The following is a 144179-nucleotide window of genomic DNA, read 5'->3' on the forward strand; positions in this document are numbered from 1 at the left end:
TGGTGGCAGTCAGGGGACCTGCGTTTGTTTTGAGGTGAAATAGCTAACTGTAATGCAGCCATGATGAACAGCAGAGTGGGCTGGCAGAAAGATGGACGAAATTGACACGTTGAAGACGGAGTGATTAAGTTACCTGTTACAGAACCGCCCCTGAGCATATATCAATATGAACTGTGGCAGGCTGAGAAGATGAATTGGATGTGAATGAATGGATATGAAAAAAAAGAATAGCAAGCAGCTGTACTTATACAGCAAGGAAAATAGAGTCTATGTAGAAACTAAAGGAGCATTTTATGGCGAAACCATTTTCTGTGCGTAATATCAGTATGTTGATGCAAGGCATTATATTGAAAAACGGCTGATGTAATTCACTCCCTGGGCCCCCGAGATGCTCAAGAGACCAATCTTCTCATACATTGAAATTGGATGTATTTCAGCTGTTACCGTCTGAATCATTTTCTTGTCCCACTCTTTTAGCCTATTGTTTACAGATGCGCCTTTTGTTGTGCCTGAACTCTTCACACTTATGGAGGCTGATGTTTGTGCTGTTTCAAGCATGAGTGCCTTAACTTACAAAAGGGCAACGATGAAGAGAAATTGGAATACATTAGCATAGCAGTTTGATGCGAGATAGGTGGCGGAGTCGGTGTTGAAACAGCAACAGAGAGTTCTGTTTGGAGGATAAACTTTGGCATACAAAACATAATCTTTGAATGGAATCAACATCAGGCTAAAATGGGGTTTGTGGGATGGGAGCTACAGGGCCTCCAACTAAAGGCACCTATATGGCCACGACGACGACCCAAGGGCCCCTCAGTTGTGATGGGAATTGTCCCCAAGTGGGGCGGCACACTTCAGGAATGACCTTTTGCATCTATGCTGGGACAGTGGGTTGAGGTCTGAAGGGGGTCCACCACCACCCACGAGTCAACTGTGACAACAAAACTTTTATCTTAACTCTGTGGGGAGGCTGCAAGATAGGGGACTGCAAGGCTTTTGAGGGCAGAAACCATTCTTCAGGACGGATAATTGGCTTGAGGGCAAGGTTGAAGATAGGAGTGGCACTGGCTGGGGGTCGGATCTCAAATCCTTGCATTGAAATGCTGATGAAAGAGAGGACATTCAGCCGTAATTGCTCTTTTGCTGCAATTCATGGTGACACACCTCCAAGCTGAATACCAAGAAAACAAACCGTGAACACAGCTGCCACCTTTTTCTCCATGCATGGAGAGGCAGTAGGATGCTGAGATTAACGAACAAAATCTACTATAATGTGTGACAATAAAGTAAAACGAGGCCGTGCATATGACTTTCCACTTTTTCTCCATCTGTTGCCAGTCGAGTTGATAAAACATAATCCACGGTTTTCTCTGAATATGATATGAGAGCTTACAATTTGGAACGCATCATTTGGATCATTTAGGATTTGGATCAGGTTCACATTTGAAGAGGGTATTTGAACCAGAACCTTAAGAGACACTGCTGGGCACAGCTCTTGCCAAATAGGGCATTTATAAAAGGTTGGCACAGGCCCTACAGAGTGAAGGCTGGCAAAGGCATAATGCCCACATCATAGTGCCAACCAAGGGTTTTGTTTGGCATGTGTCTCTGTAGTATGGCTTGTCTCCTCCAGACAACTGGCCCAAACACAACTTAGCATTAGGTTACAGAAGCATTACAAACTGAAAGTGATTCATTAAAAAGCTTTCAGTTCGCCGCCGCGTGAGACGAGAGGCGAAATAATTTAAATCACTTAAAAAACATACCGAAAAGGTGCAAAATCGTGGACGAATTCCATATGTGTTGTAGCGCCCTTTTTCCTCAACTGTCTGTTTGGACTGGCAAAAATCAATAAGGGAGAACAGCTTTTATAATACGGATTCACAACTAAATAAAAGCGTCCCTAACAGATAGTTGCTTCACCTATATGCTCACGTGGAAAAAGTAAATTCAATACACAATATATCCTCAACTATTAACCCAGTGTGACAGGTCTTTGGCACGAACCATTTTTAACCGAAAGATTTGTCTGATTGCCTTTGATATCAGTGGGCGCCACATATATATATATACGCAATCCTCACTGATGTTGTTCCAATAAAAAGAGTTCGAGGAACATAGTCAGGCACAACAGAAATGTTTAATTTCAGGCACCGAGGAGAGCAATTTCTCTCAAATCAAGACAGTGGGGAAAGACAGGGCAAAATAAAGCTTAAGTAATTTATTCTGCCTCATTTTAACCTGCCAGAGAGCCTATTTTAAGAGAAAATAAAAAAGGAGGGGGGGCGGGGAGGTGCTGAAAACAATGCATTTTAAAAGAGGCTCATTCCCCAGTGTGCCTTTATCTGTCGGTCAAACCCGGCAACATAAACACATATTAAGGGGGAAGACAGAGGGGTTTCCATAGGCACAGCTTTAAATGGCACTGCCGTGCTGTACACAGTACCCCCCCCCCCCCCCCCCCTCCTTTTTTGCAACACTGTTTATTCGCTGTTGTGTAGGAAGAATTCAGGTTGTGCAGCAAGCGCTGATAGTGAGGCACCGGGAGGCTTGGCTTGCGCTGCTTCCACTGCAAGAGAAAGAGGAGAGAGATACAGAGGAGGGCTGAGCAGACTGAGCGAGAAAAAAAAAGAAAGAGAAAAACATACAAGGCCGGTTATGCAGAAACACAGATTTAATGTAAGGCTTGGCTCTCTGTTATAAGCAGCGGAGAGAGGAAAAAGCTGGTGTGGACTTACAGGAAGAGGGAGAGCGAGAGAGTAGAGGAGGAGGACGCAAAGTCTCGTCAAGTGGCCTAAGGGACGCCTGTCAGCCCGCAGATGGAGCACTCAGAGCAGCCTTTGAAGGGATGCAGTCCTGTAGAAAGACCTGGCCGGACCCTCTGGTACCCCCAATGAAGCAGCTCATGCCCCCTCTTTGGATAAACAGTGGCATAATACACTGAATTAACACCACGAGCCCTGGGGAAATCAGGTCTCCCTACAATAAATCCCCCCACCCACTCCACCCCCCACACACACCCATACCTTCACCCACCACCCATAAACTATCCATGATTTTTATGGTTTCAAGCTCAATAACACATTTATTATTAAATCATGATTACTGGAATCACATGCATGTCATGGTCTTGACCGTGTAACTGTTGGGTTATGATTTCAAATGGGCTCCCCCATCCCCCCCCCCCCCCTCCCCCCTTTTGGGTGAATACATTACATTACATGATATTTCATAAGCAGTTATTGATTGTAGCTGTGGGCTACAGACTTTCAGCACAGCCTTTGGTTTTTGAATCTGTGCAGATGAATTATCTTATTAGCTTCAAATCCATGTAAAAAAAAAAAAGCAGAAGAAAAAAAAGCATTTGTTTAATGTCACTTGTTTAAATATTTTACTTTTGGTGTGCTCAGTTCATCGGCCGCCCGTGCAGCTGACATTCTCCCTCGGAGGTCTTTAGCGAGGCAATACATTAAACATCAAGCATGTAAGCAAGAGGCGCTGTGCATTAACACAATGTGCTCTGTGAGAAGGGGGAAACGAGTCTGGCCGAACATTAAAGCTTTCCCCAAAACCTCTGATTCTGTTTGTTCTGGCGTCTCTGCTGGAGACCAGGTAGGAACCCCTTAACTGTGGCTTCTCATCCGCCGCTTAATCTTACCCACAATCACATCCAGTGACAGGCGCACAAAGCCGTCCGGCGAGCCCAACAAGGCTCTGCTATTATGTAACCACTGACAGCTGGGCTTTCAAGGGATGGGTGAACCCCCCATCCGCGTGGCAGCACTTTGTGTCAACCAGACGTTATAGTCAAGAAAGGGCCTGGGTTGAAAAAGGGTATTATCAGGCCAGGAAGAAGCACACAGTCCCAATAATAAACACACTGAGTGATGGAGTCCGAATAAAAACAGCAGCGATGCCACGACTCAAACATTTCCTCCCGATCTCTTATCAAATGTCATGTAACATTTTGTAACTGTTTGACACTTGATAACAAGCGCTGGTCCATCAGAAAGCCTGTGTTGTTATTGCGATCTAGGGAATAATATAAACAAAAATACATATTTCTTTCTTGGCTACGGCGTCACGTTCATCCTCGGGTGACAGGAAGGAATGCTCTCTGTGATGCAGAACTGGATGAGAGGATTTCTATCTCTTTTAAGTGCGCCCAAAAAAATGTTCTTGGTTGCATTTCAACCAATTGCACCTAAATGCAGAATCCTGTGTCTTAAAAACAGGAGGACAAAAAAAAGTGTGAACAAGAACATGTGCATGGGTTTGAAGTCTCCTTGCTCCAATGGGGGTGACTTCCCCCCATGGTTTTTCTTAATGTGTCATTTCTTTGAAACGGTGGCACATGAGGTACCCAAATGTTTGATTAAACTGTGCATTGCCTGCCTTTAGGCCGACGTCTACGACGGGTCTCTTTGATGCTCCGAACACACAGTGGAACCAAAGGACCCGGAATAGCAGGGGGATAATTGACAGACGGTGTGTTGATTTTGCCACCCTTTCCAAATAATTCCCTGTTGTTTCAGAGAAGAATCGCTGTCAGTGGCGGCATTCCAGTCCAGGCGGGCTGGAGAGATTGTACGGGATGAGGGCCGCCGTCTAGATATGGTAGATCTAAACATGTCTGTGGTCACGCAGACCTGGCCTTCAACGTGCTCTTCAGCCAAACTGGCTCTGGTTTTGTCATATGTCATGCCCGAGCTGCTCGGCATGCATTTAAACTTGATTATGCCAAGCAAAAATGAATGACTAACACTTCTGTTTGACCACAAAATCCTTGACATGAAAGTGGACTGCCGCAGCAGCATAATGGGGGACAACATGGGGTTAATATTGAAATACACAAATTACAGTAAGTGTTAAGTAGAGTGAAGGCAAAGCAAGTCTTCACATGAAGTGAAATGATAAATTCTGGCGTTTGGTATGGAAACGTGAAGAGAGCGCCGTGTGAATTTAGAGAAATACATGTATCTATATGAAGAATGTCTAACGAAAGACTATTCATTGCATCATAATGTGTTATAGCATGTGCTAACGTCATGCTAACTTTTCCACAACAGCACAACATGTCTGCCGAGCTGGTGCAGAGTTTTTTCGGAGGTCCCTTTTTTATTTCTGTGGGATATTTTGTGAACTGCAAACTGGCTCCCGGAGGTCCCAGGTAACCGACCACCAGTATAACCAGTTCCAGTTTCTGCGTAGCTGGTGTCTGGGCTCTCACAGTTGAGACAGAGATTGTCACGTCTAGATAGAGGTCATAGTACAGCAACCGCTCCCTCCAACACACAGGCACTTCATCAGCACACACACAGGCTAAAAACCGCAACAATGATTTAATATACGAAGAATGTTACCGTTGAAATGTTAGTAAAACATATTTGTTCGGCAGAGTAAAACATTATCACACTTTTCTCTTTTATTTTTCCACTTTTAAAATGTTTTTTCTTTTGGCTATAGATTAAAATCAAACTCCAGTCCGGGTTTTCCACGCAGCCCGAGCCTCAATTTACTGTGTGTGCTTTCAGCGCCGCACCACTCGCTGGCAACCTTAAGGATCCTTCCGCGGCTCACTTGCGTGTGCTTGTGTGTGACTCTTGTTTTACAGCGCGAGACGACACGCAAGGCGACGCGTAACGTCGCGTAAAACAAACTGTAATAGTTAATTCCCGTCGTCTTTTTGCGGGGCCAGTTTCCATAACGCGTCTCGACACCCGCAGGCCAGGTTTTGGGAACTTGGCGCACTATTTCGCCCCAGCTGTCCTGTCTTTCTAACGCATACAATACATTCCTGTGTCGCTCCGCGGTGTGACAAGGCCCTGCCTGCCTGCTGTTCCTGTAAACTCCCGCCTTGACTAAATGAGCGAGAGAGGCCGAGAGACACAGAGAGAGAGAGAGAGAGAGAGAGTGGAAAAGCCCTATAAAGCAAGCAGGCCCACAGCACCCACACTGGAGTTCATATTCCATTTTAGAGCAGGCATCAAGTTTGCTGAATATAATGAACACAGTTATCGCATAATAAAAATAATGACTCACACATTTCAGAGTGGAGAAATATCAATTCACTCAACAAAACTGGCTACATAACAAATTCTTTCCAAACTCAATGCCCACTACATTAAGTGCTCACTGAGAATAAAATAGTGCCCACTTCAATGTGCACACATGTATAAACAAAATGCCCTTTTATTAAGAGGGATATGCAATGTTTCGTAGCCCGTATAAGATATAATGTAATATAGTGGAAATTGAATAGGATATTATTTTAATTCCTATTTTTACAAAGTCAACATGCCCTTCAGCTGACATTTAAAGCTAAGCCGTAGCTATTCGGTGCCAAAATTATTTAATTTCTGATTAGTTTGATGAATTCTGGAAACCAAACCCTGGATGAAGTAGGCGAGCTATCAAAAATATGTCTCTCCAATAATAATTTAAAAAAAACACTCCATGATATTCCTATCATATTCCTGGAGGGCCTTTAAAGTACATCTGTGCCACTCAAATGTGGGTGTGCGGTGCCTTTGTCTTAGACAGTTTATCACCCTATGTCACTAAAATATTCCCATAACGTCGAAGGTTTATAGCGAGTTTTGCTGCTCTGAATTTGTTATAACCTCCCATTTTTATATTTCTTCTTTGGAGCGACCCAAAAGGAGCACCTCGTCGTCGGCTTTTGCGTCTTAACCATCAATTAATTTCTGACCAGGTTGTGAGCGGTAGCTTGATGTGGTCGTATGATGATGATGACTGATGTATTCGCAGTTGGATTGCGCGCAAAACCAGATTCCACTGCCCCTAAGTGACAGTTTATGGTCTTTGATTTGGTTTGGCTGGAGATTGCCAGGCAACAAAACTACCCCGAGTCCCGAATGAAACAGCCATCTGTTCCATAGCTCGGTAAAAACTGAATTAATTTGACACAGGGGCTAATCCTGGAATTCAGCTGTAGATTGATTTTTGTTTTTAGACCAGAATGACAACAAAAAAAACAAAAAAAAACTAGGTTACATTAAAGAGCACAGGGATGGTGAGACATGAAGGCACGCTGGGAGCATTGCTTGGTCGCATTGCTTGGTCGCATCTTCACTGTACTCACAAAAATAAATAAAAACACTTCCACAAAGCTGGGATGAATGAAACTTTGAGATGACGAATGAAAAACAAAGAAGAAGCTGTTGTTTGTGCTGTAAAGCAGGTCATAGCATGTAATCCCTTTGTCTGGGCTGAATGCTGGGGCCATTTCTTGCTTTACATATAGACACGGCTATTCACAACCATGAAGACTATAAAACTGAGATGGATTACAACGCACTCAAAGGAAGACGACTAATGATCACAGCTCCAGGTTGATTCAGGTGAGTGGGCTTCAGCCGGCTCCCGTCTGAACGTCAGTGACCTCCCCCCCCTCCCGCGGATTACCCCACTGCCCTTGACCCCGCGGCACACTGAGGGGAAAGGCCCTTTGGCTCGGACGACAGCCTCTCTCTTGCAGTGTCCCCCAGCTTTATCTGTCCTGCTTCATGCCTGTTAAACCTATATGGATTGTTTTACCCTCAGATCCACGGGGCCACACAATACCCATTGAGAGGGAGAGGTCAGAGGCTCACCACTGCGACCCGAGTGCGGGGTGGGGGGGGGGGGCTTTTGTATGGACCCGTGCTTGTGTCCCATTCTCCACCCCGGCTCAAATCATGTAGCCCGGGCACAAGACACACTTCTGGGCTCACACTAAATCAGCTTCATAAAGGGGGCACCACAATGGAAACAGAGCTGATCATCTGGCTGCCGTTGTTTCCCTTCCCACGCAGTTGTAGGGTTCACTCGGATGGATCACGCTTCTCTCACCCCCCACCCCCCCTTCATGATATTAAACCCATGCTGGGGGATACGGGGGTGACACTGACAAATCTACTAATACTGCCACGGTGTCAGACACACTTCCAGGCTATCTCTCTGTCACAGCTGAGGAAAGTGTGTGATAACCTACATGCTCCCTTTCGTCTCAGATGTTGTCTCGTGCTCACGCAGGTCAAAAGGTGCAGCAGCAGCAGCCGACGCTGCCTAGTGGGTATGACACCTTTGGTTTACCTGCCAAATTAATAATAAGGAGCCGGGAGCTGTCCTTTTCTCGGAGTGGAAGCTGTGAGCTAAAGGAGAGCTTGTGTATTCAAACAAGGGGGAGAAAAAAAACAGCGTAGATGTGTTTGATTTTCTTTCATTCTTCAAAATAATTGGCGAAGAAGGTCAAGAGGAAAAGCTGCTATTTCCAGTGCCGGTTCACTGGAATAAGCTACCATTTTCAAATGATTTTGCCCGGGCTGTTCTTTATTTTGAGAACGGCTCTGACAGCAAAAACAAGAGTGGCTATCTCAATAAGAGGAATGATGATGGGCAATGAGGAGCGAGCAGAACAAACAGCTCCCTCTTTCAAGCCAGTAATTAAAGCAGAAGTGTGGGGGCGTGGGGGGGGGGGGAGAGTGTGGGAAAGAAGGGCGTCAACGAGGGCTGGTTCAAGATTGCCACCTAGTGGCGTGACATGCATAATGCAGGGTGAGACAGGGAAAGGTCTTATACAGTATTATGCATATGAGTATTAATGTGAAGTGATATTGTGCACGGTGGAGATAGAACCCGTAGTCACCTTTCCTGAACCCAGGCACTCGCTCTCCACTCCAGCCGGCAGCATCTCCAGGATCTATCGTCTCTTTCCACTATGAATGGCTTAAAAAAGAAAAGAAATAATAATTGAATAGGGTGACCCACACTTGGCAGCTGAAGTGGTGGATGGATTCGGATCCCTGCAATAAGTAGGGCTCAATAAGCGCTGCAGGAAGCCCCGGCTCGGCTCCAGCAGGAGAATGACTGGGTCAGATTAAGGCTGAGGAGTTTAATTATGAACAAGGAAATGAAGTTCTCAAAAAAAATCTCTGCCTCATGGGATAATTTTAGCCGAGAGACGGCAGCGGGTGTCTTGGGTCCGTCTTCTCTGTGTCTGCTCGCTATATTGCTGGAGCATCTTCTGCCACTTCACAATCAGGAGCCTCCTGAGGGATGAGAATGAAGGAGGAGGAGGAGGGGGGTGGGGGGGGGGGGGGGGGGTGTCAAAGAAGGAGACAGGGATGAAGTGCCACTTAGGATATTGCTTCAAGGACTGCTCTCCTTGTTAAACTCATTGCTGTGGGCATAAATATAGCCAGGCGTCAGATGATTTATTGACACGCTCTCCCTCTCCTCCTCCTTCCCGCCTAACAAGCCTGTGGACAAATGAATTGTCGAACTGGAGGAATTTTGTCTTGATTTACACTCCATTCCCAGTGCCTGTGGGAAATTGTAAGGGAAGCGGGCTGAGTGTATAACTTATGTGTGAGAAAGACGGCAGCAAAGCGATGGAAGTTTAGACTGTATAGATATTTTTTTTTTCACCAGAAGGCCCACAAAATAAAAAAAAATACAACTTTATTAAGTGTTTCGCTTTGTCTAACTTCTTCAAGTGTCTTGAAGGAGAACATGACACATGACAGAAAGCTAGTGCAACAAACGTGGAGTTTGAATAGACGTTGGCGTTTACCAGGCAGGAAGTGTCTTCGTGAGTCCCCAAACTTGTCAGTTGTGTCCTCATGGGAGAAAGTGATTCCTGAAAGATGCACTCGTCAACATGTTTGTATGTTCACAGTGGACCGAATGACTTTGTGCAATTTGAAAAGTGTCACCCACAGTGACAAACCCACAGAGAATTAGCGTGCAACTTTTTTTTCTCTTTTTTTCCCCAGGGGCAATATATGAATGATAGATGGCTAAAAAACATGACATTTGTGAGCGCCATCTGTCTGCTTGACGTGCACATTTAGCAACGTATTACTAACATGTTTGTCTTCGCAACCTTATATGACTTTAAAAGAGCCGGAGCTGCAACAGGTTGTTCACAGAGAACACTTTACTCCTCTCAGCCCATTGAATGGAGCCTACATCTCTTTTCTGGGCCCATTAAAGCTGCATGAGTCAACATGTTATATTCACAGTGAATCAAATCCCTATGTGTAATGTTAAAGGCATCACTCCGCAGAGAATGGTTGTCACAGTTCCCCTGGGCTGTATCAAGAGGTTTTCATGTGTCTTTTAGCAAATTGTTTTGGTTTCCAGGCTGAAAATCTCTTTTTAGACTCTGGTAAAGTTTGACTAATTTAACCTTCACCGGTTTAGAATGAGAGAGTACCACCTCGCCTTGTTTGCAGTTGGAGTTAGTTATCCTGTCAAACTTTAACAAATGCAACCATGACGCAAAAATGTAAAGCCCTATATTTAAGTGAGCGATTTGACTTGTAATTCTTCCCACCATGAGGAAGATATAGTTGTAACAAATACTTGATATATTAAAGCCCAATGTTTTTTATATCACACAGTCAAACTGGGACATTATGACATGAATGCAACAGAAGCCAGGTGGTATAGTTTCAAATCAATGAATGCAGCTTTCATTTTTTTCACAAAATACAGTGACTGTAAAAAAAAGGTTTGAGGCGTTTTACTTCTTTTACTTCGTTTCACTTCTGTTTTTGAGATAAGCAAAAAACAGAAGTGAAGAAAAAGAAAAAACACACACACACACACACAAAAAAAACGCTGCCAAAATGCAGAAATCAATATTCGAGACTTAAAGTAACTCATTCAAGTAAATCATGATCCAAACATGAGCGTTTCTTTGGGTTGCAGTCAGAGAGGGAAGCCCCCTCTTGTTTATACTATAAGATAAGGTCTTGTTTGAGAGATTCCTCGGTGAGAAACAAAGAGGGGGTCTGTAAGAGAAGAGACTTATCTTCAGCAAATATTGGGTAACTGCCATGGAAAGCCCTCTTCAGAACTTCCTTTAATGTCTTCCTGTCCAGTAATGCCGTTGTGAAAGCCTGCAGACAGCACGGCCCAAACGAACACACGGGCAGAGGAAGAGAAATTATGTATTTGTCACCAGCAGAAGATAATGACTCATAAGCTGTCAGCACCATGTGCTCACATGTAATTTCTTTGTCTCTCTCTCTCTCTCTCTCTCTCTGTCTCCTTCATCCGGCCTTCCTCACAGTGTCCCCACCGCGGGTTGAAGGGTGACACGTCAGGACTGATTCGCCCTGACAATGAGCTACTCGGACTAATTTACTCATTTATGCTAATATGATTGACATTTCATTTCAGCGCACTCCCCATCCCCTGCCACTGATAGGGTTGGTCGAGGCAGCCAGTAATCACTGACAGGTCCATTAAAGGGAGATTGCATGCAATTATCTGGCTAATTCAGAGGGTTCTTTTAATTTGGTAGCATAAAATTGTCAATCTTGGAAGTGTAATCGGCCTCATTCCCATTTGAGGCCAGCACTAAAAATAAACAAGTTGTTTCTCTTTACTGTGGTCTGAAGACAAAAGAGATGCACGAGGCAGCGAATGGAAAGGACTCAGACCCTCATCTGTTGTCCAGCCACGCTAACAAGACAATATTGTTTTTTGTATAACTGTTTTATTTTGCATTGCTGGTCTCTAATCCACATGCAGTAAATGAGCCCAATGTAACGTACACACGATCAAATGAAACTTAATAATCATTAAGGGAGAAAGTTGAGTCTATATCAATGAGCTCACAGCTAATTGGGTTTAAAGTATATAACCAAAGGTAAACCTGAACATTACACCCTCCAAATCCAGTGGGCTGACTCTGCTGCTGTTAGCACCCTCGGCTGCAGGTCTGGCTCACAGTCGGTGTTTCACTTCATCTCAAAGGTGTTGGATGGGTTGAGGTCTGGGGGGGGGCATATTTTTGAAACAGCTGAAAGTATAATGTTGGACATAAAGCTAGGGGGTAGGTAGCAGTGGTATATTGTTGGCATCATTGGGCAAAAACGTAGCCGGCAAGCAGAAGTACAAACTATTTTTCCCTTCATCTCTCTAATAGTTTGGCCTTCTGCGTGAGCAGGGAGCCGCAGCGTTTCCCCCTCCATCTCTGAAACGCTTCACCGATATTGGACTAACTATGCCCTCGAAGCGCAGCACGCCCTCTCAAAGGGCTTTTCACGAGCCCACGCGTTCTCAAAGAACACGGTGCGGTATAGTTCTTATAGAACTGCTGCTATATAAAACGGGATATGGATCACAATCAAGATCGGGATTGCTGTTTGAAAATGAATGTGTAGAACAGGATTTTTTTATTTATATATTTATTTTTTGCTTTTCCAGAAAACTGCATTACCTGGGGTACCACTTGTTTTACATTATGTCAAAGGGTTGTTATGGAATATTTACAGAATAAAACCAAAAACATACCCCAGCTTTAAAGTAAAAGATACAAATAAGACTAGATCCTATATGGCTGCAGAGACAGATTTGATTTGAACATTGTAGTTTATGATATTGGATTAGATTTTTAGATCTCAATTTCTGTTGATGATATATTACGATTTTAACAACTTTTTTTTCAAGAAAAACTAAAATAATGTACTTTAAGTTTCAGGATAACATGAACAATACGGCAGCTGTAAGATACATCCTTGTCTCCGATTGGCTGTTCCTGCTGTGGGCATACACGTAATTAATCATGTGTCCACATACTTTTGGCCATATAGTAGTATGTCAAGGTCAATATAAAATGTTGAACAGAATAGGTATACTAGACAAGCTTTTTGAGAGTATCATGTCAGCATTATGATATACGAGGCGAAGGAAAAAGGATACAAAACATGCAAATAAGACAAACATGTCCAATTGGAGCAAAATAAATATTTAAATGCATCAAAATGTCAATGAATATCCTTCGGAAAATGCATCAGCCGCAGCAGGAAAAAAAAGTGTATTATATTATATGATATCGCATTAACAGGGAATACAAATGTCGGTTTGTTCACCTCGTCAGTCCAATCAAACATGCTGATACCATCTGACATGTCACCGCTGTCCCGATGTACCCCCCCACCCCCCCACCCTATACTATTCCGCCCCCACTTCACACACACAATTGTGCAGCGATAATCTTATTTCACATTCCCACAGACTGTCATCCCCCCCCCACCACAACACCCCATCTCTTCCGTGACTGTTCCCAGCCTTTCCAGATGAACGAGTGATTGGTCATTTCCCCATAAGAGCGAGGGCCCCCGAACGCAACCCCATTCAACAGCCATCAACCGGGGCCCGGGGTTTGAACCGCTGGAGTGGATGGGAAAGAAGTGGACTCTACATGAATGAGAGAGCAAACCCTTGGCATTCAGGGCTCGCAAATGGCTTTTCATGCCACACTCTCAGGGAAGCCAATTGGGCTGTAATGCGCTGCACGTCCCCTCTCTCCCTCACTGGGGCCGATTCAATTACCTCCCATGCAAATTGGCCGGGGCTTTCATTTCTAGGAGGCAACCCTGGTAACTCATAAGGCATCTCATTGGTAATCTCAGCAATTAGGGAGCTAATGCATCTGTTTGTCATGGTTTGGAGAGAGTGAAAGACACTGGTGCAAATGAAAGTGTCCAATTCAGAGAGCGGGGAAGAGCAAAAGAGGTCCAACATGAATGCAAACTCACTTATATAAATTCCATAAAGCCTGATGAGACGTGTTCACAAACGTGTCTCTCTGAAGTCCAAGTCTTCAAGGCAGAGAGGGATGTGTTTGTCCGCTGCCGCTGACATCAGAATCCAAACTGCATCCAGACTAAATGTACACATTGTCGTGCAATAACGTTAACAATGAACAAGAGCACAACTATCTAATGTGTTTGCTATTCTCATGAATCTATTGTTCTTTTGGTGTTCCCGTTTCAGCCGAGATGTTATTGTTTATTTAACCCCCCCTCATGAATAAAACATGCCCTAGTCATTTTTTACTGCATGCTGTTGCATTATATCAATCATTCACAAAGCCGGCGCCTGTAATTTGATTCTCAGTGTAATATTCATGGCAACAAAAGCAGGCCTGGGAAAGTGAAACTGGTGGAGACGTGCATTCTTGTCACCTCTCTATATGATTTGTGGCGTATTCATCACCCGTCTCGCGCATGCTGTTGAAAACAACAACAACCAAACCCATTGTGCATTGTTTGATTTTACATTCACAGGAGATTACATTATTTGATCCAACACAGTAACATAGAGCTACCCGGAGCACGGCGGTGACTATTGTGGCCACCAGAGGGGGACCATGCTTTATTTAAACACTGGTCCATATGGATGCGAATGCAAAAACTCAATAGGCAAACTGCAAATGAGCATTATGTCACCAAAACAACACCAAACATGTAATCCGACTTCTTGTTCAAATCTCCCTTCAGAGTTTTTACGCATTTGTCCCGGCACAGATAGCAGATATCTGAGCTCTAAGTCGACGCTTCCTCTCCAAGACCTTCATTTGTACAGATGTTTTCCTCCTCTGTAATAAACTCCATGGGGGCCATTTAGCCAGAGATCACTGCGAGGATCAATGAAAATGTCACCAAACGTTGAAAGAGTGTCGGCAGCTGTGTCCCCTCAAAGCAGCAGAGGGTTGACAAGACAGTCAGCAGAGGCCATGTTCACGTTTATGAGAACCCGGTGATCAATATTCATCCGCCATCATCTGTCTCGGTGATGCAAGCCGCTGTTGCCCTGTGGAGGCTGCATCCCTCGGTTGTTTTGACCATAGGCTGTAGAGGTTTTGACATGTTCACAGGTCAAATGTCTCCATTTTATGTAATGGCGCTGTCATAAAGAATAAAAAAAACATGAATTCTAATATTTGTATTCAGTGTAAGCATTGTAAAGCTTCTATTAAGTGTTGGAGAGGAAGAGATATCGAATATATAAAAATGTTGAAGCAGCTGACTTTAAAGCCACTTAAGGATGAGACCGGAGCTTAAATCAATGTTTGCATTGTCAAGTAACTTGTTTATTATAATTCCTTTTAAATAATTCAGACATTAAGTATGAAACTTCATACTTGACCGTGACATTTTTTTGAAAGGATTATCTTCAATGTGCACTTTACTTTAGCTTTCAACTACACCTGGATGGAGTTTACTCAGTTGTCAACATTAATGCCCCAGAAACATAATACTTAATATTTTAATATATCATCAAAATTGAGAAATATTCTGATGATCAACTAATCAAACACTACTAATGTTTTCAATTATACAATTCTAATTTAAATGTATATTTAGATCATATTTATATATTTACAATATATTTGGATATTCATATTCATCAGCTCTGTTGAACTTTATCTCAAATCTCAAATCTTGGATTATTAATAGCAACTGATAAAGTAAATGTAATTCAAACAAAACAATACATTACAGCAATAATAGACTTTGCAAACATCTGGGGGTTATGTCAACATAATACATGGTGCAGTAATATAGACTGAATACAATCTGAATACACATTGCTGGTGAATGTCAGGACCTGGTCCACCCCGTCTAGATATCAAGCCGTGTGTCGTTCTAACTGTAATCTTTCTGAACGTGACCGACTGAAGGCCTTTCACGGCCATATCTCTCCCACTCTGCTCACAACCGTTACCGGACGGCTGGTTTAAAAGGTTTAAAAAACACCCGATTACAGTGCAATACATCATCCCGGGAACCCGCTACCTTCACTGTCACCTGGGATAAAACAATCTCCAAAGCAAATAAACAGGAGGCCTGCTGTGGTGACGGGGAGCAGCGACTGAGCCCGCAGCCCACTCCCAGCCTCGGTGGCTCCCCTTGCAACAAAAGAGCAGACGGTGATTCCGACCGGGCTCTTTTGTCGGCGTCCACATGGGGCCATGATTAAAACAGTTCCTCCACCGAGGGTGTCCGGCGGCCCCTCCCCTGCCCTCGACAGCAACACTACCTGCAGCCTTCCCACGGAGAGAGGGCCTCAGGAAACTGAGGAGACGCCACAATGTTGTCCTGATCAGAAGCATTTAAATCCCACGCACAAATGATACGAGTCCGTGTACAAGCCGTATACAGCTCTCGCCTTTCAACCCATCCATCTGTCTCAGGAGTAGCTGCCTCTGCTGCCTCTGAGGAGGTATCAGTGGGGTCCAGGTATCCTACCGGGAGCCGGTGTGAAACAACATGTTTGACTTTGGTTGTTTGCACGTATCCCCGCTGCTCCTGATAGGATTACCGACACACGGAGGCCCGTTGCTCGTTCTCTCCGCATAGATTAATTATGTTGTCGCTGCATTTACCCTTTAGTCACCTCGGAAGTTCAAAGTGAGGCAAAGGAGGCCGGCGATGGGGGCCGCGGCGTGAAGGTGAGACAGAGTGTATATCCACTCTGGCCCCCTTGTCCCAAGTGTTGATTCCAGGCATTTGTTTTATTCTATCGATTCTATTGTCTCGTTTTCCTGACTAAAATACCCGCCGCAGTGATCCATCTGCCCTCAGGAGCGGTTAAAGATGCCTCTTTTTTTTCTTGGATGATTTACAGACAGATAAATAGTGAATAAACGCACTCAGCACACATCTGTGATAGATGGGGGCTGAATTCTCAAATTCAAAAAGCATCAGCGGTAAAGCATTACAGTACAATAACGTATTGATGCATTTACATCACAGACAAAACTACAAATAGAAAAGTGCTTTTTTGTTTTGTCATTCATCATGTTTCTCCAAATTTAGTGATTTAGATTTGTTTTTAGAGGATTAAATGCTCCTTAAAAGTTTGAGGAACCTCAGATTTCTTTTGCTGAATAAGCCATTATGTTGGGGATTTTTTGGAGAGACAAATGTAGCAAATGTTTTTTTTTCTTCAATTAGCACATATGACGTATAGAATACATGTGAAAATGGACTGATTCATTGATGCATAAATGGCATCAGAGGAAATAAATACACGAGTGGTTGTATGGCAATAGTGTGCATACAAGTGTGCTAAAATAACAGATATAAATCAAAGAAAGAACACAACGAATAATAACAAGGCATGACGCTTTTCTTTTCTTGTTGTGTCTTCACAAGGAACCCAGGGGAGACAGTCATCCTCTGCATTGATCAGTGAGTTGCCCAAGCAGACATGTCCTCCATCTAAGGTCAGGTCAAAGGTCAGGAGAGTCTCAGGACCTCCAGCACAAACACTGATCCGATACTTTGGACCTTTTGGGTACTTTTGGAAGGTCGTGTGGCACTGGAAATAATATTATTGTAAAGATTAATGTACCCCCTTTTCATCTTGTGTACATGTACTTAAAAAAGTGGAGATCGGAGAGTATAAAGAAAACAAGAGTTTGGTGTGAGACAATCTGCATACAGTCCCTTGTAAATTATAAAGTGTATCAAATGTATTTTCCAGCCCGTCGAGAGCCTGATAGAGAGGGATTGAGCAGGAGAAAAAAGGAAGGGGGGGTACAAATTAAAAAAAAGAAAGAAAGAAGAAACACTCGAAGATGAAGGGGCAGCAGAAGAAAAGGGGCAATTACTGTTCCTTTCTTATGGAAATGGTAATGAAGTGGGACATGGGGCTCGGGACAATAGAGGGCCACAGTCAGGTTGAGCGTCACCGTGTAAACTGCTTCCTGTTAGGGAGCCATTTAGCCCTCACTTTTACTGACTTACAAGCCATCTCCAGGCCAACTACAAAGAGGCTTCCCCATCAAAGCTGGAGGCTGCTGCTGTCTGTGGAGTCCAGATAGGCTGTTCCCAGGCCAGCTCCCCACCTAACGGCGCAGCGCAGGCCTTTAGGGGGCTGCTCTTAAAAATGTGTGTGCGTGTGTGTGTGTGTCTGTGTGTGTTGTTTTGCTTTTTTGCTGGGATGAGTGATAACGTCTTCCTGCGTCTCGCATCTTCCGACTGGTGCAGAAATGCCCGCGCAAGTAATCCCCGGCGACTTCAGGGACCCCATTTAACATGCAAAGTTTGCACAAGAGACGCTCAACGTTGTGGTTTATATGTAGATGGGGAAGCGTGAGCAGGAGTACTGTTTTCCTACAATGATTGCTGACAGCTGAACAAGAAATTATTATAATAACTTTATTACAGAGGTGTTTACTTCATCTATCATAAGCATAAATGGCACATCTGTCAGGCCTCTGACATCTGGAGAGGAAGCGAGGGAGATTTATTTTCCATCGACTTGAGAGGAAAAGCCCTCAAGAAATTTTTAAAAAAAGAACATGAGGTACCATTGGATTAAAATGAAGGATGAGGAGAATACATTCATGTTGAAGGACCATGAGAGTGCATTTGAATGCGTTTGCTCTTTTATCTACAATTGAGGTGCATTTTACTTTTTTTTCTGACCATTTCAAACGCGCGTTGTACCGTTTTAGACTTCTGGATGTATTTCTTCTAGGCAGCCGTTGATTTCCATTCATTTCCATGTGATTTGTAAATCTATTAGGTGGCCCATGAAATGCACAGTAAAATACATAAATACATAATGTAACTTTGACATTTACGCAGATTTGATTTTCGCTGTGATTGATTACGCGGCCAATTTTCACGAGTCGGCTCACTGATGGCAATTGAATAGAAACCAATGGAAGCCTTGAATAGTATTACGGTGTGGGTTTCATAATAATACAGTAAGCTCTGATTTTAAGTATAGGTCATGTGAAGTAAATGGGCTAAAACATATAAAAGGGCTGGTATAGCCTTCTAAAGACGATATTCTGTATTTTTCCCTCAACTTCCTGTCTGTGTTTCTCAGCCCCATCACATCCACCTTTTTCAAATATATACTTTCTTTTAAAACTACTTTAATGTTTTTGCAAAAATACTGAATTGTACATTTGTTGGGGACTATTTTCACCAGCGGATTACTACACATATCTCCTTGTGAGTATTAACAGCAGCAGAAAGGTGTGTGTGTGTGTGTGTGTGTGTGTGTGTGTGTGTGTGTGTGTGTGTGTGTGTGTGTGTGTGTGTGTACAAATAAACGACAGTGTGGCAGATTGAGATGTTTTACAGTGGAGCTCTATTGCAGTGGAATCAGATTGATCAGGCTTTGGAAACATGAGATTATATTCAATAATAGAATATCCCCTTGAAGGTACGTAGCTGTATAAAGGCATTTTCATACTGCTCCCATTATAACTGTTGTCATGGTGATGGGTTAATGAAAATGACTTGATAACGGCTCATCCGATTAGCCTCTTAAACAGACCAAAGCCTTTAGCAATAATAAACAATAACACTTAAATTCACAAAAACTCTCTTTTCATTCATTTCACACGTTTATGTTTCAGTCCAATTGGACTGGAGGCTGAATGAAGCCGGAATCCTGCCCTCTCACCACCACGCTGGGCAGTAGAGGGCAGTGTGCTGGTCTTGGGGGGGGATGCTGTACAGCTGGAAGGGCCGTGTGTTGTGGTCAAAGCCCTGGCAGGACTTGAGTGGGTGGGAGGCCGGGGAGATGAGGAGGAGGGCTGCATCTATTGTCTTTTAATGAGACCCTTTGATGTGGCCCCACTGTTTGCTGTTTGTACACCTGGGTCCCTGCGCCTGCATTCAGATTGGCTGTCTGCTGGTGGAGGGGGCGACTCGGCATATCCCAGGTAACACTTTCCAGTCAGCTGCTGCTGCTGCTTGGCGTGGGAAGGCAGTAAAAGCTGCCCGACCCCCTTTGTTTACCCCCCCTCCAGTTTACGGTGCAGTGGAGCCCCCACCCCCCACCACCACCTTTCCTATAGTCCTGCCGGTCCCCCAGACTCTGCAGGCAGACGCTGGCGGCCTCTCTGGGGCCCCTGGACACCCGTAGAGGTATAGCTGCATGCCAGGGCTCACAGGCAACGATGCTTCCTTCCAGTACAACAGGAAATGAGCGTCACCTTACAAACTGCTGGTAAACAGGGTCGAGGTGATTGAAAAGAGAGCAACGAGAACAAGATACCATAAGAACAGAAAGAAATCTTTTGGGTCAACTTGTCCATTTAGACAAGAATAGTAAACACCTGGATCAGTGCATCCCAAGAAAACCACAGCTATTTGCAGCCAATTGTCACTGTTGCGACAGCATTTTATACATCTATTTAACCCCATAAATAATCAGGTGATCCAGCTTTTGAGTCACCTGTGCAAAAGATTGACAGTTGGATGAAATTAATTCCCCTTGTGAGTAATAAAGTATCTATCTATCTATCTATCTATCTATCTATCTATCTATCTATCTATCTATCTATCTATCTATCTATCTATCTATCTATCTATCTATCTATCTATCTATCTATCTATCTATCTATCTATCTATCTATCTATCTATCTATCTATCTATCTATCTATCTATCTATGTTTCTTTTTGGCTCTATTGCAATAATCTGTCCCCTTACTCCTCCATTATAATGACACGGAAATTCAATGTTTCAGTCAATGTTTCAGCAATGTTTCAAAATCTTCAACAGCAATTGGAGATTTTAGTCTATATTGCTTTGAAAGTTATTTTTTTATGTCATCCATTTGTAATGAGCATATATTTGTCAAGCCCAGTTTGTGCACATCATAATTATGTTGTTTTTCCCCTTTGTTTTATCTGAATTTAAAAATACAGTTAGAGGACCGAAGACTTTTAGTCTGATAATCATCTCATAACCCCCGCAGATCTATCTTGCGACTCTTAACGGTGCCCCGACCCCTATGTTGACCACCGCCGGTTCAGATATAAACGGTGCTTTAGCAGTGACAACACAAAGTGCATCTAACGTTGTGGCACCTGTGGTAAATGGCCAGCGCTTTCTTTTGTGCTTTAGCGGCGTATTCATTTACCACGGACATTTCCCAGTTAATTAGTCGCTCGTATTATTGCTTTGGCAATGTGGTAAGCAAGTAAGATGCTGATGCCTCGTTGGTAATGCATTTGAAGGTGACACGGCGTTGTGTGAACATCTCATTTTAATTGTGCATTTATATAGAGAGGAAGTGCCCCCAGAGGAAGAGGGTGATGAGCTCTGAAGTCACACGTCCTCTGACTCTGGGTAAATAATGTTCCTGGCTGCACCTATCATTAATCCTCTGTCTTTAACACTTACTGTTTGTCAGTGGAAACTGGCCTCGCTCCTTTTGATCTCACCCCCACCCCCACCCCTGCCCACTCAACCCTCCCACTAAAGAACCCAGCCACCCAGGTCTGAGCAGAGAGAGAGCGTCCTATAGCAGACTGTGGTGGTTTATAAGAGCAGACAGCGGGGCCGGGTTATGATGATCCACCCAAAAGTTATGATTGATATCTGCTAATATTTGCTAATGTCTTTCGATCTTCCCAGCACAGCCTCAGTCAATCCCTCTTCACGTTAGAAGGAGATCTGTGTGTGTGTGTTTGTGTATGTGTTGTGCACACAGCTGGGGGCTGCAGCACGGAGATTTAACTGTGTTTTCTCACACACTGGTGTCTGCTGACCTCAGCTGCTCATATTTACATCAGGCAGCAGCAGCGATCGCTGTGGAAAGAAAAAGAAAGAAAGAAAAGAGGAAACCTGCGAGGAAGAAAATGAGTGTGAAATACAACTTCGCTATCTGCTCGGGGGGGAAAAACATGAATCAGTCACAATGTCCCCCCCCCCCCCCCCCCCCCCCCGTATATCGGAGCATAATTTATGATAATTTATAGAAATCAAAATGTAAAAGCAAAGCTGAGCTCTGGATACGTCCTTAAATAAAACCTGCAGTGCATTAGTGAGAGAAACTGAACGATTAAATATATTAGGACACCTAATAACCAGATAAGACAACCTTTGTGTGTAAAACTAATTAATTATACAGGAGTCATACCTGCCCTGCTCCTGAGAGCATGGTCGTAATCTTGGTGTATTATTTTGATTTCTTCTTCTTTGTTTTGGATTAATTGTGTCCCATAACACACTGGCCCAAATGCAAACACTAAACAAAGCATTGATAAAACAACCCTTACTTAAGTACAATATTAAGGGCACCTGTACTTAACTTTAATATTTTCAGGATGCTTTGTCTACTCCACTACATTTGCGAGTATTTTCTTCTAGTCGGTTGAATCCAGCCCAGCTGTTTATGATTTCTTTTTTTACTCGGCAGGCAACATGAATATGTCCAATGGAAAGAAGTTCCTCAAGGATATTTTCAAACTTCTCCCATTTGTCATCAGTTCCCTCATGTTTTAAAGTTGTTTCTAGAAACCCGACTTCAACCTTTACTCATTCCCGTCAGCGATGCCTCGTTTCATAATACGGTTCAACTGTCTCCTTCATGGGAGCTGTACTTATAGTTTATAGTTCATTTTCTGAAATGACACATCTTGGTGCTGCCTTAACAAGTTGTCCTCGCCGTGGTCTCCTCAGCATTTCTGGCTGGGTCCGTCCCTGTAGTGTCAAAGCTGAGCCTCCTGTCATTAGCATGCCAAAGGTCCCACAAGGTCTACTGTAGGGCACCCAGATGAGGGCCGGGGGGAGGGGGGGGCGCAAGGGGGGGGGGGGGGGGGGGGGGGCAATTACTGTCCCCACTAATTCTTTTTATCCCTTTCAAAGGGACGGGTGATTAGAAGAGGAAAGTTTAGATTTCCTGAACTTGAAGTGGAAACGCAAAAGTGACAGACGAAGCTCAGGGCCCAATCCACATCACGGAGGGCTGGTGCTGTGTGTGTGTGTGTGTGTGTGTGTGTGTGTGTGTGTGTGGCTGCTGGTTGTTTCACCCACTCTCTTTCTGTCTTTAGCTCCACACAATGCAACATTAATAAATTACATGAAAAATAACACAGAGTGTAAATGTATCTTTATCAAATAGCTTTAGGTCAAAGGTCAGAGACACATCAAAAATACATAACAAGGATATTGAACTTGAATAGTTGCAGTTTAGGCTACTTTCTACAAGAGGGATTTATTTTCATTTTAATCTGACAGGTTTAGTTCTTTACATGAAGATTTTGAATGCAAAATGTCTACTAATTATAACACTTGCAAAAAAATAATAAGAAATAATAATTAGGATTCTGAGGACTTTACACTGTGGTATTAATACTTTTACTAAAAGCAATACTATGCAATTCAATTTGTTTTTAATTCAATTTATTTGTGTCGTCAAAATTCACAAATCCCAAATTTGCCTCAGAAGGCTTTCCAATCTGAGACATCCTCGGTCTCAGGACCTCACATCGGCACAGAGGAGGGGTCTTCTCTCCCAGGATGGACAGAAGTGCAAATAGATGTCATGTATAATAGAAATTAATTAAAAAATCTTATTCTATTATTCTATAAAATGCAACCTCACTCCATCAACACACAGAGGAGTTATGCTGCTGCAGCCTGGTGTGACCAGTAGCTCATGGTGGAGAATGCTGAAGCTAAGTTTTAGATTTACACACTAATAACAAAACTATATAATACTATAAAAAATATATAATATGTCACAAGATCAGAATTAAACTAAAGTGTACTCAAAAGATCACAAACAAAATTTGCAATCACACTCACGAGGGATCGTTTTAGTCTTTCTACGATCTAATTCTTTAAGATATTTGTAAAAGTAAAGTCTGTCAATCAAGTACTTTGTTGTATTAACTATAAAAACGTGATAAACACGTTTAATCCCAGTTTATCACGTTTAAGTGATTTTAAATGCACAGCCACGCCTCCGATTGGGCCAACTCAGGTGATCTCAATCACCTGACTTGTGAATGTGTTTGTGTCCACATTGCTGCTCTGCGTTGGGATGGTGATGTGATAACGACAAAGATCATTTAACACAGTGCGTGGATCTGTTGTTTGTTTCTTACCTGGATTAGATGTTCTAATCCAGCACCTGTTGAAGTTGTGTGATGTGCGTCTACCATGCTCACTGTTTGTTTTCCACAGTTCACATTTGATATAAATGATTCCATCACTAAACTGCACGGTCTTTATTTTCAGACACATTCTTCGATGCATTATATCGCTCCAGGTCCGCCGGCACCTCTGAGACCCTTTCTTACTTTTGGTCCTCCCAGCTATTGTGTTGTTTTGTTCAGTAACTTTTGCTTATGTCATAGTCACAAATACATAAAAAAAGACTTCATGAGTGTGTTTGTGTGAGTGCTTTTTTCTTCCCAGGGCTGACTCACCCACCTCCTTGTGTTTACTGATTTAGGCCGGCGAAGTCCTCTGGAAAATATGCATCGTTATAACTGTCCCTTTGTGAAGCACCAGACCTCTGCAATATTTCTCACCTAGGTGAGTGTGTGCCGATGCCACAGCGAGGCCTGCGTCAGGTTAACCCTCAGCTCGCCGAGGCGGCCGTGGGGAGAAAAAGCTGAGGGGCAAAAACCTTGGCTGCTTTTTCAAGTAAACTTCATTTTTCAGAGCAGACGTTCCCTCACCGCGTGGGACGGAGATGCTCCTCCCCGCACGCCGGGTTCGGGCCCGCCAGTCAAACTGTGTGGATGTTTTGTGTTGTTTTGCGCTTTAACAATTCTCACCAGGGCAACACCGGACGAACGCAGGACACGCAGCTGAGCTTCAGCCGAGAGTGTTTTTAGTTGCTGCAGCTACACACACACACACGACTCGTCCCTGATTTATCAAGCGGGCACGAGGAGTGAATTAAATCTTAATGTGGAGTTATGAGGCAGCGCCCTGTGAGTCTGACTGTCTGTCGGGGGTCAGCAGAGCCTTTAGGCCTGCGGGGGTTTGGTCCTGTATGCAGCAGCCGCTTTTTTTAACACTCTCTGTGTCCTTCTCGCAGCCGCCAAAATTAAAAAACACACACACACACACACACACACACACACACACACACACCCACACACACACACACACACACACACACACACACACACACACACACACACACACACACACACACACACACACACACACACAGGGGGAGAAGGAAGAGACTGCTGAATGATACGGGATGGAAAGGTGTGAGAGAACCCCTTTACATTTATGGCCTCTGTAGAAGTGGAGGAAGTAGTGCAGTAAAGTGGAGTCGCGCTCCAAAGCCTTCACTCAATTCCAAGTACATCACAGACAGCGGAATCGGAGGCGAGAAAGCCAGAAGACTGGGATGTGAAACTTTAAAACCTTTCTCAGGATCAATGGGGAGCGTCATAATGAATACTGTATTTCAGGTGATGGCCGGTGGCCTGCAGAGGTGGTTCTATGTGGAAACGCTCCATTACAGCACTGTACTTATCATCCCCTTTAAAAAAAACTTAGCATCAAAGTTTGGTGATTTTAATCATAGACAGATTTTTTTTGTCTTCAAACTAAACTTTTTACAAACCAATATATTATGTTATATTAGATATTTTATAGATTAATTTATAAGCATAGGAAAATATTTCGATTATACAGCAGACCGAGGTGAAGCTCATTTATCTACTTTATATAAGGTTACGGTAACAATGCACATTTTCTCACAAAGAACGGCAAGTTGCATTGCAGAGTACTCAGACCTAAAAAATAGTAACATAATCAAGTAAAAATACTTCGTTACACATTTCACATATGTAGAAGTATGAGCAAGAACATTTACTTAAAGTATTTAAAAGTCCAACATGCTCATGATACAGCAACATGTCCCCTTTCAGTGTTATAACTGTTACGGGTGCATCAGTGTGCAGCAGGCCGAGGTGAAGCTAATTCTAATGCCTTTATTTATACAATGTATAATAATAATGTATGAACTCTCCATAGGTTTTGTTCATAAAATCTTAATTTGCTAAGTTATTATTCACGCTATTTAAAAAAGAATTATTTCCTGGAATTGTCAAATAAATGTAGTGACATTTTCATGATCTTTTTCCAGTTATGTGCATGTTTAAAGGAAAACAGAGAGACACGTATAAGAGCAGGATGCAAACTGTTAAACAGATCAACTCTATTCTCTCCAGAACAATTTCATTGTTAATTACAACACTTTAGAAAGCTCACATGTGTTTGTACTTTGAGGAAAGAACATGAATAAACAGGACAGGAATCTGTTTGTAAAAAATCATTCTGCGTCAATAGTCCACGACCTATACAGCCCCACTCTCTGCCTCAAATGTGTCCAGTAAAACAGAGACGAGATGATGTCAAACAGAAAGACTTTTTCACATCTTTGGTTTGGGAGAAACAGCTTCTGCCGAGCACTCGGCCTCCAACTGGCTGAAATGTTTAATATCAGAGTCTCGGGGGGGAGTCATGCGGGCCCATTATGCAAATCTGGGCATCACTTGTGTGCCGTCCACACTTTGGCACAACAGGAACACAGAGTCTGCCCTAATGGCCCATGCTCAGTAAACACATGTGGATTTGAGAAAACAAAAGATTAGCACTATTTGCAAATATACAACTGAGTTCAAAGGCATGGCTCCGTGGCCTCGCTTCCCTTCTTTTGTTTCAACGCAAAGCTTTGAATGAGCATCGACTGCCAAAGACTGTAAGAGATTTAGTGTAAACTACTTCCAACCACTACAGCAAATGTATTATTTGAACTTCCATAAAAGCTGTGAAATATAGATTTCTGTTCAGGTGTGTGTGGGGGGAGGGGGGGGGGGGGGAGACTTAAAAGTAACAGCTTTTTAAATTCTAAACAACTGTTACATTGTGGAGAGATGCTCAGCCGGGTGTGTGGGGAGAAGGAGGGGAGAGGGGGGAGAGAGGGGAGAGAGGGGGGAGAGGGGGGGCGTTTGGAGACGTTGAACCCGGTCAAAGAGGCGAGATGTGTCCGCACAGACCACGCCCCACAGCCCCATGTGGTCCCTGGGGGGCCTTAAATGGTGAGGCCTCAAGGTTTAGAAAGCAGTATCACTCGGGCCTTCCCTCTGCCAGCGGTGTCTCTGTGAGCCCCTGCACTACACATCTTGGATTTAGATCGACCTACTCTCTACTTGGAAATAATGACTTCTTCCAACACTGACCAGCGCCTGGAGCATCTCCTCAGCGCCGTGGAGAGCGAGTTCCAGAAGGGCAGCGAGAAGGGGGACGCGTCCGAGAGGGATATTAAACTGACGCTGGATGACGCAGATTTGTGGAACAAGTTCAAAGAGTTAACCAACGAGATGATTGTCACCAAGACTGGAAGGTAGGTCCAATAAAGCAGCAGCCCGTTGGAGATGCCGAGGTGGTGCCGTTTACGCACGGGCCTGGCACATTTACGCGCTTTTTACGCACTTTTTTTTCTTTTTTGTGTGATAAGTGTAGAAGCTACTTTTTTTTTTTTTTTTAAATGTTCATTTTATTTAGATATGGCTCCGGCTCGCGCGTGTACGTTGCTCTGTTTTAAATGTGCCGCTCCCTAGGCCTCCAAGGCCAATGGGACGATTTAAAAAAAAAAAACGAAACTTGGATGTGTGAATGAGTTAAATGTCAAATGATGGGCTTAAAATCGAAATGTCGAAATGCGCTCACAAACGCCGTGTGCACATGCTCACAAAATGCCATCCTTGTTGTTTTTCCAGGAGGATGTTTCCGGTGCTCAGGGCCAGCGTCAGCGGCCTCGACCCCAACGCCATGTACTCGGTGCTGCTGGATTTCGTGGCCGCGGACAACAACCGGTGGAAATACGTGAACGGGGAGTGGGTCCCCGGTGGCAAACCGGAGCCCCAGAGCCCCAGCTGCGTCTACATCCACCCGGACTCCCCGAACTTCGGAGCGCACTGGATGAAAGCGCCGGTCTCCTTCAGCAAAGTGAAACTCTCCAATAAACTCAACGGGGGCGGACAGGTGAGGAGACACAATACAGATATAATGCAGGTTCCGTGCGCGAGGAATACCATAAGCTATAACTATAACATAAAGCGTTTCAGACACTGTTTTACAATAATTCAGCTGTGCCACATTTGGGCGATAGCACAACAATATGCATTCATTTAAAGTCTTTCTTATATAAAATTATTATAACACTCCAATAAACACTCAATTTCACGTTGTTTTAGGCACTTGTTTTCTGTATTTTGAATTATGGCAAAATTATATGGATAATTTGAATCAGGTAACTAATTACTTAATTAATTAAGAACCTAAATTCAAGGAACCACTGGATGAATGTCACTTCGCTGTCGCTACTTCTCTTGATCGGAGAAAAGCATCAGACTGACCGGGTGCTGCTCGTTTATTAGAATGATAAGTAGTAACATTGATTTGGATTTCTCCGTAGATCATGCTGAATTCTCTGCACAAATATGAGCCGAGGATACACATCGTGAAGGTTGGAGGCATCCAGAAGATGATCAGCAGCCAGTCTTTCCCCGAAACGCAGTTCATCGCAGTCACCGCTTACCAGAATGAAGAGGTCAGCGGCGCTAAATGAAACCTTATTAACGCAGACTTTTTCTCAAATATTGATTGAAATTCTCACAGCTGTCATGTCCTCCTCACACAGATCACCGCTCTGAAGATAAAGCACAACCCCTTCGCTAAAGCCTTCTTGGATGCCAAAGAAAGGTAAAGGCTTGAACCTCGATATTCATCAAAAGATCAAGTTGGTGGACCGACAGCACGATATCTAATATTATTGTTTTTGATTGCAGGAGCGACCATAAAGACATCCCCGATCACAATGCAGACAGCCAACAGTCTGGCTACTCTCAGCGTGAGTTCCCTTTCTTTAGACGTTTACTGAATATGGTACATTAAATAATGGCGAAATAGTATGCCTTCTGTATTTTCACTAGGCGATCTGTGATGTGTTATATGACTTGATTCTGTTTCATTTCACAGTCGGAGGTTGGTTCCTCCCAGGCCAGAGTCCCATCTGCCCCAGCAGCAGTCCTCCTCAGTTCAGTGGGGCAGCGGGCCACTCCTCCGGCTCCTACTGCGAGCGCTACTCCAGCCTGAGGAGCCACAGAGCGGCCCCTTACCCCAGCCACTACCCCCACCGCACCTCCGGCACAAGTAAGACCCCACTTGGACCATACGTACTAGGCGACCTCAGTGTCTCTTTCTGACCCCGTATCACATCCTCTCCATCCTATGCAGTTACACATTTACCAGATGTCCCAAAAAAAGAGTAAATGAGAGAATTTGCATTAAGTTGTGGTCTGTATCTTATTTTCAGACAACTACATGGACAACACTTCAGGGACTCTGCCCTCTCACGACAGCTGGTCTGCTCTCCAGATCCCCAACTCCACAGGCATGGGCACTCTGTCCCACACCACCAACTCCACATCTAATTCCAGGTAAGCCTCGTAACCAGACGCAGGTTAACACATCATGTACATTTGCATTTTTTTTAAAGAATGGCTCCAGAATGTCTTGGTCTATTTCCAATGAAATAAATAACAGCATCAGCATAAAACCTCCTTTGATTTTTTTTTGTATTATTCATGTGGTTCAGTGTCTATGAGGCTTCCTGTCTACATGGAAACAGTGCTGCGTACATTTAATGGGCTGGGATGTCCCAATGATCCCTGCATCTTTGAACCCTCCGTTTTTGAGTAGACAATATCAAGTGCCATCTCAATAACAGAACCTTCTTGTCCCTCTCGTCCACAGTCAGTACCCCAGCCTATGGTCAGTCGCCGGCACCACCCTCACCCCCTCAGGCTCGGCCACGGGCTCCATACCTGGAGGTTTGACCTCACAGTTCCTGAGGGGCTCCTCATACACAGGCCTGACCTCCTCGCTGCCCGTCTCCTCGCCCTCCTCCATGTATGACCCCAGCCTGAGCGAGGTCGGGGTCGGGGAAGCCCAGTTCGAGAGCTCCATCGCCAGGCTGACCGCGTCCTGGGCACCTGTGGCCCAGAGCTACTGAGCTATGAAGTCTGCTGCCTCGCGGCCGTCTCGAGGCTTTAATAGCAGGACTAAAGACACAAATAAAAGGTCCTGGAGAAGATGAAATGTGACACCTGCAAGGATCTCTTCTGGCTCCTGTTTGTGAAAAAACACTTTGATTAGTCATTCCATAGCCTCTAATAAAAAATAAAAAAGGTGTTCAGTTATAGGTCATACTGAGCAGTTGATGTGGTAAGACAGAACTTGAAAGACATTCATCTCTTTCCATGATGGACAATATCATACTAGAATAACAAGCCTTAGAATAGCTGCATGATCAGAACTCCCTCTCTGCTCTTAGTAATGCTTATTACCCATTCATAACATGTTTATTACACCGTTTTAAAAAACCCTTTGGTGCCACACAAGCAAACTCAACTAAGCAATCCTTTATATTATTGTTTTTATTCTGAAATATATAAGATGAAAAAATGGTTCTGCTAACATAAATGTGTATATGTGTGTAAATAGAATAAATTAACGTCCTGTGTTTTCCGTATAAATGTGGCTTTTCGGATTGCAATAAATGTTCCAAGATCGGACTGAGAGACACAAGTGCCTTATGCATCCTGGCAGGGTTTTGTCAAGACCCCCCCCCCCCTGCACAAACACATGTACATAACTATCTATTTGTATTTGAACTCGCTGTGAGTTTTATTTATGTCATTTAATAATAAATTAAAAAATGTTTGTTTTCTCAAATTATGTCTTGTTTGTTGCATACCTTGTACAATAATTGTAACTCGAGGGATTTTTACCTTTAAGTGTACTATAATAAGTATTACCTATTAGCTGTTTTCTTGACACAAAGCTTTTAATACACAGAAAAAAGAGAAAGAAAGCATAAAACACTGTGTACATTAACACTAAAGTTGTACATTCTGTCAGGTCAAAGGGAAAACCAGTTTTAATCAAGAAGAAGAACATCAACAGCATTTCTTATATTCTCATTTGGAGCCCACGGGTTTAGAGTTGAGTTGTAACTCTCACGTTGCCCTCGAGCATCAAACTTTTGGCCCTGCAGTACAAGCTGACTTTAAATAACAGCTTCCGCACAGCTTCGCTAAGTGAACGTGGCTTCTTCTGACGCGCTGATGGAGAAGGGTCCGCTTTAAACCATCGGTCGGGGTACGTTTCCATCGCCGGCACCCTTTTGTTACAATCTGCGTTATAGTGCGACATACGGCTAACACGTTCAGATCTGCATGTGAGGAAAGTCAAAGGCAGTGAATACGAACCCAAAAGACCAACACCTGGGATCGAATGCAATAAGCTAAGATCTGCACAATAACACAGCTATCACTCCAAAGGCAGCGTTGCTTTATTAGCAGGACCATAGTGGATTCAAACACAACCCTACTCAGTTTACCAACCTTTTTATTTGCACAACACTTCATTTAAACACTTTGTTATAATGTCATATCATTTATTCTAAATATTTGTTATGAGCAGAGTCAAATAATGTGTACAAGTTTATTGAAGAAAGGATCTGTCAAGAGAAAGAGTCATGGTCTTGAAATGATGCATTTAAAAATGTTGTTTATAATGGTGCTTATTTACATTTTGATTCTCGCTGACTGGAGGTCGTATTTTACACAAATTTGTGTTCAACACTTCTCAATTTGTTAAAATGTAAAAGGAAAAAGGGATATAGTATTTTTCAAAAAAATTTACAAAAACATACATAGGAATAAATGTTAATATTAGGTAATAATAGAAATCAGCATTTGCAGTACCGAGCCCAATCGACAAGAGAGAAAAACCACAGAGGCAAAACAAATAAACAGTTAAAGTACTTTATGGTTGATTCGTCTCTGTCCCCGGCTCGTACCTGAGGCCCGTGGCTTGGCCGTGCACTCATGATGTCAGGGGTGTGATGTGTGTGTCGGGCCCACAGAGGCTCGGCCCCCGAGCAGTGATGGAGTGGTCCTCACCGAGGTGCAAATGAAGGCTGGAGGGTCACGGGGCCACGGGCAAACAGTAATGAAGCAGCAATGTGACCTGCAGCTGGCGGGGCCGATCGCACCGGAGCAAAGGTCCCCTCATGAAACGCCCACATCTCTGAATACCTCCACTTTACTGCCTTTCCAAATTTAGGATTCTTCCTCCGTTAAAATACAGTAGCTGCCTTGTTCAAAACTGTCAAATGAGATGTGATGTTCCGCTTTTGAGATTATGGATATCCATTCAGATGTGGAAAAAATAACCTTGGGTGTATTCTTTTCTTCGTGGAAGAAGGCAGAAATCCTTTTTAGCGGCGCTATACAAGTCTCTTAATCACTTTTCTTATTCTTCTTATTTCATTTTGGATTAATAAAGTGCTGTCTTACCTTAGTGTTTAATTATTATATTGTGTGCATAATTTGTATACATTGTTATTATTATTATTACAGGTTACTAAATGTCTGTTTGGACCTGGTTTGGACTCCCAGGACCAATATCTGGCAGTTTAGCTGATAAACGCTGCCCTATGTTCACAAGTTCATCACTGACACAGACTGACCTGAAGCCAGCCGCTGACACGTCAGAGGAAGCTACAAGAAGATTGATTAATGGCCTCAAGTTGTGTCGATTGAGTCAGCATCGGTTGGGGCTGAAGACTCTGAAATAATTGGTGAATGTGGAATTAGAAAGAAGTGAAGCTAACAGACCTCTGCAGCCCGCACACGGCATTAGCTGCTACTGAGCTAGCGTAGCACACCCGCATCTCTGGCTTGACCATAGACTGCCTAAAAGAAATGGACGGAGTCGCTGTGACTTTGGTTTGTGGACTCGGGTTTTGAAGCCTCGCCATCTTGTTTTTCTGCAACCAAGGAGTGTCACAAAAGGGTGGAGCTGAGTACAACCGAACACCGAAGAATCTTTAGGTGACCAACATGTTACGACAAACTCACTGTGAAAGGGTTAAAGTTCAAAGACGGAAACAGTGAAAACTCAATCACAAGATAGCCACGCCCTCAAGCATAGCTTTATGGTAGATGAACATCACGCAGTATCGAAGAAGACTTGAAATGAAATATAAACTAGTGTTTACAATGTTTACTGAAGTAAATAAGTGAGAAGTAGGGCCATTTTCTCTTAGACATAGGTACAACCAGACTTCTTTTTGCAACCGGAGGAGTCGCCCCCTGCTGGCTTTTAGAAAGAATGCAAGTTCAAGGCACTTTCGGCATCGGCTTCACTTTTCAGACCCGCAGGTTGCCTCCTATTGACAGATAAGTTGCATTGTGGGTAATGTAGGGCCCAAGGAGGACGGGAGACAAAAAAGTTATTAGTTATCATTTTATCATAGTTACATATATGTATATATGCAGTACTGTATATATATATATATATATATATATATATATATATATATATATATATATATATATATATATATATATATATATATCATCATGGGCTGCACGGTGGTGTAGTGGCTAGCACAGTCGCCTCACAGCAAGAGGGCCGCGGGTTCGATTCCCGGTCGGAGTGGTCCTTCTGTGTGGAGTTTGCATGTTCTCCCCGTGGCAGCGTGGGTTCTCTCCGGGCTCTCCGGCTTCCTCCCACAGTCCAAAGACATGCTGCAGGTTAATTGATCTCTAAATTGCCCATAGGTGTGAATGTGAGAGTGAATGGTTGTATGTCCCTACATGTGCCCTCGATGGACTGGCGGCCTGTCCAGGGTGTCCCCTGCCTTCGCCCTATGTCAGCTGGGATAGGCTCCAGCGCCCCGCGACCCTAATGAGGATAAGCGGTATTGAAAATGGATGGATGGATGGATGTATATATCATATATGTACAGTATAAATTGTATTATTTCCCTGCACAGTAATCCAACTGATTTGTTTTTTAAACATGTCCTAGTATGCACTTCCCATATATGATATTTAAAGACGTTAAAGTACTGTTAGTCTGTGCACTTTATTTTAAATTTTATATTCTTCTGTACATTTAACATGTTTCAATTCTTGCACTGTGTTGATTGTTGTTGATTATTTATCATTATTTGTTGCACCACCCGCCATGATAAATTCCTTGTATGTGAAAATATACTTGGCAATAAAAGGTTCTGATTCTGATGATATAAATAATATTCTTGTATTTTATTTACTGGACCAATGAGCAACTGACATTATTTTGATATTAGCGAGTATTTGTGAATCATACTGGGCCAATAATAGTATGTAACACCAGTGTGTCGATAATCTCTACCACATATATAGGGAGTAAGCTATTGAGCTACTTTTAGTTTGAGCTTTGAGTTTGAAAGTGGAATGACTTTATTACATTCAGTAAACAATACAATAAAAGAGAGAGTGTATGCGTGTTGATGCAAACCTGTTTATGAGCACTTGTCCAGACTTAGTGGGCAGGATGTTTGCTGATGGTCTTTGCTCAGTCTGGAGCGATAAACAGGTCCTGCTGGGCCCAGAGCCATCTCTTACCTCTCACTCACAGAGTGTGTGTGTGTGTGTGTGCGCGCGCGCGTTGATCTGAGGACCCTGAGCTCACAGAAGCCTTTGTTCTCCTAGATGGCTGATCTGCTCTGTACACCCCAGCCTGCAGCCTGTGTTGGCCTCCACTAATTGACAATTGGAGTTTGACTTTGCACACTGGCCTCCTCTCCACCCCTGGAAGTGTGTGTTCTAAATACGCTTTACAGAGTGTGCCCAGCACCCATGTGTGGAGGACAGATGCAGATGTTGAGTTAGTTCACTGTTGCCTTATTGTGACTGTAGTTATTGGGTTTTGTTGTGGTGGAGTTGCAGTGTAAAAACCACCAGAACTACATATTCCATCTGTTTTAGAGACAGAATTGGAGTTTATTAATGACATAAAAGAAAATACATATCAATAATTGAAAGAAAGAATGGAGACAGCGACAATTCGACTTGCGTTTTCATTCATGTTTGGGTGTGTCTCAATGTGACGGATGAGTCTCCTCTTTGTCCCGGCGTCCCCTCACGTATCCCTCCTCCACTTCCCAGAATGTGCCACCGAGCGAGCCTTATGGAGGAAGACAGAAGGGCGAAGCGGCCTCCGCAAACATTGCGATTATGATGGTGAGTCACATTGTGCAGGGCCTCGCGGGTGATTTACGAGGGGGTGGGGGGGGCTGCCAAAAAACAAGTTGTCAAGTCTGGAACAGCGAGTCAGCGCAGCGGCAGGGAGATGTGTTTGCAGACCGCCCCCTCGTCCGCCCCAAAACCCCAACCCCGTCCCTCTGATGTCTGTGTGTCTTCGTTAATGAAGAAATTCTGGTACCTTGGTGAGACATTGCTCTCAGCTGAGCAGACTCGGCCTCCTCCGTGCCCTCAGCCCTTGCACAGTCATTCACCACCCCCCACCCCCCCCATCCACAATCCCATCAGGCCTTGGGCTTCACCTCTTCGGCCGTTCGTGGAGTTACTGGAAGTTCGGCTGCTATAATGATAAATGCTGATGAAACCATGTTTTTTTTCTTTTGTCAAAGTGATAGGAGGCCACTAAGGTTAGAGGCCACTCTGGTATTGAACGCTACTTCTTTTCTTCAGATACATTTCTGGCAAGTTCCAGTGAATTCTTCTGTTATGACGTATGCCACAAGATCAAATTGGAGGATATGTCCCGGATCATCTCAGACTAGAATTCTGCAGCGGCCTAAGACTGAGACCCAGGCAGACTGGAAACGACTTCTTTTGCCAAATTTGAGAGCGCATACTGACCTGAATCCTTTTAATGACCGTTAGCTTGCCGGGCTAACGCGACACACCGTTTCATCTGTCTCAATCTGCCTCTCTTGCTATTCGCTCTGGGCTTTGAAAATCTCCTTGAACACAGATGGACGCAAACGATCGGCACAGTCAGAGAGAGGAGAACCGTCTTCATCAATTACATTTAACGACAAGCCCGAGACCGAGAATGTACACAAGAAAAATGTAATTTGTGGTGAGACGGTTGAAACATGAATAAACAAATGGTGCAGTCCTTCTAAATCACTGGACTCAAACCTGGGGTTAAGGACCCTCCAAGGGTACCCAAAATAAATGGCAGTGGTCACAAGATGACTGAAGGAAATAGGAAGAAAAAAAACATATAGCCAGAATTATTATTTTTTCAGACTTTTGTGTAAAATGAAAAATATAAAAATAGGATTCTTTCACTTTTACAGGAAAAAAAATCACAATTGAGTTGAAATGCTCATTTAGGGGGTTGGGAAACAAATCAAAAAGGTTGAGAGCCGCTGATTTAGGTTTAAAGTCCACTTTACACTCACCCTTCCTGGCCCTCTAAATATTGTGAATACATCTGTTGTAACATCTGCCCCGTAATATGCCCTGCACGGTAATACACCTCTACGCTTTAAATTGTAAGTAAAAAACTGCAAGTCAGCATTTTCCCCAGAAACACCAGTGTCCCGATGACACAGATGTCCGAGGAGTGTTTTTGAACTACATGAGCAATTTCACACATTAGAAAGACTTGCCAGCCGGCATAAGCTAATGTACGTTTCCTCCGGTCACCCCTATGATGGTGACAGCCTCTCACCATCCTGACAGGCCAGGCCAGTTAGCGGTGGACAGGAAAGACTTGTAAGCAAACTGGTCCTCACTGAAGTAACATTTAGCAGAGGTGCATGATATCCAGTGTGGTCCGAGTGAGAAAGCGTGTCTTTCAGTCATTGGTAGCAGCGTGCGGATTGTTTGAAGGGTTCAGACGACGAGTCGGTTCGCACAAAGCGACATTTGAGAGGAGTTCATTCCTTTCTACGATTGTTACGACTGTCCTTGATAAACGAGGGTTTTTAATCGACGCATTCGATTTTGTCGACCAGTCAAGTTTCTCCAAGGAGGATCGTGCAAACACATCTTGTGTTGACCAGTGATGTGCACACATTTCTTGGATATAAGTCATTAATAAAAAATGCATTTTATTTGTAAAGCACTTTACATTCAGAGCCAGTAGATAGTTAAAAAACAAACTATAATAGAAAAGAAAATAGCTGTCAGTGATTTAACACAAAGTCAAAAACACCTTCCTGATTAAAAAGGTTTTTTGGCCCGTCCAGGGTCAGTGTTGCCCTCACGTGATCAGGGAGACTGTTCCATAAGCCAGAGGCCCGGTCGCCCATGTTGCGGAGCTCGGTGTTTGGGACCCGGAGGAGCGAGCTGGTTGTGGATCTGAGGGTGCGGGTGGAGGTAATGAGTTCTTGTAGGTAGGGAGGTGCATTTCCATTTATGCATTTATTAGTGCAGTAGGACTTTGTAGTCAATCCGGAGTGAGACAGGGAGCCAGTGGAGTGAGAATGCGTGTTATGTGCTCATATTTCCGGACTCTCATCAGGATCCTGGCAGCGCTGTTTTAAATGTGTTGCAGTTTTTGGATGTTCTTGCCAGTGATCCCAGTGAAGAGGGAATTACAGTAGTCCAGTCTAGAGGAGATGAATGTGTGGATGAGCTTCTCTGCATCCGACGGGGTTAAAGTGGGGCGGAGTTTGGAGATGTTTTTGAGATGATAAAAGGAGGTTTTGCACAGGTATTTTATATGGTCATTAAAGGTCAGGTGAGGGTCAAACCTAACTCCCAGCGTGTTTTTCTTTTAATGTGTCGACCTAAACGGACGATTAGTCGACAGCTCTCTAATATATGTGAGTTTTTTATGGGTCATAAATCCATTTTGATTAAAGATAACAGTACAATTACTGACATTTGACTTCATCTCACACACTTAAAACACTTGACACACTAATACTTCCACAAGCCTCTCTTTACACTTTAAGGAAAACACTGCTCCCTTGTGGTTAAAAATTAAAACTCTTTCCAAGGTGTGCACGGTGCATTAAACCTAATTGGAACAATTCATTGGCAAATATTCTCTCTTTTTATTAGTTATTTTGTTTAGAAATCGGTGCCATCCATATTAGGACTTCAAAGTGACGACTCTCACATAAGCCGCTCTCATTGTAGGCCAGAAGTCTTTGGAAGGGATCCAAACAGAGCACACGGCTGAGTTCATTGACTCCAGTGATGGTTAAACCAGCGGTCCTGGCCTTGAACTCTTCCAGGGTTGTGAACAGTAACAATACAAAAGTTAGCCAGAAAAAGGCAAAGTACTGAAATTCATTAAAATCATTGTATATTACACCATGCTACTTTAATAAGCAACTACCAGGTTATGCCGACAGTGTGGTACATTATCCAAGTTTGTAACTTGCCTCTCTGGAACACAATACATATATTTATGTATAAATGTGTCTAACGTGTATCATAATGTTGTTTCTCCATTTTAATAAATCGCCTTCTGTCGCTGCCTCTTAGCCCGGTCGTCACTGTAATTGAGAGTTGGTTCTCAAATTAATTATCTGGTTAAACAAACAACAACAAAAAAAGGTAAAATATAAATAAAATAAATCACTTAGATTTTTGTATTCATTTATTAAAAAAAGAAAAGAAAATCCAGACATATCTTTAAATATTGAGACGACATGCAAAAGGGAGAACAGGAGCATTTCAGTCATCAACCTTATTTTGAGACGGCAATGCACTTCAGACTTGTGAAGTCCACAGAACCTTCGTGGAGAGAACAGATGGTCGGTGCCCGACGTCGGCTCCGATGCGATGCACGCAATTCATGATGTGGATTCTCCAGCAGGTCTCAGCTGAATTTGGCTTTAGAGAAATCCATCTCTGGGTGCTGGGACATGAACCTGCAGAGACGAGAAGATGTCAGAGTCAGAAACAGCAAAAAACAAGATGTTTTCAGTCAGACTAGTAATTGAAAAATCACATTTCCAACTGCTTTCTATGACAGAACAATTGCATTAATCACATTTAGAAATAGACTTTCCAACCATCTATAAGTATAGCATCACTTTCTCATCTCTCTCTCCACACCGTTTGAGATATGGTATATTTCTGGATAGTCAACATCTCTCTCCTTTAGCACTGCCATTTGGCCACGGAGGGAATTTCTTTAATGAATAAACGGGGAAAGGATTCATAATATCTCGGAGATGTTAGCGAAACACAATTAATTTTGGGTCAATCAAACAACTCTGAGATGTCAGTATTATTGATTAACCCTTATGGAGCTATAAACGACCTTTAGGGGTGGTTTTAACAGGCATCTCTCCTCTGGTCTGAACTGAGAGCAGCAGCAGCAGCAGCAGCAGGAGGAAGAGGAGGAGGAGGAAGAGGAGGTCATTTACAGCAGTAAAGAGAGCGTCCTTCACATCGGTCACCAGGTCTTATCAGAGTTAACTACGGCTCTGTGTAATATTTGACATGATACGTCGTGGTGGGACTACTGACTGAGTTCCTTATATTACCGACTCTACCAGTCAGAGTGTCACGTTCTGAACCATCACGACCGTTTCTAGTGTTCATTAGGTTGAAGCACAATTATTTTGACAACTTTGCACAAGGAAAATCCCTTATTCAAAAGAGTGGGGGTTTGACTTCCAGCCCATTTACCATAAATGTTTTTTTATTAAGTATATTAACATTAATTTCCTCTATTGGTTGGAGTTATTCTGCACATTAACTCAGCTTCCAGAGACATGAAGTGTTGTTGACACAGAGACGAGGAGCGTGCTACAGGTCTGGCTCACTTATTCTCCACAACTTCATATTATTATTATTTTCAAACCTTTCAGCCTCAAGTGACATCACTTGAGGACTTCTATTACACAAAAGGCTTTCTACAACTTTCTTTACAAGGCTTAACATTCGCTTATATTAAAAACAATTCTTATTCTACATAACAGCTATGTTTCATACTACGAGTATTATTATATTACATAAGCCTATGGCAATATCATTTTTGCTCTGGAGTGAATAGGTCTCTATGCTGCGTAGCAAGACAAGCCTCCTGAATTTGACCCAAAAAGCTGTCAAACTTTCACTTATAATTGCCAAACAACCCTAAATCATGAGCTGCTGATTTGCACAGGAATAGTAATAACACATGACCGTGAAATATGGGAGGCAACTTGCGGTAGAACGTTGGCGTGACAAATCACAGACATGGCAGATTTGCCCGAGATTAAGATCACAGACAACCTCCACAGTTATTACAAATTACTGGAAGACCCCAGGTTCTACTTGCAAATAGGGCTTATGAGCTGCTGGTGGTTCACTGTGATGGACACATGTAGTCTCAATGTGGGGTTTCTATTAGGTATTGTTCTAAAGTTACCATGTACCAACATCTTAAAAATGGGAATTCTATTGCGAGACATTAACACAAATGGTGTAGTGAAAGTTTATAAGTAATTTCTAGTCAGATCAATGAATCTGCTTGAACCAGGTCCCGCCTGTGCCTGCAGAGGTCGGCACAAACACCACACGATCCTTTATGACCTGCCCGGCCACGTAACACCGAGGGCAAAACCAGAACGGCAGCTTTAGAATTCACTGCTTTGAAAGTTAGCCAATAGAAAGAGAAAGAGATGTCAGCTGACTGACGGAAGAAAATGAACGTCACGACAACAAAAGCCGAGCGAAACGAAACACCCCGTACTATTTGAGGCCACACTGGAAACTCACTTTTTAAGAATGTCTTGTTTCTTCTGCTCCTCGGACGTCGGCAGGCCCATTGATTTCTGCCTTTGGTCATACATCATCTTCTCCACCATACCGCGCGTCTCTCCGTCCAGATCTGACAGCTGCTCAGCAGAAAAAACACACAGTTAGGATGAGGTGGGAAGTCGTCACTGCAGATGTGTAGGAGACAGGAAACATCCTCACCTTGGAGTTCTCTGGACAGACTTTCTTGGTGTTAATTTCTGGATCTGTGGTAACAAATTTACTCCACCACTCCATTTTATTAATCTGAAATGAAATAATACAGTCAGGCTCAACAACTCTGCGGTTCTTTTATTCACTTTCACTGGCGAAGAGAAACAGATCAATGGTAATAATCTACCGTTGGGCTGTAGCGAGTGGTTTAGAGGCACATTTCCAAAAACTTCAGAGCGTCATTAAGTCCAGAAGTCAAAATGTATAAAAAAAAAAAAAAGAAAGATAGATGGAATAATTTCCTAAATTTACTACACGTTTTATTTCACCAAATATTCTGTCAATCCATATTTTATCCTTTGAAAAACAAAAAAAATGTTTGCTCTCCCAATGAACTTATTTATTCAAATTGAGAGTTTTCTTCAGGGATTACATTTATTGATTATTTTAGAACAATGACGTCATACAATACGACTACAGACAGTAAAAGCTTCATTTCGTGAACCTCAATAGAAGCTTTGAATGTAAAAATAAAAAAGACAATCGGTACAGCCCAAATTTGCAATGACCCACACAAACCCAGTTCTTACCTTTTCCAAGTGGACTGTAATAACTTTGCCATCGTCGATGAGCCAGGAGCTTTCTTCGACCTTCACCTCGTTGTAGAGCTCGCCTTCAATAATGGGGGGGTGTCCCTTCAGGCCGACCTTGATGGAGCGTCTCTGGATGTCCACCACTACGTCTTTCCCCTTAATGCGGAACTTCACGTCGAAAGGCACGCTCAGCTGAAGGAGGATATTCAAATGTCTATTGTTGGATTCATTTACAGTTATCAAAACGACAACAGCAAGCCAAAACACACCCTGGACACGACATACAGACAGGAGACGTGCTGAGATGCAATAGCCAGGCTGCGGAGAAGATTTGCTGAGAGGGATACGATAAAAGAAAAAAGAATTGCTGCTGCTCCTGCTCTCTCTCCACCCCCCCCCCCCCCCCCCCCCCCCGAGTCAACATGATTTCAGATGAGTCAGGCAGGTGGTGCCGGGCAAGCACTTGCTCATCACAACAGAAGACAGTAATAGTAAACAGTCCTGGAAAGGATCTGTTTCGTGAAGTCACTGTCAAGGGTTTTTTCTGAAACAGCTACTTTGAGACGCTCGGGAAACACAAGGTGGTATAATGCTTTTGAAAAAGTCAAAAGCATTATTAAAAAGGCACTCACGTCAACTTCAGACAGGGATTGCGTCCACTTATAGTTTGGTAGGTCTGCTCCGTTTTCTGCGTTGGGCTTCAGTTTATCTTTGTCCTTCTCATCCTCCTCTCCTTCCGACTCAGACTGGGGAAAAAGAAATCAGGATGAGTGCGTCAGCAGAAACGGCCTTAACTATTGGGCACCAAACTCTTTGGCCAACATTTCACTCTACAAACTTCCAACTGTTCACTCACCCCCTTCTCTTTTTCTACTTTGTCAGGTGCCTTTTCAGCATTTGTTGTTGCATTCTTCTTTTTCTCCTCTTCTTTCTTTTTCTACAATATATATAGACACATAAAACAAATACATTAATATTCTTTGTAAAAGCACAACAACGGTGATTCACAAGTGACCGTGCATCAAGGATCCCGGATTTTACCATGTCAAGTTCAGACTGAAGTTTCTCTGCTTCTTCATCAGTCAGTTCCTGAATTTTGGGACCGTCTTCGGTTTTCTTCTTCTTCTTTTCCTCTGCTAGCTTGGCCGCTCGTTCAACTTTCTCTTTCTTGTCCTTCTCCTGTTTCATCTGCTTCTCTTTGTGGGACTTCAGCGCCAGCTGACTGTGGTGGGCGAGGGCATCTTTGACGAGCTGTAGGAAAGAGAGGATCCGAAATGATGCACAGGTGGAGGCGTGTCACCGCCATGACATCGGATCGAATGTCACATTAGCAGCAGATACAGTAACAGCGCTCACCATCTCCGCAGCACCTGTTTCCCCGCCGGTGAAGAAATCAGTTTTGCGACGGAGGAAGCTGAAAAATGTGTTCACCAACTGTTGAGAGAAAAACAGGTCCGTCAAAAATATCAAATATAACAGATTCATTTGTGCTTGAGAATTGTTCGGATGACTGAGATATATATATATATATATACACACACACACATGATAGTCCCACTATATTTATCAGCTGCATGGCTGTTTCTTCTTCCCATCCTCCATAACCTCATGTTATGTATCGAGTCATCTGCAAATCCTTGCATTAAATCTGATATAACAAACACTGCACGTCATCTTTTCACTTAATCAACCGTCTCAGACATCTAAAATGTTCCCTTTATTATTGAAAGATTAACGTGAGAAGGAAATAACAGACATGTGTCACCACCCACCCAGGACCCAGCATCTCAGTGCTAGCCATTACAAATGTTTAATTACGTCACGAATATTCACAACGACCTCCAGGAAAACATATTCTCTAGAAAACGAGTTTAATAAAGACAATAATTCAATTTGACATTTCGTGATGCCTTATTAGTCACGTGTTTGCCAAATTCAACATGTTGATTAAAGACGTATAGTTAATGCATGTCCTGCAGAAGAGAACATTCATAACGATGAAAACATCAGCTAAACCACGTATACAGCTGAACACATCTGCTTTTATGAATAAGACAGCTTCACGTTACATGCGGGGTGTGACTACTAGCCTACTAGCTAACTAGCTTCAACGTTAGCCCAGTAGCTTCGACATGTGAGCGACACACTACGTTACCTCTTGTATCCCTCCTTCGTGTTGTTGCGCCATAACGAGCAACATGCCGTCATACTTTTCTTCATCGTCACCCATGTTTGTGGATTTAAGAAACGGTTGAATACGCAGTTAGCTGTCCGAATGACAAGCAAAAAGTTGAGTCAGGCCCCGTAGTCACACAACTCACTTCCTGGAAACAAGCCCCGCCCACGGAAATAAGTGTCCAATTGGAAGGATGGATTTTAACTGACAACCAGAATATCCAATTAAGTGAGAGTATTGGTTCAGGGCGCGATTGAGGCGCCCGGGAAGAATATTCTAGAGAAGAAAGCGACAAAATAAGATTTTATTTTAAATATCCTTTTAAACCACATTGTCATTTTTAATATACCATTGTATAATTGATGTATTCATATACTTTTGCCCTCGTGAGTTGATAGCCACAGTAATATTCAGAGATACAGCTTACTTTTTTATTTATTTGAACAACTAACAATTTAAAATGAAAATAATAATCTGCTTGCCTTCATGTCAGAATGGCTATTTGAAAGGTTAAAGGTAGCTTGATTAGTAGAATACAATTCTGAAATGACTACTGACGTTTTGATTTGTATTTCATTATAATATAATATATTATGAAATACATATACAATATAATGTATGCCTTAAAATAGGCTTTTGTTTTATTAATGTATTTTTAAAATTTTTGACAACAAACAGTTTATCTTGCCATACCAGGACAATGATCGTGACACCTGTTGGCCCAAGACAATGTTGGTGTTTTTGCCTGATATGGCTTCTTTAAAGGCTTCACAGGTAATAGGCTACTTTCCAAAGACAACATGTTGTATATTCATATCTTGTAGCCTGAATTACAATTATGGATGCCATCAACAAAGGCAGCTGTGTGGTTTGTACCAGTTTAACAGTTATGTCAAAGAATACCTTTTAAAAAGCAAAGAATACCTTTTCAGATGTTACAAGTATTATTAACATTTGATGTGTTAGAACGTGATATCCATAGTTGCTACTGGACGAGAGTTAACTGCTTCATCTACAGGGGAATTTCCATGAATGGATTCCACTTTAATTAACATGCTTTTGAGGCGTTCCCAAATAGTTAGTTGCCTATATCCGGTGCAAGATGCTCATAACAGAACATCTCATGTTATAACAGTCAGGTTAACCTTACTTATCAATCCAGAATTTGTACCAGTGACCTTTCATGCGGTTCCAGGGTGTAACTGGGACACGGGTCAGGTGGCATCCTGTGCGTTGACCCCGTCAGTCCTTGATAGACTGGGAGAGGCTGAGTTAATGGCTGAAGTAAACATGATAAATGTCATTCACCCCGCCAGTCTGTATTTCCCTTCCATGTCCCGCCGCGGAGTTTAACTATAGCCTCATCGCCGCCACGTGAAGAGGACTCACATCCGTCTGCATGAAAAGTCCAGGGTCACTTTTTCCGTATGCCACATCATGGATAAACACAGTCGGGCCTGAGCTTGTGGAGTCCACTGGAGTCATCCTGCGGATACTTTTTTTTCCCTTGACACAATGATTCCTCTGGAAGAGATTACACACCACTCTTGCTCTGGCTACCGGGATCGTCCTGCTCACACTATCCTTTACAACATCTTGAGCGGGAGCGAGAGTCGCTACCTCAACGGCAAACTGAACCGCGACGCCACAGCACACAACTGCCACTGTGAGCAGAGGCGGACGGTTTGCCTGAAGGACCCGAAGGCCACCGGTCAAGTGGCCTCCGCCGTGCTGGTCCACACCGTCTGCTTTGTGAGAGGTTTACCATCCTTCAGTCAGCTTCCATCAGGAGATCAGTCATCTTTGTTAAGACACTGCTGGGTTTCTCTATTTGTTCTGGGGCTCGCCCAAAAAAAGATAGTCTTTGAGGTGACTGAAGTGGCGAATGCAAGTATCCTTAGAAAGATTCTGCTTGGACCAGGACTCACTGGAAACGAGGCTGACCTACCAACTCTTGCTGAAGTTCACAACTTGAGAGCTTGCTTGCACAAGCTGTGGAATCTGGATCTCGGTCCAGTGGAGTATGCTTACCTAAAAGGGGCATTGGTGTTTAACCCAGGTAAAACTAATTTCTTATCAGTTTTCCAGTTGGATTTGATATGTGGTTAAACGGAAAAATGATCCTCTTTCGCTACAGCTGTTCAGGGATTGAGCGCCTTGTGTTTCATTGAAGGCCTCCAACGGAAAGGTCTTGGAGCTCTTCAAGAAGTCCTCCACCGCCTGCACCCAGAGGACGCCGCTCGCTTCACTCACGTCCTTCTCGCAGCCTCCACCATTCAGACTGTCAGCCACGGCCTGGTCGCACAGCTCTTCTTCAAGCCAGTAATTGGCAACACAAATATGTTCCATTTATTAACAGAGATGTTGTCTGTGCAGTGAGATCCCAGTGAGGAAGCAGTATGGGAGTTAAGTGTTGTTGTACCACATTTTATAGTGAACCTTGGTTGAAAAGCTCATTCAATAAACATTGTAATACTTTCTTCAGTTTTATAAAGTGTATGACTTTTGTGGAAGCATATAAATCTCTCCTTATGAAAAAATGATCCTATAATAAGTGTCCTACTGGAAGTGGCATGGCCTGACTTTAAAAGTACTAAAAGTACTTTGACTCCCTCATGTGGTCATATGCAGCAAATGACCAGCACACAAGTTCTTTTTGTTTCACTTCATTTGCTTTATTTTTTTTTTTTTACAACAAGAAATCAGTTAAAAGATGAGTTAGTGTCAATATAAGAACCCGCCAACACATCATTTGCTGAAAATACAAAATGAAACACCTGGTGAGAGGCCCAAGCGTCACACTTTGGAATCCAGGAAACCTTCTGAGAAAATCTAACGTGCGAATGAAGACGAAATGCTCGGCTTTAGCAGACAAGTCCGCCAGCTTGGTGAAATATGAAGTACGTTAGGATAATACAGAATATATGACACGGACACACATTAGTCACCTCGTCAATCTCGTATCATGTTCTGCTTCTTGGTGGAAAAGTGAGCAACCAGTTTTCCCACCAGTTGCATTATAACCACCCTGATGCTGCAACCCAGTTCCTGACACAATAAAACAACACAGTGATGTCACGTTCCTTAAATTATCTCTTTCTCAAATTATTACTTAAAAAAAAGAAAGAAAAAAAAAGCAACTTGAAAATGGGGCACAAGAGGATAGATCCTGGGAGGCAAGAGTGTAATCTGGACAGATATAACAGACGTTTTAAAACATGTGGATTAGCGGCCTGTCTGTGTGAACTGAAGGTGTCACAATAGAGTTCATAAACTCATGCTGATAAGAAGCACACAGAGCTGAATAAATTCCACTGAGTCAGCTGGCCAAATTCCCATCAGAACCCTGGAGCAAACACAGCAGGAAGGCAGTAAGAATCACGTCGTTATAGTCATAGTCCATGATATTAGACCAGCTGCAGCTCGAACCGGCTTTCGCCTTATAGGAGAGCTATTTGCTTTATGAGGGTCATGTTATTACACTAATAATAATGATCCCCCCCAATCGTAGAGTTAGAAGTCATACTATAAAACTTTTTTTTTCCAGCCAAACATTGCTACTTCATTCATTCATAGTGATTCCACACTATGCTTTTTACATCAATATGAAATATGGCAAATTATGAGAAACTCCCAGAATATAATTTCTGATCATTCATCTGGAATCACTGACTGTAAATATGTGATACATGACCACTGGATTGAAAGCATTGAAGAATCACACATATTACTTAAAAATAAAATGTAAGATAATTACAAGATGATAGAAAATGTGCAACAAGAATATATATAAGCACACGGTTCTTAATATATATATATATATATATATATATATATATATATATATATATATATATATATATATATATATGTATATGTATATGTATATATAAAGAGCCTTGTGCAACAACAATATATATATATATATATATATATATATATATATTTACATACACACTCAATTTACAGAACGAAATCTAAATGTCCTTTGCATAACAGCAGTATAATATGACCGTCCAAAATGAGTCATCTTTTATGAACACACAACTCTTCTTCAAGGACAAGTTGGACGGTTAAACGGGACACAATAAGAGCCATAAAGAGCAGCTGGTGATATCTGCCTGCAGGACGAGCTCTCAAATCAAGCAATCCTTCAAACGCGCACATCATATTCATCAAACATAAATATCGACACACAGGGCCCTGAGTTCACTGAAGTCCTTCAGACAATATGAATATTCACATTTTCTTCTCCCACGGCCGAGACCTGTGGGAGAAGACAAAGAGCTCGGCTCAGCCAGAGGCTCCTGTGCAAGTAGTGTCGGCTTTCAACGTCCCATACGTGACCTTGTGGACACAGCAGGACAAATAATAATTCAAGCGTAGGCGGCCATTGTTGAGCAGGAATCATGTTCTCACAGAGGTGAGAATGAGTGGGACACCTGAAGAATTAGTCTCAGTGTGAGAAGGCGAGTAGGCTGTTGGACAACTGGAAGTATGACCTAGAAAACAAAACACATACTTCAGATTCAATCCTGCCTTCCCTCTTCACAGTGCACTGCAACTAGAAACCGTTTCACATTCATATATATTCAGATATTTTAAAAAGGTAAGAGTACGTTGGACCCTGTGTGCAGATAATCGGCCTTTCTCCATAAAAAGGTGAAAACACTTGTTTGACTTAAAGATACCGTGTGAAGGTTTTCCCCTGCTGGAGCGCTTAAGAGGTCAACGGTTTTACCTGAGGGCCCCAGTTTTGTTTGTTTCCAGGCACGTGCGTGAGGACGCACCCAAGTCACCTGATACACATTCCTGCCGAAGATTTCGCACTATTCACCTGATTGATCATCAGGTGCTGGTAATGCACAAAGAAAAGACGCAATGAGCCAGCAAAAGCAACGATTTCACGGCACTTGCAGACTCATAACTATAACATGTGCATCCACAATTCAATAAGTCCACGGGGCCTCAGGCGGACCTTCTGTGGACTTCCAGGGAGTCAGCTTGGGATGCAGACATCCCTAACCCCACACTTGGATAGATTACCCATACTCCATAGCAGCAGAGATTTGACAATGCCGGAAAATATATTAATATTGACTTGGATTTATTTTCTGTCATCTGCAAAGACGGCCAACAGGTTGGTCTTCGTTGAGGGTTCAATGTGAATATAACATTTGTAGTGTTTAACAAATGTTATATTCACATTGATGTCTGTTATAGCTACTATGCAGACCCGACAGTTATTGTTCAGACAAATATTTTTAAATGAGTTATCCATGGAAACACTTGAGTTCCTATGTCCCTTCTCATAGCTCACTTTATTCGGTGCACATCTGGATTCAGCAAATGTTTAAAGAGATAAATGGCTTTGCAAATGTTTACATGAGGAAGAGCACGGATGGTTAAAGCGTCCTGCACGTCCTACATTGCACATTACAGTGTAGCATCACGGTATAATATTCAAATTTCTCCGAAATGATTTACATTTTCAGTTTGCCATTGGTGACGGCCGTACGAATATTTTTGTGATTTGGGACGTTTACTGCACTAGATATGGCCGACACACTAAACATTAACAAATCACAAAATGGTCTCCATGGAAGAAGATCATTTTTCCAGGCACTTTTGTCGAGGTAATTGGTGTTGACTCACTGTTATCGAGTTAAACTGCAACATACACAATTTCAAATCTAAATCAAACATCCCTTTTATCGGCCATATTTATATTTTCTACAAATGTGCATGAAAACTTGTTGTGTAGTACGAAATGTCATTGCATAGTTGTAATCACACCAAAGCAAACTGTAAAATAACACCAGAAGTCAAACACCTGCACAGGGCACATGAAGGACACAGAGGTCATTTCTACCTGGGTGGGGAGTTTAGATTTTACAATTTAAATACTAGAAGTTACGAGTCCAGTATTTAAAAGATGAGAGTATGAAAAAGACGGTCTTGCTCTCAAATTCAAGCGAGACTTGTGTCTAAAACCTCTGACGGCAAACGTCGGAACATCAAACGCCCTCGTGTTTGGGTTCATAACATTAATATCATATATATATATATATATATATATATATATATATATACATATTTATACATAACATCACCCGTAGGCTCACACAGCTTGGTGACTTTCACCAACTACGTCTAGATGAAAATCCTCTTTATTCGCATCCATTTGTCTGTGCATTGACTTCCATGGAATATACTCGCAACGCTTTTAGTGTGAGCGCAGCATAAGTGTTGGGAAAATGTATCGGCTAATTTTAAGTGCCTCATTCTATAAATGTGCCTGCTGGCAGTCGGCTTTAATGGCATGTGTCATCCAATGAGATCTAAAATAACTATCTCAACTCTTTCAGAACAAGTAGATAATATATATGTGTATATTCATGTATGTGGAGATGACCATATAGAACTGTTATTGCATTTACTGGGACATGGCCAGGGAACGTAATGAACACATCCAGAAGTTTCTTAAGGGCTAAATAAACTTTACGAACAGCTCGGCATGCAGAGGCTTTCCAGATGTTCTGCATCGCCGACACTGTACAACAATGTACCACACTGTACAACAATGTACCACACTGTACAACAATGTACCACAAGGCTCTGCATACAGTCTGTGAGACAGTCAATGCTGCGGCGTGTGGTGTTCAATGTACAGAAGGTCTTTAATAAATGATTCCATGAGGACAGAATCAATAGCGCTCAAAATCATCATCACGTGATAACGGATCTTGGGGTTCTCGATGAGCTCTCTCCCTATAAAACGCTAATCTAACTAATATCACTCCTTCATAAATGGGATCTCTGAGGAAGGGAGCTGCCATTTTCTTCCGGGGGAGTGGCCAGTTTATCCAGCTAGATTGAATGAGCCTGCGCTGGAGCAGGTTAACATTTTTGGATGTGTTGCTATGGTGATTTTGCCAAACTTGCTTCTTGGAACCGAAAACCCTGACTTGTGTGTAATCTCATCCGTAAAATTATCCCGCTAACTACGTTAGCCAGGTACGAGAAATAGGGCCCTGAACCTGAATAGAGACATTCTATCACCAAAAGTATTTCATAAAGAACAAAAATAATGTAATAAATTGATTTTACGGCAACATCTGGCAAAACCAAATTCTTAATATCCTTCAATTTCAGACTTGTTGTTTCATCTGAAATAAAAGCGGATGCTAAAAATCGGAACAGAATTGATCAGGAAATCAAACTGGCTAATTCTGATGAAAACAAACTTAGGTTTATGCTGCGAGATAAATCCTATGAGGGCCGCCACTGTTGGCAAGGACTTCCCTTGTTATAACAGCTTATGGAAAAATAAACATGGACATTATTCAAAGCCACTAATCAAACTACTGGAAATAAAATAAGTGAATGACACGCTATTCAAGTTACATCCAACTTTCATTAAAAACGGATGAGGTATATGAATGTAGCAGTATACTGTGTTTGTAATAACATGATAAAAGACAGATTTCTTACCTCCATTGGTCCTCCACATATCTCTGGCACACTTGTCCGAGGAGGTCAGTTCAGATATTTGGATGTTTGGATTTGATTTGTAATCATCTTTAGCAGACAGAGTAAAAGAGAGTGATGGTCACTTGATGGCAAAAAAGCATATGAATGGCATTTCAGAGGCAATGCCGATATTTTTTGGACTTATGACGTGAAACAAACCATCACTCACTGTTGTTGCTTAATGAAAAGGAATCGCCCTCCCTCATTGTCTCATTCCCGCTGTCCGACAGCGTCCTCTCTCTCCTGGAGGTGTGTGGCCTCCTCTTGGTGCTCCTCCGAGTGCTGATGCGGATGATGCCGCGCACCAGCCGGCACTCCGCCTCCTGCTCACCCATTTTGTGCTCCTCTGCCAGCGAGTTGATGAGGTGGTTGATGGCCTTGCTCTTCTTCAGAAACACAGAGTCTGTGGTGCACCTGGCCAACTCTTCGATCTGATACTCAGAGTAGAGCTCCAGCAGCTTCTTAGTAATCAGAGAGTCCACGTCCTCCTCGCCATCTTCCCAGTCATAGAACATCATGGACTCATGCAGAGACGGGTGGCTGGGCTGTGTTTGACCACAAGACGGAGGCCCATATGTGGGAGATTCAGTTTCAACTTCCAAGCACTCTCTTGGACTGTCAACTTTGACTCCAGCGATGCGGACGTCCCCTGGCCAGTATGTACCGTCTTCCTCTTTGTTGCCTTCTGGGTTCACAGACTGGAGGCTCACCTTCTCTGGTTCGTCTAGGGAGCTCTCGTTTGGCGCCAGGCACGGAGCGAGGATGGAACGCTGGCAGACCCGATACAGGCCGCAGGTGAGCACGCTGCACACAAAGGTCCTACAGCCCCTTTGAGGAGAGCAGGGATTGCAGCTTTGTGTCGCAGAGGACGGGTCAGCTGAGCCAGGAATGAAGCCAATGGTCTCACACTCCTTCCCACTGGCATCTTTCAGGTGAGCTTTGTGGACTAACGTTGGGTCTGGGGTGGGGAGCCTGTCTTCCACTGGGTCAACACAGCGCTCCTCATAGGACGACCTCTGGCTGCTGCTCCGGCTAGTTCGATGCCTATAGCTGCCAGGCCCTTGGCTGTGCTTCAGACTGCCAACGCTGCCGGCTGACATGACTTACTGACCCCAGAATCTGTACAAGCAATGAGAGAAAATTAGTTCAATTGGAGGTGTAACTTCGCGCTGAGACAGTGGGGGAAATTGCATCACTGAACAAGTTATCAAAGCTTGCAAAAACTAAAATCACTGGAGACCACCTGAGGGCATCTCTCTTCAAAACTAATCTTCGAAACTACTATCCCCAGGTGGCAGGTTAAGTGACCCAATTGGTTCTCCGGATGATGTGTGAGCACGCAGTCACTGTGTGATGTCAGGGGGATTTCTAAAAATAAACTAATCTGTTGACTGTCAAATGAAGAAAATCTATAAATATGACGTGAAAAGGTTAACAATAATTCCATATAATCCATATATCAGTTCGCTTAGTGGGTTTTGCTTAGTGCAAACCCATATCCCGTGTTTACACTGCACTGAATAAACTCAATTACACAAAGTTCAATTTTAAATATTTTAATGCCACTATTGCATATATATTTAAATATTTGTTTAAAACTTTAGTTTATAGTTAAGCATGCATCTGCAACTGTGGGTCAGTGGTTAGCAGGTCTGTCTTTTAATCAGGGGGTTGGTGGTTCAATCCCCGCCCTGGTCGATGTGTCCTTGAGCAAGACACTTAACCCTGAATTGTTCCCTGTAGCTGTGTATGAATGTAACATGATTGTAAGTCGCTTTGGATGAAAGCGTCAGCTAAATGACATGTATTATTGTATCTGTTTTGTCGGATGGGTGGATGCCGAATTCAATAAAAGATCTCATTGAGTCTGAATTTACAGTTGCTACTGTTTTACCGTGTATACATATTTATTGACAACATAAAGAGCTTAAACTTATCATATCCTCAAATAGTGTTTGGCGTTCCGTGACGTCATGTGTTGAAACCAATGTTTACAGAAGCTATACCATGTAGTTATTATTAGCCCACAGCTAATAAACCGACAACTAAAATGAACATAATATGTTTGTTTTTTTCCCACAATAGTTTTCACTCATTTACGTCACCGTTTGACACACACTCAGCCACACGCATTTTCGTGTAACATTATATGAGTTTTTTTTTTATTTTCATGGCGACCCTTTCCTCCATTAGAGGACTTAACTCACTTCGCCTACTCACAGTTTACACGCTGCGTCCAGCGACTGACTTCCGAACTACCGTCGTCTTAAACGCATTAAACATGCCGGTTTGAAGTCCTTTTTGAACGTCCCGTGTATCAACTCAACACAAAGTGTCCGTTTCTGTCGAGTTGTCTACCTGCTCCGTACCTGAGCGTCAAGGTGGAGGAGAAGCACCAGGTAGCTGGAACAGGATGTCGGACTTCCGGTTATGAAGTAAAATCGTTACTGTAATTTTTTCAATGATGTATTTTTGCGTCACGTAGCAATTGACAGAGGAGGTCGACATTTTAACTTTATACCATAATTGCATAATACCCATGCTGGTGTCACGCCAAGTTCTGATAAGAACAATGTATCCTTCACGCGCACGGCGAAAGAGAAAGCTACGTTGACATTGTAAGTTTACAAAACCATGCCAATTTTTTATGACATATACTATGATAGTTTTTATGGCAATTTTCATAATGCTTTACAACAATAATCACGATTACGACAGTGTGACACGAATGAATGATGGACATTTATGTAATTCCCCCCACCCCAAAAAACGCACTAAATTGGCTGAAACTAGTCAATGTTACTTTACTTTAAGCAAAATATGAACATGTATAGTGACTTATAACCAGGTTTTATAATATCTGCCTACACCTAAACAATGCCATTACTTCACTTCAAGCCTCCAACTGACTGTTAAAATAGTGTGTTATGTATTATAACAGTGATTATGATGCTTAATATATGTATTATAACGTATAACAATGGGAATTAAAATACACACGGTCCTTGCAAAAACAGATGTTAGTGAGTGACCAACAACTAGGAAGTATTCTTATGCTTGACCTTTCTAAATCATTACGAAATGCTTTATAATGATTATTGTTACAAATAATTTTGAATATTTACGAGTTCTCTATAACTATACGTATACAGTTCCATCGTCAGGTCATGAGGCATTATATGTTTGTCATACATGGGCTTCATAGAAAGTGTTACTTGAAGTTACATATAACCAATAAATTAATTATAAGAAATGAATTGAGTGAAGCAGCGGTCAACGCAAGTATCAGCAGGCAAGCATAACTGGGCATAACTCCCAGCTGTTATCTTGTTTAATCTCCGTCGCTTTCCGACTGCATCAAGTCACACACAGTGGCCGTTGATATACCGGATATTACTTTGGACGTATATTTATGGAAACAAATATTATACCTTGCAAGGAGCCTTTTTTTGCATTATATGGCTATCATGTTTGTACAAAAGCCATCATGATCATCATCAACCCTCAAACGAAATGCGTTAATGAATATTACATTTATTTTGAAAGAGCACTAACCGGAAATGAAAACCTTTTCTTTGTGTAAAGTTTGACAACAGCTGGTTTGACCGGTGTTATGATTTAACAAGCGACCGTGTTAACTGGCGACTTTCAGCGGATTGCGCCTGTTGTTTTCGTAGTTATGACAGCTGTTGAAAATAGGAAGAGAACACGTAGCTGTCTTCGTGAAGGCCGTATTGTTTAATTTTGTTTATACAGTGTCAAACCCTCTGATATATATTGTATATATAATATGCAAATTAAACAATGCGGCATTCACGAGGACAGCTGCGTGTTTGTTCTCTTCCTATTTTCCAAATGCTGCCTGTAACTACGACAACAACGGACGCATTTGGCTGAAAGTCGCCAGATAAACCGTAACACCGAACGACTCGTTTTTTGACAGCGTAGCTTAAACCGATACTTTCCCACCAATTTGTCGGCACTCTTTTGTAGGACATTAATATGAGTTAAAACACATAGTGTAGCGCTCCTGTAGATTTATGCACACGGGACCCGTGGAGAAAACCAAAAAGGGGGTTGCAATCATGTGCAAGACGCGCGAGCTAACACGCTAGCAATGATAACTGTATTTTGGGTTTGCTGATGTTAAATAGTCCGCTGATTTGTCTGAACGCTAACACGCTCACGATGACCAGTGGCCCAGTGCCTGAAGGTATGCGAAGACTCTCCGGGGACAGATTTAAAGAGGAGTGCGTGATAAGGAAAGTAACGTTACCGCGGATGTGATTTCGAGCATGGGGTTTATTTACAACTAAGATACTCGTAGTAGAGGATATACGCGTTGTGTTTTCTCCCTCGAATGACTACATTCGCTCTGTTCGGCTGCTTCAAGCACGGCCGCCGGTGATGTTGGCGACCGTCGGCCAAAACCCGCCCCGGTTCTCCGAATTGGGACCGAGCAGCCAAACTTCATCGTGAAACCATGAAGAACTGCGAGTATCAACAAATCGACCCCCGGGCACTCCCGACGCCGACGCCGATCCCTCCGCCTCACCTCGGACCCGAAAGCGACAAGAGAGAGGAGCCGAAAGGACCGAGGAGAAAGTGGCAAGTTTTTCCGGGAAAGAATCGCTTCTACTGCGATGGACGGATCATAGTGGCCCGGCAGAGTGGGGTCCTGCCCCTCACCCTGGGCCTTATCCTCATCACGAGTGGATTATTCTTTATATTTGAGTGAGTTCGTGTTTTAATATCACCATTATGCCTGTGAGTTCAGTCGTTGTCCTGGTGAATATAGCCACCGTTAAAGGATGGGGACATCAATGCATGTTAGCTTCCACACCACTATAGCAGTACGAGGGGAAACTAGCTATTTAAATTCACTTTAAAAACAAAGTGTTCATATCTGGTGTGTTTGATGTATGCGGAACCTTAGAGCAGGTTCGACTGATTCATAAAATGTCCTTATTTATGTTTGATGAGAGCATTTCATGTACTAATGGGCATGTCAACTTAAAAGGTCTGATTTCATTATGTAGTCTGGCAAGATTTTGCATTCCTGTTTGTCCTTACAATGTGTGGATATCACCTGTTTTGGTTGAGCATAAATATTGTAATTAATCTTTGCAACTGTTAATAAGACCAACATGTCCTACGATTGGAAATAGTGCTTGAATTATTTCTAGTACAGTGTAGTTCTGTGTGTTCTGTCTCCATGGATTTCAGATGGCAATTAAAGACACTGACTGTTAATTAGAACTACATCCCCTGGTGGGTAAAACAAGTAGGCTATGCTATTAGACGGGGTTCAGTCTCCAGCCTGTGATTTGGTCCACATGTATTGTAATACATCGTCTCTCTACCTGTCTCTGCCCCATATCACAGCTGTCCCTTCCTGGTCAAACACCTGACCAGCTGCATACCTGTTATTGGAGGAGGCCTCTTTGTATTTGTGGTCATCACCTTGCTCCAGACCAGCCTCACTGACCCTGGCATCCTGCCCAGAGCAACACCAGATGAGGCTGCAGACATTGAAAAACAGATTGGTAAGGAACAACTCAGTCATAAGTGGGGTCCACACTCAACGATGGCCTCAATTTTGTCCCCGTCCCCCCCATATATATATATATATATATATATATATATATATATATATATATATATATATATATATATATATTGACCTTCATGTCTCAAGTTTGCTCATGTGCAACTTGTTAACGTCGACTCGTGATCAAAGTTTAGGCAGTGATGAGGAAAGATGTTCATATTACCAAACTGTACTGTTGTTCCAGCTATTTTTTTGAAACCGATTCTGACTTAAGTATTGAATATTTACCTACCTGTATTTAAGGAAATGCTTTGGACATTTTGTTTGACAATGTACTGTCATCTCCACTGCAGACAACACTGGAAACACCAGTTATCGGCCTCCACCACGCACCAAGGAAGTCCTCATCAACCAGCAGGTGGTGAAGCTCAAGTACTGCTTCACCTGCAAGATGTTCCGTCCTCCGCGCACCTCCCACTGTAGCCTGTGTGACAACTGTGTGGGTGAGCTGTGGGCACACGCACACACACGTGGACCTTCACAACATATTTGACCAGTTTGGGGATATGATCTGGTTGACAAAAATAGGCATGAAAATTAACAGCTGAAATGTTGAAATAGGATACTAATCTATCCATCTCTCAATTCAATTCAAATCAAGTCCATTCCATCCATTCCATTAAATGTGACTTTACTGACATTAAAGTTTCTAACCAATTGTGGCCAATGCATCAAAACACAAAAAGTACACAAACATAGCAATATGAAAAGTAACATAACACAACATTATGATTGTTATATACAAAAGTTAAAAAAAAGGAACTTTTGAAAAATGCCCTTTGGATAAATGCACTTTTAAAAGATGCACTTTTGAAAAATGTACTTTTTGAAAGATGCACTTTTGAAAAATGTACTTTTTGAAATTCCCAATGGGTCTGTGTGCACTCAGGTAAAAGTCCCCACCGAGATAGAAGTACAAAAACACACACACACCAACACGCTGACATTTACACATGATGAATGATAAATAGGGCCTCATAGGGTCACAGTGAACATGATCCCATTAAGTACAGTTCAGACTCGACAATTGTAATTCTCACAACTGTATGAGTATTTAAATCAGAATGTCAGTGATGAATTCTTCTTTTGGTGCGTTTCTCTTTCAGAGCGATTCGACCATCACTGCCCTTGGGTGGGTAACTGTGTGGGGAAACGCAACTACCGCTTCTTCTACACCTTCATTGTGTCGCTCTCCTTCCTGACGGCATTCATCTTCGGCTGTGTGACCACACATCTAGCACTAAGTATGTGTTTTTGCTCTGGTTCACTTGTGTTTTTTTTTTTTTTTTTTTACATGGTTGAAAACAGTCCGGATCTTACTTATAATAATTGATAACACACCTGGCTCAAACAGCCAGGTGTGTTATCAATTATTATACAGACGGGCGGGGTTATTAGAGCAGGTTAGGTGCCTGATAAGGAAAATATACAGAATGCTTTTTTAGTTTTTAGATTGATTGTGATCTGTTGGTTTTGGCAAACGCACACATTTTCCTTTTTAATGGCCTGAGAAATACACTTAGAGCCAGTGTTATTTTATGCTCTCTTTCAGGGGCTCAAGGTGGAAAAGGCCTGGTGTTTGCTCTGCAAGAGAGTCCGGGCAGATATCCTTTAACCAAAAATGTGTTTTACGATTTCTGACATTGAGTTTTATTGATTTATCCCTCCTTCAAAATACTGATGCTCTCCTTGACTCAACTTTTCACTGCAGTGGAGCTGGTGATATGTTTCTTCTCAGTCTGGTCCATCTTGGGCCTCTCGGGCTTCCATACTTACCTGGTTGCTTCCAACCTGACCACTAATGAAGATGTGAGTTGAATTTGTTACACTGCAATTACAGACCTTTGGTGTTTTGTGGTACAGTAAGACAATCTGAAATATTTCTAAAATAATATTACATTGACTATATTACATTGATATCACATTTTGAATTGAATTTCCAGAAATGCACATGAAAAATGTGTACAAACTGTACACAAGTATAATTGTAGAGGAAAATATATGTTTGCAAGTGGTCACTAAGATTTGTTTTAAACATTTTTGGACTTAATGAATACTTTTGTCAATCAATCTAATTTCAAATCTAATGAAATGCATTTTGAATTAAAAACTGAACATTTGCAAAGCAAATATGTTTTATATATTGTTGCAGATTAAAGGCTCCTGGTCAGGGAAGAGTGGAGAAGATGTCACCAACCCATACAGTCATAAAAACATATTTATCAACTGTTGTTCTGTGCTCTGTGGACCCATGTCACCCAGGTTAGTCCTACATTTGGTTGTGTTACTCTTTTTTCCCTTCAATTGATTCAATTGATGGCTTGTTTTAAATTTAGAATTCAACATATGACAGATAATTATTTCAAATGACAGATACTTTTCTGTATTGGTTAAGACATTATATTTACAAAACCATTTGAATATTACTATAATGTCACTTACAATATGTGTTGTTACTTGTTTCTGCGTGCACATTTTATTAGAGACATTTCTTTTGTGTATTACCTTTTATGCCAAACATAGACAAATATTGTATTTTTTATGATGTGTTTAATATTCATGAAAACCGGCACCATAGTTCAATGCATCTGAAAATACAAAAGGAAGAACCCAAAGTCAGGTTTCTTAATCAGAGACACGTTTGATTAATCCACCACACAGTGTTTGACATTTCTCATTAATTTAATTTAGTTTATTTGTTTCAATTAAATTCCCTGAAATGATCGATACATATTACATACAGCTGGGTCCTAGTTCTGCAGTTTCTCTTCCCAATGCAGTCTGTTAGCATGATGTTCAGTGAGCATCCATCAACAAGGGTACGCTAGATAGCGAGACTAAAAGGGGAACGTGCACACCCAATGACTGATCTTCCTTGTTTCTGTCTTCTTCTTTTTTTCTTTATTCAGCTTGATCGACAGACGAGGTTTCCTGCCCGGGGATGAATCTGTCCAGACAGCGGGTGTGGACATCGAGCTGCCCACTCTGGCCACTAGAAACGTGGTAGGAGGATCTTCCCAGCTGCCTTTTGGCTTGCAGGAATCCCCCTCTCCTGTGCCTGCACCCCCCCACTCCCACCAAAACTCTTCCTCTGCTTGACAGAAGCCTTGTCGCCTACTGTAGCTCCAACCCAGCATCTGTCTGCTGCCTGTTGCTGCCTGTTGTGTATGGGTTAACCCCCACATATACTCTATTTACACTAAAGTCAGAGCTTTGGTATTCATTACCTTTCTCAGTGAAAACAAGACCTTTTTTTAAATGGGTTAACTTGCACAATTTGAATTGGTTTTTAATCAGATTGAAAAGCAGGTTAAAGAGAATAACCTTTTTGCAAATTAGCTTTATTTTCAGAGTGTGAGATCAATATCAACCTCATGTCTTGTGTTGAAGCTCGCCGATTAACAGCGGCCACCAGGCAAGTGGTAGTTTGCCAAAGCATCAATAGAGACAAGTCAAACACAACTGAGACAGCAAACTGACTCTGCTGTGTCGGTTACGCATCAATATCCCTTCAGGTTCGCTAACATTAGCCACTAGATTAGGTAAGGCTTTTCAGTGAAACCCCTGAGTGTGTTGAATTGAGCAGGCGTGCATTATAATGCCTCAGATTTCAACTTGTTTTTTCGAGGAAGATTGTGTTATTTCTTCCTTCAAAAGTTGGCACATGTTGTCCTTCTTTTGCAGACCCCAGACTAACTAGTCACACCCTGTTTCCGCCCTTTGTGCTAAGCTAAGCTAAGCGGCTGCTGGCAGCCGCTTCATATTTAGCTTACGGACGTAAGAGTGGTATCAATCCGTTCATCTCACAGACGCAAATAAGCTTGTTTCATAAAAAGTTGAGCTATTCTGCTGCCTAGTTCACGCTCCTGAACAGCTCAGTCTTGTTTACCTCATGGAAATTAACAAATCAGGTTAACATTTTTCTTATTTTAATTAGCAACAGGGATACTTTTCACTATATGTATTTTTATGTCATCTACTGTTGTCACTTTTTTTTTCTTTAAACCACAAGCTACACCTCAGTGTTTTGTCATGTGCAGTATTTTGTCGACTCTGTGTGTTTTTACGAGAGGAGGAGAGCAGCAGATGGAAGAAGTGAAGACTCAGAGATGCTGTTTCCAGCTCGTCCTCCTCTTCTCTTGTTGCCCTCTCTGAAAAGTAAAGGGTATTAAAGGATGCCTGGAGAGTTTGTTTACAATACGTTAACTGTGGTTCAGATGGAGTTGCAGTCTGAGCCACAGTGCTCCTATCAACGGGTAGAGCAGCTGCTGCTTGGCTTTTTTTTGTTGTGTTCACACCAGAGTAACAGTTCTAGTCTGAAATTCATTGTAAATAATAGAGTAAAAATAGCCCTTTTGAATTGTAGTTGATGCATTGGTGAAGCTGTGAAGAACGTTCGTTGTTTGTATTCTGTGTTGGTTGGTTCACTTTCTACTGTCTCATATTTGTAAGTCATTGTGCCAAATTATTTGTGTTGCATCAAGCCGATCAACGTTGTCTCCCTTCATGCTTTTATTACGTGTTTGATTTGTCCATCTTGTTTCTATACATATTTCTATATTGTCGGTATCTGAAATGTAAAAATAATAAAACATGCATTTTTGGCCATGCATCTCATCGTGTGTGTGTGTGTGCGTGCGTGCGTGCGTGCGTGCGTGTGTGTGTGTGTGTGTGTCTCTCTCTCATTGTACGGTTTGCACACTGGAGTATAGAAGGATTTTTCCAAAGGGAAGAAAAGCTGCAGACAAACACGGCGTTCGTGTCTATTCACTCGGCCCTAACTGTTCTGTATGTTGTCTGTTTCTCTGCCTGTGTCCCGACCCCAACACAAGCGGGTGAAATGTTTGGCCTTTGTGGTGTTCTGCGCCGCCTGATTAGCCAATGTTAGTGCAGGAAAAGTGATGCGTGAGCTTCGTAAGCCTGTTTAGAGAAAGGGAAAGCGAGAGCAGCGTCTCCTGTCAATGTCATGTAAGAAAACCTATCAGTACAAAGACATGTGGGGGGATCAACCGGTACTTATAATATCCGATGGATACATTATTGTTTGAAGTTAAGGGCGAGCAGAGTTGTTCAAATATGCTTTAATTGCAGGTAAATCAAATGTGTCCTCAAAGATGAGGACACATTTGATTTACCTGCAATTAAAGCATATTTACCTTCCCTTTAAACTGAGCTCACAGAGAGCGTTTTACACATGGAATAGTGAGCTGGCAGGTTATTCGTTTTGAATAAAAAATGACCCCTGAGGCTTTATGCTCTTGAAGCTTATCCATTATTAAAACTGTGAGTGTATTAAAGCTTCGAGACTTAAAATCAGGCCAAAAGCGAGGTTTAAAGCTGCACCGTTCAATACTTTGTATGTCAACATTACACACGTGCACGTGCGGTGTGAAAGAGGGCGCCCATGCCGCAAACTCTGCAGTTCTATGTAGCGTGTTAGCTTCTTTCGGCTCACTGTTTGGGTTTTATGGTCCACAACTTTACTGCTTTACTCGCTGCTCGTATATATAAAGCTTTGTCTGCAGCCGCAGCAGAAGGCAGATGTTTTCAGTGGAAACGCTCTGATAAACCCATTGCACGCAATCAGGCCAGCACCAAACAGCAGAAAGACCAAATTAGCGACTAGCTAGTGAACGTGAAGGAGCGTTTACAAAGTTAAAAGGACAACAAATAGTGGACTTGCATTCATCAAGTGGCCAGAAACAATACCAATTTGATTTAGAGTTTAAGATTGCTGCTGTATTTTATTAACTTAAACTTTGGTCTATTTATTAATATCTTACAGTGTAGCGGCACCGTTTTATTTTAGTTTATTCTAATCTTTTATTTCACTTTGTTTCAATAATTTCAACACCTATTTATGTGTGTCTTTACATTGTCTTGTGTTTCTTCTATGTCTTGTCTTAATGTCTTAAAGCACTTTGGATTCATACAAAATAAATTAGCCCCACAAATGACAGCATTAACCTCTACGTGTGTGTGCAGATCGCCGTCGCTCGGTTTCACAATGTAAAAAGAAAGAATGTAAACAAAGTTGCTCTGAGGAATGTAAAGCGCGATGCACCCAGGTCATACATATGGTCATGTATATGCCTAGCATTGCAAAGGTGACATCATCCCACGGCAGGAATACATCCACAGAAAGCTCTCGTTAAAAAAAAACACCGGGTGCATAGAGTTTGACAGACTTGAGCATTTCCAGGTGGCTCGAAACAACATCAACGGTGCAGTTTAAAATCAAACCAGCACACTTCATTAAAAGTGCAATACTAACAAATAAATATGATTCCCCAGGTCCAATGTGCATCCACATGCAGATCTCTAGCATGAAACTCCAGCTTCGGTGTGGCCCAGCCTGCCTGTGATTCGTCTTGCACGGCTGTTGATGCGTTCACTGAAGTGCTTTTCACCGCCCTGCTGTTCGCCCTGATAACTTCACTGGCTCGTCTCATCAGTTCTTGTCTTTTTTTCCCCTCCTTTCCTCTTTCTCGTGCATCTCCAGTGCACACAGGGTCTGCTGGAGTCGGCCGCGATCCCTCCGCTCCTGTCCACCTCGTGTCCTCAGGGGAAACCTCACTCGGCTCATACCGGCCGAGACGACGGCCCGGCGGTGAACTCTGACCCTTCGTCGGAGCTCTCCGCGAGATGTGGGGCCCGCCACGCTGCTGGCTCCCGAGGCGATACCTCTGCGCCACGTCACGCCAAGACTCGGTTAAAGAAAAGCAAACGAGCGGCGTTGCATATTGCCAACCCTTCCTTCGACGTCCCCGTTTCCCCTACCTCTCCGGACGCTGGCCCCGGCTCCAAAGCCGGGGGCCACGAAGGTGCCAGTTTCGCCTCTTTGCACTGACTGAAATGAGAGCGATCTCCAACGAAAGTGCACATTGTTTGAAGCTTGCATGCTGTAACACCGATACAAGTGGTATGAGTTCAAAAAGATGTATTATTTGTTGGTTCTCTGGATCTTGTCATTGTGGATGAGGATGACAATCACTGAGATATGTATTTGTGTGTTCAATTTGTAGTGGAAGTAGCAACACTAGAGCAGATTGGATGTATAAACTTAGCCTTTGGTGTAGAAGGAAAAGCACATAAAAAGATGTTCAAGATGGTGTAACTGGTGTACTGATAGACCCATATGCCTTTCTGATGATTCTCATGTAAAACATGAATTTTACCAGCATGTCAGATCCATCATATTGTGAACTAGTAGTGGCTTTGATGTATCAGGTGGACAACTTTGTTTGGTCTTAAAGGGAAAATCTATTGCAAATGCTGAATTGACATATGCCATTTCTATAACATTTTGCAGCTCAGTTTATTGTGTGAACTTGAGCCAGTTTCTCCTTAAGTTGAACAGTAGAGAGGCAGTTTGTGCTGATGAACAGGTCATGAGACTGTGACAGCAACCGTGGAGCATTTTCAAGGATATGAGGACATTTCTGCAATTCATAATGGAAATCTCTGCATTCAAATCAAACTATGGATGCACAGATGGGTGATACATTAATGCTCATACAGCTCATTTTCCCCCCTGGGCCCCTTTAGCAGGTTAATCCGGCTCCGAGAGGAGAGCAATATCTAACACATTGCTCAAAAATGTCCAAAAGGTGATCAGTTGGGTTTGCGATCTAATGACTGTGAATTAATAGCATACATCTGCATTAATTTCTCAAATTTGTATTTATTGCCCATCTGTAATATCTCAAAGAAAGATTAATGAGTCCTTTGCAGCCCCGCAGTCGCCAGGATAAAAATATTGGTATTGTATTTCAAACTAATACAGGACTTTCACCCAGCAGACTGCCGTTCGTGTCCCATGTGAAACCAAAAGTAAATATTGACTTCACCCCCGTGTTCCGTAATGTTACAAAAGAAAGTCCGCTCATGGCACGTGACTTCTGATTTTGTGTGGATTTTCCCTTTAACTTTGCCCATTCAGCACAGTGTGTATTAGTTGTATCAGTTTGTATTGTTGTTCAGATTGTTGTGCCGTATAAATGGCAGTGAATTGAACTGCATGATATTGACTAACGATGTATTTTCAATTTAGTTTATTTACATGGATTCAAACATCCTTTTACACACCTGAGAGATCCTGTAGCACTATTTTGTAGGAAAACTGGGATTTGGAGTCCTGAACATAGTTGTGTACGTGAACTGAAGCGGCACTGTCCATTGCTTGTGTGCTGCACCACCTCCTGCTTATGCTATCATTAATATCACCCAACGATTTAAAGCTTCCACGTCCTGCTCACACTTTGTATATGCAACAGCAAATATCTGCTCTCTCCTCCGTAAAATTGTTTGCTTCGACTAATCTAAGAATGTGAACGGTGATTTGTTCTCAGGTGGAAATGTGTAGGGGGGTAGGTATCAATATGCAAGTTATTTATGTGACATATCATGTTGACCCTCAGTACAACCTGATGCCAATAGCTGCACAAAAATGCAATGATATGAGCAATCATCCTCATGCACTAAAAGTAGACACACACAGACACACACACACACACACACACACACACCTAAATAATGCTAACATTGAGCAGCATTACATGTGCCGTATTCTCTGAGTCACCCAAGCACATTCATGATGTCACACACACACAAGTAATGCATTTCGGAGGAGAAAAACAATGTACTATACTTGTACAAAGGTTAAGGTTATTTAAGACAATGCTGCCGTCGAAGTAAAGGAAAAGGAAAATAAAGTTCAGTGAAATAAAGAGGCTCAGTTTGTTTTTATAAACAGTGTGTGGTGTAACACATCAAAAAATCAAACCGAGGCAAGAATCAAACAAAACATCTGCACATGTTAAAACGCTCCCGGCACATTTGAATGTGTCTGTTTCATCTAATAGAGACCTTCGTCAGGCATGATCAAACCATCATCATCATCATCATCATCATCATCAATTGGCCCAATCAGAACAGAGCTGAACTGATACTCCAGACAGAGCATGCCTTTATGAAAAGGAACCAGAAGCATCAAGATCAATATAAAATTAGCTTATTAGATAAAAAAGTCAAATATATATCATAAATCACATTAAATGTCTGGAAAAACTATGATCCATAAACTACTATATAATATGCATATAATACATTTTCGGGAATACAGGCATGTTCAGTTTAGCAATAGGCCGACATTTTTATTAATACACATTAAATTCAAGACATATAGAAGATGAGTCGAATATAAATCATAAATCACAAAAAAACATAAAAAAAATGATAATCAAACTACATAGAAAAATACAAAAAGTAGAAAATAGAAAAGTAGAAAAAAAGTAATATATTACTCTGAATACAGGCAGCCTCAGCCCAGCAGTTGTCCAGAATTCGTATTGACATCTACAAAACACAACACAAACAAAAAAGGAAGAACATGGGAATGGTGGATACTACTTTTTGGTATGGTATTTAATATGTAGGTAATAATAAACACATTGGTTTATTGCTAAACTGCACCTGCTTTTATCCCAAAATTAAAAGCAGGTGCCAAAATTATTACATTATTACATGTAATGTAATAATGTAGATTGACAGATCTCGAACGCCCCAGTGATGAATATGTTGTTGTCGTTATATATTGCTTGCTCTGCTTCATGATGGTGATTCGATCATTTCTGACATAGCTCTCTGTTAGATCAAAGAAAATTGCACAATTAAAATTGCAGAGCTTGTAATACAGTGTGTGGATCTTTTGCTTGATTCTTGCCTCAGTTTTTTTTTTTTATGCCACAGAAGTTCTGCAGTTGACCACCAGATGACAGTGATGACCTAAAAACATGGAGCTGCCGTCAGATAATCCATTCACAATCAACCAGTTTCCTAAATACTGTGCAGCATTTTTAGCACTTTCTCCTTCTCACGCATGGATATCAAATTCATATCAAGAAGTTTTCCAGCTTCCAGTTTCATTTCCGTGGGCCGCGGAGCCCACTTTAAATTAGGATCGCAATGTGGACTTAAAAAGTAGAAAGCCTTCATGGCATACAAATGTACAATACAAAGTGTAATAATGTTCCTTGTGGCCTGATTTATCATTTAATCCATGGTTGCAATTTGTGAGGCTATATGTTGTTTGTTTTGCAAAGAAAACCCAAAAGCTTTGCTCAGTGTACCGAATGGACATTAATGTGCCGAAAAGAGGAAACGTTTGAGAAAAAGTAAAGCCTTACAATAACGTTGGCTTGTACAGTAGATGTGAATTCTTGACTAGACTTAAGTCCAACTAATTCAAACAAACGGTATTATAGTTTGAAATCCTTTAAACCCTTCGTTGTTTTATTTATTTTTAAGTGGCAGCACATTCAGCAAACTAAGTATATAATATAACTATAAGAATATGTGTGTTTCTCACCTTTATATCTGTGAAAATACTGTGCCAGATTAAAAGGGATGAAACCAGTTCATCTTCTATTCGATTTGAATGTTGCCAACTTGTGTATTGTATTGATATGTTTTTGTGTTAGTCATCAGAAAAACGTACCCTAATTTGCATATTTTATCTATCAACAGAAAGAACAAGGAACAGAAAGATATATTGACTTTACTCAGCGTGTGGCTGCCTGGAAGACAGGCGTTGTTTATGGGCTGTCTCAGAACATTGTTGTCATCACAAAGGGTGAAGTGTCGCCAACAAACTCAATCAAAAGATTAATACCACTTAAAGCAACATACCTTCATCAGCAGTTGTGTCATATTGTTTGGCAAAGAATACGTAAAGGAAAATATGCTGTTAGTTAGCTTGCACTTTATTTTGTTTCCTTATACTACTCTTGTTCTTAAATGCCCTGAATTGTCTCTCTTTAATATCAGCAAAAAGTTGCATCACCAATGCTTTCCATTTCTGTGGTGCAAACAACTAGCAGAACCTCTTCCGCATTGCCTTAAAGCTGCACTTATCAATACCTTCATAAAACCATGGACCAATAGACAAACAAGGTGTCGCTTGTAGTGATGATCCCAACGAGAAATCTAACTCTACAGTTCACGTAGCTCTTTTAGCTTCTTGTTGTTTTGGCCCCAACGACCACTCAGATAAATCCACTCTGCGCTACTTGCCCAGAACAAAATGACAACATGAACCAGTGAGCAGCTAGCTGGTGATGAGGGAAGATCCAGATATTGTTGTCAGTAGCTGGTGGAGATCAAAAGGGGACTTCAAAAGAATACTAATGTTGTTGCATCTTTGCCAGATATCCAAAGGCAGGATGTATGCTAGCGTAGCAACAGCAGATGTTGTATTTAAAGTGTGTTATGCTAATATCTTGCCCTAAAAACCTTAAAGCCAGCTTTAAATGGAAAGGTCACTTAATGGTTCATTTTACATCTGGCCAAAGGACAACAGTTGAGATTTAGCCATTTGGCTAATACTGGGACAAATAACAACGTGCTTTCTCCTCGAAAAATAAATGACCTCTAAAGGACCTCTGGTAATGCGTCTAAATCTATCAAGAACCTGTGACGCTAAAGTGAGCGTGCTCCATTCATTTCGGAGGCTCTGCGGTAAACCATTGTGCTTATAATCCCTCATTATTAAAACAAACACAGTTTAGGCCTCCATGATGTATCCCTATGTTTGCAGCACAAAAAAACATTCACCTCTTATGACGTCATGCATTATGACTTTTGTTTGTCTAATCAGCCTATGACTAAGAAGTGAGATTATCATACCGCAAAAGAGATAATAATCTGGACACTGGCTTGCCCAAAGTGCACGCAGCAATATATCTTAACAAGCGGCGCTCTCCTGTTGCAATACGCTCTTAGGAATGTAAAAAAAAACTATTATAGATCGCTCCGGGCCAAAAGAGTCCACCGTGTTTAATGAGTTCCTCGGGAAGAACAAGTAAACGTTTATGGGGAACTGCCGCTTAACACCGCTGATCTCCCTTTCCTCGTCCGCTGTGTACGACTGTGTCATGAAAACCCAGCACAGTTGCCAAGGAGATCACCTTCTAAACCCTCTAAAAATCTAAACCCTGCCAGGAATCCGTGTAAAACTGTAAAACCATGACATGCCCAATTGAAAACATCACATGAGCATACAATGCTTCATATCTGCATCAAATAATGAAAGATACAATTTTGAAAAAATAGTTTAGTTTAGTTTATTAACTGGATCCCCATTAGCTGACGCCTTAGTGGACGCTAATCTTCCTGGGGTCCACAGAAAGGACAAAATGGTACATACAAACATGCAAAACGTGAAACAAACAGTTAAAAAATAGTACAAAAAGAATAATAATAAAGAAATAAATAGGCTATTGCAACACAAAGAGTGCGGTAAACAACCAAAGACGAAACTACCCATGTCGACGAGGACGACGTCAAGGTAAGAAAGTCCTCCGTTATCCCCAAAGACAATTGAATACAACTCACAACTATCTCGCGACAATCAAATAGTTCTCAAATTAAATGAGTCGAAGTTTACTGAAATTTGTGTTTTTCACCATGAGCTGACAGCTTCTTTAGTAATATTGTTTTCACAATAAAAAATTTAAAAAAACACCAAATGTTGACAAAGGCAGGCCATATTTCACCTACCCGCTCAACTCCGTTTTTTTCTAGAAATCAGATCCATCTGGCAACAATGCTCTTGTAACCAAAGAAAGAATAGAGTTAAATTCTATTAAATTTTTCAATTCAGTTTATTTTGCATAGCCCAAAATCACAAATTACGAATTTGCCTCAAAGGGCTTTACAATCTGTACACATACGACATCCCAGGAACTCACATCGAATCAGGAAAAACTCCCCAAAAATAACCTTTCACAGGGAAAAAGTGAAGAAACCTTCAGGAGAGCAACAGAGGAGGATCCCTCTCCCCGGATGGACAGAAGCAATAGATGTCATGTGTACAGAATGAACAGAGTTACAGAGTTACAACACATTCTATGAATATGACAGACATTTATGAATAATGAGTAGTAGGCATGGATGGAGGTCTAAAGAAGAATGAGATTGTCTAAAGAATGAGATTGTGAATAAAATTGATTTCCATCACAGGGTGCCAAGGCTGACCTTTGAGGTCAAGGTAAAGAGCCTGGACATCTGTAGGGAGCTTGGAGTCCTGCTCCTTCGTGTGGACAGTAGCCAATCCAAATGTGATTATCAGGATGCCAACTGGATGCCTCCTTGTAGAGTTATTCTGTCACATCCATCTGGAAGGACTCCCCCAGGCTGAGCCAGAACACACGTTAGTGGTTATTCATCACATCTGGACTTAGGAACAGCTGAAATAAGTAGCCGGGCAGCAGCTACTGAGGCCTGCTGCCACCATGTGACGCCAATAAGCAGAAGAAAACGGACAGATAAGACTGTGAAATTACACATATTCATCTGGTCTGCCATGTTATTTGCAAATAGTTTGAGCTGATGGAAAGTGTTTAAAACTCAAAATATAGGGTTTTCAGATTCCAGTGATCCTTTAAAAGTCTTTTTAAATCCTTTAAAGTAACACTCACAGCTCACTGGAAAGCAACACATTGGATGTGAAATTGTAACGTGATAAACTGATTTGCCAGATTCCATAGCTATCATATATTTAATTTCAATCAGAAGCAAATATTTGAAATAGAAGTGTTTTGTATATGTATTTCTGTTGAGAAATGGTGGTGAAGCAGCTGGTGTTAGTAGGACTCTTCCTGTCTGTGTAAGACAGTCAATAGCCAACTTTCCAACTTTCAACTATTTTTGAACCTGAAAGCAATTGGTTTTAAAGCCTTTTGACATGCATGAAAAAACATAGACATACAGTACAGTAAAGGGAAGGACGGGCTTCAATGCAAGTGGGTTAAAAGTCCAACAACTGTAAAATGTCCAACATCTGAAACAAATCCAACATCTGTAAAAAGCACAGCAGCAAGAAGATCTAAAAAAGATGTCAGCTCCGTGTTAAACCCCAGCAGAGCCAGTCGCAGCGCCTGTTTGGTCAGGTGTTTAAACTATACTAATATCATTCAAGCATAAAACCTCTGATTAGTCTTTTAGCAGATGCTTCCGCACGTTTTTTTTTTTTTTTGTATTTGACTGTATGTATTTATTAGAGTGTGAGATTCAGACGGGTTCAATCCAATTCTGAACTTCCTCCAGCAGCGCCGCCTTCTTCAAAAGGAGACGGTTCATTTGTCCAAAGCGTCAACACAGATGTTGGAGAAATTCATCTGCTATGAGAAGATTCGTGAATAGTATTATCCACCGCTGATTTATGACACACTCTTGTCCTTTCAATTTGGGAATCCAAAAAAACAGAGGTGTTGGGTCCTGCTGTCATATTTTTCTGGTTGATATCCAGAGGCAGGCTGCCTGACCGCCGGCAGATGGAAATTGTGGCCACGTGTAAGAACAGCCTGAAAGAGTCAGGCTGTTCTTATGAACTGTGCGTGGCTATACCTGAGAAAAATAATGCACTTAACTGGTATGTATCCCACCAAATCAATTTGTATGTAATCCACTTAAGTATATAGAGCGTCAAACTTCGCATAGAGAGGATGTTCAGACATTCGCCCAGGAGACCGCTTTCCGTGTCTCGTGTATAATCACAAGTAAATGTTGATTCATTTGTTGCATTACTTCGGTACTTAAGTACTCCCGTAGTAGTGTCTTTCGCCTAAAATTCATCAAATTGTTTTCTGTGAAGTTTATTTAGAAAAGATTTTAAGCATTTGACACGTGTTTCTGAACATTCGATAAGAGAATGCACGAAAAAGGATCGACTATCAGAAGAAACCGTTGTATGCGGATACGTAGTATTGGTGGGAGGACCTGTGACCTGTGATTAATAGATGAAAGAGGAAAAAAAGGTGCTACCTCAATTTGAGTTTCAGATACAGGTGCTACTGATTAACCCTCGATTCTCTTTTCTTCAACTTTAACCTGGCTGTCTCCTTCCATACACTATGACAGAATCACCATGTCAGGTTTTTTTGTGGTACAATTAGTATTAACTGTGGGCTGTTTTGCAGTGTGGGCTGGCAGTGCCTCAGCGTGCTCACCACCAACTGTTCAGCCTCCAACGCCTGTGTGGGGTCCGCCAGCGGGATACCCTGCTGAATGAAGTGGGGTCGAGAAATCAGATGCAGCTGCTTGACTTGTTGGGCAAATTAATTGATTTGGCTTTACAGGCAAAAAAAAAGGATTCATTGCAGTTTCCCGGAAAAAAAAAACGAAAACGAAAACAGCCTTCAATATTTGAATCTGGAAAAAATTTAGATGGAGAGTAAAGCATCACTATTACTACTTATCTGGGCAATCAGTAACACGTTTGTTTTAATGGTATGGTAATGGCAATTCTGTTTTTTCCAATCGTTTGTGTGTGGTTTGTGAGTGTGTGTGAATAGATCAGACTTTTAAAGTTATTTATGGTGAATGACCAGTGCCATGTCATTGTCTTGAAGCCCCATTAGGCCAAAACCCTGGTAGTCTAAAGAAATATCCCGAAACGCACATATTGTTCCAGCGGTCCGTGGCTTTGAAAATATAAACGTTTCTTGCAATGACCTGGAGCACATGGCTAATTATTAATGAATGCAAAATTACATCAAATATGGTTATCCTATTAGGGTGAAGGCATGACCTGCCCTACTCTAGTACCTCTGGTTGGCTTACCCTGTTATTCTTACCATGAACCTATCAAATCTGCCTCCTCAGGCCTAACCTAACCAACCCAACCTACGAAGGCAAGAAGTAATAAGAGGCCGAGTGGCAGGTAGAAAAAAAAAATTGGGACAGGCCGATGATGTTATTGTTACAAATTGTCACGTCACCTGCTGAAAAATAAAAGATGCGTATGTAGATAGAGGACATACTGCTGAGCTTGTTTTTGACCTTGGGAGGTACTTGGCAAGGTTGCTGGCCATAAATGCTACAACCAAGAACCAGAAAATAAGACACCTGAAATAGAGCAAAGGACGGCAATTCTGCCAATGAGCTGTGTCGTGCGAGTAAAAATAAAAAAATAATAATAATCAAAGGGCGCTCCACTTGTTATCCATTTTTGACTCCATTCAAGTTAAAATAAGGCAACTGCGTGACACAGTGTTCACCATACTATTAAGAGATAGTGGAACACAGTTGCCGTACCGCTGCCAGGCAGAGAGGGGAAGAAAGGTATGAAGAACTGAAAGTGACCACAATCTTAACAAATATACTACATCTCTGAAATTCTGCTATTTTTCAAAACCTATACCAAAAAAATAAATAGAAAATTCAGTAAAATTAGCAAAAATTCCAATTCATTCTCAGGCAAAATGAGTAAAGTTCGGTGTTTGGAGGTCGGGTCAAAACACAGGAAGCAGTCCAACACTAAAATAGCAGGACAGAAAGTCGGGTGTTGTGGTTGAGGTAGATGCTTTGGCCTTTAATTCATGGCTTTTACCCAGAACACTGTGAGTCAAGTTTTAATTATTACCTCAAGGTTTTGTTGTTTCACCATAACCAAAGCCTCTCCCAACCTTAGCCAAACTTGTTTTAGTTAAGTCTAAGCACAAACATACTCTCGCCCTAGCCATAAATATAGTTGTTTTAGTTGCCCAAACCTGACCCAAAATTTAGCCAGCGTTAATTTACTTGTATGAGCTTTGATTTTAATATAAAAAATCTGGAATTCTACTTCAAAGCATTAAAAGAATAAGTGAAAGAATAATATATATATATATATATATATATATATATATATATATATATTATTAAATTACATAACATAACTTATTTTAGACAACCACATGCCTCTTAAGCTAGCAAGGTTGTGATTGTTTGCTTGTCTCTCTGCACTAGCACTGAGTTATCCCGCTGTACCAAAACAATTACCACCAACACAGTTGTGTGGCGATATTAACATATTTTGTATCTTGTATGTGCCAGTTAGTTATTGAACAGGTAATTTGTCAACACCAAAATGGCAATCCAGTCGACAACATTTCTTTTTGGCATGTACGTTTGTGCGAACCTCAGGATATGCTAAATATCAACGTTTATGAACAAAAAACAGTCATCAATACGTTTCCTACAAACCTTGTATCACGGTTGCAGAAACACACAACAACATGCTGTGGAATGATGGGTTAGATTTAGCCAACAAAACTACTCGGTTAAGGTTAGAAAAAACATCATGGTTTTGTGTTAAAATGATTAGATTACAACAATAAATAAATAACAACTGCCCTCAGCAAGCTTTTCATACGTTACAATGTTATGTAACACGCATAAAGTCGACGTCTACATTTGATTTCACACGGGACATGAACAGTGTTCTAGACAACTATCCTTAGCTGTTTTAAAATTACGGTGAACCAAAGCCTCTCATTATTTATTGCTTGATTATGTGAACCAGATTCATTTGTTACCTCAACAATCAGTATTTGAATTTATTTCTGTGTCAATCATTGTAATTAACACACCCACTGATACACTAATGGATTTGTCCTGTTTCCATGGACATCCTCCTACGAAATGTCCATAAGTGTGCACCACGCCCTCATTTGGTGCACAAATGAAAGTCCAAATATTTTTACCTGGTAGATGTCATGGGGGGAAAAGTATGCACACAAATTTGCACTTCATGAAAATGATATCATATCAGTTTTCCACAAACTCACAGTAAGTGAGGGTTTTTCAACAAAACCTCTTAGTTGGGTTAAGGGAAAAGAGTATGGTTGTCTTTAACTTTACTAAGTAACGACTCACGTGACTAGCGAGTGAAAAAAGGTCAAGGTTTACATTTAGTTTGGTGCATGATGTGGTCTCCTGTGTAAGTCCTGTGTTTTTTTTACCCATTTTGGGCTTAGTGCATTAAAAACATTTTCCCTCACCTGCCTGGCTCTGTAAGAAACACCCCAAGCTACAGCTATTGCCCATATTATCTGCTCATAAGGTTTGTGAGAGTGTACGGAAATCTAAGCCCTAATGAGGGAAGACCACCCCTGAAAGACCCATGCTATGCCATGAAGTCACTTTCCATATGTTAAACCACACAGACGTGTGGTGTAGTGATTACACAAGGAACTGCAATCACCACCATTAATACCACTTTTTAACCACTTGTCTCAGATTCTGATTAAACACATTTATCACAACTGTATTTTCATGGCTAACAAATTGTCCACAGTTGATTAAATCTATCGCACTTTGTGCACACATGGGTGCATTTGAGTTGCATTGAAGGAAGTGTGCTACGTGTCATGTAAGCACACACGTGTTAGTTGCAAGATTTCCTAATTGGTAGAATGATTTAAAACAGATTTAGTTTGTTGAGCGGAGAGAACATTATTCTCTGCACAGACTCGTAGAAGATGTAATCTAGGTTGGGTAGCAATGATTTCGACCAAATACTTGGATTGTCACAGCAAGCCTTCAAAGACCTCTACTTTATCAATCTTGGGACGTATACTGCGCTCTGCCAACATCAAACGGGTGGACTCTGATGAATTTATGTGGCTGTAAAAGAGGCTTTTGGGCTGAGCGTAAACGGCCTCACATCTGTGCTCAATCTACAGTATGCCGTGTAATGAGATCACGAAGCCTTTGTTCTCTCCTAGAGGAGAGAAGGCGCTATGGAGGGGGTCTAAAGATCAGGTAAGCCAGTGTATGTGCCTGTTCTGCAAGTTATAGCTAATGAAAAACATTAGTGCATGGCTATGGAGAATGCGGCTCCGCCACTGAACTGGGTCTTACTGTTGGCCTTTAAACCCTGTAGATGGATCATCAGGACTCAGCTCTGACCAAAGGTTTGGAATCTCCCGCAGATAAAAGCAACGAGTACAGCTGAGTCTGACATACTTTCATACATACACTATACAGCAGCACAGTTGATGTAAAGAGAGGAACCACAACCAGAGCTAAAGAAACATTCACAACCCGTCTTAGCTTTTACATTCGTGTCCAAATGAGACGAAAACAAAGATATCTAACATCTACGATTTGACATACGATCATAACTCAAGCCTTCATTAAAAATGTCAAACTATCACATTTAGAAACCTTTAAGAAATCTTGATTTGTATGTAAACATTCTAAAGAACCTTATAATTACAACTGCAAAGGCCAATCAATGGTTCTGTTCATAACTCCCTGTCAACTTATCACTTTCGCACTTAAGTTTGAAAAGTGTTTAACCGTATCTTTTTACCATGAAGTTATGGAAGTGGTATCTTCCCTCTCATGAAATTCTAACTTGAAGCAGCATCGTTCCCAAACTAATCTTTTAAGGTTCACTGTCTGAATTGTAATGCTACCTTATTTTGGTTTGTTTTTCTGGCTGCTCTCGGTAATTGTGACCTAATCATTTCAAACAGTCCCTGTTCATGTGGTGTTTGTCTCTGGTCCACCCAAACGCAGCGACAGCCTTCTGAATGCAGCTGTTTACATAAAGCTGAGATGCCCTTCAGCACCTTTTCACCGAAGGGCACTCAACGCTTGGGTGGTAGTTCGTCAGCAGTCAGGACGGTGAAGGACTCTGAATCAGTGCTGTGTCCTTTCTAAAGGACCAGCTGTGAATGATACATGGCTCAAGGAAATGCTGAAAGCATGTCTTTTGCAGTCAAGAATAGAAGGAAGATGTTTAGCCCATTTAGAAAAGTGCTGCTTCGTAGCTGTAACAAACCCGAAGGGTCTGTCCTTGAGATTTTTATATAATAGACGTTTGTAGAACTGCTTTTCATCCGGCTGATGCACAAGTCTTGAATCAAGCTCCTATGTGAAACCACATTTAAATAAGACCAAGATATTGAACATCCATGAGTAACACACACTGTGTTGACTCCGAGACAAGGCCAACACTTTGAGGGGTTGAAACCAAGGCAGGGCGAGACCGAGTCAAGACCAGACCAGTGTGATTCCCACAATACGTGACAAACTCACTTCATTTCAACCAGGAGAGACTTCATTTCAATCAGGAGAGACTTATTTAAAGTTTAACAATAATCTATTACAATTTTGTGTATACGAATAGTGCAAAGTCTTTGCCGATTGACTCCATCCTGAATTAGGATAAGCAAAGGGTAGTGCTGCCGATATCTGCAAAGGCAGAATCCCCCCCTGGAGCCCAGACACTGGTGGTGGTGTAGAAGAAGAGAGTTGAATGATGAATGAGGAGCAGGACTGATGCTGACTGGAGGAGCCAGTCACCAGGGGGTGGTGATGCTGAGGTCAGATAAGGCATCATCCCAACTGCAGTCCAGACACTGGTGGTGGTGGTGGTGATGGTGAAGGGTGTTGATGCAATCCGATGGTGAATGAGGAGCGTGACTGTGATGCTGACTGGAGGTGACCGGGGTGAAGGAGGGTTGCATCCGATTGTGCTGACATGACAACTGAGAGCAGCAGAGAGGAGAACATTTGTTTAAGTTTGAGGGATAGAGTAATCACAGGGTGAGAGAGACTATGAATAAAAAAGAGTGTAAAAAGAGTCTTCCTGACTCAGCTTCCGCTAAGCTTCATATAAAATGTGGATCATGCAATAAATACGCAGGCTGCAAATTGAGCTGATAGATCCACATTCCTATAAAAGCACCCACAGAAAACAAATGAAGATTCCTCTTCTTTCACCTCTTGTATTGCCATATACAGTATACTATATAGAGCAATGTGAGAAATGTCTTGATAATTATAATCAAAACCTTATTTCACTTTGTAAAAAGGGGTGGATATTGGACTTACGTTCATCTGGTGACCAGAAGCACAACTCTGCACTTGTAATCTTCATGGACACCAACAACTCTTATACACAAACTCTGTGTCTTGGATGATGGTAAAAATCCAGAGGCGGGTTCTGAAAACCATAACATTGTGGCTGAACTGGTAATGATTACATTGCTCCACTTATCGCTATAAAACTAATCCCTTCTGAATAGGCTTGTAATCTGAGAGAAATCCCACAAAGCCAGTGGGCTGGGGAGTTGCAAAAATGTAAACCCCACCGGTGGATTCAATATCCAACCCCCAGGTGGTGTTTTTTTGGGAACAGGGTGTAAATCCCAACACAAGCCACATCGTATCCCCTGGAGATGGACCAGCTGCTTCAAAGGGCCGAACGAGCTGAGCACGCATCAGCCTCCAGCATCAGCTACTCAACACCGGGGTGGAGGTGGAGCTGCGATGCTTCTAACTGGACCAGTTTGTTGTTTGACGTCACAGAGAAAATGGCTTTACCCCTCATGGAGCATTCGTTATTTTTTTTACTGCCATTACGCCTCATAAAGCACGTTTTTATCGCGTGTCGTGTGAACTCCAAGCGAGGGGAACTCTGTGTGTGCATGTTTGTCCCTTTTTTAATTCATCTGATTTTGGTGCATGTTAAAATACAATAATGTTACTTGATGTTAAATGTAATTCAACATGTGATGTTTTTGTGATATGTTTCTAAGATGCCCCACATACTTTTGAGCTGGTTATCTGATTTGGGTAAAATAAAGTAGAACCATCTACTTTACAACAAAACATTCAAATGTTCTTGGATGATAAGCCATCTATTTAGTGCTCATGATAAGCACCACTCTTCTTTCTTTTAATTGGAGTGATACATTTTGTCTTATAATCGTCCAAATCATAACTCTCGAGGGAAAACCTGCACTGCTGCTTGCATTTAATGTGCAATGCAACATATGTGCCTGTTATGTGACCTCCTTTTGGAACAGTTCGAGCTGGGAGGACACCGTGTTCTGCTGCGCTGTCCCAGAGCTAAATGGAGAGAGATTTATTGTGACAAGTATCTATCTGCACTGAGGTCAAATACAGTTGAAAAATAATCTCAATGATCAGTGTAATTAACAAACTAAAGCAAGCTACGTTTAAACAAATACAAAATATGGTTGTGCAGATATTAGAACCGAACTGGGATTTAAACGTTAGAGACTTTGTGTCTTAAGAAGAGTCAGTGATCTGTACATTGGAGTAATTCAATAATTTAGTGACATATAATAAACACAAACTGTCTGTGAATCACGTGAGGCTGAACACACTTAAAAAAGTTATTTCTGTAAGCCGCCTAAGAACAACTTGTCCAGCTTGTTGCTATTTTTCTATTGCTGTTTTTCACTAATGGAAGCGACGGAGCTAATAAGCGTTGTAGGAAGATGACGTCCCAATTCTCATATTTTATCTCCTTTGATTGGTACATTTTCAGTGGGCAAATAACCAGACAGGAAGCTGTTGAGATGCTGAATTTGAGTTTTAACTCTGTTCCCCCACACAGTGATACTGATAATGATATCAATCAACTTCTCCTGCTCAACACTGTTCTGTATAGTCAATCTCAGTATCCAGCTACACTTTCTTAGTTAACCTGGGCTTCCCCAAAAAGGTATAAAGAATGACAAAGTCCACGTTGGAAGGAGGTTGATCTAAACCTTGGACCGTAAGCCAGGAGAATAAATTCAGTACTTAAGTAAAGCCACTTCTTTAGGTATTTTAACCCATACTGCAATCCATTCCATAACCTAACCAAGATGTTTCCTGTGAAGACGGAAATTTTTTTTTTTTAAAAGACTGCATGCAAGTAACCAACATGTGTTGCTGGACATTAGGAAAACGCATACAATTGAAGAAACAACTTTTTGCATGATATCATTTGAACCATTGCATGTATTTTGTTTCAGTAGCTACGTGCTTTGTTTTTTAAATTTCTATTTTCATTTTAATACATTTCTATTTTAACCACAGGGAGGCAACAAAGACAAAACATTTCAAATTCAACCCTTTAAACATTTCAGATGAGTTACAAATGAGTTTACTCGTTACTCACTGGTGTAGCTTTAGACACTTAGTGGGCTATAAACTTTAAACAAATTAAAAAAGGGTGGTACAAGAGCAGCAGCTAAAGCAAAAATAGGTAAAAGAATGGTCAGATAATCAGTTTATTGATGTTTTGCCACTGGATTTCCTGTGAACATAAAATCAAGTTTATTTTACAAGGTTATTTGTGAGGTTCTGGTCTGGTGAGGTGAGGTGACAGACTTAAACACAAACAACAGTACATAATGAGGTAGAGGACAGCTGATTCCAGGTTAATGGTACATGTGGTCTGGTACAACACTGCTTGATGTCAACATATTGATGAAATGATTGACAAACCATATTTTGGACCTATTTTGGAGATTACATATGAGGGGATCTCAGTTTTGCCATGTGGTCTTATCAACCCAGTCCCCTTGCAGTTTGTAGTCACGAAATGCAATCTGATGGTTTTATGTACAGGGACACGGATTGTCAATTGTCGCTCAGCACAAAAACGAAGGCAGGGGAGAGTCAATTAGGATAGTTTTCAGAGCTATGTGTCGTGACGCAGCATTAAATATTGAGAAAGACTAATTGGGTGGCCAACCTGTTCTCATTTCAGAGGCGTGAAGTAACGCAGGCATCAGGAATTTTTTCCGATGAGTTTGCTCCAAAGGGCAATAAGAAAACAAGTAACACATTTGAGCTAAAGGATACAAACTGTGTCCAAATGTATTTATATCACAGAGACTTCCATTGTTCATAGCAGAAACATCGTGCTTGGACAAATGTCAATGAAATATCATCGAAGGTTAAAGCAGTCTGAGAAAGAAGTGTCAAATATGTACACACCTTAGCTTACTGGGACAAGACTGGTTGTGTCTCTTACTTCAAATAACGAGTAAACAACAATATACAATGAGCCAAATGCTAACTTATCCTACATAATAGATTTTGTCTTGTGGACTTGGTTACAGTAACAGTGTGAATTTAAGAAGAAAGCTTGTGTGACATATTTTATTATCGCAAAACAGGAAAAGTGTAGCAATGTCTTTTACTTCTGTGATCCTTTTATTTGACATTTATCCTTTTATCCTTTTTATTTGACATTTATAGATTGAAAGACAGAAAGCTGCCCATCTTTTTGGTTGTAATATTTCTGTCAGACTGGCGACAAAGCTTGGTTGTGGTTTGATTTAAGACATGTTGTTAAATAGCTTGGTATTGGAGCATGATATCCATTTGGTTTCCTCATTTAGTTTTCCCCAGATTCAATGTTGCATAACCCCCCCTCTCATCACAAGCTGAAGGACTACTTTTTAAAAACGTGGCACCTTTTAGTATACTGTAGATACACTCGTTTGAAACATAATTACTTGTAGCAGACCTGAGGCCTTACAGCTGGTTCATCTTAAAAGAATACACTGTTGGCTTGGGATGTTTTAGCCCATTAGCTACAAATGACATACACTACACATTACTGCTAAACATCTTGTGAAGCAAAGCAATGGCTTTTAGTTTGATTCCCCACCATCCAGGCTTTGCAATAATATCCCTCAGGTAAATAAAACTCAACGCGCAGTGACTTCAAACATTTATCACATTTCACAAATATTGCCCTTATGACTGTATGATGTGATCCCTCGGTGGTGCATTTTGGGATGCTCTGAATTAAGAGCCCGTGACGTGCGGTGAAGTTCGTGGCTGGTGAAGCGCTGATTTACAAATATATAAACCCAATAGAGGAGCTTAAATCGCCATTCAATTGGCAGCTTGCACATTGACTACTGGTTGTTTTTCATATCAGCTCGACTAAATGTTACATTTACAGAGGTCCTATAGTTTCCATGCTGAGATGAACACACATCCTGCTGAGGTGCAGTTGAGTGACAGCGTGTTAGGGATGAAATTAAACTGGTTGGTATTCACTCTCTGAGCCTCAGAGATAAAACTGCGTATGTCTGGTCATAGGCTTTTTATGAATTAATTTATGTCAGTATGACTACATCATGATATGCAGGGCAGTGGAAATGGAAATGCTAATATAAATGTTATGTGAGAAATCACACTGAATGTCAAGGTGCTAATAGCTGGAATCCGTCTGACAAGATAAGTACACCAGTTGCAGTTAGCATTCATTGCATGTGACAAAAGGCTAGCTTGAAATGTCACTGTTTAACCTGCCAACACTGTTATGCTATTGTAGTTCAGCGGCGTGTGTGTGTGTGTGATGTGTGTGCGCGTGTGCGTGCTCGAGACTTTAACACATTCTTTCCTTTCAGGGGAAGAAGGTCATAGTGGAAAAGAAAAGGCATGGAGTTACATAAAAGTGACGCGCTTTCCCTTTTAGGCTCGCAAACACACTATGTAACACAGCGTAATCCTCGTTTGAATGCGCGCATGTCATCGTTTAACAGGGGCCGACCTCTGGTTTCATTTGGTATAAAAATTCATTATCATATCAAATAACAATTAAAAGCATGACTCATTTTTCCGTCTAAAGGCAAATCCAATCAAGGTTTCCAAAACCCCCCCGGTTTGGTTTCATGATTTCGCTGTATGGCAAGGCAAGATGATGCCAATATACTGTCTAAAGATAATTGAATATGTTTACTTTTGAAATCAATTGAATGTGGCATGCAAAATAAATATACTTTAAATCTTTAGAGAGAGCCGCACCTGCACAGGTGTTAGCTTTGATACAAACCAGAGGTCAACGACCCAGCACTGGTCGAAAACATGGCGTCACTATATTTAGTACTCCCTGTCCTACTATTGTTACAGCCGTCTCTGGACTAACTGCCACCCTTTGACATTTAAACTAATGGGTTTAACCACCGAATGTCTAATGCAAAAAACAGGCAATTCACTGCAATAATTGCTTTTCAGTGGCCGGAAGGCGTGTTCGCATATTTCATGATGACGTTTTTTTGTAACAAAGGTCTAGGAGTCACAGGACTCTGCATACTGATTGGCTGCGGGTATTCTCCGGCCGCACTAAATGATGTTTTAGGTGTAGGGAAAGACCAATGGTTTGGGTTAATTTAAATACCTGCATTGTCGTGATGACAAAACCTGTGGCGTTGATTTTTGTTTAGTATTTAACCCAGTTGTCTCCTATGTCCTCCTCCCTACAAGGAAGTTGTGACTTATTCTAAAAGTTAAACTATCCCTAACTTTGATTTTGGCTGCACTTTGATGCAAAATCAAAGCGGTTCTACTGTATCAGCTTTCCCCAGACATTGCATGGCAGCTCACCGCCGCTGCTCTGGTGTGTTTTCGGTGTTTGGGTTTGAGGGAGACGGTGTTTCCTGAAAGGGGAACACCACCTAAATTAAGAATTCCAATATGTTATTTCCATGGTCTAGAAATGTTCAATCGATACTTGTGAACATGGGCTGCTCTCTCTCAACGGGTAATCTATACCGTCTTTCATAATTAATTGTCATGGAGCAAATCCAGACTTTATATTTGATGACATCATACTCTTGGACAGTCATCGACCATAGGAAGAACATTAATTCATTTTTTGGGCGTGGTTTCCCCTTTTAGGCCCACTAAAATAGAAATGTTAAATACTAAATGAAAATCTTCGAGATTGCAACTTTAAATATAATATATAAAATATAAATAACAAATAGGTGAATGCAGAGAGTCCTCAACATACTGCAATTGTAAGTCAAGACATTTTCCAGTCCCTGGAGCTAGAATGTTAAAATAATTCTAAACGTGCAAGAAACCCTGAGGGACACATTTTATTTTAGAAACACAAAACGGCTTATTTGAATTTACCAATGAGGCATGATGACAAGACCGAGGAAAATAGACTTCCCTAAACTAATCAGGCCTTAAAAGACTCTTTCCATTTCTCCTGAGATTTTGTAATGATAGCTTTAGTCGATGAAAGTAATCATCTGATTGGAATTTCTTTCCTCATAATAACCTGGATGGTTGGATGGAAATTCACAGTACCGTAAAAGATTTTGTACTTCACCAAGCACATGCAAAAAAACAAAAACCTTTCATAAACAATGTGGTTTGACATTATGTGAAGATGGACACCAGTTTCAATTCTGGGGACAAAGTTGAGCTGATGACAGACGAAGTGCCTTGTTCTCAGCCGCCGTCCTATCATTGCTTTATTGTGTTTGGTTGTCTGGTTGGACTTCCCAGACATTTTGTGAAGACATTTACGGTCCCAAGAGAATGAATCTTACTGACTATGGTGAGCATCTGACCTATCAAATATCACCACCATTGGGCGGACCTTTTAAGATTCTTGGATGGATTTCCATGACTGTTTTTTCATACATTCAAGGTCCCTTCAAACTGAATCTTCGTGAGTTTGTTGACTCCCTGACCATCGTCCAATTTGACCAGCAGGTCAAACTTTCCCAAGAAACTTCGGACCGTCACTTCATCCATCAAACAATTTCAAGTCCTCAAACTTACATGACAAAAATACACCATTTGTCCACATGCCACGTAGAATGACATCGGCATGCCAATGGTCAACAGGGAGCATTGGACAATGGGTCTGCGCCTTCCAAAACTATTACATATGTTACACTTTTGAAAAAGAAGCCCCTTTGAGAATGTGCCATCACTGTGGTTAGTGAGCACTAAATGATGTTTTAGGTGTAGGGAAAGACCAATGGTTTGGGTTAATTTAAATACTTTGCTATGGTAAGGGCACCTGCATTGTCGTGATGACAAAACCTGTGGCGTTGATTTTTGTTTAGTATTCAACCCAGTTGTCTCCTATGTCCTCCTCCCTACAAGGAAGTTGTGACTTGCCTCCTTTGCCAACTGCCATCTGGCCTTGATGGAAAAAGGCAAACAGGCTTTCTGAACTGTAGGTCCTTTTAAAGTATAGTTCAAGCGATGACATCTAATTATTTGAGCTACACTCAAACGATCCCGACAAATTACCTTACCTGAGGGTGTGAGTGTTAAAATTAACTTTCTGGTATTTTTTAATGATGGCAGTGTGAGCCCCCCCCCCCCCCCCACACACACACACACACAATTTATGATGTGTCGTTTGTGTAACTGTTGAGTACATGGATTTTTTTTAGTATAATAAATGTATTTTCTAAACATAGACAAGAAACTCAAAACACAGTTGGAACAGGTAATTCAACCGGGACACGTTATTGGAGCACTAAGTGTTTAAACACTTAACGAGAACTAGGTTGCTTAACTAGTAATTACCATATTTCCTACACTCCTTAAACCTCTCCTCTGACGCATGGGAAGCACGCGTGTGCCTGTTGATGTGCGCAAATGTGCGTGGTGCGCGCGTGTGTGTGTGCATGCGTGTGTGTTTGTATGTGTGTGCGCGCGCACGTGTGCACGTGTGCGTGCATGCTGATTGTAGTCCTCTGTATGTTGAAGCGTCCATGAATCTCAGTCCAGCCAATGGGGAGGCTCCTGTTAATCCCAGCTCGCTAAAAGGCCGGTGTGAGTGCAGCTCCGAGGAGGGAGTCAGTGCAGACAGAGAGAGAGAGAGAGAGAGAGAGAGAGAGAGAGAGAGAGAGAGAGAGAGAGAGAGAGAGAGAGAGAGAGAGAGAGAGAGAGAGAGAGAGAGAGAGAGAGAGAGAGAGAGAGAGAGAGAGAGAGAGAGAGAGAGAGAGAGAGAGAGAGAGAGAGAGAGAGAGAGAGAGAGATTCTGCTTTGGAGATGTCCGATATTTCACTCCCTTTTCCCATCACTTCATTGCATTTGGGAGGTTTGTAAACACCCTGAAGAGGAGACCCAGCGAGCTGCCGTCCGTGTTTTCCACAGTTATCCTAACATCAACGGAGGGGATCGCCGCGCTTCAAGTTTCAGCCTACACGCACACAGACGCACGCACGCACACACCACACACACTCCGCAAGGACATCCCGTTCAGTCCGGTCGTCATGTCCTCCGCCGAGAGTCGGCGGGTCAGCGTGCTGTCTTGGGATCAGGTGCAGCGGTTAGACTCCATCCTGGGGGAGAGCGTCCCGATCCACGGCCGAGGGAACTTCCCCACGCTGTCCGTGCAGCCCCGGCAGATCGTCCAGGTGAGGCCACGGGCTATCCGACTGTCTTTTTTTTAATGGGGTGTTGAACGTATAGCATAAAAGTTAAACATTAAGTCTCGTGGCAGAAGTGGTAAAGGAGGGGAATACAAAATAATAATACTTTGCTTTTACTGCGGTTTGTGTAATAAATCATCCCCACAAGGTATGCAAACGTCACGCATAACTGTTTTCATTGGCGCTTCTTCCCCATGGGAGAGATTAATGTGTAATATACTTTTAGGGTTTCTATGGATTCAGCGTGAGGATACAGGTGTCTGCAAATCACGAGTGTTTCAATTCAATCGTCAATAATGTAAAAAGAAGGGGGAAACAAACAAACCTAGTTAACAGTAATATGAGAGCTTGAAGTAATTGAGACCCTCACGACCCAAAACACGAACGGACAAAGCGACAAATGCACACAGATATATGAAGTTAAATAAAATAGCATTTAAGTTTCACATCATCATCAAGATATTAAAATCAGCTGACACCGATTATATGTATGGTGATCCTGAGCAGGCTTTTCGACTGGACTTCTAGAAAATTCTAAAATTAACTCTCTGACTCTCTCTCTCTCTCTCTCTCTCTCTCTCTCTCTCTCTCTCTCTATCTCTCTGACTCATACTGTACACTGCCACTGTTTTTACAGAGTGGTAAGGATCTGTGGCTGCTAGTTAAAAAGACCTGTAATCAGTTTAGATGATCCAACACTAAGACTGCAGTCTTTTTAAATGTTCATATTCACGAGCAACAGATAGTGATCTAGTTTATTTAGTAGAAATGAAACTTACTGCCTGGGTTGCAATTTCCCTGGACATCATTTAAAAGTCTGTGCATGGCGCGTCCAGGTTCATATTTCACTCGAGTGATTCATATTTTCTGTGGCGATCCTTTGGGGGAAGAAAGAAACCCTCACACATAAACATTTCAAGGGCCTCTATAATCCAGGAGGCCCCTAATATCGCCACTGCTGCATTTCCTTCATTAGACAATTCTGGAGCGTGCAGTTTACAATGAAGGTAACTTAAATCATCTCTACTGTCTGGTGCCTGAGCCAACTATAACCAATAAAGAGCCATTACTACCATTCTAAATATGACATGAAATACCATTAGCACAATGCACCGTCGGTATAAAGCGGTTGGAAAAGCCTGCACTGCATCACCATGCAATGAAACTATTTTTTACAAACATAATGGCGGACGCCATGTTCGCTGTCATGGAATATGTCAAGTCTCTGCAAGTTGATTTTTGTACCATATGGCCATGAAGGGAAACCAATGGCTGCCTGGAAGGAAAATCACACTGTGATCTAAACCACTCTGATATGTTTTGGAAAAACGGTTGACAGTAATGTGAGGCATGTGTGATTCATGGTAAATGAGTTAAAACATGCAAAACCGCCAGTCTGCTCCCTTTTTTCTTTTCAAATCATTTTTTATGTAATTTATTTTTAGCCTACGCACCAGACGGAGCCGTCTACCTGAGACGGCTCTTGTCGTCACACACTGGGTAAGGTGACCAAGCTATCACTCTCAATGGTGGGTTTGTCTCAGGGCCACATAACATTTTTTTTTTTAAAGTCTGGGTATGTGTGAGCCATGGGAGCAGGGCAGGAAGACTTTTACTGTTACTGACACCTCCGTGCTCTCCATTTAAATAAATCTACTGAGACCGTATGGTACCCGGTAGCATCATAGCACATGATGAAGAACACAGCTATCTGGTGTGGGGGTGGAGCTATGGAAGCTAATGTGTTTCTCTTGGCATGCACAAAGTGGTTTGTCTCTTATTCCGGCTCGGCAGGTTATTTAAACTGGATGGGTTTTAACTACTGGAAGCAGTTCTTCACTTTCCCGGATGGTCAAGAGCGGCCTGGAGTTGAGGCAGATTGTGAGTGGTGGATTAGTGCCTGTAATAACACTGGGCTTGTGGGTCAGGCTTGACAATGTATCACTGTGGTAAGTGAAGACCAGTCGCCTGACACCACAGTGGCCGTCGCCAGACTGTAAACCAACTCCTCACTAGGCTATTGTTGTGACTGAGCAACATGAAGACACCACATGCTCCAGATAGGAGGTAGCATTCAGTTTATACTTTAGAAACAGTTTGCTTTACATTTTTACTGGCTTTTAATTAATCATTTTGCATCCAATAGCATATCTCCGGCTTGTTTGTCTGTTGATGAAGTTGGAGTTTTTTTTTAATGCCAAAGTAGTGGTCAATAGTGCTCATTCTTAGTTTAAAATGACACTTTCCATCACTTCCTGTGTGCCGGCGTTGGCAGTTACCATTGACGTACAGTAACAGGCGCAGCAAAACGTTTTGTCTCACCTTTTCCTCAAATGTGAACACTTAAATTAAGATAAGACGTCCATTTGACAAATACGGATATGATTTCAATGCTGCGTTGCGTAACATACGATACCTAATTTAGGCAGCTCTTGAGCTGGTCGCAGTTTCACCAATATAAATGGATAGTAGCTTGATTTTACTATCAGATCTCAAGATGCTATCAAAGGTACAGGGTGTATAAGGAGGGCTATTCTTACCATAGCTTTCACTCGCACCAGTTTTATCTTACATGGCTGGCTCAAAATCCTAACTCCAAGATATTAAAATGTTTGTGAACCCTTGAAGCAGATCCTCCAACCTCCATCTCAATAGCATCATGTTTCAGTCCACCTGATCTGAGCATAAAGGTGAAATGACCACCCGTGCATTGGAAATTCAAGGAAACCTTTTAAATCAGAGAGGAAAAACCATTTCATCCCCAGCTGCTTGCAAAGCTACCGTGCTATGCATTGGCTGGGTTAGTTTTGGAGTGAAGACGAAGGTCAGGGACTCGTAACTCCTTATTTGCTGTCGCCGTATCCTTTGGCACAGGGATCCTCTGACTCACCGCCCAGAGCTCTCATTGGTGTCCAGGGGACTATGGGCTGGTAAATGACTGGGTCATTTCAACCCGACATTATAAAAAGACGCATTCAGGCCGCAGTTTAAATGAAACACTGAAAGGAAAGTACTGAGACTGGTCTAGGGGAGGAGAGTGGAGAGGCGGCTATGTGTCGCCAAGGCGTCGACACCAGACAGTCTGGTGTGTTTTTAGCGGCTCTTTTTACAAGGCCTTTTTTGCTCGAACGTTGGCGGAAGTGTCTCCCCCTCGCTCAGCTCACCAGGTGCTGGTGCGTCATGTGGGAAATGCACTGGCACTGGATAACGGGGGTGGTAGAGCTGTGCTTCCTCATGCTGCTCCTCTTCGATACCCCCGGACAGGCAGATCATGGGAGTGCTGTGAACTCGGACCAATGTTTTTTTAAGTATGCGGTCAGAGCAAATAATGCTGTGGGTTTCCCTCGCAGCATAGTTACAAATAATCCACGCGTGTGTGTGTGTGTGTGTGTGTGTGTGTGTGTGTGTGTGTGTGTGTGTCTAATCTCGCTTTATAAAAGCATTTGACCTTTTCTCATTGGATTGTGGAGTTGTATGGTGTCTTTGCTTAGTGTTAGCTTGCTGGTAAACTTTCAGATCAACTTTGTGGTCAAGATATGCATTGTAATATGTTTATTTTCTATTATAGCCTTTGAGTTTTAAAGAAATCATTTAATATTTTTTGGAAATACACCAATGTGCTTGTTAGATGAGAATATTGCAACTAATTACATGGCCTGCATGAATTTCAAGAGTTTTATATAAAGAAATTGTCTTGGCATTGCATCACAAAGGTTGTCATGGTGTAGTGGGACATCTTGCATTTTAAAATCTTGAGGTCTAAAATAAATTCTAATAGGATTACCTGGCTGGATAGATGTCCACCTGCTAAGATTGATAGCTGGGAGGACTGCAGCAGATCCCTATGGCTCAGCAAGAGTTTCACAACAGACAGCTGTGCTTTGGATTTCTTCCGATTTGGCCTTGTTTGGATGTCTTTATCATGGTGCCATTTGAGTCATGCAACAGACAGGAAGCATAAACATCTCAGCTGTCTATAGCTCAGTAATTTTCCCAAGCATCGCAGCAGTGCATGTGTTCCAATAACCAGATAAACCTTCGCCAAAGAGTGTTTATGTGACTGCAAAGGGATCGCGTTCACTCAATGTGGTCACAGGGCCCAAAGTTTAAAAGTTCAGTCTCTTACAGTAGAGATGCATTGACTTGTCACTTTACACAGCTTATATCTCTTGTATTGATGTTGCTTCTGAGGAGATGAGTTTTCTAAATCGGTTATGCAACTCTTTAGATGAAATGAAAAAAGGCGAGACCTGTGTAACTAGGTATCTATTTTTAATACCGTGTGAAAGATACACATTTTATAGTTTATTAAGACCAAACTTGTGAAGTTTTAATTTGGTGTTTTTTTTTCTTTTTGTTCTGCCATCAAATTAATGAGATGTCCAGGAAAGTTTATTGAATTCAACCTTCACAATAAAATGCATACTCAACAGGAGTTTTCCCCACTTCATTCTTTATGACATTGAAATTACGGCACTTGAGATTCTTTTTATTTTAAGCAGCAAGGAGAAAGCTGCTCCTTTCTTGCATGTTTATACTTGTATTTACTGCGTTAGCCTCTTCTGATGGTTTGCTTTTTGTGGATACCCATCATTCAATTTCTCCTCCCTGTCTGTGTAATTTTCAGGTGGTCAGGGCTCGACTGGAGGAGCGGGGCGTGGTGGTAAGCGACGTGAAGCTGAACGGCTCAGCGGCCAGCCACGTGCTTCACCAGGACAATGGCCTCGGCTACAAAGACCTGGACCTGATCTTTGGCCTGAGTCTGACTGATGACAAAACCTTCCGGGTGGTGAAGGACGTGGTTCTGGACTGCCTGGTGGACTTCTTGCCGGAAGGGGTGTGCAGGGAGCGAATCACCGCCATCGCCCTGAAGGAAGCGTACGTGCAGAAACTGGTGAAGGTTTGCAAAGAGACGGACCGGTGGAGCCTCATCTCGCTGTCCAACAACACCGGCAAGAACGTGGAGCTGAAGTTTGTGGACTCCCTGAGAAGGCCCTTTGAGTTCAGCGTTGACTCCTTCCAGATCACTCTGGACTCCCTGCTGCTCTTCGACCGCTGCTCGGAGACGGCCATGTCCGAGAGCTTCCACCCCACGGTGCAGGGAGAGAGCATGTACGGGGACTTCGAGGAAGCTCTGGGCCACCTTCGCACCAGGACTATTGCCACCCGCAACCCGGAAGAGATCCGCGGCGGCGGGCTGCTCAAGTACTGCCACCTGCTGGTGCGCGGCTTCCATCCGTCCTCCGAGACGCAGATGAAGCAGATGCAGCGCTACATGTGCTCGCGCTTCTTCATCGACTTCCCCGACATAAACGTGCAGCACCGGAAACTGGAGACGTATCTGCAGAACCACTTTGCGGGCATGGAGCACAAGCGCTACGAGTTCCTGGTGACGCTGAGGCGAGTGGTGGACGAGAGCACCGTGTGCCTGATGGGACACGAGCGCCGACAGACGCTGGCACTTATTTCCGCCCTGGCGCTGCGCGTGATGGCCGAACAGAACGCTATCCCGGCTCTGTCCAACATCACCTGCTACTACCAGCCCGCCGCCTACGTCCGAGACGTCAACTTCAGCAATTATTACGTGGCACAAGTTCAGTCACACTTGGCTACGTGGAACTCTTATCAAACGTGGCTGCCTTGCAGCTGAGCGGCGACTTTTAGGATGCGAGGAGCGCTTTCCGATATAACTTCACGTTTATGAAAGCTGAGCATTCATTCGAGCGCTCTATGCCTCTGTAGCAATGTGGCTTTTTTTGGTTTGGGGCCTATCGTGAACAAAAAGGAATGAATGTCTTTTTTTTTTTTTTTGCCAAATCTTATATCAAAACCAGTCCACTAAGTTATATTGATTAATACTGCTGTTAAAAAAAAAAAGAAAAGAAAAAAAAAAGAAATCTAATTTGAGCCATTATAACTTTTTTATTCTGTTGTCATTTCATAACTAATGTGGACATGTATGGAAAAAAAATATGAAGGGTTGATATGTGACGGAGGAACTTTGACAGGTCTGTTTCTTGTCTGATGGAGACTTGCAATGGGTCTTTAAATTAAATGTAAATACTTAAACCAGTTTTTTTTTTTGTTCTATCTGTGGTTTCAAGTGACCAGTTTAGAAAAGGACCAAAGAAAAACGTTCCTGTGTAGCATGACAAATAGACTATGTGGTTCCAAGTGCCTGAAACTGACCAACTGTCTTTATAGCATTTCCTCTGTAATAATTGTTTTTGGAAACTTTTTTTTGTATTATCCTGGTTACTTTACATTTTTATATCCAGGGTCAGGGTATTTGTTTTTTGAAATCATTAAAATATATATATTAAAAAAAATTTAATGATATGGTAAATTGGTCTTTCTTTCAGTAAAAAAAAAAGAGAAAAAAAGCATCTTGGAGGTGATGAGGACAAACTGTTCTAATATGCACCGATTGACTCATCAGTCTGGGGATTTGCGTCATGAATGCATACTCTCTGTCTCAGTAACTGTGTCTCTAAAGATCTCCCTCAGTCAATCTTTCACTATCTGTCGCGATCACACACAAACTCCTCCAGTGTGTTGTCTGTTCCATCAGCCAGACACAAACACTTACTTGTTCAAACTCTGCCCGCCCCCCCAGAAACAGATTCCTCTGAGCCTCAGCATATACATTAGCCACTTCCTTCCACTTGTGCATCTGACAAGGGGTTTCCTTGGCCTCATTCAGAAAGGAGAGATTACTGCTGCTGCTGCTGGTCTTGGCTGGCTTGAGCTCTGAGGGGGCAGCTGAGGACCAGGTGGTGAAACGGGACTGCAAGCTCCTCAGCGCATTCCAGCATTCACTTCCTGGATGATCAAAACGGATCAGTATTTCATCCTTATTTGGATCAAACTTTTCTCCTCTGACATTTCATCCTAATTACTTGTGCATGTGGGAGGACTTCCTGTGATTTAATAGAGCATGAGATGGCATGGAGCTGGGACACACCTGCTTACTATTGTTTTTAAACAAAAAACGTTTTATTCGACAACGTGCTCAGCTGTAGCGCTCACTTATTTCTTTATAATAGTTAATTTGGAAGGATGTGATGGAGGGGGAGATATAAATGCATCAAGGGAATATATTCTCTCCCTGTGTTCGCTGTCAGACTTGTCTCCAAAATGCTACAGAAACACTTGAGGGAACATAGGTCATCCCTGGAGGGAACGCATAGTGAAGTCTCAACTGAGATGGAGCTTGTTGTATCTTTAACAACCCAGTGAGTCAAGCAGAGAGCCGTGAACATCTCCGTATAACATCAATTACATAGTTTCAAGGTTCGGAGATTAATCGTAATGAAGCTTACTACGTACTATGGAGGGCAATGTGTCCTGACCCAGACTGAATTATTTAAACTGTTGGATATTTTGCCATTTTGTAGAAGCATTCATTGTCCCCAGAGGATGACTTGGTAATCTTCTGACTTTTCATCTAAAAAAAGTTGACTTAATCAGTGAAATATTTCTAAATCTACATGATGGGTTGGCACACAATTGTGCGCATATATTGATGGTCAATTAATCCTAATGACTTTGGTGATCCCCTAATTTTTTTCCTCTAGCGCCACCATGAGATTGACATTGGTAGTTTGTAGTATCTCAAAAGCTATTTAATAATTTGCTGATCAAAACATGCAAAACTGCCAACATTCCCATCAGCCTTGGCTGAAACTTTGTGCACACCAGTTTGTGTTTAGTACTAATTCCCTAATATTAAAATGGTAAATGGTTAATACGGTAAAGCTTGGTAAATGGTAAAGCTTGAACCATTCAACATTGACATGGTAAGCATGCTAGCATTATATTTCAGCTCTATTTCTTATGTGCCTGAGTACATCCTTGCTGAGAGATGAGTGTGGCTCTTAGGCTATATTTTTAACATAACATATAACAATTTAAAAAAAATGTCAGCACCAATACAGTTCCTCCAAGAGTAGCTGAGGGGTTTCTAAGTCATGAACCTGAGACTCGAGGCAAAGTTGGCCCAGTTTAGTTTTTTCGGGACAAAAACCACCGATGGATCTGACACTGGTTCATACTGTTCCTCAGCGCCCACCAGCAGCTTGGCCTTCTCAACCCCTTCTGCTGCAGTCTACTTGGGTGGGCCCTTCTGAGGTTTCAACTCCCACCACCGACGGTGGAGCTCAAAAGGTCCCGTTATCGTTTTTTTTTCCCCTCCTCGCTATGTCAGTTTGTTGTGAAGAGTAATCTCTGTCTAATGATCGCAGGCTGCATGTTCAGGGATGCGGAAGGTTTGCACGTCGGCTGATTAGATTATGAAAATGTCTTCTTTAGCGGTGACAGATACCACCTGGGGGCTGACGGGAAGAGTCTGGATGAGCTTGCAGCCTCGAGTGGTCTCCAGTGTAACAAACTGTTCACCTTCGTCTGCACGCAGCTCCCTATCGGGAGATATTTCCTGTCTGGGGAGATTGTAGAAAAACACAACATTGTCCTGAGATGAGATGCTCCACGGGCGGCTGGATCTCCTCAAACAAAGGTGAACGCAGTGAACTTTAAAGAGCCTGCTTAAAGGAGGATGTTAAAGGAGTATATGTCATGGGAGGTGGAGTTTAAGGGAAGTTAGAGGGGACATAAACAAATCAAAATATATATTATCAAAGAAAGTGGTGAGGACTATGCTTTCCCAGTTTGAGCTGCCACCATCCAAATGAAGTTCCATAAAAGTACCATATGTACAACAATCTGGAATTGAGATACAATAAAAACCGAATACAATTCTTTTATTCAAGAACGATTGAATCAGATTGATACTTATTTCAGTCTTTACAGCAGAAGAATGAAGGAAGTGGTGCTACAGTTGTTCTCATAAAGCTGTTTTACTGGACTGGGTGGCATTGCTCCATCCATCATCATGTCGTTAGCAAGCGATTCCCAGGAGCTCAAAGGATTTCTATTCGTAGGATGTGAGGACTTTCAGAGCGACTTCACCATGGTGATGTTATTTGTTGTCTCAAAATGCAAAGAGGCTGCTTGTGCCATACAGTGGGCAATACAAACTAGCTGTCTACCTTGGACCTTTCTGTGCCACAACAATTTGTGGAAAAAGACATTTATTGGGGATATTCTGTTCAAAAGAGTCCAAATTCATGACATTTACCTGAAGGTATTGAATCAGATTCATACAAAAATCTATTAAGCAAATGTAAGTCGTCAAAATCTGAGGTTGACTGTTTATTCTTCACCTTGGAAACAGCAACTAAGATCAGCATCTCGCCACAAGGTCCATTAAGCAGCATCAATCACGTGAGCTTCATCAGCGAATAAAACACGGACAAGATGTCGCTACAGTTAGAATCCCACATTTTTAATTATGGTTGATTTGGCGACACTTTTGGTTACGACATGAATATCTTAAAACAAGAGTTTTGAATCTGAATAACACATTTATCAATCACTGGGGATTCACTTAGGGAAGAACTTTAATTCCAGTTCATGTAATTGACTTGTCATGGTTCTTCTAACACTATAACATTACAGAGAAAGCAATACAAGTACAATTTGTGGTCAATTGGACAGAAGTAATAGAAATCAAACCTCACCAACTCAGTCCCCATAAAGACTCCACAGCTTGTCCGGAGTGACTGTGGGTCAGTGGTTAGCAGGTCCGTCTTTCAATCAGGGGCTTGGTGGTTCAATCCCCGCCCTAGTCAATGTGTCCTCGAGCAAGACACTTAACCCTGAATTATTCCCTGTAGCTGTGTCTACAGTGTATGAATGTAACATGTTTGTAAGTCGCTTTGGCTAAAAGCTAAATCAGCTATCAGCTAAATGACCTGTAATGTAAAAGACCAGCTCAGTGATGAATCAATCAACAAAGTCAAGCAAATTAAAAATGTTCCTGGACTGACACAGACTGCATAATGCCTTCAGTAGCTGCATTTATTTTTCCAGAACATAAATGTATCCACTGCCCTCACCGCTTTATTTGCCCAAATTAGTGAGTAACCTATAATTTACAGACAACATCACAGACGCTGAAGAGAGGCCCTGGCCTGTGTTTTCATGACAAATAAGAACACAGACGGCACCGAAATTCTGTTGAGTCACTCCCACACTGAAAATAATGAACTGTATTTTTAAGAGAGAGTCCCAGACCACTGAGGGTGTAGACTATAAACAAAAAGAGACACTGTGTGAGCGCACAACACACTTTTTGGGAACGATTTTGCTAAATGGAAATGTCACGTCTTGGAATGGCACAGAGGCTGCCATTCGACTCACAGTCTACCCACGCAGCTGCTGGAGCCGATGTCAGAGCTTCGTCCGAAGGCAACAAAAATTAATGGTATCACACCAGCATCTGCTCAGGCCAAACACCAGCTTGCTTTCATTTGGTTTTGAGGAAGATGGGTGGGAGTGTTCTCTTCCCTTATCCCACCAGCTTCCTGACAGCCACAGTAAACACGGGCCCTCTGAAAGGTCACACTGTTTGTCACCCTCGGGCCCCCTCTCATAAATATTAATGGCCACTGTACCAAATAGGGCCACTGACTGTTAACAAGGGGTATGAAGGCTTGGGGGGGGGGGGGGGGGGGGGAGTTGTTCCTTTTAACGCTGCGAGGGACTCCTCCACTGTGGGGCCATGGGAATACAGAGAGGGCGTAAACCTGGAAAAGTGTGTCCTCTGCTCCATATGGATCTTCTTAGCCCAAAGAGACTGGAGCTCTGGTCCCGCATGGTTTTGATTGCCAGGCGCTCACTTTGGCTCTGAGGGTGAAATCCGCAATAGCAGACACTGCCAACCACGTCAGCTCTCTGCTTCAATAACCAACGGAATTCTCCCCAAATGATTGACTACCCTCCAGCCACTGCAACCCTTCAGTGCACCCAGCTGGACTCATAGGTATACCACGCTTCCTTATGGTGTCCGTTCCCCCTACCCTCGTGAAAAACAAAGAAATAGCCACAGCACATCTGGTTGTCTGCAGATTTCAACAGCGGCCAAATGATATGTATGCAGCAGCCAGGATGAGGAAAAATAAGCTTTGCTTTGGTCCAAGACAACCATGAGTCTTGGACTTCAATCAAACTTGTGATAAAAGTATGGAAAACTTTGGAGGGATGTTGCTTGATTTATAATTATAAAATAAATAAAAAATCCACGACCTTCATTGCATTCCTGAGTATGAAATATTCTCTCCCAAATAAAAATCACCCAGGCAGGTGTGTACGTGAAATATATATTTTTTTAGAGCACGTTTTGCTCCAAAGGATCCTGATAGCGTTTGGAAGGTGTAAGATGTGCGAGTCAACTCTCATAAACCATCAAGTCTAAAAAGCTATTATTTCAAGCATACTTCATATGCCTCCTGCCTGCTCGCCCGGAGGCTCATTTTCCTCTCAATTGGATTTCCCAGAGTCACACACTGTGTATCAAGTCTCGCAAAAAGAGAAGCAACATTTCACCGGCGGTGTTGATGTTTCCTCTCGACATACGGCTCAGCAGCCAATGGCATCGCGGCTCCACGCTGAGGAGGAGGCATGGAGGAGGGTGATGGATGAGCCACAAGGCAGGGGCTTCAGTTCGACTTGCTGTGAGCAAGAGGGAACGACATTGGATCAGCCCAGGTGGGGAAGCACAGGCCTGCTTCTGTTTTCATCAAAACCTCTGCGGGTTACGGATGTGCCGGGGGGAGGTAAATCCCATCGCCACCCGACTGGTCACTTGTCAGATAGGCGTCTGAACTGAAGAAAGAATATTTTATCCGTCACACTTCAACTCACTGATGCACTTACAGTGGATTCCGACCACGTTTAGCCAGGATATATAATCCATATCCAGAATGAAAAGCCTCACTTCAAAATATTGTGTTATTTTGTAAAAAAACCAAAAAAAGAGTGAATAATGATCACATATGTAAAAAAAATTAAGAAATGTTGGCCAACAAAATCAATCTGTGGAGGACATTTTGTGAAATACACATTTGCTTTCTTTCAGTTAACAGAGTTAGACTGACACCACATAGCCTAGCTTAACATAAAGACAGGTAGCATGACAAAACAGCATCTAGAAACATCTCCAATGCTCACTACTTACCACGTTATATGAACGGCGTGACTCCACTGTGTCCGGATGTTGTTCACAACTCAATTGTTGCAGCATAGAATATGTTAATAAAACTGCAATTTCTGTTTTGTTTTTTTGCATTCAATGAGATTAAATATAATCACCCAGTGTCCTCTGTGTCTGCAATTGAGTCTCCGTTCAACCCGGAGTCCAACAAAAACCTCCTTTTGCTGTAACTGTTCCTTGGCCAATAATAGTCAGTATTGCGGACATGTGTTTATGGTCTTAATTGCTACTTTCAAGTCTTCTTAAATACAGCATGATGGTTATTTAGTAAATTATGGTCCTCACTTTAGAGTAAAAAACGACCATAAAGCAGGGTATGCTTAGGGTGTGGTTACCTTGTGATTGACAGGTCGCTAGCTATTGCTACCAGAGTCTCTACATCAGTCCAAACTGGCTCAACCCAGTCACAAGGACTCCGTCCGCTCCTTATAAACAGTCTACGATTCCAGAGAGGATTTTTTCTTATCTACCGGTAATAAAAGTAAGCTGAGTTTAGTTAAAGGCCAGTTGACAACTTGCTGCGTGTTGCAAGTCGTGTCTAACTCATGTTCTCCTTTTAATGTGGGATCCTTTCTGTGAGTGTTTATCCCCCTTTACAGATATCATGCTTGTTTTACTAAATAAACAGCTCAGGCTCATGCAGATGGATCTGTTTGGCAAACAAAAGAAGAATCTTAGAAAATTCCCACACAATGAGTCATCGCCACTGATCTCTGTCCAACATGATTGACAACCGCTGTTTTATTATTCATGATTTATGTATTTAGATGTGATTAGAACATAGTTAGTCAGGTGTGTCTCAAAGAATTATGTACACCAGTAGTGTGACGTGGGTTCAGACAATGGTGAGGTTACTTCAGGGAACATTCGACACATTTCCTGAACATTCTTCTGAAGCAATGCGTATTATTAACGGTATTTCATGTCACATCAGAAGGGGATGGTGTGCAACTAAAACTAAATGCTACAAAAGTTTAACATATGTAGCTGTAGTGATAACAATAAAAAAATGTTGATGACGTTTCTCCAGAAAATCTAAACCCCCCAAAAGTTTTTTTAAGTGGCCCCTTTTCTTCTGTCAAGCTGCTATCTCCACGGCCAAGAATGAACTCCCATGTTCTATTTTTGGAAAGTGAAACTCAAATCACAGGTCACCTGAATTATTGTCCCCTCTCACTGAAGTGACCAAAACAATTTTTTTTGCGTTCTCTCTCTCTCTCTCAATTTGTATTTTTCCATGCCGTGAGGTTTTTTTAGCGTCAACTCCATTAATCCTCATATTCTCAGTTCTGTATGTTGGCTTCATCAACAGCAGCAATACGTTAAAAGTAACTCTTTCTTCAGCTTTTATTCTATATGATGACCCAGTCACTTGAGTTGAATTTTTACTTAAAAAGTGCGATTGATACAATGGTGGCTCCCTTTGATCTCCAGCCATCCCTGCATCCCTCCGCCTTTCCCTCTCCCCCCACCACTTCTGAACATTCATCCTCTTTCTGGCCTTTTCTCACATTGATCAAATATTTGCTCTTCTTGGGCCCCGGGGCTGTGTGTTTTCAGCGGTGGTTGGGCCTGTGCGGTGGCTCGACAGTGCCGCCTCAGACATGTGAGTGTTTGGCTTAGCGGCCGGGGGGACAGAGGCCGGGCCGGGTCTGGGGCTTTGAGTGTGCTGGCAACGTTGGCTGCTCTCCCTTCGCTGGGCAAACTGGGCCCGTGAGTCTCACACACTGCGGCCATTCACTCTCCCAGCACACACAGGATAGAGTATGGATTGTTTGAAGGCCAGTGGCAATGCCAGGAATGCTGAGCCCTAGTTCCTCTCTGGGAAAAAATGGTATTTGGTTGTCTCTCTCTCTCTCTCTCTCTCTCTCTCTCTCTCTCCCTGCCTTTGAAAGGTTGCAGCAGTCTGATGAGAGGGATCACTCGGGTCACTAGCCGCCCTGCTTCCTCTTGCCTTTATATTCCAGCCTGGCCAGCCAGAGAGGGCCTCCCAGCCAAAGGAATCCTAAGGAGAGCCACTGCGTTCCACATCGGTATTTCCTGACCCAGTCCCACATCCCCAGTGGCTCCTTCACAGCTATAGCAATGAAAAACAGTGAGCTAAATAGGGATGCCTGCATAATATGTCCATTTTGAACTTTGGTAGGCTGTTCTTATACAGCTTTCGATGTACCTAAGAAAAATGTATGTCCTATAATTTCTACATATTCCATGAAATCAATTTGTGTATAAGGCAGGTAATCATGAACCAGGAAGTATAAAGCCTTCAAAAATGCCATATGCAAGAACCATGATCGGCGAGGTGCGTGTTTCCCATCATCCCTTTAAATCTGATTCGTCCAACCTCCACCACAGTGTGTGTCGCTGTGTGTTCACTTCACAACTTAGCCACTGCACACTGCACATGGAATAAGAGCAGAGGGCTCAGGGAATATATATAACCCACTCCAAAAGTCACCAGAGGAGGGATTATGAATCTGGGGATGTTCAAAAGCATAAATAAGGGAGTAGTTATGTACTAAACAACTTAGAAACGTCATTTGGAGTGACATCGGGTGGAAAAGGGATTACAGTATATTTGAGAGACTCTCTTCTGTCCTAGAAGATTCTGCATGAACTTACCTTCCAGCTTGGTAAACAACAAGCAGAGCAAGTTACAGAATCGACAGAACATCTCCTCAAACTGCAATAGCAGCAGGCATCAAGGGGCCAAGTGGAGGAGTCAGTAGGAAAGCGTTGCAGAATCCAAAACCTGTATGGACTATCTGATTAATTTTAGTAAAAGAATATCTATGAGGCAAACACCAATTTCTCCTAGGTTGTTGTCAACTTCTTGTGACATTCTGCTTTCTGTGCGTCTACACATGCCAGAGGAGATCTTCAGGGAGAAATCCCATCCCTTCCTCCTCCTATCAAGATCCTGCAGTGTCCTCTGAGACCTTTCTTACGAACCAACAGATAACTTTTTATTTTCATTACTGAAGGACGGAGCCAGTGGGAGAAATACAAGTTTTAGATTTGTAAGGTTAAAACACTCGGACAAACTAATTGGCAGCTATCGCCAAACCTAACCAGTTGGTAGAACAAAAGAGACACAGCTAATTGTTTTATTGTCATGCTAAACCTAAAATTAAAGACAACAAATTAACTAAACATGCGGAAATAAAACATGGAAAACGTCTTGGGAGGTCTGAAAAGCCACTTGGCCGGTTTTCCCGGGTTGCTTTAGACACGCTATGTCAAACCAGAAGCAACTTCCTTCAATGGCGTGGGATTAGGTTCCACTTGGAAGGGAAACATGAGCTTTATCAACGCTGTCTGGTTTCACCTGGTGAATCCAGACAATAACTACTACTTCCAGCTCGTGGTCCGAGTGTCACGACCCACTACTTCCCGGTTCTGGTGTTCAGTCTCATCGCTCTCATGAGCAGCAGAATTTTCAATTCATTTTATTCAACTGTAAACTACCCATCTACCCAACCTAACGTCAGTGGTGTAATTTGAATATATATATATATATATATATATATATATATATATATTTTTTTTTTTACATTTTAGGCCTATATCATTTATTGATTTAGTTCAGTAAAGTAAAATAATATAATTTTAAAAAAAATGACACAATCAAATCGTGGACTATTCTTTTTATGTTGAGGCAACATACGTATAAGTGAACATTGCTTTGAAGGAATTAGATTGGTTAGCGACTCATATGATGGAATATATATAGGATGAGGGAATGTATGGCTGTTTCCAACAATAAGGAGATATAGGGCTGAGGGAACAAAGCCTTGGTGTAATACAGGGTTGAGGTAATGAAGGGTTGATGGATTATAGGGGAGAGTGAATGTAGGGCTGTTTCCAATAATGAGAAAACAGAAAGCTTGTGAATATAGAGTGAATATAGAGTGGTAGGGTGAACCAAGGCAAATCCACCATTTCAACGCAGCATGCCAGATTTGGTCGATGATCACAGGTTTTTGCTTTTGTTCTTTGAACAGACAGGTTGGTACCAAAACCATCAACCTCCCTGAGACAAGACTTTGAGCTATTGCACACAGTCACTGTACTGAAACAGTCCTCTTAACTCACTTTCAGAGGAAATGCATGCATATTTTTCCTACGATCCTAAACTATTGAGACTATCTGAGGCCTGTGAAAACTATGAAAACTGTAAAAACAAGAACCAGTCTTTTTTAACGTCTGGCTCCTCATGTAAAAAAACAAACATCTTTTTGGCAGTTAACTAGAGTCTTTTGCACAAATCACTCTATAAATGAACTCCTCTCTGAATAAACCTGTCCACACACTAACCAACAAAGAGACTAAAGGCAGAAACCGTGACTTATATTTTCTGTGTATGGTCACAGAGGAAAGACTATAGATCTTGTGTCCGAGCTCCAAATGCTGAATCTCACAGGATGGAGTCTTTCCACAGTGATATAAAATGCACACAGTCTGCTCAGAAACGCTGTCATTACACTCAAAAGGGATACTTAGTAAGGTTGGATGAGGCGTTCCTGTGCCAGCTGAGGGGAAGAGGAGAACATTCCTCCACGTGTTTGGCTTTAAGAAAGAACCGATCGTAGCATCAGCTGCATGGAGTTTCTCGTTTTCTTTTACTTTATGTAGATCGCTCATTGAGAAACGCACATTGTTTATGCTGAAGTTACGAGATCAGAGTGAAAAGTCTTTTGCCACACAAACACACACAAAATTATGATTATGGCAAACCGTGTATTATTCTCTGTGAATTATCGTATGCCTATGCTTTAGTTATGGTCAACCGATGTTCCGAATGAAAGGAAAGGGAGAACAAACCCTTTAGACTTTGGCCTTTGGTTCATTGTTGCTGAGACCCCACCCATCTGCTGTCCTGAGGACCACGATTGGAGAGGAAAAAAGTCCAGCTCTCTAATCAAGAGGATGCAATTTTGTCAGATGAGCTGTGTTTTCTCAGTCGGTGCGGCACTACGTCTCTATGTCTATATTGTATATTCAATAAGGTTTTGGACAGAGTGAGGCTGGTCAGATCGCTGAGGTTGTTAATGCTCAAAGTTAGGATTTTTTATTTTCGTAGTATTCATATAATTGATATTAGCAGCTCCTTCAGCGCCTTTTCCTTTGCAGTTTCCCTCCTTCTTTGTGACTTTGTTAATCTAAGTTATCCTCAATCCAAGCAATAAACATCTGTATTTCCCCAAATCCATATGACTTAATGTTGCTAAGTTCTCCTCTGGTGCGGAGCCATACCGCTGTGATTTAACCTCACGCATGCCCCACCTAGAGGACTGCGGCAATGTGGAAACATCTAGAGCTTTCTGGCTTTTGTCTGAGGAGGAGAAGCCAACAATAGCTGTCCTCCTGATAATATATATTATCGCTGAATTCCTGGAGATATTTTCTGATGACGTCAATCTTACTCTTCTGGTTGCCAACCTCCTTGTGTCTCATCTACTTCTCTGTCAGTTTGTAATTGTGTGCATTTGTTTTCAAACTAACATTTGGATAAGCTTATACAATATGATGCTGTATTATAGATTAACGTTGTGTGAAATAACTAAATTAGCTATGTATAATATATATAATATGTTTGTAATACCAATGTATCAAAAGACAATCTGAAATCATGTGACAATGTGAAAGTTGCCAATGATGAACCTCCAGAGAACGATAACCTAAAACTGCATCTCCTCTCAACTTTATAGTGATTTTCAGTGCGTTGTTCAGCTGTCCGGATTCACTCCCACAGCACTCATAGCGTGGAACATAGAGGAGCCCTTAGCAGCTTAAGAGTCAAACGTTTCCCTCAAGAGTTGGTGGGGACTAAAAACAGAGCGAAAAGAGATGGAATATTGGACTTAAATTCATCAGGTGGACTCAGACACAACTCCAAAAGAATGACATAAATGATAATGTCGTGCCATAACTGCTGGTGGGTAAAAAAAAGAAACTCTTTGCAAACAAGTTCACCGTATTGAATTTAAATTTTAAAGGTGATAACATCAGTGTTTTGTCGTGGGTCTTTGTCGTCGCTGTATAGCAAGGTACCACTCATGTCTCATAAAAGAGCTTTAAAAATCTGATCTTACCATTCATGTTCCAGACTTGTAGCGGACACAACAAGTAACATCCTGGTTGCCTGGCATGACATGGAGAGGGTTAATCTACCAATAAAGGGAATACAAAAATCTATTTCTTCCATATATCAGCAATAATATCCTAATATTTAATAATGCATGCTTATTGAGTTCATTGATTGCTACTTGTATCTATAAAACAAATATGAGCACTTCTTCCACCACTGGAAAATAAAAATCTATCACAAAGAAAAAATGGCAAGGAACACAACTTGAATTTTTGTACACGTTGGATTCCTTTAGCCTTGCTTGATGAAGACAACTGCCTGTTTTCTTTGCAAGAAAAAAAATGCCAGATTGTTTGCGCAGCGATCTAGAGCACGACCTCGGCTAAATACAACGCTGCATCAAATCATAATAGATGAAAAGTTTCACAACACTCACAGACACAGAATACAGAGTGGCACAAATGGCAGGCCCTTGGCAGGAAGTAGACTGGAGGGTTAAGTAAGGGTGGCGGCTGGCGCTGCTACTCATTTCCATGGGTTTGGAGGAAAACTGACTGGCTTTTTATAGCACAGTGGACGGGCGGGGTCACAGGGTATGTGTGGCTCACAGCATTCACTGTGTGGGAGAGTGGCAATCGTTCAGATGGAGGAGAAAGAGAGACAGTGAGAGAGAAAGTGAGACGGCGGGGTGGTGGTGATGGGAAAGAGAGACAGCCAACACTGAGCTGGAGAATCAACAAAAAAGACAAATGCTAATCCTTCAGGCAATTTGCCTTATCTCCCCAGAAATCTCTTCCCTGTAACGTTGGAACGTGTCATGAGCCATGAAATAAAAAAAAGTGCTCAAGGTAATTTTGCAAAAGAACTGACAAAAAACGGAGAGAGAGAGCTGCAAGCAGCGGCACGCTAGGCCACTCCTCCTCAAGAAATACTCCAGTCTCAGCTCCAGATCTTCATCACCCAGCACGTCTATCTGTTTTTCATGCTCGCGTGCATGAACATGTGTGCATGTTTGTTATCTTTAGACTAGTCAAACAAAGTGATTTACACTGGACTAAAGTCTGGTTTGCAGCACCACGAGCGACCGTTTTTACTCATGCCTGTATCAGCAACGGATTAACGGCATGCTGAATGGCCAAACGTTAGCGTCTCTGTGTCATGCCAGGGATTCCTCTCCGCTCAGCGGCCGGATGATGCTGGAGGAGCAGAACACCGGGCAGGCCTTGTCATCCAGACAAATATTAAAGAAAAAAAACTGGGAGATAATTAATTTATATGATATCAAATTTCAAGTTACTTGTTTGATTGACTAGCACAACTAACCATTTGTAGATATACAACATGAGTAGAGCAGCAGATCTCCAAATGACAGAAGTTGAGATAATTATTGCTTGAAGCTACTATGGGAAACTTTAATTTTGTGTTGGTTTTGGTGGTGCCTGTGGACAAAAACAATAGTGTCTCTGAGCACCAGAATCCCTTCTTTTCACTGCAGTGATCTGACAGTCTGCCCGGCGCAGTCCTGCTTGTGGTTCTTCCGTGTCTCCCTTTCCTCCAGTGGGCCCAGCACTACGGCCTGGACCTCCAGCCGCATGGTGCTGACTTTGGCTCCCAGCGGAGCAGCGATGGCCAAGCTTTGCTCCTGGCCAGAGGAGGAGCAGCTGCTCCTGGGCGCAGGGCTCTCGTCCTTCTCCGTCGGAGCTGCTACTGGAGACCAAAGGGGTCAGCAAAGCCGGATCTGGGTGTGTCCTCGATGGGCTGGTCGCTGCCAGAGAGCCCCAGCTGGAGTCTGAGCTGAAGGTTCGGGTAAACTTGGATGACTTCATCTGAATGGGGTCTCCGATAACAAGGATTAAGAAAAATGGACAAACTTCTTGCTGATGGTCTCATTCACTTATGTTGGTCACAGAGAGGCATCGGTTTTTACAACCAGTTGAAAGTTCTTCATTAACGTTAATTATAACGCTGAAAATAATACATCATTTATGATAATCAAAAGTGTTTCTGTCAAACGTCTAATCAAAAAAAAATAGTTTGAGAGCTAAATAATAATTCACGTTGGGAGTATCGCCTTGTTCAACTCACTTATGTTTTCCATTTAGTAGGCCACATAGAACTGAGACCAAAAGACTAAAGTTGTAATAATGCATACTTATCCTGTTAGTTGACAAAGCTTTATTGTTCTGTAAAACCATTAACCTATTGCGACACATGAGCTCAGATTATCAGTTGTGTGGGGTTGATTCCCTTGAGTAGTTTTCTATGAAGGGAGACCTGTATAAGTAGGCACATATGGAAACAGGCATGATCGAGTTAAAGCGCCTTTGAGCTGGCAATTGAAAAAACAAAAATGTCCGTAAACTTAGCCAAAATAAAACCAAGTTTCATTCTCTTTTGGCCAAAGAATAACCAGTTGCATATATCTAAAGTCTGATTAGCTGCTCCATAAAGCTGCGTATTGTCAGTCAGTTTTTCAATCAGTCCGTCAGTCATGTCCAGACAAACCACGGAGAAAAGCTGTGTTCTGCTTTTACCATGCACACGCACAGCGAGATCACACAGTCCTCTTAGTGGGTAGGCTCGTCTACATTAGGGTTGAACTGTAATGACAAAAACAAGACAGCGACTTGGGAGCAGCTCTAGGGTTTCCACGAGCGGCTTGCCTACTGGGTTTCAGTTCCCAGGCTTCTCCATTGTCCCGCTCAGAGTGCCACCGGGTAACAAGGTCCTCTATGACACCGTGGACCCCACAGCACCACCACGAAACGCAATACCGGCCGCCAAGAAGATACAGTTACAAAACAAGGTGCAAGCCCATCCGTCCAGAGTGCGGAGTAACGGTAACTCAGTATGCAGCTGCATTACCTCCAGTGCCAGGGAGGAGGCTCGCATCAGGCCAGGACAGGCTGGATTTGTTTGTGAATGAGCCATTTAGCTGGAATCCTTCATGGAACTCCAACGTGTTGATACTGGCACATTCCTTGGCAGTCTGTAGAGTACAGGTTACAAATATAGGCAGCAGTTTGAGTGGTTATAGTGTTCCACACCTTAAATCTAAGTGCCTGTTATTCAAAAGAGACCTTTTAATTTGGAGTACGATGAAGTCTAAATGAAGCAAATATCCTCTGATTATCGAGAAAAATATAAAAAGCAATTTGGAGTTCAATATTGACATTAATATCTACGGCCTTTAGCACATTTTTTATTTGATTTTGTTTGCTTATAGAAAACATCAGGAAAGACGCTATAGGTAGGGTTTACACCTGTGATATTACAGGTGCACCTCAGACCCATCAAGACTCTTTATCTGACATTATTTGATTCCAAAAGCATATTTAACGGCTAATACTGACATTCTATTTTTCCTAAAGTCTCAAGTCGAAGGCTAATACAACGCTGACTATTAACATGTTTCCATATAATACTTTTTTTTTTGGCTTCACGTAGTGGAATTATTATTATTATATTGAAGCCTCTCGTTAACTTATGATAATTAGTTTTTAGTAAACTTCTCTGTCAAGAGTCCATTTATGTTTAACTAAAAAAAACATTTGATTAATGCTGAAGACAAAAATCTAAAGTTTTTAAATAGAGAAATGTGGAAGGTTAACTGATTGACCCTCCTCGACGTTCTATTTCCGTGACCTTATGCCACCTAATGGAGCTGCCGCGGTCTCCGGGGGTTACAAGAGGAAAGCTCAAATGGAAAGAACAGGTGAGCGATCCGTCTCTCCGAGATTCACCGTGGCAATACTTGAAAAGACAATTAGACTGCTCAAACAATGAGGCCTTTGTGCCTCCATTTCTTCCGAGCTCTTTCTTTCCCCCCCGAGCACATTTTGGGCTCCATGTGAAATAACAGTCGACGTCAGAGCAAAGGAAGGGTTTCCGTGCGGCATCACGGCAGGCTGAGTCTAGTGAAAAAGAAGGACAGGCAGGTGCTGACGGAAGGCTAACGATAACACTCGTCTGAGAGCATTGACATAATTACCACGGTGAGGGAAGTCATCACTCAAATTGACAAAGACCTCCTTTTTGACCTGTGTGAGTGTAGATCGCTGCTACCGCATTCAGAAAGACCTTTGCACACATTTGAGAATTTACAGTAATGAACATTCTTTGCTTTACCTTTGTCTTTGAGAAAGAAAGTTATTTGATTTGTAGAAATACCAGGTGGAGGAACTATCGATTAAAAGGTCCACCTGTATAGTGTGCAACGTGTGCAAATTGTTTCTTTGTAAAGCAAACTAGATTCTGTGAACCGAAGAAGGGGAGAATAGCCAGCTGACATTAGCATGTTTGGGAAAATGTGCGGCGCTATCACATACAGACTTTTGAGCGGTAATGTGGAAAATGTCAATATAATTGGAGGGCGGGGGGGAGGAGTATCAGCCTCTCATTTAGCTCGATGGTTTATTTTTTTAAGCTTTTGCATGGAGGAAGTGTACTCATGTCTATATACAATACAGCATATGTCGGAGCTGCATGGCATTCGGTCTACTAAATACAGTACAGTAGGCCTCTTTGTAAAATCTCAATCACCCCCCCCCCCCCTTGTTGTTCATATAAGCCTAGTGATATAGCTTCCAGTCTTAGAAAACATTGGGAGCTATTGTGGTGGAGAGAATTTTGTCAACATGCACTTTTTGGGCCTCCCTGCCAGCCTGACAGCTCCCCTGAGTTCCCAGCACCCACCAGGGGAGGAGATGTTATAATGGCCATGTGGGACAATTTTATATGAAAAAAGCTCTTTGCCTTCCAGGTCTGTGGTTGTTAAATCCCCCTTCATGCAATCCTACCAGCGGTGCTCTAGGCTCCCTACTGGGGTCAGGGACTGAGGGTCGGAAGCCTCTGGGGGAAACCAAGGACTGTTGTAGAGAACGAAGGGGGACATACTCCTGTGGATCCAGCTGTACAGCATCTCTCTTTTTTTTCTTCTTTTCAAAGAGTTTGCAGAGCAAGGGGCCACGACTGGGACTGGTTGTCGGAGGCCTGAGAGGGGAAGTGAAAGTGGTATTCGTCTAGTACCTTTCTGTAATGGTGCTTGGTAGTCACTTTATCTGAAGCTTGATTTAAAAAAAAGTGTTGAGTGAGCGTGTCTGGCATGCTGTGACACGCGTTTGAAGTGCATAACTATTTCCCCTCATTTTTCACTCAAAAGCTGCAACTTTGCTAAATATGAAACAATAACCAGTGGGTTCCAACTTCCATTAACACCATAGCCTTTGGTGATTTTTGTTGGAGTTTAATAATCTATCTTTAGAGTGATAATGGCCGATTAACACCCTAATCTATGACTATGTTTGCCAAAAGATTTACAACAGTGTTTTTTTCTCATTATGAGCGAGCCGTCTGTAAATTCCATGCTGTGACCTGCCTGCTTGCATTCCCAGCAACAACAAAGAGCTTTAGGAAATTTTAGCATAACTGCTGCTTATCTTGTTGCCTTGCAGCCGGGCTTTTGAGAGGTAGTATTTACACTGGAACATAGTTTCTGCTATGCTATCGCTTACCCTAACAAGGGGGTTAAGCTGGCTCTCTTCAATTCATAAAAACAGCACAGGGGATATTTTGAGAGGACAAGTGCTGCTGAGGTTCACATCAAGGAAAATGCGTGTGTGCGAGTAGTCAACGTTAATGCTGACCCACACACTTTGCAGTTTAAGGTAATCTGACATAAATGGGGGTGGGTTTGTACTGTTAAAATAAAATAATGACTTGAAAGTTAAACAAAGTAGCAAATAAAGGAGTTTGGACATTTACGGCTAATGTGTCTCTGTGATATAAGACAAAAAAACCTCAAATTATGTTAGCAGTGCTAATTGACAAAACACAATTTGATATTATTTGGCATAAATAAGGATTGCAAGTTGTTAGATACATTCATGTTTGTGCACTAAATATCCAGCTACCTCTGGTTAGCTTAGCCAAGCACAAAAATTGAAGATGGGGACACAGCTAGACTGGTTCTGTCTGAAAGTAACAATACACTTATCAGTTCTTCTTTTAAAAATGTGTTGTTTTCTGGCAGGCTGTCTTCAGCTTGAATTGGTTTTACACCAAGCACTGAGGAAGAGCAGCAGGCTTTGAAGACCATTTTGGTTGCGACCAAACCGCGGAATTACAAATAGCCTGTCAAGAGAAAATACAAAATAACAATTCTAATACATTTAGACATCTTTAACTCTGCAGTAAGTGAAACTTACTTCAATAGTTTAACCACATAGTTCATGACAATGAACTCATTTGACACATTGGCGTGATAATGTGTTGCTTATTTAAATCATTAGGTCCTGAACGTCGTAAGATGCACTGCCAAATCCAAAGTTGTTTCTTAAAGATAATATCATTTGGACAATCTGTACAAAAAATCTGTTACTATTCTCGCCCTTCCTATTTTCCATCTTATGATTGACGGCCCCTTCATAAAACTCTTAATGTAGCCTTAGCCTTGAAAGTCGTAAAAGAAAGAAAGGAAAGCACATCATAAAACCTTGGAGGGTGGATTGAATGAAACCAGATTAAAGATGTATCGCCAGTCAGGGACTCTCTAAGAAGTGAAGCGGACGTACCCACGCTGTGACGCAGAGATAATTACATTGGGCAACTTATTGGGGATTTATGAAAATATAAGACGTTTCACGAGCATGCAGAAGCAGCCTGTGAGTGGGGTGAAGGCCTGCAAGGATGGAGTGCAGAACATCTTTGCAAGCAACAATACATCTGAGTGCAAGCATATGGTTTGAGCAGAAGCAAATCCAAGCACAAGCAGGGGCTGTTAGGGTGCGGGGAAAGAGTTTAGAGGGAAAGAAACATTTTAACATAAAATCAATGAGGTATGTTCTCAAATTAATAGACCACACTTTCTTTTTATGAAGATAAAAAAAAGCTGCAGATGATTTGCAACACAAATGGGGTCACATTAAGTGTTTTCCTTCAGGCTATTAATCGAGAAAAAGTCTTTTGATTGGAGTTTTCTAGAAACCTGATTGTGGCCTTAGGGAAGAATCAACCTCCTCCCACTGTTATGAAAGATGAATGATGAATGACTACAGTTGGTATGGTGGTGGTGGTGGCACATTTTTCCAAGAAAACCAGGGTGTAATAGCTCACACATGTTAGTCTTTACTGTAGAGTGATGAGCCCCTGATGATCTTCTGTGTTTTCCTTGTGTTTCTTCTCACTATTTCAACAAACGTCTTATTTTTGTCCTATCTTCAAGACCCTAGATACATCCCCACATACAATATTCAGAATCATAAATCACATTTTCAGTGTTTGGTGTTTGGCAGTCATCATGATGAAATATGATACCCCACTCTGAAGCTATCTGTAAGTTTAAAATATATATGTTAAAGAGGGATAATATATTTAAATAAATATATCAAACAATACAATCTTCTCTCCTATTTCAAAGAAAACGTTTGTCTCAAAAGCAATAAAATGCACCCTTTTTCAATTCAATAGACTCCGGGGTAATGCTGCTACAGCCTCAAATGATCCGGTATGACCAGTAGCCAAAGGTGGCTATTGTTAGCTCATGTAAGCAAACTTTCCATCGATACAGTATTGATATGTGATTGATGTGACTGAGTCAGTTCGCTGACTTTAACGACTATTCTCTACATGTGCTCCTGTACACTATGATTTAGCATGTTCAAAGGTGAATATTTTAATGGTTTGGCACACTTTAAAAGATGTTTCTTGTTTATTACATCACAGCTTTTTGCAACCAGTGAATGGAAGTGACCATATTAGGACTGCGGGCGGACAAGTGACGAAGAGAAGCTGTATACCTGGACCAGGCACAGACCTAAACCCCGGCCGTGGCTCTTTACAGGACACTGATTGGTCCATGCTCTGGCTTACTGGACACAAACGCATTACTTGAAACCTGCCAGGATGGATTTGTGTGTGAAATGTGATGATGCGATTCTGGTGTGATCTTGTAACAAGAATCTAGCTGTTGTGCAAGGAAATAAATGTTATTATAACATTCAATTCAGTTTATTTTGTATAGCCCAATATCACACATTACAAATTTGCCTCAGAGGGCTTTACAATCTGTACGCATACGACATCCTTGTCCCAGGACCTCACATCGGATCAGGAAAAACTCCCCCCAAAAATAACCTTTCACAGGGAAAAAAGGGAAGAAACCTTCAGGAGAGCACCAGAGGACACATATAGAAATGATGGTGAAAACGACACAAAATAAGACCCGATTTGTTAGAAACCAGAATGGTCCTTGAATGAAACTATCTTTAAATAAATTAATGGGAAATCATCTTGATGGGACATTTTCATTTGGTCGGCTCCATTGTGAATATGAAATAAACTGTGAGAATTCAGTTTTCTTATTTCAAACAGTTACTGTAGCACCCTTTTGTTATTTGTGTGCACTGCTGTGACAGAACACATTCAAATCTGCATCTAAGGGCCAGTGGAATTACCTTCAGAAGAATGTACTTGGAAATGGGCTGTCTTCAAGTGAACAGTAACATTTAACAGGTGAAAACAACCCTATTAATTACACATACTGAAACAGGATATTACGGCAAAGTAGTTAAGTTAGAAGTATGTGTAGCTCCGGGTGTTTTTCACTTTCTTTAGGAGTTTGATTGATGCATTGCCATCCGACTGCAGAGTGCTTGTGAGTGGCCTTTGCCCCATCAAACCCAGTGTATTTCTCAACACCTCAACTCTTACCACTGTGGACTCACCACACATCTGTCACGCAGAGTGTGACTTTAGACGGCACGGTACCGCAATTTAATCTCCGGCTTTCTTTTGCCTTGAAGGAGCGTCACCACAGTGTTCAATTCCTTCAGCAGCAGTCGAGATCTAAAGGGAGATCTGTGGAACAACATCCCTCCTGTTCAATAGCCTACGATCGGCTACTGTTTACCTTTCTGATCCATGAATCACCCAGCAGCTGCAGCAGTTTAACACGGGACCCAACACACTCACCTCGGCATGCAGGCACTCATTTACACCGGTGGGACAGGGCTGTAACACTACACATCACATACAGAGTATTCCCCTGGGGAAATGGGAGACATGCATTTGTGCGATTTTATGTTAGTGGATATAATAATAATATATTGGTGGGTGTATCACAGTGCGATCTGGGACCACCATTTGGGATTTAATATCTCTCACAATTAACAACTTTGGTCTCAGCCCAAAAAAACTGGGGTGAATAAAAAGTTTCTTTCTATTCACCCCTATTCTTCTTTTATAATTGAGAATCTTTTTGGGAATATGCAGCACTAAAGCAGAATATAAATGGAAATAATGGGGCCTGAAAATGGCATACAATTTGTTTGGCCCTAATCTTGATGCTCAATCTTGCAGCTCATTATTACACCTCAGTGGGTCAAAGTTGTACTGTAACGTTTTCAAAGGGACTTTCTTTATTACAAATTAATAACAAAGAAAAAAAAAAACACCTGCATGACTAAATACAACTTAAAGTTAAATTGAGAATATATCTAAAAGATATTTACATGAACTGTAGTTTAAATAAGCAACCATATAATCATAATAATCGTATGACTTATTTATGTGAATAAATAGTTTTGTGTGGGTTTACACATCCCTCCATCTCCCTCCATTTCTGTATAATGCTGGAAGCTACCGTCTTCGCTCTGTGACACATGCACAAGGCCTCCTTTTGCTATCTGTCCCTAATGTCCGTCTGGAAATGGGAAAAAGGGCTTTTAGGTTTGCTGCTCCTGCGGCTTGGAATTTGCTGCAGACTGATTTGGGTCTACGGGAGCCTGGTCTCTTGAGGTGGTTTTAAAAAGAGATTGAAAGAGTTGGAGGAAGGTTCATCTGGTTGTAGAGGTTTTTTTCTGACTGAGGTATGTGCACCTGTGTGAACTGGGATGTGATGACTTGAGTCTTAGTTTTGGTTTTACTCATTTTTTTATTGTCTGTCACTGTTTTATGTTGTATGTCGGAAACGTTGTTAGATGTGCTACTGGTGTCTTGGCCAGGACACTCTTGTAAAGGATATTTTAAATCTCAATGAGGCTTTTCCCAGGGTTAAAGAATCTAAATTAAAAAAAAAAAGTATTGTGTTACACACCTCATCAGCGGGACACTGATACTCCATTTTCTGCGTGAATCTCTGGACACTTTGTTTGCTCTTCTGCTGTGTGCTGATTCCTAATTCGTACTATAGGTCACTCCTGTTCCCCAGCAACAGTTTGTTCTGCATCCTGAGCTGCGGCCGTGAGCCGGCACCGGGTATGACAAGAAGGCGGTGCCAACTAATGAGACTGAATGCATGGTCGAGCATCACCTGGGGCCAGCCGAGTTAATCATCTCCATTCAGGGCCGCTGGATCTTTGTACACAGGCGCTGGCTAATAAACTCTCCCCTGGAGGCATTTTCACTTTATCAATGTCTTTGGAAGCTGGTCTCAACTGAAAGGGAGTGTTTGGTGGTACTACGCACACATTATTAAACGCCCCTGGTGTTTGGGAGAAGTAATCCGGTGCCGGTGATGTCTGGCACTGTGCCATATGAGGTCATCTTCTGAATCCCCCTCATATTGACCTGGGCACACTGTCCAGGACCTTGTGACAACAAGAAGAGCATCCATCAGTCACTCAGTCCGGTTTACACAGCCATGATACGGATCAACAACTTGCATGAAAATGACAATTTTTTTCTCTCTCCTCCTGCGGTGCACCAGCTGCTCTTGAGATGTGGACGGCTCTGCTCTTTCCCAAAGACTTTCCCCCATCGTACCCCTAATGAGGAAGGAACTTTCCGTGCTCATAAACGCCAATGCGACCATCAAAAGGAGGAATGCTCGGAAAACAGAGACGAAAGCTCCAGGAATCACGATCTTTAGGCCGACGGAAGCCTCACGGATTACTATTTACAGTGTCACAAGCCTGGGAAGCCAAGGAGGAGTGGAAAAATGAAATAAGTTTAGAGCTATGGAATATTTCACAGAATGTCTGGCCAGACCGCTTTGGTCAGCAAAGCAAAGCAGCATTGGATACCATAACTTAGAGCAACCATACATTTTCATAATGGAGCTCTCTGGACCTCACAACAAAGCATTCGGACACACACAGGAGGGTATATACAGGGGAGGTTCTGAGGTTTTGTCTTGAGGCAAGTTGCGGATACATTACAGACCATAAGGGAAGCCAGCTTTCAAGCTTCCTTCATCCAAGATACCAATGTTAACATGTTGATGTCTTGCAGGTATCATGTGCACCATGCTCACCATCTACGTTTAGTATCCTGAGACTGTTCATTCCGACACTAGAAAACCACCTATACCTGACTCCTTTCTAATTTCAGCTGTGGCCATTGTGCACAATGATCTAACTCATCAAAATACCCCAAAAAATACACAATCCTTTATGAGGGGCCTCAGCAGCATGCATGCTGTCTACATGCTGAAATGTCCTCTTGGTCTGGGTTATGTTGGACAAACTAAAAGACATTTAAAGATTCACATATCTAAACACAAAACGTATGCATGCGACACTATTCACAGACTTACATTGGCTCTGCAGTGCCATTGAAGTTTTTGGGAATGAAATCCAATCCTTCTTGAGGTGATGACATTATCAACTCGCTGCTCTCCGTAGAGGCATATCGCATCGTCTTGATACGGAAATGTATGAATCATGTCATGTTTTCTGTAGCAGATTACCCTTGAGCGATGCAGTACTTTTATACTTTATCTTTGTAACTTCAAGATGTGCATTTTTCTGTTGCTGATGTGATTATGGGCTGTGGTACTTGCACACTGATAATAGCAACTCCCACTCTTGGATCCATTATATATATAATAGATTTGGGTATCCTGTTCAGCCGACTATCCAATTCCAATCATCTTTTCAAGTTTCTGTCAGAGTTTGTTGCTTTAAGTCTCGGTCCAATTTCACTCTGATGAATAAACACTACTGTTGGTCTGTTTGTACTATTCAAGTTTGTACTATCCCCCCTTTTACCATTGAATCTCATTAGCTTCGCAGGTATTTGGTCCAAAACTGAATTTTGGACAGATTGTTTTGGACAGATTGATGGCGCTGATAACAAAAGTTCAGGGATCACCAAAGTGATTCATCGTGAGGGAAATATGAACAGCTGCTCCAAAGTCCATACGGTAGATATTGAGGCATTTCATTGACAACCACAAATGTTAAACCTCATGGCGCAGCTGCTGGTTGTGCGAGAGGAACCACAATGTCTGCACACATTTTAGTGCCAAGTCCATGCCATCGTTGTTGAGATATTCCAGTCAAACCCACATTGCCCTGTCTGTAGGCACGTCAACAGCAAAGCTGGTTTAATGCAATGGATTAAGACATTTCACAATGTAGAGAAGGCTGTATGGTAAACATGGAGTCCACCTAACACATTTATTCTTAGTTATCATGATTTATTTTTACCGAAGGTTTGATGCCGACGATATTTTGTAAGGAACAATCCACTTGCATGTGTTATTTAGGATTTTAAGGTGGTGTCATACAATACAAATTAAAAATTAAAAATTTCAGAATTCTTCTACTGGCCTGTGAACAGCTTCATTCTGTGCAGATTAAGCAGAGCTTTCCTCCATAAAAACACTGCGATGGAGCAATTACTTTGGCCTTCAAAATCTATGATAAAAATCCTTTTGGAAAATGAGAAACACAGAATCCATTGTGAGTGGAAGTGAAATGATTCTTGCAGCCAAGCTAGGATAAAAACAAATGTGGTGCTGGCGTTTCACTCAATAGTATATTTATAATGACAAATGGAAGCGGCACAACTTCATGTTTCCAGCTGGAATTTAGAATAGCCAAAAATGTGGATTAGCAGAAATCCCAAATTCTGTGTGGTTTATTAACCTGTTAGAAAGCATGAATTGTGACATCTTCATCAGTGTAACATTAACTGTTTCTTTTAATTACCGGACATGTTTAAAAGAAACTTGAGCAAAATAGTAAGCAATGTATGCACCTATGTAAATGAGGGGAATTAATACAGTTTGACATTTTGGAAAACACACTTGTTCTGATACTGAGCCTTGGTCCTCATTCTATCCTGTGTAATGTCAGCGTATCCGAGCGGAAGTGGAGGCAGTGGGGATTTTTTACCACTGTCTGAATTTGAGCTGAACAGCTCACCACAAGCTGAAGATCTGTCTCCAGGAGGGGAGGATAGAACGGAAACTAGTTTTCTTTTGTTTTGGTCATTTTGCATTTAATCCAAACAAACAAATGTCATGCACGAGCCCTCGGGGGCTCTCTACTTCCTCGTCCTCTCATGTTGGACTGAGGGCAGACTGGATCACACATGTGCCTAACTATCGCCTCTCCAGCTGATATTGGAAGTTCCTCTTTAAAATGTTTTGAACTAGAATTCTGACCAGATCTTACACATTGCACGTTAACATGTATAAAATACACCTATTTTTAAAACTCCTTGATTTTTATTTGTGTGACTTGGCTAGCTGTCAGCACCTATAAATATAAATGCTAGAAATGTATTACTTTATTACTTTTCATATGAGAGATCCTTAGATTTAATGTGGTCCGGTCTGCCCAAACCCCTTAATTGGATATTCTCTGTGTTTTTTGGCTTCCTCATAATCTCATGTTGTGCTCATACAGTATGTCTTCTGACACACACACACACACACACACACACACACACACACACACACCAGTCTGTTATTACAGGTACATCAGGCAGGCCTCCTAGCAAGCCGTTCAATATAAATAACAGTTTTTAGTTATTTAGAGTTCACCAAAGGTATTTTTACTTTGACAGTTTATTGCTTTTACTGCCATGGCATTGCTGGTGAATTTTTCAATTCAGTTCATTTTGTATAGCCCAATATCACTATTTACAAATTTGCCTCAGAGGGCTTTACAATCTGTACACATACACATCCCTGTCCCAAAAATAACCGTTCACAGGGAAAAAAGTGAAGAAACCTTCAGGAGAGCAAAAGAGGAGGATCAAATATATATATATTCATATATCATGGCAGAGGATTTGATTGCGACCTCTCAAATATGCACTTGACCTGACTTTAACGTCTCACCGTTTCCGTCATTTTCCCAGTTCGCCTTCATTCAGCAGCCCTTTCATTAACATTCTTTGGATTTTTTGACGTGAGCCAACGTTGGAAGCTGGAACCAACTCATATGGCTGACATAAGGAGAGCGGAGTGGCTTCCTGAGGCGAATATGGTCCTCCACTTCTCGCCAATTTGCGCTTTACTTCCATTTGTGTCCATTCACACGTCTGTGCACCATCTTGTCATTACCAGTTACAGAACTCAACGTTGAGGTATTGCAGGTGGGAAAGGACTGCGAGACAGATGTGACCTCATCTGAAGGCAACGTTGTGCCATGGCGCTGGAAACGTTGGCAACCAGGGGCACTGTCACACTCCATTTCTAGAAGAGGAAAATGACTAATGTAGAGACTCTTAAATGTGTCTCCCTCTCTCGCAGCTGCAGAGCCGATCTGGTGACATGATTTACAACAGAAGCAAGACGTCTGGTGAAGGATGACTGCGCTAGTCACGTTGCACAAATGTTATCATTTATTACTCCCTTCTGCCTGTCTGCTAACTATTGCAAGGTGAAATGACAAAGGATCGGTTCACCGTAATCACAAAAACACATATTTCCCCTTCTCGCTCCTACTGCTACGGTATGAAGATTGCTTTGCCAGGTTTTCAGATAACGGACGCAGAGGTTTCTGGCACTTTCCCAACACTGCAGGTTAATGGAAGCTACGGTGCTCAAAGCTAAAGATAATCCACAGACCTCACTCTCAACACGCTTCATATTTTGCTGTCAAAAGATGACAGTCAGGAACATTTTATTTACAGAGGCCAAAATCACTAATTTGCCTCGAATGGATTTCCAATCTGTATAAAATGTGACATCCTCTACTCTTGGACCCTCCATTTGGCAGACCTACTCCATGGATCTGTGTAGGATCTCGTGAGAGTTTCTGGAAAGACATATTTCTGTTGAGTTTTCCAAATAACTTAATTTAGAAAAAAGTACATTCAGAAAAGTTTTTTCAACACCACAAAGACAATTCTGCTCACCTCCGACGTTGCTATTGCTTTTCTTATCCGACAGAAAATCTATTTTTCTTGCAATAAAGTGAACTAACCATTCAGTGTTGTTAGTCACGTGACCAAATATACCTTCTTAATGCTTTCTAAGAACACATTTTATTAAAAGAGAGTTGAAGTATCATACGAATGTGTACCAAATCACCAGAACCACCCAATATCACAATGTACCTAGTTTATATCCCCATTAAAAGAGACGTATAAGGTGGTTTCATTTGATACATCTGTTTGTTGTTTCCCTTGACTCTGACCCAGAGAACACAATTACTCTTTCTGCTACAGTGCATTTATCAAAATGTCAGATCACATTTTCATCCATGTTAATTTGTGCCATGAGGATGAAGTCTGGCGGATGTTTTTCTCACACTTCTCGTGCGACGCGTTAGCTGAGAGGCTTTTCTTGTATTTTCCTTGATTAGCCACAGCTCGCTGGGAATGAGCCAAAACAGGAAGGTGGCATGTTGAGCAAAGACAGTAAAGATCCTCTGATGGGTATATCTGTTTCTCAACAGCGAGCCTAAAGACAGAAAGAAAGAAGGAAGGACAGTGCATAGAGATGAGAGAAAACATGGATGACCTATGCCAAATAATCTCTTGTGTTTTTTAAAGCAACGTTATTTTCATCTTCATGTTACACACAAGCATGAAATCACATACGCCAGCACATAAAATGCCCACAAAAGACTGGCTTGCAGCCTGAGTCCTTTTTTTTTTACTGCGTTGGCACTGCACGACAGGGACGTGAGATACATTATGGTGGAAAACTCCTGGTCCTGGTTTCCTGAATTAATAAGGACCAAATACTAAATGTCAGCTTCGATTTGGGTATTTACGTGAAAATGAAATGGGGTGTTAAATGGGTGTCGAGAAACAGCATGATACGCTCATGAAAAGGGTTATTATTTTAACTGGCTGTCCCAGTGGATTGTGACTTTTAGCGGTACCCACACTAGTTTGTGTGGTAAGCTAATATAGAACAAAATATAATTGACACAACGTAACAGTGATTCTACCGATAGCTAGTACATGGAATTGCTGCCACAAGCATTAAATGTCAAGTCGGTCTTTTCCTTTAAAACATGATGTGTTACACATTTCTGGTTTATTTGACGAAGAAGAACAGAGTAGTGCTGTTTTTCTCTGCGTGTTTGGTCTTCCTCAGTGAAAGATCCTGGCACAATGAGCAGGAAATACCACCATGACTCTAAAGAAAAAGAAAAACCTGACAATGCATGATGTAATAGGATCTGTGCTCAAATTCACAAAAGCACTTTTGACAATATCGCTTATGGCCGGGATTTACATGTCTTTGTTTGTATTTTTTATTGTCGATTTTTTACAAAGATTTATGGGGAATTACTCTTGTTTTTCCTAAAGGACACCCCTGGCACATGTAGTGGTGTTGTATGGGCCTGTTAGTTTATCTCACCTCCAAGCTACATGTTCCATTCATACAATAGCCAGAGCCAGGGACATTATCCTTGGCCTGCACTCCAGGGACAGGTGATCTCTGACCTAAACTGTATCTGTTTTCACTGCTGTGTCACAGATTGTTCTAGGTTGTTGATTTTAAACCTGTTTTTGGATTCTACCTAAATCCATGAGGCTTTTCCAAAAGTAGATGAATGAAATCTGGACATTCACAAGAGTACAAAAAGACAATAACTATTATTTCAAGCACTCATTTCCCCCGTTAAGAAAATTAACAAGACCTGGAATGTAACAGAATAAATGTATATGTTCTCTAATTATTTAAGAACAAAGGAGTAGACAATATTTTTAGAAAGAGTCCTGGAGCAAGCAAAAGAAAGTGATGGTAAGTAGAGATGAGACTAAACAAGGTTCTTCGCAGCCTGCTAAGTGGATCAGGGTCCGTTACCCCCTGGGCAAGATTAGTCGTCTAGGGAAATGAGCACAAGTCGGTATTAGCACAATGACACAGCTCAATCTCCTCTTCTCTGGCTTACACAACACTGGCTGGATGGATAACATACACTTCCTGTAGTACGTTTGAAATGCACTGTGATAGCTGACTGACTTAGAAACTCTATTGCAGTACTTGTTCCAGCTCGCTGCTAGCTGGTTAGCTATCTAGCTATCTAGCTATTGCCAAATTGGTGGTTCCCATTTAAATGTCATATTATCTTTGAATACCTCATTGTTAAACATGCTGCACATATTAATGCAAATCTATTAACAATCACAAAGTATAAAAAAAAGTCTTAGTAAAGCAAATGTGTGTTACTCTAAAAAGAAAAAGAAAAATTAGCGATTAGCTCAAGCTATCAAGATTAAATGGTTTGGACAGAAACTGCAGGTATTAACACACGTTTTAAGGCAGCGCACACTGTGATTGTGTGTTTAAAAAAAAAAACACTTGTCAAGCTCAATGATCTGCGTATACGTTAGAAATCAGTTTGATGAGAGCATTTAGAGTTTGAGTGTAAGATTGCTAACTGTTGACAGCTGTGAAAACAGACGGTGTTGGATGGAAAATGCAAATGCACCTATAATTTTACTGAGAAAAATCAAAACATATGTGTAGAGTCTCTATTCGTGGTGCTTTATGTGTGGTTGCTCAGTAATACTTGTTGAATCCTGTATTTGTTAGGAGTAAAGCTTTGCCTGTGTACCTTCGGTTCGGAAAAGTGAGGCCAATGTGAAAGTGCCTTAAACGTGCATTCTTTCTAATTAGGCGACTCTTCTGGTTGTCTGACTCTATAGAAGATGACCCTACTTCTCACTGGATTTATTACCTCAGTAAACACTGTAAACATGCGTTTGTAGTCTCAACCACGAGTAAATTGAGAGTAATGTTTATTTAGTAAATTATGGTCTTGTCTCAAAAGATGATACAGCAGGTTATACTTTAGGCCGTTGCTACCTTGTGATTGACAGTTTGCTACCATGTCATTGTCCTTTCTGGGGGTGTCCATGTTTTCTTCTTTGAACAGTTTTTAGTTCACGAAAGTTAAATGTAACATTTTGGTCACCTAACATAGTCATAGTTGATGTTCGTTCGTACTTAACTCCGCCGTCTTTGTCCTGCTTGCAAAACAACAAGAATGACGATGGCCAGAACCAATCAGGTGACAAACAAACAATAAGTCTACTGTTTTATCAGCCCTGCTAGATTCATGGCTCTGAGGTTCACCACGCTGGTCCAGTGGAACCATCTCAAAATGTCTTGGACTGATTATCATGACAATTTGTGTGATCCCCGAGATAACACAGTTTAAGGACTTGTGATCTCTCAACATTCCAGATATACCAAGTCATCTTTTTGGCTTGTGACCAAATACTTGACTGGCAACATTAATGGTATTCCCAACCGCGTCAGCTTTGTGTCGAGGGCTTACTAGCAACTGTTCACATGATGGAAAACGTTGTTAAATATTATACCTGCTAAACCTCACCATCCTGGCATTGTTTGACTGAGCTTGTCAGCATGTTGATGTTAGCAGAGGAAAGTCTCACTGAGCTGCAGACTCAAAGTCTTGTTTCTACCTGCTGCATGTGTGTGTGTGTGTGTGTGTGTGTGTTTATGTTGATGTACTCTTTAGTCCATTTATACACTGCTCCTCTCACACACAGTAGAGTTGTTTTGTGCCTTAACAGCAAACACATGGATCCTATGTGCACCTCTTTGACACCCCGTATGGTGGAACTACAAACACACACAGTATTTTTAGTTTGCGCAATATGGACGTCAGGAGGGAGCATAAGAGCGCCATGCATGGTGTCGAGAAGAGTGGTGCTCTTCACCAGCTTTTGACACTAAATGTTTGGGGGGGGGGGGGGGGGGGGGGGGGGAGCTGTTGTGAATATCATCAAGGAGTGTGTTGTTGCCTTAAACTGGAAGGTCCTTGTCCCTCTGCCTGTGAATATCCTCCGCTCACAGCACGTGTCAATGTAGCGCTACCAGTGTGAGGGAAATGCACAGAGTAGGTCAAATAAGCAGCTTGCAAAGAACCGCAGAGTTTTTTCACAGACAGCCTACAGAAAAGATTCCACATCAGCGACCATATGTAATTAACTGTTTTAGGTAGGTAGCAATAAAACTGTATTGGTCCGTTTCTCTTGAATTCCTGCCTCCAGCCACTGAGACTGTCTCTATCATGCGGGCTTGACCCAGAGGTTGCCAATTTGTGTTTGTGTCTTTGTCCGCCGCTCAAGTACAGGCGTGTGGTTTTGGTCAGGAAAAAGAGTTGTGGAGGCGCAGGGGGGGATGGAGCTGGACGTGGAGGAGAGACAGGACAAAGAAGAGGAGGAGAGGATGATGTATTTCAGCCTTAACAAGCCATAAACAGAACTGAGGTTTAAGAGTGCATGCCAGCTGGGGAAGGAAGTGTATATAATTTCAAGTTCAGAAGAATAGAAATATGCTACAATAGAGCTCTGGCCACAACAGTGAGATAAACAAAACGTTCCCCTCCTGTCATATTACAACTGGGTTTTTGTATGTCCATGAAAAAAAAGAGATTGAGATACTGGACTTGGTGCATGATTTCCATTTTTTTTTTTACTCCTTTCATTTCATGTACTTTTTGCTTGTTTGAAGTGACATCCATCACCAAAGCTTCTCTGAGGCCGCTTTACCCTGGTACCACGGCCATTTCACAGCCTGTCATTGTTCCCTTTCTCACTGCCATCCCCGCAAGACCAAATAAAGTCAGCCAATTTCTGGTTGCTGATGTCATCTCCACCATATAAATGATTGCCCTATAATCAGCCCCGTTCTGCTCTGTGATCGGAGCGGCTGGTCTAATCTGCCCTCGTTGACTTCTGTGGGACCTATGGCTGAACACATGAAGGAACATATGGCATCCTTTTAAGTATCTCTCTCTCTCTCTCTCTCTCTGCACTTTGGGGGAACCAATGACTTAAATGATCATTTGGGCTATTTTCAAAATAAAACTTCTGACATCATGTCCAAAAATGAATTTTACATATTCTCTTCAGGTCATGATGCTAGTCAGGAACCTGTTAGGTTTTTTTGGGGGGGAAATTCCCTGAAAATTAAAAGCTACTCGCACTGTGGGGAATCTCTTAGCAGAAATGGGATATAATATTCAACATTATTTCCATTAGTGTATAATCGCCTGAAACTAGCTTAGAATAAGCCCTTCATAGGGAGTGGGTCCTCTTCAAGGAGTCCTCCATGTTGCACCGCCATGTTTAGCTAAGAACAGACAAACCAAACACCAAATTTCTTATTTTTACAGTATATTAGTGTCATACTCGCAACATTACTACAGTGTTGATGTCTATAGCTGTAGAATATGCCACAGACATAAAAAAGTTAATATTTACTTCCTGTTCAACACTTCCTATTTCCCTTTCAAAATGTAAGCACCACCACCACCTTTCTTTGGACAGAATCCCGTAGGAAGCCGTATAGGAAGATACAATATTACAGTTTAAATCAGAAGAACGAAGTCGGCCTGTGAGATTGAGATCATGTTTTAGATGTAAAACTGCAATTTGCTGTTCCTCTGCCCTACAATGCTCTTATTGCGTGATCAAAAGACACCAATTTAAGCATTCTAGGAAACATTGCCCAGAGCTGCTGAAGTGGCTGAATTTGGATGGGGTTAGTATTGAATTTTAAATTTGGACCTTCTTCAGAGAGAATTACTGTGATTGCCTTCAATTACTCTGTCAAATATATCCACAGGGGAGCTCAAATAAAACACAATATGGCTTACCACAACATTCTACAACTCCGTCTGCTAAACATCGTGTAGCTGTCTTGATAAAAACAGGTCTCTAATGTATATGGAGCCTTTTTATGCAGCGTGCATGGTGTGTTGATGACAAAGAGCGACCCGAGTGATCAAGAGTCTCTCAAAGACCCAGATGACGGGCCTGCTGCCGACCCTGGACCAGACCTGTCACTGCTGTGTGTCTCTCCTGCACATCAACTGTCAGCCTGCAGGGAGCATTGCTGCCAGCCACAACAGTCTAGTCGAGTCAACCTTATGACACCAAGAGCAACAATCTAGGGTTGAATACAATACAGTTTTTAAAAATGATTTTACAAAGATGGATGCTGTTTATCTTCCCCAAGGGGATCATGTGTCGCTCGTGGGTCCGTTTGTGAGTGAATGTGTCTGTCCACGGCTAATCTGCACAATACTTTGTTTTTTGTTTTACAACTAACAGATAACTCATTTGGCAAGATACAAGTATGTGGCTCAATTAATTACTTTGAGCCAGTTCTTCCCTACATACCTTTTTTAGATTGAAGTGTGTTTTACGACATACACACAATACATCTAATTCAATTACAGATACACATGGCAGATATCTGCACTCTGTGCACCTTTCTAGTTTACTATACTTCCATCCAGGTCATGTGACATTATTTTTATATAGAAAATAAATACACGTAAACAAGTCAGTCAAATGCGCTTCACACAATTTTTTTTTTAAAAGTGTTAAAATAAACAAGTTTTAATAAAAGTGGCCAGTCTGTATAGATGGCCAACAATATCCAACATTAAGAAGGCACATCAAAAGGGTAAAAGTGCAAGTGCATCTATGAATCGATATGTTGAAAAACCCGATCGGAAGAAAGATCACATGACCACATCTACCAAACCTGGAAAGGAAACACGACCCTACGCAGGTGCAACCCCTTGCACAGAGGCTATATATGTGCTGCCTTACTCCCTTTTTTGATTTCAGGCATGATGTGTGACCCGCGACTTAATGTTACTTCTTTTATACGATTATTAACTTATATAATTGGACAGTATCGAGTGCAGACAGTTCGGTTGGAGATTCAAGTGTGTTATGCTTGTGGTGGCTAATTGAGCCACGAGTTTCTAGCCTGCAGCAGAGATAAGGAGCGGCTACAGAGGTCTGGTTCTTTTTAACTCCACACTTTCAGATATTTTAAATGTTATAATTGTGGTCTTCAGCCCCAACTGACACTATCTGGCAACACTGAATGAAAATGATTGTTGATACTTTATCAGCCAACTGTCTCGGGACGGAAACCCATAAACCCTCAGGGCCCACAGACGATCAAAGTTACCTGTCTTATTGTTATGGTTATTTGATTAATTGAAAATTAGTTTGGCAATATTTACTACTAAAATTATATTGACTGAAGTTAAGTTTTCCTTCTGTGATGATTTGCTCATATGGTGCATTTTCTTATTTAAATGTTAAATAATTAAATTGTTTATTGTTATTTGATGGTGACACAATGTACAGTATAAAGTGTGTGTGTGTGTGTGTGTGTTAATTTTTTTTATTTAAATAGTGATTTATTTTCATCCCAATGTCAAAAGACTGCCTGAGATGTCTGATTTTCTTCTTGAAAGATATAAGAAGACATTCTTGTTCTTTTCCAGCTGCAGGTTATAGAAACCATCTGTCACTGAGGCTTGTTAAATGAGAAGGCCCAGGAGGGGATGAGACGTTTTCGCTCCTGGATTTACCTCCAAGGCCTAATAAATGTAATCCAACCTTAATTTTCACATTCCACAGGATCCTTCTTCTTTCTGAAGGCCAGTAAAGGAAAAGACCTACCTGAGGACTGACTAATGCAGGGTAGAATACATGTGTTTTCCATCCCCCATCAGTATCCTCCTGTGGGCTTCTCCAGTACAGTATATTCTTTTATGTGACATCACTGTCCCCTACTGGTGCTGTTTTTCAAAATGTTTAAAAGATGAAAGAAAGATGTTGAGGAACCGTTAGGTGGCAGCAGTGCAGTATTGAATGAAATTGCCAGGGCATACACTCTTTTCCTCTAGTTTATCTTATGCATGAATGACATCATCCACAGAGCCACATATAATATATCACTGGAAGGGATCCCCGATGTTTTGTAAAAAGCCCACGCACCACCTTGCTCCTTCGACTGCTCTGTAATGTGACGGTGGAGATTTGGTGCTGTCCTTCCAGTCCATCAAGTTACATGATTGCATTTTTTTGTTTCATGACTTGTTTTCAGAGCTGTCAGCCTGCTGTGCACGAGAGTCGGGGACCACTGGATCGAATGGACAAAATGTATTTTCATACCTAGAAATAACCGGTCTCAAGCCTCATGCCTGTCCCTTGGGTCTCTGTGTGTTATGAGTATATCAAAGGTCGTTCACATGAACACACTTTCAATAGCTTAATATCCATACTGATGACTTCCCTCTCCCACCGTCCCATCCCACATTTCACATGGGATGGTGAAATTGCCGGCTCCGTCAAAAAAGCCATTTGCTCTAATGAAAAAAAGATTATAGATACAGATCGTATGTGTACAGATTGTAAAGCCCTCTGAGGCAAATTTGTAATTTGTGATATTGGGCTATACAAAATAAACTGAATTGAAATACAGGGAAACGCAATTGGTCATGCATTTCAATCACTGAAGTGACGAGCTTGTTTAGCAAGTGTTTAGATTTTTCAAGTGAGTGGGAGATGAAATCTGAGCCTGGGGCCTCGTGTACCTCCAGATTCGTTCGTTCAAATGGTGAAGCAGCCTTTTGCTCTTGTGTGAGAGCAGCAGATGGATGCACGGGAGGAAAGTACGCGCAGAATAAATTCTCAAAGCAGGTGCACAACACATGTTCAGGATTGCACAGCAGAGTGTTTTATTTTGTGTGGCACTGCTTTGGCAGATGTACAGTACACCCTGTATTAACTTGCATGAAATCCTCTATAATAATTTTAGGGAAAACAAACAAAATGGAATCTTTGATACATCTGGAGCTCCCATTCGCTATCCTGACTGTATAACAAAATAAAACTGGCTGATTAGCTCTGAGAGGGATGCAGGGCTCAGTGTTGTCACTCTTGACCCAGGAGACCCACCTTCAGCCTTCTCATTTACAAACTCTCCAGCCAAAACAAACTATCTAATTAGCGTCCATGTTGTTGCCATTGCAGTTCTCTAATTTGCCCCCCCCCCCACACTCCTCCGTTACCGAGCCACAAACACCAACTTTAATGTGAGCATCCTCATCTGAAAGGAGCTTTGGGGCTGACACGGGGGCCAGAAAGGGCCTGTGTTGTCATATTTAGGATTCTGTGTAGTTTGCTCAACAGAGAGAACCTGCAATATTAAAAAAAAAACGCCATTTGGCAGATGTACCGTGTTTGTGTGAGCTTCTGTTTGTTTGGACACAGCAGCCGCACTTGTGCCCGGCTCGGGGTCTGATGCCAGGAATGCCGTGGTGGCTGGCGACTGGACTGGAGCACAGCTATCAAGAGAGGGGTTTTTTGGAAATGAGGAAAAATGCGTGAAGACTTAAATTTAAAGCCTGTTCTTGGCACCGATAAGTATCCACATTACTAAAAGTTACGTTGTCTGTCCACCGTAATAAGTAAATGCCAACTAAGCAACTTTAAATATTTGTCAAATGAATTTTAATATGAAGTGTGTGGCATCACAAGGGGACAGGTAGTGGAGGGGCGATACAAAATGGCCACCAGTGCAAGAACTACATCTCCCAGCCTGCCTCACCGCTCACCCAGCTGCAGCTGCTTAAGGTACCTGATTGAGGCAGGGCTGGGAGACTTAAGAGAGAGCACCTGGGAAGGAGAAAACACACAAGCGGAAGGTGAACCCACAAGCACCTGGAAGAGGACGACAAGGAAGAGGACCTCGTAGTCTGGAGTCACCAGTGTGGAGTTGTTTTTGGTTAATTAACCACTTTCTCCTCCGGGATGTTTTGTGTTGGCTAACTGGACCCTTTTTGATACGTTGTTGTTTTTGGGTGTTACCTTGCTGGTGGGATGGGAAATAAACCTTACTTTTTGTTAAATACCCTCGGACGTGCCTGTGTCCTGCTCTCTTTTTTGCACTGCCCCAGGCTAGCCTGTCCTAGCGACAGCCCGTGACACTACAAGTGATACAAATAAAAAGCTTCTATTGGTGATACCCCATCGACACAGACATATCCCCACAATATACAAGAGCAAGACACCCAGAATGAAAGATACACAAAAATTATCACATTTTGCATCTCTTTGGAGTTGTTTTGTATCTCTTTGTGGTTTTTATTGTGTCTCTTTGTTGTTGTTTTGAGTTACTTTGGTTGTTTTTTGCGTCTCTTTGTGTCTCCGTAGAGGTCTCTTCATACAGATGTTCTGGTCCAGCCAAGCACACCCTTAGCTCCCGCTTCGCCTCCATTTACCGTCTGCTGAGCCAATAACACACTGCATCGGCTTGCTTTAGATTTCCTCTCAGTTTGTCAGATGACGCAGCCATAAAAATACGCTGGGGCAAAAAGCAGTGCGATGGTTCAATGAATATTTCAGAGATTCTGATGTTCAGCCATAACAGGGATTACCTTTGGTAATTCAAAACATTCTCTACTTCTAAGGGTCTGTTCACTTCAACAGCCTTCAGCAAAAAGACAGACATCACAAATATCGCTTAGAGCTAGACTTAAGCTCTAAAGATCTAAAGATCTAGATCCTAAGCAGGATAGTGCAGCAGCAATGTTGGTTTTGGCTCGACATCCAACGTGAATCAAAATGCAAGAACTGGCCAATGCTGCAACGAGCTGCAACAAATTGGCCAATAAAACACAAACAAGTGAGCATCGGTAGATCACCTGTCAGTGGTTGTCTGCTTTTTTTTTATTGCCAACAAGGAAGACAATTATTGTTGCAGTAATTATTTGTGCAGAGTATAAGGATACAAACTGATTATTTATTTTTATGTCCAGTTTGAAGGCTTAATTAGATGGCGCGTTTGATCATTTCGACTCTGGAATGTTATCACAGCAGCTATTTGTTGTCTGTCATGACACTTGAGAGGCGCAGGAAACCTCAGCAAAATGCTTCAAGGGTTTCTAAACATCCTCGTACCTTGGTTTGTGCTCTCGCAGGTGTTTGATTTGCTTTGCTGCGTTCAAGTGACGGCAATGTCCAGTGTTATTTCGAACAACCACTGCGCCTCACGGAAGCATCGGAGTCCCTGGGCCCTTTTTGAGAATCCTCTGACTGCACACTCCCTTTTTAAAAAAAGAGGCTTTAAAAAAGAAAAGAAATGCACATGGTCGAATCCTGTTGATTCAGAAACAGCTCTTTTGCACTTTCTCCTAACTTTCCTGTTTCTTGTATGTGTCAGTAAAACCTATCCCCTGATATGCAGCTTGTTATGATAATGTATCCTCAGGCAACTCCAGCAATGTGCATCTTGGATTATTTGAATGAAAGCGTCTGAGGACAAGGTAAAGGTTATTACGAATTAGCATATGCAGCCTTGTAAGAAATAATGTAATCATTCCGTATGGAATTTAAAGGGAACATTATCCGAGTGAGAGAAGCAATAGAGGTGGGCAATGCAAGATCAGTTGACAATGAAATTGTGTCACGACTGGTGCATGCAAATAGGGAAACATTCTCTGGATTTCACAGTCTTTACTGTGCTGTAAGTGACATCATTTGATAGCAAGGTAACAGTAATACAATGCATTTCTAGTTATTTGAGTGTTTCTTTTTTTATGCTTCAAGGCTTTTGATCTTTATTTTCAGCACATGCTCTTTCTCTACAGTCTCCAACTGAGACAGGAAGACTGTTTGCTGCTTTTCATGTCGTCCACTGGCTAGAAAACGAAGGGTTTTAGGTGGCAGACTCGAGAGCCGAAGAAGTCTTTGATATCATGTCAGAGGAGGGTTTTTTTCTGCAGAGAGAGCGCAGAGGAGCAGTGACATTGTAGTGCAAGGAGCACCCCTCTCGGGCCCAGAATAATAAATTCTCCCGAGGGAGAAAATAAAAAAAACTGTTAAGATTCTGTCTTCCAACTTCACATCTTTTATAGCAGCAGCCATCTGTCAGGCTTTAAACCTGGAGGAGTGCTGAGGATAATATATACATGTTCGCTTGCTTTGCAACATAGATATTTGTGAAGATGTTACGATTTTAAGGTTGTATGGAGAGACTAAAGCAATTATGTTTGAGGAGTTTCGGCAGTATGTTATCTTTAATTTGCTTCTCATTTAGTGACCCGAGAGGCATCAATAGCAATTACTGGTGACACTGCATAGCTGCAGGTGGGACAGGTTTAAATGATAAAAACCAACCGCAGCGTTGCTAAAATGAGCACAGTAATGACAGGTGATTTGTTATGTAGAACACATAATGACTTATCTCTGCTGACACCCCGGGGCCAAATGGTCAGCGCAATCAAGGTGTCAGAGAACAGCACTTAGACTCTTATTAGTGACGTTAAGTAGATTCATGTTTAATCCGCACTTTGTCCGTGGCAGGTTGAAGTTAACTTGCATTTCCCTTTTTCTAAATGAGGATCCAACAGCAAGCAGTCATGAAGTTATTTGATCATGATGATACGTGTCTCTAACACGTCGGGAGGAAGTGAAGTCAGACCAAAATGAATTCCCCTTTTTAATTTCAATAAGGGAGGGTTGGAAAAACGTATTCACTTCTGGACACAAATTGATGTAACCTCTTTCGCGTTGGTGGAAGTTTGAAACAAAGTCGAAAAAAGGCTCTCCAGACATTTTGAGAGGGGGTGGGCTCGACGTCTCATTCCAGAAATATTGATTGATTGGAGTTCTTGACAGATCATTTTACAGCTTTTGAAACTCCCTTTCTGACAGTGGAAGCAGTTTTTCTTTCAAGAGACCGTCCAAGCGTGTGCCATTAATAAAGGCTGCGGTTTAGGAGTCGCAGGCGGATTCACGTTTGATAAAGTGAAAAAAAGTATTTTCATTAATTTAGCTCACAGTGGTGAAAGTTTCAAAGGGAACAACATATCCTTGCTGGGGACTGAGGTAACGTTTGGCCACTTTGGTTTACTATTTTCATTATAAAAACACTGAATATTTTAAACACTTCTGTATTGCACTGTCCGCACAACACAAAATGCAACTTATGCTGTGAAATTGAAAAAACAAAATACATAGAATAATAAAAAATAAAAACCTGTGCATTAAGACGATTGTTTCAATTAGCTCCGCCTTAGCTACAAACATCCAAAGCACCCAAACATGAATCGTCCTGGTGATCGGCACATCTGGGTGATGCCATGGAACGCGCATTAACTAGGTCTTTGTGTGTGATTTGTTGACAATAATAAAAAATAAACTGTCTGCAGCCTTATCCTTTACTGCTAGGGAGACCTGGAAAAATAATTGAAATAGAGGTTTCATTGCTTTAGAGATGATAAACTGGTGGAGGCAAATAACTTAGTGGGAGGTTTTCATGAGATGCACTTTGAAAAAGCCTTGAAAAAGAAGATGGGAAATGACTCTGTTGCTCCACAGTGACTGACAGTATACTGTACACAAGCTCCTCTCCAAAGCCAGTAGGAACAGTAGACTGGACGAGGATGAGGGATGAGAGCGGACTGTCAAGGACTCGGTGAGATGACTCACAGTCTTGGGGGAAACAAAAGGCAACAATGCAGAGCTCAGAGGGATTTGGAAGGTCTTGAGCAGCCTTTTCATGCTGCTCTCCAAAAGAGCTTCTCGGCCCGAGTTCCACCACGATTCACGTATTCTAGATGCCTTATTGATCTCATTCCTCATGTAGATATTTCATTCAACGTGTTTTCATATTACCATGGTTGACACATATTTTATTTTGACATTTATTTGCCAGTCTGACGTTGTGACGGGGGCCGCCAGAGTTTTAATTAACCCATGTTTATTTGACTGCCGACCATAAGGCACATGGTGTCCCCTCCTGTGACGTGTTGTGCTTTTGTTTGAAATCAATTAATTTTGGTAAATGAAGCATACAGTTCTTTGGTCCTGACTGACCCCTGTGGTTTTCTTTTTAATTACTCAGCAGTCCAGTCTGAACCCTCCGAAGCATCTGGTAGCTATACTGTAAATTGCATACATCTTGACTTGAAATACAGTTGATGGCAGACGGCAGGGCGATATCCTGGGCCAAGCAGAGAGCTGCCAACTGGCCCAGTGTCACTCCATGGGTGTAAGGGGGCGACCCCCTGATGGTAATATGGCCCCTGCTGATGAATGATGGAGAACCTCCTCGGGCTGTCACTCACTGTGGCTGGCTGTGTTCAGCGCCTTTTGCTTTAAAAGGTGTTTTTATTAAAGGCCGAGGGACTTCTCAAAGATCCTCGTGAAAAAGAAGAGACATTTAAGTGACATTTGGAGCTGACATTTAATTCTTGTTCATCTTGGTTGCTCGCTTCATTACACAGAAGGCTTTGTTGTGAAGTTAGTCCGGGTCATTTTCAGACTGCATCCTCTGGAGCTCGTTCTGTTTGTCCATCCTTTGTACTGAGCCCAGGCCGTTGCCATGGCCACTGGCTGTGACCAGCAGGTTCGACACTCAAAGCAAAGTACACATCAGCAGGTTAGCTTCTTCTCAAATGTATTCAATGTTCCTTTATATCTGCAGATAGCTAGATAGTAATGAGGAAGCATGTGATTAGTCAAGGCTTGCCACTCTAGGTTGAGCATGTGTGACTGACACTGTGGCCGTGCATCGCTGATCAGACACATTGCTGTAGCTTTGGGAATTACTGGGATTATGGTTATGATTACAGCTGGGGCTTTTATGATTAGCAAGGCTGCAACACATTTTTTAATTTTTTATTGTGTGCCACAAAAATAACATGCTGGGGTTGTGCAGATGCTGTGGATGGAAGGGGTTGATTTGTATTGGTAACATATGATAGAAGAACCAAGTTCATATACTGGTGGGAGTGTCTGGACTCAAACTGTCTATCGTAGGGGCTGAGTGAAACCAGCCAGTCCAAAACACAGCAACAGCCGACATTATAGCTGCAGCTACAGACATGTTTCATATGGCATTTTCTGGGGTCTTTGTAATGTGTTTCTTGTCTGTTGTGGACTGTCTATTGTTGTCTGTATGAGTTTCCCCACTGGGGATTAATACAGTTTTCTAATCTAATCTTCTATATTTCCATTTTTACAATATCCTCAATGTAACTGAACATAGAAACTATAGGGACCCTCCTGGATGATGTAACAATAATATAGATTATGGCCACCGGTCTTATTTATTTCAACTTGGTATCCGAGAATTCATATTTTGTCATGGCAGACTGGTCTAAATACTTACAATATTCATGTCCATTTCTATCAGAATTTGCAAAGTTCCATGAATATTAGATTCTGTGATACCTGTTAATTAATGCTATTGTAATATTATTTTATTTCCCCTTTGAACTTTAATTATTTATTATGCACATGTAGTTTTTGAGTAAACTCAAAGAAATCTTTAACAGCACCCATAGTTCATGAATCAAGAAAGAGCCTTGGTGGATCATATAATGGTAATTAAACTCTTTTTTTTAAAAACCTTCTGGTCAGATATTATTGACCAGGAGGTCACGAGTGTTTCTATCATGTGACCTTGAGACGACGGGAGGGGATCGGTGCCTCAACAGTAGATATCGAGCTGAATCCACTGTGGAAAATGGAAAGCAATGATACCCTGAGAAAGCAATAACAACCCATCAGTAATGTCTGGAGCTGCTATTATTTTAACATCAGACCAGTGATGGTGATAATAGTGGCAGTCAGGAACATTTAGCTCCATGAAATAGATTTGATTCAAAATCCACTCGGTGACATTTCATTTTAAAGCCGCCTTCTCAAGCAACTGATGTGACTTGACAAAACTGTTTTTTTTTTACCTGACCGTCTTACAAAAAGCGACTTGGTCAAGTTAAGGGAAAGATTGTGGTCACGTTTGGGGGAGAAAAAAAACGACCAATAAACAATCCTCACTGTTGGCAGTAAATGGGGAAATAATAATAGTGTTACTTCTCGTCGACTACAGTAATTATGAGTTATATTCTTGACTCTCCGGGTTAAGTAAATGTCACAAAAAATCATTTAACTTGTGCAGGGTTCACCCAACTAACTGTACGATGTTTTACGACCCTCTTAATACCACAAAGAATACAATATAATATCTCTTTCACAGCTATAATGGCCATTGGAAAGTATAATAGAAACTATGGATAATTTGGCCCAGGATGATTTATTATTATATATTATAATTACTCATGATGTAATACATTTACTCAACTTGACCTGCACCCAAATATGTGGCAGAAGTAATAAGAATGAATTAACCATTCATTTAAGTTCTTACTAAATTCGAGGCTTGCCCACTGAGTTGATTTCAAGCTACTGCAGCAAGAAGTGGTGACGGTGTTTTCTAGGGTGATGGTGCTGACTAAGTCCACAAAACCCAAAATAAGTCTTTATTTTCATTTAGCCTATTGTGACCTGGTTCCTCTCGGGAATACGTGTTTAGACGGTGTATTACAGAACCAGTGAGCTGAATGCAGCAGGTGAAGTCGGTGAGGAAAAATCCTGAACACTGCAGGGGAGAATAATTAAACTTAAAGAAGAAGTCCACCCTGTCGCAGGATCACTGCGTGTTCTCGGTTATGCAGCTTTAAAGTTAGGAACCAAACCTGACACTGGGTTTGCCTCCATTCTCCTAATTCCACATGAAGATGATTATATCAAGACCAAATCAAAAGTGTTGAAGTTTCAGGGGAAGCAATAACAACCCAAAGAAACAGCCAGGGACTTGGCTAGTCGACATGAGTTTTCCAATTAAGCCCCACAGGTCTGCATACAATGGCATCCAGGCCTCAGCTGCTCCAACTGCTGTCTGAAAAGAAGTCTTGAACTACCTGCTGCAGGAAAGGGAAATAATAAGATCTCTAATTGCACCTTGTAAATTGCTTTTTTCTTTTCGACAGTCAGGGATGATGCTGTCCTGGTTATGCGCGTGGGCTGTTTTCCCTTCATGTGTAGAAGTTTTATTTTGTATTTATTTGGTGCAATAAAAAAATTAAACTCAAGATCAACATGGGTATCTGACATTTGGGAAAAACAAATATGAATCGGGACACATTTCTATCACTTACTTTGGCTTCATGCTGGGGGGGATGTGAGAAGATGTTATAGTTTATGTAGCACCAGTAACTCTTACATAGCTCATGGATTTGTCTTTTAAAGTGATTCATTAATTTGTGCTGATGCAATTTATGCTGTTACCATGACGAAGAGGGCATGTGACAGTGAGGTGGAGCCCTGTACCAGTGAGTAGCAGCTATAATTGGTATGTAGAAGAAGTCGATGGAAAAGAAATACATGAGGTGTGTTTGAAAAATATTTCTGCCGCGATAGCAAGGATTAGTCGATTATACAATTATTCAACCAAAAGAAAATTAATTGGCAACTATTAATTGGAACATTTGCTCGTTCAAGGATCCAATAGGATTTGTATATTTCTTTGGTTTTTAGACTATTGGTCGAATAAAACTATCATATTAAAACATTTGCTGAAAAAAATACCTTCTCAGTTGATTACAATAATAGCCACATCAACTATGTATTCATCATCATGACACTGAACTGTGAATGTTGTTTCAGAAACACCATTAATGAGTGTTTCAAGTCATTTATCTGATCAAACAGTGGCCTAAGTGTCAAAGAAAGACGCAAACCGCCTGCGTGGGACTGAAGTAGCAATTTGCCAACTGGCATCTTTGGCAAACTATTTTCATTGTAAAAATAAGGAACATTTCCATTTTTATCTTCAAATGGAAAACTGCTCAGTCAAACAAGCATGTGGCTGTGTTGGTGCGACCACGTTGATCCTGTGATGCTGCGTTCGCACCAAAAGCAAACTGAAAGCGAATAAAGCGAATTTGCGTCGGCCGTGAATTTGTGCAAAACGCGAAAAAATTCGCCTCATTTGCGCGTTTTGACATTTTTTTCTGCCCCCAACGCTGTGTTGCGAAAGCCAATCAGCGTTGAGATGCTCTGCCCGTCATCACTGACGTCCTGCTGTTGAATCAAACTAGCTGCTGCTACTCTAGAAGACGTCGTCGGTGAAATTCACCGAGCTGTGTGAAGCCTACGGGCGATGCTATGAACCCAGACACGAGGGCGTTTGATGTTTAAAGTATAAAGCATAAATATTAATAAATTATAATTATTTCTTCCATGGTGGATGGCGTAAATACTAACTGTTTCCAATGAGATAAGCCACAGAGATAAGCCACGCGAGTGTGAAGTTTGGTGTGAACGCAGCATGAGATGATAAAATATGTTTATGTCTGGCGTTCTCTGCGGAACAGATCAACGTACATAACACACATTTTTGGTCCTCGTTCCGCCAATGCTACCATGCAGAACGTTATCGAACTCCCTGAATGCCCTCGGAACAACATTTTACACCAAATAAAGAAAAGCAACCACGAGAGACTGTGCACATAACACTCTGAACTTATTTCATAATCACGTTTCACAGAAATGTCTGCAGCAGACATCACTTGATGTATTTAGCCACAGCGGCACTGGTGTGTTGGTCACAGAGCCCGACACATCATCACTGGTGTTATGCACATAAAACATGGCTTTGGTCACGGCTGTGAGGATAAAAAACAACCTGTGTGGATTGAATATAAATATTCTTTGCATTAATCGCATATAGGACAGACAACTGAAAATCTAGGCTTATAGACGAGTATAAAATATTATATTTATATTATATGTTATAGGTACACTAGCATTGTATAAGAATGTTCAGTGACAGAATAATTATTGTGTTGAGGCACGGCTACTCTTTATGACACACCACTTGGAAGCAACACATGCTTATTAAAGCACAAAACTCGCTGCTTAACGTTTTATTGGGATGTATTTCAGACCAGTGAAGATGATCAAATATTTATTCAAAGAACAATTACACATGTAACAATCTGTTATTCTAAACACTGCCGGCGAGGGCTTCTTCAAATATTTACAAGGTTTTTTATTCGGGTTTTAGTTTGTATATTTGCAGATAGCAAGAACAGCGTCTGCAGCTGATGAGTTGCAGACACAAGCTGTGCTTTTATATATTTGCAGTTCACTCGACGATGTTGGCACCGACGGCACCAGCAGGCACTGTTTATTTTTCTTTCTGTGAGTCATTTCATCGCTTGGAGTAACTACAAACCTAAAGGCTGGCAGCCAATGACATGTATAATTGTAAAGTATTACAATAGACAATCCTGTGGCAGTTTCTTCCAAAATGTTGTCATGCTGATATATATATATATATATATATATATATATATATATATATATATATATGTGTATCAGATTTAGGCCGAGCTTTTAGTGGAAAAGTATCCAATGAGACTCATCGTATTCTTTTGTGTTGGAGTTGTATTTTCAAAATGGGATTCCCGCTGTGCTGTATTCATCTCAACTGTCAGCTCCAGGCAATCGGTGAAGGCCCACATAACAAACTGCAGCTGTGCTCTAGATTGCTTTTTATGATCAAACCGATGACGGCAATTAAACGCGGCTTTGAATGTTGAGCTCACCTCGATGCCTTGACCTCCTCGGCTCAACACGGTCTCGCCACAGTTTGTGTAAATGGCTTTCTATTGGCAATGTTTTGGAGCTGAGGGACACACAAAAAAAAGACAAATATCTGTGTCGATGTTCACAAATTACTAGATTTCATGACTATTTCAAACTATTTTCTGCTCAGCAGGGAGCCGGGCCGCCAAATTTCAATGTGCTGATTATTTCATGTGATCACGGCGACTGTGCCTGTGTGTACAGGTCTCCTCTTGTCTCATACATTTTATCTTACTGAAATATTGAACCACCAATACAAGATTCATCTCTCACACGGTGGGCTACACTGTTTATTTACCTTCTCACATACATAAATGGAGCTGCTGCTACAGGAGAGCAGTAAACCATCCCGCTTAGTTACGAGTTCTAAGGTTACATGTTCTCAAGGGGGAGTGATTATTATTGAATACAGAGGTTTGGCGAAATCTCAGTGTTAAGTGCGTCCTCAAGAGATATCTCATTAAAAAAAAGCATACCTGGCTTTCTGAAGGAAGCCAAGACTCATTTAATTATGCACATAATCTGATTAACCTTTCACCAGCTACTGTTCGGCCTGCAGGGTGTTATTATTGTATAGAACTTTAAAGCCTGCTAATACATTGAGAGGTTGAATGACTATGAACATGCAATATGTGCAGCTGATGTTGATGGCATTGTAATTAGTTTAATGGGCATTTGGTAATAAAGCAAAGTATTGCACAAACTGAAACTGGATGATGGGGCTCCATGAAAAAATCATATGACAATGCATTCTGTGTGAAAAATGTGGCTGTGCAAAATATATTTGCAATTCTCCAGATATAGTTGTTGAGATATTTCAGTCTGAAATGAAGCAGTGTACTGAACAACCAGCCCACATTGTTATACTAATTGCCCGGCCCCTAGTATAGATATAGCGCCTCCCTACCTTGAAAGCAGTCTGGCTGCCCAACAATTTAATCTTTTAAAACCTAATGTCCAAATTCATTGCAAGGTTCTGACAATAAAAAAGTCAGTGTGTTTCAATTTAGGTGTATAGTATCCAAAAGGGGTGGGTGAGTTTCGACAACTATGTTAGAGCACATCTCCAAAAGGCACACATGCATTCTTTGTAACTGAGTATCAATAATCTACACAGAAAGGAAAAAATAACCACTGGACATCGTCAATCGCACAGTGTGCAGCTATTTGTGTTGCCTTCCAGCAGAGGGAATCCTAAATCCCTTGAGAAAATGGCTAAGCTTGTCTTCTGAATGATCCGGATAGCAGTGCTTCCCCCAGCAGCACAGTTAATGGTTGGATGATGCAGTTGAGTTCTACCCAGAGGTATTTAATTGAATTAATATCAGGGAGCTTACACTATTTCTATAATATATTATTATTATAATGGAGGGGGGCTGCTGTTTGCCTTTCCACTCGATTCTAAGTGCTTCTCAACTGCTAAGAGTCTGTGATGGAGAATGAGGGCACGGCCAGAAATTCAGGCACACAAACGGAATAACACACCATCGATAGATCGGCAGGAAGGGGTTGGTAGTTGCAGCCCCTCTGAGTGATTACGACTAACAAGACAAGGAGTATTTACACAACCAAAGCTACTCAGTGCGGATTTATACTTCCACGGTCTCTCGAGGCTTTACGGAGTGTGAATGCAGTGGTGTCTGTATGAGCCTTAACACAACAGTGGATTTTTTTCTTAGAATTTCTTAATGATAGAAGCTGTGTCATATAGATGGTAATAATGTTCTTACAGTTAGAGCAGCTATACACTTGAAATGTATTGGAATGTGTTTGGACAATTTATTGTACTGTTCACTCTCACCATCACGTGGTCAGACAGTTTAAGACAGACTAATGTAAATAGTTTCGCTCAAGCATATCACCTCAGTCATTTAGTACAGCAGAAATAATTAGTGTCCCTGAAAACTTATGCTTTATAGCACTGTGGCATTACTTGCGTATATGAGGAGGATGACCTCTGTTCTGTTTCACACCTAAGCACCGGCCAGGGCTTTTCTATGTGGAGTATGTAGTTTCTCCTCATATATCTTTGTCTGTGAGCCCTGAAGATTGGTGATCTGTTCACGTGGAATATGTTCTTCCCTCACATGACCTTAAAAAAGAGAAACAGTAGGGATTGATAGGTATATTTTGACCTGCTATTTCAGCACCATTGCACAAAGCTGACCTTGCAGCTCTCACAGCATGTTGCCGAGCAACATTATTTACAGTCGAACATGTGACCGGTGCCCCGAAAATATAATAGTTGGCAAAAAAGTGAAAACGCATATTTCCCAAAAAGTCAGCATTAGATGACAAGATTGATATACTTTTTACACCTTTTCAAACCTTAAATGATCAAATGTGTAGTACAATTTGGTTTTAATCTTTAATTTGGGCAGGAAAGTTTATAAAAACGATAACATGACATGATCATCACAACCATGCCACATCCTTTATGGGCTCTCCTAATATAGGCTATACCTGTAATGCAGTCAACATAAAGTCATACTTTTACGCACTGATACAGTAGTTGGAGGCATGCACCTTCAACAACCGGACTACTTTCAAGGCTGTTAGAGAATTAATTCGATACCAGTGGACGATTTGACCCAGTAGGAGGCAGTGATGCAACTTAAAGGATGCCAAATGCTGGAAAAACCCAAAGAAGAAGAAGACCTGCGAACATTAGTTTCCAGCTCTCATAGCAGGTTGGTGTCTTGTTAAATTCCATCTTACTGTATTGTGCTGTGTTGCCATTTTGCCTTCGGCAGTATAGTTTCTTGTTTTATGTTCCCACTGTATGTTTAGGTGTCATGTACAGACTGTTAGTTTGAATGTGTGTGTTCTTAGCTGTGCCCACACTACAAATCATTTTTACTTTGGCTTATCAATCAATTGAAGCTCCCAATCCATTGTTTTGAATTTTGATAGTGCAGTATGTAAAAATCCAATTGTGTCTCCACACCAATGTCAACAATATTGTCTTGGTATCCAAAACATGTACAGTATTATCAATGCTAACCAGTTGTGTACCCTCAACTGAGCTGGGTATAAGAGGTCTGTGTCCAACACTGCAGCCAGTTGTGGGTAGAAGGAAAGGTCAGTGACCTCTGGCACAGATGGGTGTAGCCTTTAACTACATCGTAAACTGTGGATGTTTGCTGGTAATGCTTTAAACAGCAGTGGGCTGTGTCGCTTGCTAGGATGAAGAGGCTAATCATCTTTTGTTTGGTGGGTTGCTGCGATTAACGGCAACATGCTGGTTTGCTTAACATGTTTTACCTTCTTTTTTTTTTGGTAGCTTAGCATGTTGTTCATACAAGAGACAGCCCTAATGCTACAGAGGGTTGTGTTTAATGTGTGGCTGCAGGGAAAGAGGCGCCGGTTCCTGAGACGCAGGAATCTTTTTGGTGTCAACTCAAACAAACACCAGTTTTGTGAGGGTGCCAAACTGATGGCCCTGTTAAAATATGATTTATAGGCAGTAGATGACCCAGTACCTCTATGACAGTACACCTTGATATGCACTGCAGGGCCTGCACACTTTAATAGGAATACTGCGTTTCCATAGAAAGAATCACTCATCTTTTGACACGAATATATAAGCCTAATAGCCTCTTATGTATCCTCTGAATGCTATTGTTGCACAGAAGCTACACAATAGTAAAGGTTTTTAAAAAGCTTAATATCACGGTTCAGAAAACTTCTTTCACATAAGCGGAGGTGCAGATCTCAAATATTCATGAACATGAACTTCCGCAAAACCACAGAGATTTCTGTTGGCTTTGAAAAGTTATTTAAGTCGTGCACATGGAGACATTTCCTCAAAGTATGCAAACATTCAATTTGATGAGGCTGGACAGGAGAGCACACTGAATGTTGTGGTCTTCTCACTTGAACATCATGATGTTCAGACACAGTGAGTTTAATAAGGAACATAGTCCTATTAAGACACTGGTTTTAACTCGTAGAAAAACAGTTAGTCAAATGGGTGTATGCAAACGAAGCTAACACACTGATAATGCATGTCTGCTTCTAGTTTACCAGTGGAGACAACACAGTCAGAATGACTGAGAAAGAGGATTTATTATAAGAGCTTCTCGTTCCTGTTGTGAAGGAAGATAACTCCAATGGGGACACAGGGGAGAACTTAGAAAGGGGCTGAGGGGTGAATATGGAAAGGGCGGGGGAGGTGTTGAGGTTGCTGTAAATTGTCAATTTTTTTGTTTTGAAAAATGAGAGGAGTTGCATTTGTCAACTGTAAAGTGTGTAAGGTGTTGTCCCTGGGTTTGAGAAGCTTGTTTCTTGTGGAGAAGAGAGCCTTTGGGTTAGAGGAGGCAGAGTGTATGAGATGTGAGTAGTAGGTGGACTGAGATGAGAGCGTCTTTGTATTGTTGAAGGTAGTCAGAGTGGGCTTGGAGATGGACTGTTAAACCTGTTTTTTTGCAGAGTCTTTCAAGCTGGCTCTTACGGGATTTCATGTGGTGGAGTTCAGGAGTATACCAGGGAGCTGAGTGTGTGAATGAGATGGTTTTAATTGGAGCCAGCTGATCAAGACAGGAGGAGAGTATGTTATTGTAGTAGTTTACGAGATCGGAGGGATTATCAGACAGCGGGAAAGGGGAGGCAGACATGGTACTGGCAAGAGAGGCTGAAAGAGTTGTGGGGGATTGAGATTAACAGCAATTACCAGAGTGGGACCAGAGAGTTTGAAGGCAAGATGTCCAAAAAAATGAATGCCAGGTATGGGAACGGTGGTTGTTTTAATGTCCTCCCAGTAGAGTGCAGCAACACCACCTCCCCGCCCCTCAGGACGATGTTTATCTGTGTATGTGAATCCTGTGGGGGTGGTCTGGTTTAGTGAGAAATAGTCCAGGGGTTTATGCCAGTCAGTGAGGCAGAGAAAATCAAGGTTAGTGTCCGTTATGTATTCATTCAGAATGAAGCTTTTATTGTTGAGCGAGCGGGTGTTGAGCAAGGCCAGTTTCAGGTGACGTTGCGTTGTGATAGGCTGTGAGGACTGAGGAAGGGGACTGAGATTGGACAGATTCACGTGTTGTTTGTTGTGGTGACATAACGAGGAAGTACGGTTGCGACAGGACCATAGGGATGGGATGGAGTTTTGGGACGTGACGTTGTAGATGAACATGCGGCCAGATCATCTGTGTGAAGGATGGCCTCGGCGAAGTATTTCATATTTTTTTAGAATGTCCATGCAGTCCGGGGCAGGTGGTTATCGAATCGATGTGCAGCCCAGGAGAATCGGTGAGATGATCCACAGCATACCAGAGGGAAGACGGCAGCAGTCCGGCGAGGAGAGAGTGGTACCCTGTAGGGGCTACCAGCCTGTTAGCCTGACGATCCTGCCCGGTGGTGGCTTGCGGAGACCAAGCCAAGACGGAAAGATCCCGGCAGGGTAAACAGCACTATGGACCAAACCCGCAAGTCCTGGGGCTAGCGGGCTAATTACTCTTCTGAGTTCAGTTGAAACTTTGTTGAGTGTCCAAAGATCTAGTGAGTGTAACCACAGAGCCAAACACCTAAACAAAAACGTAAAAACAAAAATCAAGTCATCATGTGGCCATCTTGATTATCCCTGTGAGCCATGTCCGAGTGAGCCATGTCCGAGTGAGCCATGTCCCAGTGAGCCATGTCCCAGTGAGCCATGTCCCAGTGAGCCATGTCTCAGTAAGGTACCAATATTCGTTTTACTATTAATGCAGTATTGCATCTTTCCAGTGCCTCTGAGATATCCCATTTCCTTTCGATGGTCATTCCCTAATTCAGCTCTAATTCAGGGGGAGTTTTGCGGCAAAATCTTTCCTGAAAACAGGTTGTAAAATGAAGGTCTAAATTAAAGTCTAAAAACTTTCATAGAATGTTTAAGGCTGTTGGTAGTGACAGCAACTCTTAAAGGTGCAAGATCTGGGTTTGGGAGCCTCTCAACGCGTCAATGGCGAAATGCTGCTTCTGCTTGGCTCTAAAGCTCACACAGCAGATGCCCTGCTTTTAGACTGCTGAGACTCCATATAAGGCTTTTTTTCTGTCAGAAAGCGGACGGATTCATCCAGAGTGACGACACAAGTGCGTCTATCTGAAAAGCTCTGTGATTTCCTCCCAGCAGCGCACCAGTAGCCGCACAAAGAAGTCTGAGGCTCTGACTGGTGTGTAAAAAGAGGCTTGATGTAGTGCTTTTTGTCCTTACCGCCACATCCTTTATCTCCTCATTGGGAACAATTGGAGAAAAAGTCGCTGGAGACAAAGTCAATTGACTTTGGAGGGCTTTGGCTTCATACATCATGCATCCAGATAATGGGGACCTGCTTCCCAAGATATTGCAGACATCCCAAAGGATGTGCTTGCTAAATGTTTTATGTCTAAACATATCTCAGACATTCTTATATACAGCTTACTTGACAAGATTGTTTTGTGAACAATCTCTTAAGGTAAAATATCTCA

At 41.9% G+C, this 144179-nt stretch overlaps 6 protein-coding genes across 10 annotated transcripts; 4 read left to right on the forward strand and 2 right to left on the reverse strand.

Moving 5' to 3' along the window:
• Nucleotides 1-26763: 26763 nt before the first annotated feature.
• Nucleotides 26764-29621, forward strand: tbxta (T-box transcription factor Ta). Its single transcript, XM_034545389.1, has 8 exons — nucleotides 26764-26948; nucleotides 27325-27589; nucleotides 28023-28157; nucleotides 28248-28309; nucleotides 28396-28457; nucleotides 28586-28759; nucleotides 28923-29046; nucleotides 29363-29621. The coding sequence occupies exons 1-8, from the start codon at nucleotides 26764-26766 to the stop codon at nucleotides 29619-29621; spliced, it is 1266 nt and encodes a 421-aa protein (XP_034401280.1).
• An 8399-nt stretch (nucleotides 29622-38020) lies between these two features.
• nudc (nudC nuclear distribution protein) lies at nucleotides 38021-43285 on the reverse strand. Its single transcript, XM_034545885.1, has 9 exons — nucleotides 43093-43285; nucleotides 42294-42371; nucleotides 41979-42188; nucleotides 41794-41874; nucleotides 41570-41683; nucleotides 40935-41129; nucleotides 40354-40437; nucleotides 40153-40271; nucleotides 38021-38312 (listed from the first exon to the last, which is right to left on the reverse strand). Exons 1-9 carry the CDS (start codon nucleotides 43165-43167, stop codon nucleotides 38261-38263), a joined length of 1008 nt encoding a protein of 335 aa, XP_034401776.1. The 5' UTR covers nucleotides 43168-43285; the 3' UTR covers nucleotides 38021-38260.
• Nucleotides 43286-43399: 114 nt separating this feature from the next.
• Nucleotides 43400-45507, forward strand: nr0b2b (nuclear receptor subfamily 0, group B, member 2b). Of its 4 annotated transcripts, XM_034545373.1 has the most exons (5): nucleotides 43416-43499; nucleotides 43607-43629; nucleotides 43810-43887; nucleotides 44462-45172; nucleotides 45251-45507. In XM_034545373.1, exons 4-5 carry the CDS (start codon nucleotides 44629-44631, stop codon nucleotides 45490-45492), a joined length of 786 nt encoding a protein of 261 aa, XP_034401264.1. In that variant the 5' UTR covers nucleotides 43416-43499; nucleotides 43607-43629; nucleotides 43810-43887; nucleotides 44462-44628; the 3' UTR covers nucleotides 45493-45507. The 4 variants fall into 4 exon arrangements, with proteins under 4 accessions (XP_034401261.1, XP_034401262.1, XP_034401264.1 ...); XM_034545371.1 differs by lacking the exon at nucleotides 43607-43629 and having other exon boundaries at nucleotides 43404-43499; nucleotides 43792-45172; XM_034545372.1 differs by lacking the exon at nucleotides 43607-43629 and having other exon boundaries at nucleotides 43442-43499; nucleotides 43810-45172.
• A 1568-nt stretch (nucleotides 45508-47075) lies between these two features.
• Nucleotides 47076-53030, reverse strand: kdf1b (keratinocyte differentiation factor 1b). Its single transcript, XM_034545252.1, has 4 exons — nucleotides 52867-53030; nucleotides 50816-51765; nucleotides 50608-50694; nucleotides 47076-47615 (listed from the first exon to the last, which is right to left on the reverse strand). Exons 2-4 carry the CDS (start codon nucleotides 51744-51746, stop codon nucleotides 47521-47523), a joined length of 1113 nt encoding a protein of 370 aa, XP_034401143.1. The 5' UTR covers nucleotides 51747-51765; nucleotides 52867-53030; the 3' UTR covers nucleotides 47076-47520.
• A 200-nt stretch (nucleotides 53031-53230) lies between these two features.
• Nucleotides 53231-64979, forward strand: zdhhc18b (zinc finger DHHC-type palmitoyltransferase 18b). 2 transcript variants are annotated; one of them, XM_034545804.1, is made up of 10 exons: nucleotides 53231-53264; nucleotides 55040-55380; nucleotides 56032-56192; nucleotides 56551-56700; nucleotides 57364-57501; nucleotides 57810-57861; nucleotides 57964-58066; nucleotides 58410-58519; nucleotides 59167-59260; nucleotides 62760-64954. In XM_034545804.1, exons 2-10 carry the CDS (start codon nucleotides 55130-55132, stop codon nucleotides 63105-63107), a joined length of 1407 nt encoding a protein of 468 aa, XP_034401695.1. In that variant the 5' UTR covers nucleotides 53231-53264; nucleotides 55040-55129; the 3' UTR covers nucleotides 63108-64954. The 2 variants fall into 2 exon arrangements, with proteins under 2 accessions (XP_034401695.1, XP_034401694.1); XM_034545803.1 differs by lacking the exon at nucleotides 53231-53264 and having other exon boundaries at nucleotides 54337-55380; nucleotides 62760-64979.
• Nucleotides 64980-84604: 19625 nt separating this feature from the next.
• On the forward strand, nucleotides 84605-91324 carry tent5bb (terminal nucleotidyltransferase 5Bb). Its single transcript, XM_034545259.1, has 2 exons — nucleotides 84605-85029; nucleotides 89672-91324. Exons 1-2 carry the CDS (start codon nucleotides 84886-84888, stop codon nucleotides 90692-90694), a joined length of 1167 nt encoding a protein of 388 aa, XP_034401150.1. The 5' UTR covers nucleotides 84605-84885; the 3' UTR covers nucleotides 90695-91324.
• The last annotated feature ends 52855 nt before the right edge of the window (nucleotides 91325-144179 follow it).

This window comes from Cyclopterus lumpus, chromosome 11 (assembly GCF_009769545.1).
Source record: "Cyclopterus lumpus isolate fCycLum1 chromosome 11, fCycLum1.pri, whole genome shotgun sequence".
In the NCBI taxonomy this organism is placed as follows: Eukaryota; Metazoa; Chordata; class Actinopteri; order Perciformes; family Cyclopteridae; genus Cyclopterus; species Cyclopterus lumpus.

Bases quoted from the DNA above. Each gene is read 5' to 3' on its own strand.
- nr0b2b (XM_034545370.1), top strand. From the start codon at position 44,629: ATGATTCCTCTGGAAGAGATTACACACCACTCTTGCTCTGGCTACCGG. The intron at 45,173-45,250 runs GTAAAACTAATT...CTTTCGCTACAG, and splicing joins GGCATTGGTGTTTAACCCAG to CTGTTCAGGGATTGAGCGCC.
- zdhhc18b (XM_034545804.1), top strand. From the start codon at position 55,130: ATGAAGAACTGCGAGTATCAACAAATCGACCCCCGGGCACTCCCGACG. The intron at 58,067-58,409 runs GTGAGTTGAATT...ATATTGTTGCAG, and splicing joins ACCTGACCACTAATGAAGAT to ATTAAAGGCTCCTGGTCAGG. The intron at 59,261-62,759 runs GTAGGAGGATCT...GTGCATCTCCAG, and splicing joins CTCTGGCCACTAGAAACGTG to TGCACACAGGGTCTGCTGGA.
- kdf1b (XM_034545252.1), bottom strand. From the start codon at position 51,746: ATGTCAGCCGGCAGCGTTGGCAGTCTGAAGCACAGCCAAGGGCCTGGC. The intron at 50,695-50,815 runs GTGAGTGATGGT...TGTCTGCTAAAG, and splicing joins CTTTTCATTAAGCAACAACA to ATGATTACAAATCAAATCCA. The intron at 47,616-50,607 runs GTAAGAAATCTG...TTTGTTTTCTAG, and splicing joins TATGTGGAGGACCAATGGAG to GTCATACTTCCAGTTGTCCA.
- tbxta (XM_034545389.1), top strand. From the start codon at position 26,764: ATGACTTCTTCCAACACTGACCAGCGCCTGGAGCATCTCCTCAGCGCC. The intron at 28,158-28,247 runs GTCAGCGGCGCT...CTCCTCACACAG, and splicing joins CCGCTTACCAGAATGAAGAG to ATCACCGCTCTGAAGATAAA. The intron at 28,310-28,395 runs GTAAAGGCTTGA...TTTTGATTGCAG, and splicing joins TTCTTGGATGCCAAAGAAAG to GAGCGACCATAAAGACATCC.
- tent5bb (XM_034545259.1), top strand. From the start codon at position 84,886: ATGTCCTCCGCCGAGAGTCGGCGGGTCAGCGTGCTGTCTTGGGATCAG. The intron at 85,030-89,671 runs GTGAGGCCACGG...TGTAATTTTCAG, and splicing joins AGCCCCGGCAGATCGTCCAG to GTGGTCAGGGCTCGACTGGA.
- nudc (XM_034545885.1), bottom strand. From the start codon at position 43,167: ATGGGTGACGATGAAGAAAAGTATGACGGCATGTTGCTCGTTATGGCG. The intron at 41,875-41,978 runs GTAAAATCCGGG...TATATATTGTAG, and splicing joins TTCAGTCTGAACTTGACATG to AAAAAGAAAGAAGAGGAGAA. The intron at 41,684-41,793 runs GTGAGTGAACAG...CTTTTTCCCCAG, and splicing joins AAGTAGAAAAAGAGAAGGGG to TCTGAGTCGGAAGGAGAGGA.